This window comes from Saccostrea cucullata, unplaced genomic scaffold, assembly GCF_032062105.1.
Source record: "Saccostrea cucullata isolate Sc308-1 unplaced genomic scaffold, CSIRO_AGI_Scuc_v1 ctg484, whole genome shotgun sequence".
Taxonomy (NCBI): domain Eukaryota; kingdom Metazoa; phylum Mollusca; class Bivalvia; order Ostreida; family Ostreidae; genus Saccostrea; species Saccostrea cuccullata.
This window is the reverse complement of record NW_026931863.1, coordinates 3,165-147,343: the sequence shown is the minus strand read 5'-3', so window position 1 is coordinate 147,343 and position 144,179 is coordinate 3,165. Positions and strand designations below refer to the sequence as shown.

The following is a 144,179-nucleotide window of genomic DNA, read 5'->3' as shown; positions in this document are numbered from 1 at the left end:
AAACCCTTGGCATACAGCGCTGTGCTAAGACAGTATTGTTTTTGTCATGTGTTCTAAAATTTAGTACAGGTATGCACAAATTGTGTCATCAACAGAAATAAATAATATATTTAAATCATGAAAGCTTTTAAAGCAATATGAGCTGCATGTTTGACATTAGAAAATTTTGTTGCAAATTTGTAATTAACTATTTCAATGACAGAAAAATGAAACATTAACTCGAGCAAAGCTCGTTGCAAAGCAACGAGTAGGTCTTCTGTCCTGTTTGACCGGAAGTAACTTTTATTTAAAAAAAAAAAGAGAAATGATGTCTCTAATGATTTAAATCTTCCAAATCTATGTTGAAAATTGCAAAAGTAAGCCATTTTTTGCTACTTCCTGTTTGACCGGAAGTGATGTCAACGGACAAAAAATTAAGTTTCATGCTTCCAGTGACAAATATTTCCCCAAAACATGTCAAAAACGGCAAAAACATGCAGTTTCGGACTACATCCAGTTTGGCCGGAAGTGATGTCACAGGATGTATTTTGATGACATCAGTAGATTTTACCAGAGATTTTCAACAACTTTGCTTCTTTGATGTATAACAAATTCTCAATACTTTTTGAGATATCTGGAAAAAACTTTTGGCCCCTCTAGATGCCTTAATTTAGGGGTCAGCCCTTTTTCCGAGATATCATTTGAAAGATCTTCTAATTCTGCGCAAATTATGTTCTATATATTTTAACAAAATATTTTTAGTTTAGAAGATAAAAAGCAAAATATGAGTTATTTTTGGCTCTTTTAAGCATTCTAATTTTTGACCCCTATATAGGGCCATTTTGAATAGAGAAATGGAAAAACAAAAACCAATGTGCACAACTTCAATCCTTCTATTATCTAAAATCAGTAGAATTTCTGCTCCAGCTTTAGCCGACTCTGAGCCTTTGTCTGGAAACGAAAGCCTATAAATTTTCGTTTCCAACGGAAGACCTTAATAAACTTCTGTTGTTCATATTTGCGATGGAAATTTTTATGCCCCCCTTCTAAGAAGGGAGGGCATATTGCTTTGCTGCTGTCCGTCGGTCTGTCGGTCCATTTAGTTTCCGTTCATTTTCTTTACAACCGCTGCATATACTGAAATGAAATTTGGTATACAGGTTTATCAGGTAAATATCTAGGTCAAGTTCTGTTTTGGGTACGATCACACCATTTTTGACAGAGTTATGCCCCTTGGACTTAGAAAAATTCCATTTATTTGCAGTTTCCGTTCATTTTCTTTGCAGAGGTTGTACATATTGAAATGAAATTTAGTATACAGATGTTTCAGCTGAATATCTAGGTCGAGTTCTGTTTTGGGTTTGATCGCACCTTTTTTGATAGAGTTATGCCCCTTGGACTTATAAAAATTCCACTTATTTGCCGTTTCCATTCATTTTCTTTGCAGAGGTTGCACATATTCAAATGAAATTTAGTATACGGATGTTTCAGCTGAATATCTAGGACAAGTTCTGTTTTGGGTTCGATCACAACCTTTTTGTCAGAGTTATGCCCCTTTGACTTAGAAAAATTCCAATTATTTGCACTTTCCGTTCATTTTCTTTGCAGAGGTTGCACATAATGAAATAAAATTTAGTATACAGATTTTTCAGCTGAATATCTAAGTCAAGTTTTGTTTTGGGTACGATTGCACCATTTTAGACAGAGTTATGCACTTTTGGACTTAGGAAAAATCCAATTTGGGGGGAGGGGGGCATAAGTGTTTTACAAACATCTCTTGTTTTTGTTAGCTTTGATTGAAGCAAAATTGAATTATTGTCGTCCTGTACAATAATGATTTCTTATATAATACTGTATATTCGGTTGTACAGAAATATTTCTTCTGAAACATTTTAAAACTTTATTTTGGTCTTATTGATCATAAGGGTTTAAATTACATACAAATTAATCATAATAACACATTTTACCAGCAAAATAAAACTTTCAAAAATTCAGCTCATATTGCTTTAAAGAATAATTAACAGAAGGTATTGATTTTTCATTTGTTATTTAAATCTACGTGTCCAATATTGATTCTAATTCATATATTTCCATATCTATTTGTAGAATAACGTGATCGTTGTTTACTTGTGTTGTAAAGAGTCAAAATATGTCCCAAACACTGATATCTTCATTTACAAAAACAACTGATGATTGGTCGATCAATGTTGATCTACTCCAATCAAAAATTGAGAAAAAAAATTCAGACTTTTTTAACACTATATGTAAAGGACTTATGAGGAGAGTAGTGTATAATGAGAACCCCTTGGCTAGCAAAGATGTTTTCTACCTTTCAAATGGAGTTGACTTACCTGTGTTTGGTTGACATTGATGTTATTTAAGTTGGTAGTTATTAATGCATATTTGGAGATAACTATTTTAAACATTAATTATTTGGGATTTTTTTAAGTTACCATAAAAAATAAATAGGAAATTTATCCTTATTTGAGATTGTTGAAATTGAAACTGTTTTTAATTGTTAACTTTTTTTGGTGTTTATACATACTGTGTATTTCATTAATTTATATACAATGTACCGGTAATCATTTAATCTGTAGATGATGATGATGAAGACCAACAATAAGAGTTGTGTTGACAATACCTACTCCACTTTCTTGTCAATGTTTATTAATCAGACCGTAAACAGAGAAGCAGTTGGGGCCGGTATAAGACAGTGGATCTGGCAGACCTGCTCACAGTTTGGATATTGTAAGGCACTGTTTTCGTTATAAGTTTTATGCCGTAATCAAAGCTTATTAGCAAAGGCCTTTTGGAATTATATACAATTCATGTAGACTTTGTATGATTTTTGTTGAAACTTTTATCTCTGTACATGTAATGGACAATATATACTGGTAGGAACTTTCACATTAGAAAGAATTTAATAAAAAAAAAAAAAAAAAGGATCACTCCAAAAGTACGAGGGGTTATCAAAAAATAAAAACTTCGAAGCTTCATCAAAATCCAAAATTATGATCATGATTTCTAACAGTGAAGATTTTTTTTTCAGATCAGACTTGTGAAGATGGAACTAGCTGTCCTTTCTCCAGACTTCTGACCCTGGAATCGAATCTCATCATCTGTAAAGACGTGTACAAAATCTCAGAGAACATGGTGCCTAAGTTTGTACAGTTCACCAATGACTACTACGGCGCGAACCATCCAAAAGGCACCAGGATTATTTTTGTCAATGGTATTGTCAATTTGAATTGAGTTTTTTGGTTAGGATTCCATGAAATTTATTTTCTTAATTGAAAAAAAAAATGAAGTTTAATTTTTCTACATGTACTGATTAAAACAGAATTTGGGGTTGTGTGGGTATGTAGGAACCTTGTCTATGAAATTCTGTAATTGAGTTTTTCATCATAGGTAATTCACCTATTTTATGTTATCTTTCTATTGAGATTGTTTTAGTCATCATTTGTAATTTCTTTTTTGATAGGCTCCATAGACCCCTGGCACTTCCTGAGTGTCCTGAAGTCAGACCAAGTCTCTGGAGAAGTTGCTGTCTACATCAATGGAACGGCCCACTGTGCTGACATGTCAACTCATAAATCCACCGATCCTGAGTCTCTCAAGGAGGCCAGGCTTGTAAGTCGGTTTTATATCATTCATTAAAAAACATATCGTCTGGATATAGATCTATTTAAAAAGCTGTAAAAGGCAAATGTCAAATGTGCACATATGACTTTCTCATCAGAAAGTATTTAATCATAAAATTAATGTGGTTGTTAAGTAAGTCTGATCAAAAAGAAAAAAAAAATCATACACAATAAGTACCTCGCTATGATCTCAGGAGATCAAGAGTTGCACAATAAGTACATTTGTAAGATCTCAGGTACAATTTTACATTATTGCATACTTATGTTCAAGAAAGTATTGTGACATAGTTTTGAGGCCACGAATATTTTTGACATTAGTACAATGTACCTTTAAGAACAATCAGCTCAGGCAAGCATTGTGGCATTTGGGCCTTATATGATGTCTGATATAAATTTATATACATACTTCAATGTTTTGTCATTTCTTTTTAGATGATACAGAAAGAGATTGAATCTTGGCTGAAAGAATCTTAAAGGATGTTCTGTTTTCTGAATTGTCTTTCTGACAGTCCCATCGAATCCTTTCTGTGCCAATTATTAATGTCTGCTCTTAAAAATGTATTTTAATCTTCAGTAACTACATGTAAAATGTCTTTAATATTGAATACCTAGAGAAATGTTGAAGTGAACATCACAGAAAATACATCTGTGTGTAAACTGTGTAACATATTTAAAAATGTTAACAATATACAAATTGAGACAGAGATAGATATCTCATTTAAGATTTTGTTTGTGATAGTCCTCAGTGGGGACAGATATTCCAATATGAAATATTTTTTTTAGCATGTGTAGATTATATGAAAAACATTGGGAAAATATGTATACAATTAAAAATTTTATGAGATGTTGGTACATATTTTTTATATCCTTTACAGGTATTGATATGTTATCTCAATGTACTTTTTTCTATATTTGCATTTTTGCTATATATTTTTAAAATGTTTATATATATTATAATGCATGTACAGCACACTTACGTTTACACTGAAAGACCCACCATGCTGCTCAATCAATCCACAATACCTTTTTAAGAAGTGGTATTATCGTTTTACTAACAGCGTGACAGTTTGCTTGATAGGGCTTGCTAAAATTTCGTATGCCTGATTATCATTTTACTCATCGATTGGATGTTTGATTTCAATGGAATCAATAATACTTTGCATATGAAACCCAAAACAAAGCACTACCACTGACAATACTGACCAACCGCATCGAATAAACAACAATAACACGTGAACAGACAAAGCAAGTTTTACTTCCTATAATGATGATATTGATAGAACTACGAACATAGTACAACAGAAGCAGAGTAGCTTTACTAATTCCATTCTTTATAAATTTTCTTATACGTATTTAAAAACCCATCCGGTCAAATCACAACAAATATAATGCATGCTTTTTTGAGGACAGAAAACGGGCTTTGACTGAGCATGTGTTGCTGCTCACTACAAATGCTGTACTGGTAAACAATCATTCAATGTGATTGGTCAGTATTATCAGGCTATTGTTGAATTCCGAGTTTCATATGCAAATTAGTATTGATTTCATTGATCCAATCGATGAGCAAAACGATAACCAGCACACAAAATTTTAGCACGCCCCATCAAGCAAACTGTCATGCTGTTTGTAAAATGATAATAATTGTACTTACAAATATTAATGTATGTTGTTTGATTAATAAATAAGTAACATTAATCATTATTGGCAAGGGGATTACTTCCTCAAAACTGGTGGAATTTCTGTTGAAAGAAAAATATGCAGGATTTGCTAACATTTATGAAATACTTGACCTAACATGCAAATTGTTTCTTAGTCTACAGTGTGCAGATTTCAAGTTACTGTGAAATCACTAATTTTCATTTGGGTTTAATTTCATTGCTTTTGAGGTATGTAGAGACCCACGAAGTTATGTCTACCACTGAATGTAAAATTTCACATGAGCAACTTATAAAAAATTCTTTATCCACAAAATGAAAGGCCGATGAACCAACATTTTTTCCTCAAACCATGAAAATTTGAACCCATAAAATATGTGATTTTACAGTATAAAAATTGCAAGTATAGTAACATTCCAAATCAACTTTCTTTCTGGCAAATATTCAGTGTTGATTAAATTCTTATCTTGAAAATAAAATCTTATTTTTTTTTCTCATTGTTGTCTTCTTTTTACATTTGATCATGAGAGCCATGATAAGTAAAAGTGCTTGAAGGGGAAAATCTCCTTGTCCAAGACCATACACATCTGATGGGGGGGGGGGGGGTTGCAAAGATGAACCTTTTTTGTTTGTACATTAGTTTAACTAATATCCTGTAGGATGAAGGCAAAGATGCTAGAATAACATCTTGATTGCTCCTTAAATAAATCTATTATTCAAAGAAAATGATGAACAATATATATTCTATTAAGACTGTATTTTGAACTAGTGTAGAAAAGGAGTATAGAATGTTTGAACGAGTGTGGCTTACAGGGTTAAATCCCAAAATTTTCACCTCCAATAGGACATAATTCTCAATCACAAATATAACGTGTACTGTAAATCACTTTTTATTAGCTCACCTGAGCCGAAAGCTCAAGTGAGCTTTTCTGATCACATTTTGTCCGTCGTCCGTCCGTCTGTAAACTTTTCACATTTTTCTGAAGAACCAATGGGCCAATTTTAACCACACTTGGTACAAAGCATCCTTGGGTGAAGGAGAGTTTAAATTATTAAAATGAAGGGCCAAGCCCCCTTACAAGGGGAGATAATCAAGAAAAGACAAAAATAGGGTGGGGTCACTAAAAAATCTTCTTCTCAAGAACCACTGGACCAGGATTTAAGCTGAAACTTATGTGGAAGCATCCTTGGGTAGTGTAGAAATCATGACCCCCGGGGGTAGGGTGGGGCCACAATAGGGAACCCAAATTATACATAGAAATATATAGAACAAATCTTTAAAAATCTTCTTCTCAAGAACCACTGGGCGAGGAAAGCTGAAACTTATGTGGAAGCATCCTTGGGTAGTGTAGATATTAAATTGTTAAATCATGACCCCCTTGAGTAGGGGTGGGGCCATAATAGAGAACCCAAATTTTACGTAGAAATATACAGAACAAATCTTTAAAAATCTTCTTCTCAAGAACCATGGCCACTGGGCCAGGAAAGCTGAAACTTATGTGGAAGCATCCTTGGGTAGTGCAGATATTAAATTGTTAAAATCATGACCCCCGGGGGTAGGGCAGGGCCACGATAGGGAATCCGTGTTTTACATAGAAATATATAAAACAAATCTTTAAAAATCTTCTTCTCAAGAATCACTGGGCCAGGAAAGCTTAAACTTATATGGAAGCATCCTGGGGTAGTGTAGATTCTAAAGTTTTAAAATCATAAAAGGGAAGGGGGTAGTGGGGCATGATAGATATAGCATGAGGGGGAATCTGGTAAAGAACTGCATCACCCAAGTTACTCAGGTGAGCGATGTGGCCTCTTCCTCAATTTCCTGCCTGTAAATATTGGTTCCATAAATGGCTTATCACGGTTCTGGGGAACATGGAGTATTTCTGCAATGTGCATTGTGTTTTGCAATCTTCCAACACTTCCTTGCATTTGTCCAAGCTTACGTCTTATCACCAGTTCTAGCCAGAAATACTGAAACTTTCTTATATTTCACTAAACAAAACCCTCTTTGATACTTCTATGCTCCCATTGTTCCACTTACTTTTTTAAGTCCATTCAACAATACAAAATAGGAGCAGAGCAAACATGAACCTCCAAAACATCAGGGGGATCAGGTGCAAAAATACTCCACATGTGTTTTTTAGGTCACCTGAGTCACTCAGGTGACCTATTGCTATCCGTTTTCGTCCGTCGTCGTCCGTCGTGCATCGTGTGTCGTGTATTAACATTTGAACATTTTCAGCTTCTTCTCTGAAACCACTGAACCAATTTCAACCAAATTTGGTATACAGCATTTATGGGTAAAGGGGAACATAAATTGTGAATTTCATGGTCCTTGCCCCCCTGGGGCCTGAGGGGTGGTGCCAAAACCACTAAAATTAATGAAATCTTTAAAAATCTTCTTCTTTACTCCTGAACATCAAGCAGACAAACTGTTGTTATGAATGTAATGAGCATCGAGTCCTCTACATAAATTGTGAAATTCATGGCTCCAGGGTCAGGGGTTCTAGTACTAGGGAGGGGCTATATAGATTATATAGTGAAAATGCATTATTTCTTTGAAAATCTGCTTCTCTGCTCCTGGGTATTAAATAAACTAACAAAGTACATATTATGATGAGTTGTGAATTTTATGACCCCAGGGTCAGGGGTTCTGGTGTTTAAGGGCGGGGCTCCATTGATTATATAGTGAAAATGCATCAATTCTTTGAAAATCTTCTTCTCTGCTCCTGGGTATTAGATAAACTAACTAAGTACATAGTTATGATGAGCAAGAGTGCCTCTTCCAAAATTGAGAATTTTATGGCCCCTGGGGGTCAGGGGTTCTGGTGTTAGGGCAGGGCTCTATTGATCAATAGTGAAAATGCATTAATTCTTTCAAAATCTTCTTCTCTGCTCCTTGGTATTAAATAAACTAAGTAAGTACATAGTTATGATGAGCAAGAGTGCCTCTTCCAAAATTGAGAATTTTGTGGCCCCAGGGTCAGGGTTCTGGGGCCCGTTTTACAAAAGGACTAACGACTTAAGACAAGTTTAATTATTCATATAACTTTTTAATTAACATTATATCGAAAATTATTTTAAACTCTTTGAAAAGAATGTGGTAAGATATTTTTACACTGACAATTTAAAAGATAATTATAAATTTTGCAAAATTTTACAATAATCTGAAGTTTTTGGTCTTAGTCGTAAGTTCTTTTGTAAAACGGGCCCCTGGTGTTAAGGTGGGGCTCTATTGATTATATAGTGAAAATGCATTAATTCTTTCAAAATCTTCTTCTCTGCTCCTGGGTATTAAATAAACTAACTTAGTATAAATTTATAATGCCTCAACCAAATTGGTGAATTTCATGTCAGGGTTTTTGCCATTTGGTAGGTATTGCTTCATTGTGTTCATATTTATATTTTCTGTGTTATAAATTGATTCAAATAGCTCTGTGTTCATAAAGGAGATTTGAATAAGTTTTAAATCATTTGTAAATGTGGTCTAATAGGGCATTTGATGAAAGTGAATAGGCACTAAATAAATTCATCTAGTGATGCTCAATTTCCTGAGCTTCTGTTTAAATGATCATTTTCAGACAGCTCCTATTTGAAAACACTATTTTTGAAGTCGCAACAATGCCTGTTGATTTTGAAATCTATCATTTTGTTTATTTTCTTTTTATATAATATTTCATGTTGATGAACACTGCTGGATCTTATAAAATGAACATTACTATATTTTTCAAGAAAATGTTGTACTATTTGCTCAACAAGGGTTCTTATAAAATTTTCTAGAACATAATTTCCTGATTTTATCTTTAACCTCTGATCTTAATTTTACAACCACATATTGATATTTTTTATTTAGTTGCACCTTTTCCTACAATATTTGGTAGAGGACTCTCCTACAAATATTTTTGCATCTAGAGGTCACTGATAGCAAGTTCTTAAGTTTTGGAATTTTGTTAATTTTTTAGGGGGTTTCTATAACAATGAAATAATACTCTTCAAAATTGCTTCCTAAAATACATGGACTAATAAGGTGCTTTTTGTGATTGTGCAAATTACACTTAGATGAAAAGTCAGTTTTGACTTATGGTACAAGTCAAACTTTTTATCTAGTTATTTTTTCCCATTTACTTACAGTAACCATAGTGTCTCTATTCCTTTAAGTCCTTCCTACCTACAAGTTTTCTTATTTGATTTTATTCAGTTTAGGCCAACAATGAAAAATGATTTGTTTGATGTACTCAACCGACCCATCGAAATTGCCCCTACCCAATCATTTTTTTTTCAGCACTTTAATTTTTTTGTCTCTTTAGTATACCATAATTTTTCTAGGATACTATTTTATAGCAATATACAGTGGACCTTCAGATATCCGGACCCCAGATATCCGGATGCTTCAGTATCCGGACGATGTTTAATCGGGACGGAATTTTCAAATGTTATATTGTCTTATTTAACTGGTGATTCAGGTATCCGGACACTTCACATATCCGGACAAATTGACTAGGAATTTATAAATGAAGCAATATATAGGAAATCTGTATAGTTATCAAAACTGTAATGCAAAAATTAATGAATTTCTGAGTTTGTGATTTTTATGACAGTTATACTGTAAAGCAAAAAAAAAAATTAAATACCTACCTACCTACCGACCTTGAAAAATGTGGGTCAGAGGACATCAAACAAAAATATTTTTAATGATGGCCTTAGAATTCTTCCTCACTTCAATTTTGGTGTTAAAGGTTACAATATTTCTATACAATTGCACACAACTATTATGGTTCCTTTGGTTTTGACTAAATGCAAATATATTCACGAATATCATATCCATGAATATTTGTTATAATTTTTTATGTCCCTAACTTAGGTGATATTAGCCTATGTTTTAGATTTTGCATAATGATTAATTTTAAAGCTTAATTCAGCCAATATGAACTATAATCAATACTGTGTATGTGAAGTCTATTTTGTATGCTGTTTGCAGTGTTGATATTACTCTGGACATTGTTGTAATGTACCTCCATGATCAATTTGCTACTTCTTTTACCTATCAATATATTCAATGATGTTATATTACAAAAAATAATCTTTTAAGAATCATTTCTATAATAAAAATATACTACAGTGAATTTTCTTTTTTTATATTTATGTTGCCTGAGTAACTTGGTGACCTAATGCAATCTGTTTTTGTCTGTTGTCAGCCATTTTGCATTAACATTAGCTTGTTTGGAACCAGTGAGCCAATTTTGGCATTTGTGAATGAAGGAGAACAAAAGTTTTATGCTCTCAGCCTTCTTTGGGGCATGCAGGGTGAGGATTGAGATAAACCCTTAAAAATAAATAAATCTTTAAAAATGATCTGTACTTCTGAACATCAAGCTGTTGAACTGTTGTCATGGTTACATGGTTATAGTAATTAGCATTGAGCCCTTGAGGTTTACCAAAATTGTGAAATTCATGGCCCCAAAGTCAGGGGTTCTGATGTTGGGGCTCACATGATCGTGTAGTGAAAATGCATAAATACTAGTACTTTGAAACTGGCATGGTTATGATGAGTAATAGTGCCTCTTCTAAATTTGTGACACTTGTGGTCACAAGGGGAGGTGGATATTGAATTTATTGTGAAAATGCCTTATTTCTTTAAAAATCGGCCTCTCTGCTCCAGGACACTGACATGAGCAAATGGACTTGTTATGTAGTTGTGATAGCAAGGGTACATCTTCCTTAATTGTGATTTTCATGGTCTCTTGGGAGGAGGTGCTGTTGTTCACATAATCTTGATTACATATTGCCATTGTGCACCCCCTATTTTATTCTTTGATTCTACTCATATTTTGGGTTTCCCATAGCAAAACATGGACACTGCCATTACATTCATATATGGGAGGTGGGGGTATCATTTAATGAGCTCATTGCTCACAGTATCTCTTAGTTTATACTAGTAGATTCATCTTTTGCAAGGGGAGGCTATAAAGTAGAAAATTGTCCAAAGTTGATAATACTATGTTGGGGTTTGGTGAATATAGGTTCTTCTTGTTTTCATGACCGATTTTCATTCATCCATTACCACATTACTCTTATTTGACAATACTGCAGCAAAAGGGGGCACTCCTATTATATGTATTGTAGGAGTATAGCATGGATTTACCTAAAGACATTCAATGTTTCAATGAATGGCGTTGTGGCTTACTGATTCAGCATAGGTAAAGTAAGCATAGCCACAATTACAACCGATGTAAAAGAAATGGTTGCACTAAGCAAGGGTTATCAGCAAGTTTATCTAGGCTTATGAAAAAGGTAAATGTTAAAATAAGGCGCTTACAGTAAAAAGTACATATGTATATAGAATTGCGGAAAAGCAGCATAAGTTGTCATGGAAAAGAAGAATTAATCATAGACCTAAAGCGAATAATCAATGTCGATGTCAATCAATGTCGAATCGTGAAAAAGTGTAACTACAGAACTTTAGCTCTCCTGAAAAAATATATTGACAGACCGGACTGTCAATATATTTTATACGGAGAGCTACAGTTCTGCAGAAAAGGTGGAACTGTGACGGTAATTTGTTAAAATGAAGTATCAAAGTAAAATTATGTCATAGTTGAGCTTCTATTTCTCACTTTTATATTTGGCATAATAGATATTTTGCTCTCCCTGTTTGCCCATTTGCTTATATAATTATTTATTTTTCTCAGTCCCTCTCTTTTTCATTTGAACCGTTTTGAAATCGACACATTTGGTCACATACATGTATGTACATCGCTGGGTACTTGTCAACTTCCCTTACTTATGCAGCAATATACCTTCATCACGTCCATACGGAGTTTATATCTCTCTGTTGATTCCATACGCAAGAGCATGCTCTACGTATGTACACTCTAAAACGAGGTAAGATATATGGACAAACAAATTGATGAAACAAGAATGTCAGCAGTCTCGTTTAAAGTCATCATTTTGTAAATTCTATAGTCCATACAATGACCTTGTCAGCAAATGATGATTTACGTTTTATTATACCCCCCGCTTGAAAAGTGGGAGGGTATATAGTAATCGGTATTTCCGTCCGTCTGTTACATGTACGCTTTGGGATAACCATCTCTTATTCGCAACTCCTCTTATACTACCAAGTAAAATTTAATGAAACTTTCACAGAATCTTTATTACATATTGCCATTGTGCACAATGGCAATATGTTAATTTCTTTTTAAATTTCACTCAGTATTTACCTGAGGAGTTCCTAAGAGAAAAAGCTGATACATTGACATTCGGAATTCCGATTACCTATACTTCAAGCGGGGGGTATAATAAAACTGATAAAAGATATTAATATAACGAACAGTATCCAAGCTAAGAAGTCTATTAAACAATACAAATCAGGAGCAGATAATATATATATATATATATATATACACCCGACGCGTATATAAAATATATATTTTCGATGATTCATGTGTGTATAATATATATATATATATATAAAAAACGTCTATCAGCATTTGAGAGAGAGAGAGAGAGATTTGTTGAGAAGAGACCATAGAACTTATGAAAAGATGACTTTAAACGAGGTCTTTTCATATACATGTACTTGTTTGTTAATAAATCACCACCTTTAAGAAATTGTTCATAGGTTGAGCATGCTCTTGCGCATCAAATAAACTAATCTTGAGACAAAAAAAAAAAAAACAGTGTGCAGGTGATAAGCAAGGGTAAAAGGAGGTTGCTGCGTAAGTAAGTTTAATTAGTTTTTGTGCTTACAAGGTCTTATTGAACCCAGAATGACCAATATAGCATATTTTTTCATTTGTTACGATTAAATCTAGGCCTGCTCTTGAGTAGGCGTAAGTTCTTAGTCTGTACACAACTTGGGAAAAGGGCAAGTGCTGTAATCATAAAGAGTAAAAAAAAAATATTATTTTATTCGTATTCGATATAATACCTATTCATATACATGCACATAATTATATGATATGCGAAAAATCATGAAAATTAATAAACAACATATAATATTATGTAGAAAGGTAGTAAAATCCATCGAGGATGCAGTTGGGATGAACTAGTAATTTGTAATTAAGAACTTTGAATTTCAGTTGGGTAGGAATTTAAGAAGTGCTGGATTTTATTTTTTAATAATGTAGGCACGCGTTGTGTGTGTGTGTGGGGGGGGGGTGCAACCCTCCCGTTTTTTATTGCAATATTGCGTTTTTCTGTTTAAAAAAGGTGTATAATTTATGGGCTGATGCCCACTTTCATCATTTTTCTCCTCGGCTGATTTTTTTGGTCACTCAATTACTTACCCCCCCCCCCCCCAATACCCATTCACTTTTTAAAAACGATACCAGGTCCCGGATAATTTTTGGTTTTGAAATGGATAATGTTTCAATAAATCCTCAAACAATATTCATTTTTAAAAATATATTTTAGATAATGAGAAATATTCGGTAACTATGCCGTGCGATCAACCAAGTCAATGCTTCTTTAATTTTCCCCTTTAATTGCATGTATTTAAATATAATATTAATAAAACATAAAATTTTGAATTTGTAAAATGTTCAAGTATAATACTTAAAATATTCTGTTCATAAGACTGTTCACTCATTGTCGAGAGGTGAGAAGTGTAGATGGCCATGGATTAATCGTTTTTTCTTAATGGCTTGCAAAAGCTTAATAGTTTTAAATCGAATTCTTGTGAACCATATTACAGGCAATAAATCTAGTAATTTTTATAAATTTCTAAAATATTTCCTTTAAAATTGAAAATGCGTGTGTTATAATGCAAATGGTGTATATACATATGTATTTCTACATGGCCTATGTAAATTATCATAACGATATCAATGTAAAACTGTATGTCCAAAATGTAATACATGTATCATAAATGTAGGTACATGTATTACCTTGATTGCCAATATATGTATAATTCATATTGAATAAATTGATTGAAATTATAAAGAATTATATATGGTATGTGTCAAAATTGTCATTTTTTTTTAAAAAGCTTTGTTTAAAACTAAGGCACTTAAAAACCTTTAATCCTCTGCATATTACTTAAATCATTATATCAATATAAAGGTAAAAGAAATATATAGATTTTATTCGTTTACAAAACATAAATTTCATTTAAGTTTATTGACGTCTAAATTTTATCAAAAACGGGAGCCAAAGAAAACCATACATAGGTCTTTAAAATAAAGACAACTGATCATTAAAAAAAAATTCTTTATCCATGTTTTAATAATTCTTTTTATGATAAGTATGATTTCATAACTGATAAATTTTTGACAGTACGCATTTGGTGGGAAAAATTCCATTCACTCTCAATCTGCGTAAAGTATTTTAAATATAGAAAAATTTCCTTAAGAAAAAAACTTTTGCAAAACCTGAATAATAAGCCCCTAGCCATATATGGCTTTTGCTCATAGGAAAATTACTTTTTATTCCAAATTTTCGCAAGTACATGCATGTATAATCATGTATGTACATCACTTTTGTTTTAATGTAGATATCTAATATAACACTTGTGGATGTAGAGAGGGAGTCTGTGTCCAAAATTATAATAAAACATTTACTCAATCAGTTTTGTTTAGTGTGGCTGTGGGCGCCTAACCCGACCCCAATCTCCCCCCTTTTTCAAGATATCTGGATCCGCTACTATATGTTATAGCTTTGACCTTGAAAATACAGATGGGATCGCATAATATATCTGTTTGATAGACGGTGAAAAAGGAAAGCATGCAAGTGCGCTCGTGCTTCCTGTGCTTTAGTTACATCCTGTATTTAGGTTTAAGTTTGATATTAATTTGATCCGCCACATGTCATGTAGTCTCGAAACCAAATAAAATACGATCTGCGCATGCTTGTTCAAGCAGAGCTTAGCACTTACGAACATTTCTGCATTGAAACGGAAGGCCCGTCTAAAGTTTGAATTTTTTATTCGACTAGCGGCCAAAATCTACTCTTTTTAAAAGGCCTCTGGTGAACGAGATAGAGCATTATTCACTGTTGGGGTCAGTTGATGCTATAAATAGAATATATCGGTTGACGAGACTTGTTTTTCATTGGATGCACTTTGATCTCTCGATCTTTAGTCACGTGTTCATTTTGGTGGGATTTTTCTGTTGTTCTTTTGTTCACAAGTCGCCATACTGGAGGTGAGTGTGATATGTTTCCGTTGAATCATTTGTCTTGTTTAAAAGTTGTCATGGATTTTTAAATTCTTACACCGGGTGAGTTGTCTTGAAATGAATGCATTTTGTTCCATTTTGTAGCGTAAGTTTGATTTTTTTTGTTCCAAACTTGTAAAACTGAGTGTATCAGGACTGTGAACACAGGACAGTTGGGCAAATGTTCAAAGATTTTTCCTTGTTTATCAGATGTACGTCCTGGACGATGTGGTGAAATGGGAAATGCCCAGTTGACGGTATCTCTTCATTCGAGCAGCGGTCTTTCTGCAGTCATCGGCAGGTAAGATCACGTGACAGTTACAAAGTGACACTGTTTTAGTAGTTCTTGGCAGTTACTTGGAATATGAAGATCAGGCTCATCGGGAATCCTGGGGGCATATTTGATATTTTCAGTTGGGTGCACTATCAACCACCAAAAAATCTTTCACAAGCATGCAAAAAAGGTCATTGAGCATTTTAATTGAGGGGGCAATCTTTTCAATAGTATTACTACATGTTTTCTATATATAGTATACTGTATGTTTTCTATAGTATATAATATATGTTACATTTTGAATCTTCAATCGGACAAACACAAGAAAAAGATACAGATAAGTCTTTTTATCAAATTGATCGATGCATGTATCCATAAGATTCATTATGTTTAATTACCAACTAAAATATTAAACACTGAACAAAATTTTAAACATTAATGAAAATTAGCAAAATTTCCAAGTTGCGTCAATTTTTGCATGCTACGTTGAATTTCACAATACCAAAAGCTCATATTACATGTTCTAAATGATCTCCACTATTTAACAACAAATGAAAGTTGCTTTTTGAAATGTGTATAAAACCTTGTCACATATTTCTGCTTAGACACTCCTCATTTGAAGGTCTATGTTCTTTTTGAGCTCATTCAGTATCTGTGGTCTAGGATTTTAGACCCTGTTCATTAAGAACCGGGCCCATACAGAAAAGAGCCCAAATATTGAGATTGTCAAATGCAAAGGTCAAACTCTTTCCTTTTATTATTGAAATTTAAATACTGATTATAACTTCAAATCTTTTTTCAAAGTTCAATGTATGCTGAAAATGCTGATATTGCCAGCATCAATTTCTTAAAATATCTATCAAACACTTTTCTCAGAAGTTTGCTACACTAAGAGTCTCCATTTCACCGAATAAATCTCCGTTTCTTTAAAAGACTTTAGGCTTTCTGGAATACCGTGTCATTTATCACACATTGCCTGTCCCTGCCCTTTAACCTTGTTACTAGCCTTCTGATAAGCATCCTAGAAAGCTTCTATTCTTTTGGAAAATTCATTTCAGCAACTTCTAAATGAATATTGGTGACATGAATTGAAAAAAAAAAAACAGCTTTACAATTCAGCACTGAGTGGATAAGTTAAGTCCATTTAGAAAAATATTCAAATTATGACAACCGCGTTTATAGCACAATTAATCATTGTAAGACCAAGCTTTCCTTGACTTTTTCACATGGAACAAAAATGCAGGATTTGATGTTTAAAATGATATATATAGTTTGTAATAGAAGTATGATAGGTAAGAAAAATAATTAGATATAAAATGTAACATATATTATGAAACACCCTGTATATCAGCAAAATTATTGGGGGTGACTTTCCTATATGGCCATGAAGATAGCAAAGAGTACTCTATGGTCAGGCAAAAGAATCAGTTACAGAGGTCTGTTACAATCACTAGATTTGACCACATACATTGAATTAGCTATATTTCTTTCTCTGGTTTATCCAAAATAGGTTGATTTAGCTATATATTTGCTCTAGTGTTGTAAAAAAAACTTTATCATTTCAACATTTTTAAAGCAATATGAGCTGCAACTCTTTTTGATGTCCGAAAATTTTTTTGCATAATTGTAATTAACTATTTCAAGGACAAAGAAAAAGAATATTCATAAACTTTTGTTCTACTCATACAATGTATTTGCAATCTGAAGCACTTTTTATAAGCTATGATAGAAGCAATATATTTAATTTTGTCGCACATTAAATGTTGATTTATGCTTGAATAGCTCTTATATACTAGATTGCTACAAAAGTCTGCATATAATTATGTAAAAATGTTGTTGTTTTTTTTATATTTTGGTATAAATACTTTTAAAATTCTAAATTGATTGAATAAAGGTTTAAATTATAAAAAAATAAATTAACACAAATTTTAACAAAAAATAAAATGAAATTAAAAAATGTCATGCATATTTCCGGATTGAAATGCAGCGTGTATCAGGAACATCAATTTAAAGCAATTTGACTGCAACTCTGATGTTTTTTGTTTTACACACCAATAAAAAAATTTTAATTATCACTTCTCTATAGAAATAATATCTTTTTTGCATGATGATTGATAATCATGTAGCAGGTATATATTTGTCTGTTGTCTGTCGTTGTTGTTTAGGCATTTCATTTGTTATCATTTGACATCGTAAACTTTTCACATTTTCATCTTCTTCTCAAGATCTATGGGCCATGCAATTTCACAAACTCACAAAGTATCCGTTGAAGGGGATAAGTTTAATTAATCTTTATATATTAATGCTTTTTAATGTTTTTCTCAAAACCACTAGGCAAAAGTTGAAACTCATTTGTTATTTTCAGGTAATGTAAAATTTTCAAATTTGACTTTTAGGGTTTAAATTTTTTACATTTATATAAGAAAAAAATTTTAAAAATCTTTTTCTAAAGAATAGGGCCAGGAAAGATGAAACTCATGTGGAATTCCTCAGGTAGTTAGATTGTTTGTTTTTGATGAGTAAAATGGCCGATAAAATGTTTTACATAAAATATATAGAAAAAATCTTTAAAAATTCTTCTCAAGGTTTGGGCCAGGAAAGATGAAACTCAAAAATCCTCAGGTAGTGTAGATTCAATTTGTTCAAATGATTTTGTAATTGGCCGATCAATATAGGAAAAATCTTTAAAAATCTTCTCTCTGGGCCAAAATCAAACTCATTTCATTGATATGTAGATTCAAGTTTGTTCAAATCATGACTTTGATGTGTACATAAATGGCCTATCAAAGTTTTAAAAAATATATAGAAAAAATCTTTAAAAATTTCAATCAAAAACCACTGGGCCAGGAAAGATTAAACTCATGTTCATCCTCAGTATGTAGATTAAAGTTTGTTCAAAACTTGGGGCCAAAATTTTTGATAAAAGTTTTACATAAATATATAGGGAATTAAAATCTTCTTTTCAAGTACTTCAAAGCCATGCTTAGTGATATTTAAGGGAATCATCTTCAGGTAAATTTTTGTTCAAATTACTTGTGTAAACTTTCAGTTCTATTTTTCCTAGCAATTGCTTTGAGCATTTTGGCCCCTGGGCGTCTTGTTATGAGCTGTGATAGAAGCAATATATTACATTATTGTCGTCCTATACAAAATTGATTTCTTAAATAATCTTATATACTAGATTGTACAAAAGTCTTCCTTCTGAGACAGTTTATTACTTTGTTCTAGTCTAATTGATCATAAAGGTTTAAATTATAAAAACATTTATCATAATAACACATTTTAACAGCTAAATAAAATGGTCAAAAATGCAGCTCATATTGCTTTAAGGAAAGTCCATACTTTTACGGATCTGGTTTTAATTTTACACACCAATAAAAAAAATTTAATTATCACTTCTTTATAGAAATAATATATTTTTTGATGATTGATAATCATGTAGCAGGTATATATTTGTTTATTATAGTGTCATACAAGCATTTGATTTACATTTGTTATACATTTGACGTTATGGAAATTAACACTTTGTACTCTGTTCATAGGATCTATATGTCATTAAGTACAAACAAAGACACATAATTCTTAATTGCCTTTATGGACATAAAGCTTTTTAATGTTTTTAAACAAACAAACTAGAGATCTATTTTTGTTGATTTTAAGCATGTTTCTCCTTTTGAAATTTTACTTTTTTAAAATTTTGCAAAGAATGATTGAAAAATTTCATATTCCGAAATAGGGGGTATGTGTGTTCAAAAGGCTGTTTTGTTATTTTTTTCTGGTCAACAATAATAAAATATGTGTTTTTGTTAACCTTAGATATAATTCTTTATAGGTTTAAAGAAAAAATGGTACATAAACAATTTAGATTTTGAGATTGATAAAAATAGAAATTTTCAAATATTCTCCTGGAAAATCAATTATTTTTGATTTTCACAAGTTTTAACATGAATTTGATGTGATTTGGTGCCTAGGGAAATAAAATATGATATTAGACTTCTTTATGTTCAACTTTGGTAACAAGATTGCCACTTCTCATAAGTATTAAGAATAAAATTAAAAAATTGTGAATCTAGTGCAAAGATGTGTCAATCAAACCCACCAAAATACTGGAAGTTTTAATAACTTTTAAGTGAAATAAGATTTTTAATTTATTTTTGTGTGAAATGCTATTAAAATATATAAGTCGTGATATTATACAAAAAATATTAATTTCAAACCTCTGTCCATACACCTTTAACATTAGACATAATGACATGAACTTTGACTTTGCCATAACAAATATAATTGTCTATCGTCAACATATTGCGTAAGCGGCCATTTATTGTGTTTGTGACCTTTAAGTGGGGCTTAAAAATAGATGTGCATCCCGATCCCGACCTTTTTTTAAAAATTTGAATTATGCTCAATTTTTTTCAAACGGTCATCTGGACTGACATTTTTAGGTCACCTGAGTCACTCAGGTGACCTATTGAATCTGTTTTTAAAGATTTTTCCTTATATTTCTTGTAAAACTTTGGTCGGAAATTTCAGCTTCTTCTCTGCAACCACTGAACCAATTTCAATCAAATTTGGCACAAAGCATCTATGGGTAAGGGGGAACAAAAATTGTGAATTTCATGATCCCTGCCCCCCTGGGGCTTGGGGGGTGGGGCCAAAACCACTAAAATTAATGCAATCTTTAAAAATCTTCTTCTTTACTCCTGGACATCATTAGCAGTCAAACTGTTTGATGATTGTAATCAGCATTGAGTCCTCTACCAAAATTTCCAATTCATGGCCCTGGGGTTTCTTTTTAGGGCATGGCCCAATAATTATAGTGAAAATGCAATTTCTTTGAAAATCTTTTCTCTGCTCCTGGGTATTACATAAACTATAAGCACATAGTTATGATGAAAGAGTTTCTACCAAAATTGTGAATTTTATGGCCCCAGGGTACAACGTAAATTTGCAGGGGTTCTGGTGTTAGGGCAGTGAAAATACATGAATTCTTTGAAAATCTTCTTCTCTGCTCCTAGGTATTAAATAAACTAAGTAAGTACATAGTTATGATGAGCAAGAGTGCCTCTAAAAATTGTGAATTTTATGGCTTCAGGGTCAGGGGTTCTGGTGTTAGGGAACTACATTGATTATATAGTGAAAATACGGTACATGAATTCTTTGAAAATTTTTCTCTGCTTCTAGGTATTAAATAAACAAACTAAGTACATAGTTATAGTGCCTCTACCAAAATTGTGAATTTTATGGCCCCAGGGTCACTTCTGGTGTTAGGGCGGGGCTTAATTAACATGTAAAGTGCAAAAACATTAAATCTTGAATAAACCCACCTGAATTAATATTGAACTACCTATATAGTTATGCGCAAAGACCCTTATCTTCAATAATTGTGAATTTCATTTTTGTGTGAGTTGTACCATAAGGGGGGGGGGGCGTAAGTTATATAGAAAATGAATAATTTTTGAAATCCTCCTTGGTATGAATCACCTTTTTTGAAAATTAAGGACATAATTGTGCATGAACTTGTGACTTTGCCATTATTGCAAATATAATTTTGTTAAATGCAACATATTTCACCCTGCCTATGGGTATTAAGTAACCAAACTAAGCAACTGCTTTATTAGTTATGTTTTTGTACCTTTAAGTGGGGCTTAAAAATATGTGCATCAAATTCAACACTTTTTTTAAAATTTGAATTATGCTCAATTTTTTTCAAACGGTCATCTGGACCGACATTTTCTTAAATGCTATCGGTCCAGAGAAATTTTTACCAGCTTTGCCTACCGGACTAGCTTCGGAAGCTGGATCTGACCTACTTTTTCAGATGAGTGAACAGGTCAATGTTTTGGTACAGCTCTCATTTCTAAGTAACTATGAGCCCTTTTGATGACCAAACTTGCATGGATGATACATCTTAGTATGTACACTTTAGATGCTGGATCTGACCTACATTTTCCGGAGTGAACAGGTTAATGTTTTGGTTCATGTCCCATTTCCAAGTAACTCTAGGACTCAAACTTTATTGCACTAAGGTTGCACACTGATAGACTTAAATTGCTTCGGATGCTGGATCCCACATACATTTTCCAGATAATGGACCAGGCAAAATTAATTAAGTTATGGGTGCAAGTTTAACACCAGGAAACTATAAGGCCTATATTAACCAAATTTGCATAAATGGTACATCAAAGGATGAACAATCTCAAACTTGCTTCAGATGCTTGATTTGAATTACATTTTCTTGATGGGTGCCTAGTTTTAAGTTTTTGGATAGGTCTATTTCTAAGCAACTGCAAGCCGTATCAGATCAAAATTGCATAAATTTTGCATTTTGGGATGTAACTTCTAGAATGTTAATTGCGGGACTTTGCCTTACTTAAAGACAACTTTCGTTGAGGTGAACTTTGATCTCTGATTACTTAATAGTATGTTTTCATCTCCTTCCCAATTCTCTAACAAAGTGTTTTCTTTGTTAATTTGTTTGTTTGCCTTTTTTCACCTTATTCCTTCTTCTCAATTTCCCAGCACTTCATTATGAAGTTGAAGTAATAAGGACTTGGAGAAGGAAGGGCAAAATGAATTGGAACAGCATGCAAACAACACTGGAATGGATTTCTTTGTTCTCTCTTTGCGGAGACTTCATTGTTGGAGATGGTATTACAAAGACTTGGAGGAGGCTGGGCATATAGGATTGGAACTGCATGCCAACAACGCTGGAGTGGAGGTATTGCTAAGTCGTTTAGGAAGAGCAGAGGTGAGTTGGTTTCATTATCATTTGTGCACTCTTACTAATTAGTACTAACATTTCCCTCCCCTCCCCCACTCTCAACACATTTTTTGTAGTAGTTCTTTCCTTTTGTTTTTTGTTCTGTTGTTTTTTCTTTGTCTAATCTTCTCTGTTCTCTCTTTGCCGGGATGTCATCGTTGGAGATGGTGCACTTGGAGGCTGCTGGCTCTTCATCGTTGGAGGAGGCTGGGCATATTGGATTGGAACAGCATGCCAACAACGCTGGAACAGAGGTATTGCTTAGTTGTTAAGGAAAAGCAGAGGTGAGTTGGTTTCATTATCATTTTTGCACTCTTACTAATTAGTACTAACATTTCCCTCCCTTTCCCCTCTCAACACATTTTTTGTAGTAGTTCTTTCCTTTTGTTTTTTGTTCTGTTGTTTTTTCTTTGTCTAATCTTCTCTGTTCTCTCTTTGCCGGGATGTCATCGTTGGAGATGGTGCACTTGGAGGCTGCTGGCTCTTCATCGTTGGAGGAGGCTGGGCATATTGGATTGGAACAGCATGCCAACAACGCTGGAACAGAGGTATTGCTTAGTTGTTAAGGAAAAGCAGAGGTGAGTTGGTTTCATTATCATTTTTGCACTCTTACTAATTAGTACTAACATTTCCCTCCCCTTCCCCTCTCAACACATTTTTTGTAGTAGTTCTTTCCTTTTGTTTTTTTTGTTCTGTTGTTTTTTCTTTGTCTAATCTTCTCTGTTCTCTCTTTGCCGGGATGTCATCGTTGGAGATGGTGCACTTGGAGGCTGCTGGCTCTTCATCGTTGGAGGAGGCTGGGCATATTGGATTGGAACAGCATGCCAACAACGCTGGAACAGAGGTATTGCTTAGTTGTTAAGGAAAAGCAGAGGTGAGTTGGTTTCATTATCATTTTTGCACTCTTACTAATTAGTACTAACATTTCCCTCCCCTTCCCCTCTCAACACATTTTTTGTAGTAGTAGTTCTTTCCTTTTGTTTTTTGTTCTGTTGTTTTTTCTTTGTCTAATCTTCTCTGTTCTCTCTTTGCCGGGATGTCATCGTTGGAGATGGTGCACATGGAGGCTGCTGGCTCTTCATCGTAGGAGGAGGCTGGGCATATTGGATTGGAACAGCATGCCAACAACACTGGATTGGAGGTATTGCTTAGTTGTTAAGGAAAAGCAGAGGTGAGTTGGTTTCATTATCATTTTTGCACTCTTACTAATTAGTACTAACATTTCCCTCCCCTTCCCCTCTCAACACATTTTTTGTAGTAGTAGTTTTTTCCTTTTGTTTTTTGTTCTGTTGTTTTTTCTTTGTCTAATCTTCTCTGTTCTCTCTTTGCCGGGATGTCATCGTTGGAGATGGTGCACTTGGAGGCTGCTGGCTCTTCATCGTTGGAGGAGGCTGGGCATATTGGATTGGAACAGCATGCCAACAACGCTGGAACAGAGGTATTGCTTAGTTGTTAAGGAAAAGCAGAGGTGAGTTGGTTTCATTATCATTTTTGCACTCTTACTAATTAGTACTAACATTTCCCTCCCCTTCCCCTCTCAACAAATTTTTTGTAGTAGTAGTTCTTTTCTTTTGTTTTTTTGTTCTGTTGTTTTTTCTTTGTCTAATCTTCTCTGTTCTCTCTTTGCCGGGATGTCATCGTTGGAGATGGTGCACTTGGAGGCTGCTGGCTCTTCATCGTTGGAGGAGGCTGGGCATATTGGATTGGAACAGCATGCCAACAACGCTGGAACAGAGGTATTGCTTAGTTGTTAAGGAAAAGCAGAGGTGAGTTGGTTTCATTATCATTTTTGCACTCTTACTAATTAGTACTAACATTTCCCTCCCCTTCCCCTCTCAACACATTTTTTGTAGTAGTAGTTCTTTCCTTTTGTTTTTTTGTTCTGTTGTTTTTTCTTTGTCTAATCTTCTCTGTTCTCTCTTTGCCGGGATGTCATCGTTGGAGATGGTGCACTTGGAGGCTGCTGGCTCTTCATCGTTGGAGGAGGCTGGGCATATTGGATTGGAACAGCATGCCAACAACGCTGGAGTGGAGGTTTTTTTGTATTTCTTTGATGTTAGGTCTCTTTGTTATTTTAGCTCTTACTTTTTGGTTTATATTTTGTTTCCTTTGTTAGTATTTGTTGTTATTTGTTCATTAGGTTTTTATTATAATTGTTATTTGTTTATTGAGTTGTTATTATAGTTTTTTGTTTGTGAGGGTTGTAAAAGTTGTTAATTTTCATGTTTTATTTGTTAATTGTTACATTATGTTTTTAATGTTTTTATTAGTTGACATTGTTATGAGTTTCAGTTATTTGTTATTGAGGCAGTCATGAGTTTTACTTGTTAGGAGCTTAAGTTATTTGCTGTTGTTGTGATTTTTTATTATTTGTTATTGTTATGAGTGTTAGTTAGTTGTTATTGTTATGAGCTTTAATTAGTTGTTATGAGTTAAGTTATTTGTTATAGTTATGTGTTTTAGTTATTTGCTTTAGTTGAGATTTTTAATTATTTGTTATGATAGTTATGAATTTTTGTTAATTATTATTGTTGTGATTTTTATTTGTTATTGCATTTATTATTCCTAAGAATATGTCTAATGTTCATTGTTGCATTGTGCATTAGCATCAACATTAGACATGTTGGATAAGGAGGAAACAGTGTGTTTCACCCAAAGCACCTGTCTTCATGAGGGCCTTAATTATTACAGTAAAACTCAGTTATAACAAAGTCACTGGGACTTATGACATTACTTTGCTATATTCATAATTTGTTATATCCATGTAATGATTTTAGTAAAATTTATATAGCTAGGGATTCAAGATAATTTCACTATATCTGTGAATTCACAATATCTGTGTTTGTACCAAACGAGTTTTACTCAGTATCTATTATTTCAGCTCTATTTTAAAATTTTGTTAGTATTTTATAGTTGGACAATTCACTAAAGAAGAAGAGAAATAAGCCAAATTCTAAACCATCATCGATAAGGTAAGATAGAAAATATTGAATTGATAATAATTGAAAAATACAGTAAAACTTGGTTAAAACGAAGTCACGGGGACCTATAAAATTACTTCACTATATCCATAATTCGTTATATCCATATAAGGAATTCGTTAAATTTATTAAGCCCTGAGATCCAAGATAATTTCACTATAACCATGAATTGGCAATATCCTTGTTCGTACTTAACAAGTTTTGCTGTATATAGAAAAATGAAATGAAGTATTATTGTTAGATTATAGATTTATAATGTTCCATTTCAAATCAATAATATATACAGCCAAACTTCATAGTAATCATCTTTATACAGCAGAGATCTTTCTTAGGTGGTCATTTTATTTTTTTCAATGAAATATCCTATAAAACTTTATTATAAGTGGTCACCTTTATTATGCATTCATTTTAAACAAATCAAAGACCAAAAATTTAGGAACAGAATAAAAATGTAAATCTAAGAAATTAAGGAAATGAAATCTTAGTTGAAAGGGACTGACTAGGGTATTTTAGTGTAAAATGCATGCAGTGAAATAAAGCTGTTGATATTTTTAGCACATGCACCCAACTGGCCTTGGTGGAAACAGCAGATGCACTCCACTTGACTTGGTGGAAACAGCAGATGTGCCCAACTGGCCTTTGTGGAAACAGCAGATACACTCCACTGGGCTTGGTGGAAACAGCAGATGCACTCCACTGGACATGGTGGAAACAGCAGATGTATCCAACTGGACATGGTGGAAACAGCAGATGCACTCCACTTGACTTGGTGGAAACAGCAGATGTATCCAAAAGGACTTGTTGGATACAGAAGATGCACTCCACTGGACTTGGTGGAAACAGCAGATGTACCCTACTGGCCATGGTGGAGACAGCAAATGGACCCAACAGGACATGGTGGAAACAGTAGATGCACTCCACTGCATGGACTTGGTGGAAACAGAAGATGCACCCAACTACAGAAGATGGACCCAACAGGACGTGGTGGATACAACTGGAGGAGACTTGCCTGATGATGTTGACCTTCCAAACAAGACATATCAAATGATAATGACACAATCAGGTACATGTGTATGAGATAATCAAAAATATTATACTTTCATGTAAATTAGTTGAATCTGATTGGTGGAGAAACATCTGTTTAAAAAACACTATTACCCACTTGTTGTGCCATTTTTAATGGAAGCATAGCAACAGTCAACATTGTGTGCTATTCCCAAAAATAGCAACTGCACAGAATTTATGGTGCACGGTTCACTGTGTGTATTTGTGAACATTACTTCACAAATACATATGTATTTGTATAAAACATTCAGAATAATAATATATATATAATTAGATTTTTAGTCTGACTTATTGAAACGTTCAACTCCTAACGGTGAACATGAATTCTTGGTGATTTGTACAGAAGATGGAAACAGGACATGGTGAACATAACTGGAGGAGACTTGCCTGAAAATGATGTTGACCTTCCAAACAAGACAAATATCAGAGGAGATAACTGACAAATTTTGATCAGGTTTTACATGTGTATGAGATAAACAAAAACCATCATATAAGGTAAGATAGAAAATAATGGAAATAATTGAAAAATACATACTTTCACAATTACCTAAATTAGTATATCATAATTTGTTAAATGAATCTGATTGGTAAGATTTTAAAAGATAATTTCGCTATATCTGTTAAAAACATCCTTGTTTGTACACTTTGCTTATATAGAAAAAGAGAAGAGAAGTATTATGATATATTTTTTCCATTTCAAATCCATGCCCTAAAACATAGCATAGCAACATTTTATTTTTTTCAATCAACATTGATTTTTGCTTAGGACAGAATAAAAATGTAAAAATAAATGAAATCTTAGTTGAAAGGGACTACTAGGGTATTTTAGTGTAAAATACAGAAAGCTGTTGATTTTTTAGCACATGTGTGCACGGTTCACTGTGAACTGTGGTATTTGTGAACACTGGACATGGTTCACAAATACATATGTATTTGTATAAAAAGACATTCAGTATAATACATGTGTATGACACTTTCATGTAAATTAGTTGAACTGCATCTGTTAAAAAACACTATTACCTGCATATATTGCTTAACGACGGGTGCTATTCCCAAAAAAGATTGCACATTTAATTACTGTGAACCATTTGTCAAATTTACATTCAGTAGCTGAACTTTTTATTTTTAGCTGACTTTTTATTTTTAGCCTGACTTATTTTTAGCTCTACTGGTCAGAGACAAGAAAGCTTGTGATTGTAAACAAGGGCATGACATGGTGGAAACAGCTGGAGGAGACAGGGCCATTGGATGCTAATCTTCCAAGATGTGGAAACAGCAGATGTCCTCAACAAGACATGTGTAACAGCAGATGCACCCAACTGGACATGGATAGAAACAACTTGATGATGCATAGCCAGTACTTGCTGATCTTCCAAGATGTGGAAACAGCAAATGCACCCAACAGTACATGGTGAAAACAGTAGATGAACCCAAAAGGACCTGATAGAAACAACTGGAGGATGAATAGCCAAAGGATGCTGATCTGACATTTATCAGGTATGTGACATTATCATAATCTAAGATCATTTTATTAACAAAGTCAAATTAACTAGCTGGCTAAAATTTTAGCTGGTCTTATTTCTTAAAGTCAGCAATAGCTGAATTTTGTTATGGTGTTCAGCTAGATAAACCAACTCTTTACACCAATATTGAATTTTTGCTTAATAATATAAAACATATATGTTTAACCACTGTTGAGACAACATAACAATTATTTAAAAAGTTAAATGAGGATTTTCCTTAAAAACTTCAGTGATGTATTTTCTCCATTTATTTTCTTCTGACTTTTACTGCAGCTGCAGCCAACAGAACCTTGTGGAAACAACTGGAATAGACAAGCTTGATGAACCTCTTTTAAGATGGGAAAACAGCAAATACTTCTGAAAGGACTTAGTGAAATAAATCTTGAAGAGGCAAGGCCATTATGAATCTTGAGGCAAACTTGATGGACAATGATTTTCCAATATGTGAAAACACCAGCTACACCCAAAAGGAATTGGTGGAAAGATGGGAAAACAACAAATACTTCTAAAAAGACTTAGTGAAATAAATCTTGAGGAGGCAAGGCCATTATTAATATTGCGGCAAACTTGATGGACAATGATAATCCAATATGTGAAAACACCAGCTACACCCAAAAGGAATTGGTGGAAAGATGGGAAAACAGCAAATACTTCTAAAAAGACTTAGTGAAATAAATCTTGAGGAGGCAAGGCCATTATGAATCTTGAGGCAAACTTGATGGACAATGATAATCCAATATGTGAAAACACCAGCTACACCCAAAAGGAATTGGTGGAAACAATAAACACAGACAAGCTTGATGGACAATGATCTTCAAAATGTAGATGTTCCCAACAAGACTTGGTGGAAACACCCGGAGGACAATTTATGCCTGATGGATGTTGACTTTTTCACCAAGACATACCACAGTGAATAGCTGATACTGATCAGGTATATGACATTATCATATTCCAAATCATCTTATTTTTTATATTAAGCAAGGTCAAGGTAAATACTCAATTCACATATTGAATACGATTTTTTTAATATCCGATGCTATGGGCATTCTGCCCGCCTTGTTCCCCCATCTTCTTTCACATTTTGTGTTGTTGTTGCATGGTACAGTGGTATTTAAGAGAATCTGCTATAGAGTAGCATAGTATAAAGGAGTTGATCCTACCGTTGTGGGTTCGAATCCCACTGTGGGACAAGAAGACCAGTCTTTTACTGAGATCATATAAACTGTGGTGCCATGTTGCAGTAGGTGCAAAAAAAAATCCCTCACTGCTCTATAGCCTTAATACCAAGTATAGGTCTACATTTGTAGCCCTCCCCTGAAAAATGTTGCATTGCTATATGAGTGAAAATTTCTCAAGAGGGGCTGTCTGCTCGCAAAAAATTTATTCTTGTGTATATTTGCATTATTAATGTTTATATACAACAGAAACAACAGCTAGCGAAAATGTTGTTTCGCTAATTAATGCCAAATAGCTAAGTCACTAAACTAAGGTGTTGTGAAAATATGGTGATCTACAGTACTGTATTGATTTCTGCTTTTTCCTAGCCTTAGAGCTCAGGTGAGCAATGTAGCATATAGGTCTCTTCTTAATTTTTTTTATTCAAACCTGACAATTACCTCTTGCCTATTGTTCATTTACAGAAAATCAAAGGAACTTTTAGAAGGAACATCCTTGAGATCATATGTGTGGATGAAGAAGCAGGACTTAATTAATGATTAATCCACACCTTTAAAGCACTGATGTAAATCCATTTTAGTAACAATGTTTTTTTCAAAGACTATTTTAAAAATATAAATTTTTGTAAAGGGTGTCCGAATTATGTCAGGGTATGGGGTCGCCCATTCGGACACGTGGGTTCTCTACGGGTACTCCGTCTTCCTCCCACACTGACCCCAGCTTTCTCTTTCTTCTTCATTAGCTATATATTCATATTGTTAAGATGAAGTAGTTGAAGGCTAGTTGTAAGTAGGTTTTATCGATACCCTGGGGCATTACTGGTTGGAACTTAAGTTCCTTCGCCGCCACGGTAGCCAGGCTGGCCCGGGGAGGAGAAGCTGAAAGGGACTAGTTGGAGGCTGCTTTGTCTTTAATTATCTTTTTATTATTATGCCAATGAGAAAATGGTTCATTATTGTAATTGTTTTGATGAAGTTAAATATGTTTCAGCTGATGTAATGATTGTTTAATAGGACATAAGTATTCATAGAATGTGTAAATTCTGTCAGCTGTTGTAGAAAGAATAATTTGTATAGTCACCTTTTCGTTATTAGCTTATAGTGAAATTGAATGCCCTATATATACTGATGTGACTAAATATGCAGTGAAAGAAATGAATATAAAATTGTAAAATTGCATTTGAAAACGTAAAATAGTGATTTGCGTCAATGACAAATGTTAAATTGCCGGTGATTTGTAAATGTTAATTTGTGATTTGTTAATGTTAAATCAATGATTTAAAATGTTAAATTGTGATTGTTTAATGCAATTGTAAATTGTTGATATGAAAATGTGAATTGTCATGTTGAATTTTGAATTGTAAATTTGAATATATTTTTTTATCTCATTGGCAAGTTTTGTGCCAAAAAAAAAAAAACAAGCAAAAAAAAAAAAAAGAAAGAAAATTAAAACAAAACAAAAAAAAAAAAAAAAAAAAAAAAAAAAAAAAAAAAAAAAAAAAAAAAAAAAGAAAAAAAAATGAAAAAAAGGCACAAAACTTTTAATGCTGCCTGCTTGAATTAACATGTTATTTCAAGCAGAAGTTCCAAAAAAAAAAAACAAAAAAAAAAAAAAAATGAAAAAAAGAGAGAGAAAAAAAAAAGCAAATAGAAAAAAAGGCAAATGAAAAAAAGGCAAAAACTTTTAATGCTGCCTGCTTGAATTAACATGTTATTTCAAGCAGAAGGTTCCAAGCCCTTAAAAGCAGAGGAGAAGTTTTGGTGTTTATATGTACATTACTGAATGTACGTACTATGGAGTGCTAATTTAATGAACACTCAAATGATCAAACTTTTAAAAAATCATTGTAAAATATCAGTTCATCTGGTATGTACAATGCATCAATTATCTTATCAAACAATTTCTAGCAAATAGTATCTTCAATAATCTAGCAGTGTTTTGCTGAAATGAATGCAAAATCATTATTTTCATATGCAACTTAATTTGTTGATCCTTCGAATGAATATTAACACTTTTGAGTTGATGCCTACAAGTTGAAAAAAAAACTCTTATTCTCATATTCAAACTAGTTTTAGTTGTAATTCTTTTCCACAGTTATTTTAAAAAGGGGACATAGATTTGGAGTTCATATTTTCTGAACATAATACATATTTCATAACTCACATGTTACTATAGCATAGCATTTCCAATAAAATATATTTTTTTAACTACCAATTTTGGGACTCATTTGATTCACACATCCTTGCACTTTCAGAAAGTGTCATACACTTTATACCTAATACTGAAGAAAAGTAGAAATTTTGTTGTTTATTTTTTTTTTTAAAATATTAAAACTATAAAATATTCCAAAAAATTCAGGGTAGGGGCATCTGAGTGTTTGACAAACACTTCTTGTTTCATTTTGCTTATAGTAAATGAACATAAGACAGTGGACATCCATGTCCATCTCTACATGTAATTTTAGATTTTCCCGGTATAGATATTGTAGAGTTACTTTTTTCCACGGGGTCATAATTCCGTGGAATCTCAATTTCTGTTTCATCCGTGAGTTGAAAATTATGCATATTTCTTAGACTGCCACTATATGCCTTACATTTATATAAGTACACTTGGACAAATTTACGTGGAAAATTTGTGACTGCATAAATTAATACCACATGGAAAAATGTATTTCTATAGTATCTGAATTCCATGTGAATTAAGCATTCATACCCCTCAATGTTTGGCCAACTTACATACTTCAAGCTATGATTTGAAAAATATGAATCTGCACCATACAGGGATAATAAAATCTATCTTTTCTTTGGTGTTCTTGAGAAAATTGATTTTTCATACGATGTGTTATGCCTATCAAATTGACAAAACTACTTTGTTACAGAAGGAGGATGTGCATTTAATTGTTTCTCTGTAAGATTGTCATTGACAAGCTGCCGAGTTATCAAGTGATATCTGAGGACCAGCACAAGGACTTTCATGCTCCGCTCATACAATCTATACAGTACCTAAGAACAGACTTCAAGGTTCAAAATGTTGCTGAACTGCAAGGCTGTCATATCAAGGTTCACAAAGATTTTTTGATTTATATTGTATCTACTTTTGTAATGCATACACTATAGATTGAACAATGATGTATTCATAATTATACATTACCATATAATAATTATACACCCTTCAAAAAAGGGAGGGCATATTGCTTTGCTGCTGCCTGTTGGTCAGTCAGTCTGTCGGTCCACCAAGTAACATACCGGTTCACTTTCTTCGCAGCAGTTGCACATACTGAAATGAAATTTGATATACAGATTTATCATAAAAATGTCTAAGTCAAGTTTTGTTTTGAGTACGATCAACCTATTGATGACAGAGTTTTGCCCCTTGGACTTGGAAAAATTCCAATCATTTGGAGGAGGGGGCATAATTGTTTTACAAACATCTCTTGTTTTATATAATGTTCATTGTCCTAATTTTTTTTTTCATTTTATTCACAGATTCCTGTCTCATTTCAATGAAATAAATTGAAGTGAAGTTGAACAGCATGGTTTATGCCTTAAAGATGCACATGAGGGTGCCTCCTACATGAAGTAATATAATCACAGTCCTGATATTTGGTTTCTGAACAGATGAAGGACCTTTTGACATTTCTGGAGTCAACACCTTTCTAGTTCCTCCATAATTGCAGCAGGAGAAGAGATAAATGATCTTTGCTTTGAGGTATGGATATAATTCATGTTGTTATACTATATAACAGAGACAAACGTTACAAGTTTTAAAAAGCTCTATATTTTTTAAAATGCTTCAAACCCATTAAAAAAAGTGGAAGGGGGTTATTGTGAATATGGTCAGGGTAAAGTGATTGTCATGGTTCTGGTGTATAAGAGTGGCACTCTATTCATAATTTAGTAAAATAAAAATTATATATGTTTTTGCTAATATACTCCGAGACCTTAGGACGTGTCAGCTGACAAGGATGATGATCCCAAACTTTGCAGTGTCCAACGTATAGAATTACATCAAAATCAATTCGTAAATAAATACCTGAAAAATTCAGAAACTAGGTAACTATGATCAGACTTTCTAAGAAACATTTCAAGACTCCAAGGTACATCAACTTACAAGGTAGTTGGTTGTTAACATCCCTCCCATTAGAGATTTTTTTTTACACTATATAGAGATGTCATCACATACCATCAAATGGCTTCAGATTTAGACCTTTACTCAGCACTTGAGGTCATTGAACAGTTAGAGATCTTTTACTGCAGAGTCCGGGATGTCAATGCCTGCTCTGACACAGGGCTTGGGGTGTTAAAGTATTATTCAAAGAACCTGCAACTTTCAATTCACAGTGCCTAGTGCTTAGCAAAGGAACACTTGCTACCTATTTTTATCAACTTAGGTTAGTTGATTCCAGGGATTGAACCCAGGACCCTGATCAGGGAGCAAACTCTTTATCAACTGAGCTACTGTGATGGTACAACTTACAAGGCTGAACGGTTGTAAACTTCAGCATGTGAAATGATGAGCTAAATGCTATAGAACAAGGTTATTCATAAAATTCACAAAATGGTTCATGGTGACCAAACTTTTAGTTGACACACTTCAAGGCCCAAAGACGCATCAGCTGACAAGTTTTGAAGATCAGTGGCATCATAATGTCCAAGATATGCATTAAAATTAATCTTAAAAAAAGATGCCTTTGTGAAACACTATGCGCCTGGTGGCAACAAAGTTCCCAAAAAATATTTTTAGCATATAGGTCACAGTCAAGGTCACAAGGTCATTGACCTTGGTGTCATTTGAAAGAGCTTAATTAGTTGAGTATGCATACCAAATATGAGGTCTCTGTCTCTAACGGTTCAAAAGTTATGGCGAAGGTTAAGGTTGACAACAGACAAACAGATAAACAGTCAAACAGATGGGACAAAACAATATACGCCTCGGACCTATCAATCCGGGCACATAATTAATACCTGCAAAATTTAAACAAGAGGCCCATGGTCTACATCGCTCACCTGAATTGCTTTGACCATGCTGTTCTTAACCAGATTTCCTCCTTGTAATACCTATTGTGACTCCATGTGTCAATGACCATCAAATTTGGACAATTTAAAATCTACACTACGCCATGATGCTTCCACATAAGTTTCAGCTTTTCTGGTCCTGTAGTTCCTGAGAAGCAGATTTTTAAAGTTTTTCCTATACATTTCAATGTAAAACTTTTATTCCCTATTGTGGCCCCACCCTACTGCCAGGGGTAATGAATTGAACAATTTAGAATCTATGCTACCCAAAGATACTATCACATAAGTTTTAGTTTTTCTGGTCCAGTGGTTTTTGAGAAGAAGATTTTAAAAGTTTTTTCATATATATATAAAATTTTGATTCCCTAGCGTGGTCCTGCCCAACCCCCCAGGGGTCATGATATGAACAATTTAGAATCAATGCTACCCAAGGGTGCTTTCACATAAGTTTTAGTTTTTCTGGTCCAGTGGTTTTTGAGAAGTTAAAAAAAAAATTCCAATATTTTTCTATGTAAAATTTGATTCCCTATTGTGGCCCCACCCAACCCCCAGGGGTCATGGTTTGAACAATTTAAAATCTACACTATCCCAGGATGCTTCCACATAAGTTTCAGCTTTTTGGGCCCAGTGGTTCTTGAGAAGAAGATTTTAAAAATCTTTTTTCCTATATATTTCTATGTAAAACTTTGATTCCCTATTGTAGCCCCACCCAACACCCGAGGGTCATGATTTGAACAATTTGGAATCTACACTACCCCGGGATGCTTCCACATAAGCTTCAGCTTTACTGGCTCAGTGTTTCTTGATAAGAAGAATTTTTTTAAAGACACCACCCTATTTTTGTCTTTTCTTGATTATTCCCCCTAATGACAGGACTTGGCACTTTACTTTAACTCTATTTACTCTCCTTCATGCAAGGATGCTTTGTACTAAGTTTGGTTAAAATTAGCCCAGTGGTTCTTGAGAAGAAGTCAAAAATGTGAAAAGTTTACAGATGGATGGACAGACAGACGGACGACAGAAAAAATGTGATCAGAAAAGCTCATTTGAGCCTTTGCCTAGGTGAGCTAAAAAGTACATCACTATGAACTATAAGGTCCTGAGATGCATCAACTGACAAGATTTGATAATCCTAGTCCTTATAATGGGTAAAATATCTTTTTTAACAAATCATCAATTTAACTCAACTATGAAGTAGATTTGGATATATGGCCTTTATTAAAAACTAGAGGTACTGTGAGCATTGAGCTCACTAAATGATACCCCCCCTCCCGCCTCCCATGTGGTTATAATGGCAAAGTCCATGTTTTGCTGTGGCCGGGAAACACAAAATATGTGTCGGATCAAAAAATAAAATAGGAGATGCACAATTGCAATATGTAATAAAGATTCTGTGAAAGTTTCATTAAATTTCGCTCAGTGGTATAAGAGGAGTTGCGGATAAGAGATGGGTACCCCAAAGCATAACAGACAGACAGATGGACAAACGTACAGACAAACGGACAGACAGATGGACGGACATACCGATTACAGTATACCCTCCCACTTTTCAAGCTGGGGGTATAAAAACACACCACATAAATGGCCATAGATGACCTCTCGAAGCCCTCTGCTCAGAAGAGCTAATAATGGTGATATTTCATTTGATAATTTAGGTCATATTTGCTACTATGGCATAAACTATTGATTTCATTGCCTATGAACATGGCAAGAAAAACATTATCAAAATATACTTAAAAGATTAAGTATATTTATTGTCTTTCTGAAACACTCATATTCAGATGATACGTACCTTGTATAATTTTTCAATGAAAATTTTGAACTACTAGGAGTAGATTAATTTAACCATGCAACTGATCTAATGAATAACAGAGAAATCTGATGCAGGCAAATAAAACAACTTGAAAAATGCATGTACATGTATAATACATTTTATTATAAAACAAAATCATTAGATGATCTCAGCAAACAGTGATATGAACTCCATTATACAGATTCTGTTCACTTTTACATTGATTTTACATCTATACATGAATTCTCACAACAAAATGGCCAAGAACATATTTTTTGTATTTAATCATAAACTACAAGATACTGTGAGCACTGAAGTTACAACTGACCCCCCCCTTCCTACATAAAGTAATGGCAAATTGGATCTCCAGGCAGTAAATGAGATTCTGTAGAAGCTTCATCATTGAATTTCATTAAGGTATTTTATAATGATTTGTGTTAACAGAGTGAATACCTCCCCTCCTTTATATCAAAACAATGTAGTATTCTGTTCAAGTTTAAATTATACTTAATGACATAGAGGAGTGGGTATGGAGAATTGTGTGACACCAACATAACAGAAAGAATGGCTGGATCCAATGTTTTGCTATATGGGAAACCCCTAATATGTTTCTAATCAAAAAGTAAAACAGGAATGCACAATGCCAGTATGTAAAGATTTTTTCCATTGAGTTGCATTTAGTGATGTAGTAATGTAAGAGAAGTTGGAGATAAGGTATAGCTATTCCAAAATGGACAGATTAAAGGACATCCCAGTCACTGTGCAAGTCCAATATGGTGTGATGTACACCTCTGGCCAAATATTTGACAGCATTTGCTTATATATACTCTGAACATACCAGTACATATGAAATACATGTAGATCTCCTTACATATATTTAAGAATTTGTAATATCTTTAATTATTTAAATCATTTTTGAATATTAAGAATTTTGTCCAGAGACATTCTTCTGAGCTTTTTGCATCCTTGGATCTGTAGCTGAAGCTTGAAATTTCTCAGATCTACCCGAGAATGCCCAGAATTACATACACAAGGTCAAGGAGTTGGTCGGAATGCCAGCGGTGTGTTAGGAAATCATTTGATTGGTTTATTTTACACCCTATAACAAAATATAGGGCATCATATTGGAATCACTGTGTCTGCCTGTCACTTTTTATACCCTCTGCAAACGCAAAAGTTTGGGGGGGGGTATATGGGAATCACCTTGTCCGTCTGTCTGTCTAGCTGTCTGTCTGTCCGTCTGTCTGTGCAATCGTGTCTGGTCCATATCTTTCTTACAGAGGGACATTAGAATCTACTACTCCACACAAAGATTGCCCATGACCTAAGGGTGTGTCATGACCTTAACCCAAGGACATTTGGGGAAGTTCAAGGTCACTGGAAGAAAAATTTCATAATTCGTGTCCGGTCCATATCTTTCTTATAAATAAACTTGGTAGGTTCTCATTTCACACAAAGATTGCCCATAACCCAAGGGTGTGTCATGACCTTGACCCAAGGTCATTTGGGGAAGTTCAAGGTCACTGGAAGAAAAAATTCATAATTCGTGTCCAGTTTATATCTTTTTTTATGGATTAACTTGGTTGGTTCTCATTTCACACAAAGATTGCCCATGACCTAAGGGTTTGACATGACCTTGACCCAAGGTAATTTGGGGAGGTTCAAGGTCACTGGAAGAAAAATTTCATAATTCGTGTCCAGTCCATATCTTTTTTATGGATAAACTTGGTAGGTTCTCATTTCACACAAAGATTGCCCATGACCTAAGGGTTTGTCATGACCTTGACCCAAGGTCATTTTTGGAAGTTCAAGGTCATTGGAATTCAGAAGTAAAATTCATAATGTGTGTCCAGTCCATATCTTTCTTATGGATAAACTTGGTAGGTTCTCATTCCACACAAAGACTGCCCATGACCCAAGGGTGTGTCATGACCTTGACCCAAGGGCATTTGGGGAAGTTCAAGGTCACTGGAAGAAAAAATTCATAATTCTTGTCCTGTCGATATCTTTCTTATGGATAAACTTGATAGGTTGTCATTTCACACAAAGATTGCCCATGACCCAAGGGTGTGTCTTGACCCTGACCCAATGTCATTTATGGAACTTCAAGGTCACTGGAAGAAAAATTTCATAATTCATGTTTGATACATCTCTTTATTATGGAAAAACTTACTTCTGAAAAACCCAGCGGGGGTATTTTGTCCCGTTTGGACAGTTCTAGTTTGTCCAAGTTTTTTTCTGAAACTGAATATTTGTTTTTGGTCAAACTTTATTGAAGTAATATATACACTGTATCATTTGAGCTTAATTGCACACTTCAAGTGGAGAAAAACACTTACAGATTACATGTATACAAGCTTATGACCAGAAGGTAGCCATTGAGATATATAGGACCTGAAGATATCTATCACATAAGTAAGAAAGGGTTTCCTATAAATGAGATTGTGAGTGGGAAATGCATCATTATCATGGCTAGTAACTTCAAATAATACTTGCCCTGGGGGTTATTTATGGTGGAAGGATATGGCATGACCCTGAACTATAGGGTCATGTAGACAATGTCATGGTCAGAGAATTTAGAAACTGAAAAGTAATATATTGTACTCATAACAGAAATAAGTATTAACACATTCTTGTTTTACATTTAAACAAGAAGAGCCGAAGGCTTAAGTGAGCTTTTCTGATCAAAATTTGTCCATTGTCTGTCGTTGTCATTGTTGTAGTTGTTGTCATCGTCGTCGTTATCCTCGTAAACTTTTCACATTTTCATCTTCTTCTCAAGAACCACTGTGCCAATATCAACCAAACTTGCTACAAAATATCCTTGGGTAAAGGGGATTCAAGTTTGTTCGTGTGGAATCATCCTCAAGTAGTGTACGTAGGTTCAAGTTTGTTCAAATCATGATCCCCGGGGGTAGGGCGGGGCCACAATGGCCGATCAAAGTTTTACATAGGAGTATATAGGAAAAATCTGTAAAAATCTTCTTCTCAAGAACCACTGGGCCAGGAAAGATGAAACTCATGTGGAATCATCCCCAGGTAGTGTTGATTCAAATTCGTTCAAATCATGACCCCCGGGGGTAAGGCGGGGCCACAACAGCCAATGAAAGTTTTACATAGGAATATATAGGGAAATGTTTTTAAATCTTCTTCTCAAGTACTTCAAAGCTATGATTAGTGATATTTATAAGGAATCATCCTCCTTAGTGTAGATTTTAGTTTGTTCAAATCATAAACCCCCTCCCCCTTCCCCAGGGATAGGGTGGGGCCACAAAGGTCGATCAAAGTTTTACATAGAAAAATAAAGGAAAAACCTATCTTTAGACATCTTTAGTAAACCCTTTCAGTAAACTTTTCAGTTCTGACCTGATCTGTGCTTCTTCCTAGCCGATGTGCTCAGGTGAGCGATGTGGCCCCTGGGCCTCTTGTTCGTGAACACTTTATCTTTGTGTATAAATTACGCGTGACAGTTTGATCGCGAAAATATTTTTCTTGCGTACATGAGTATTCCTAAAGATGGTATAGAGCAGTTACCACAATTCAAATTTTCGCTCGCTAATAAAGAATGAGTTTATATTAGGATATATCTCGTGAAAATAAGGTGTCGCAAAAATTGAAAATTTACGTCTTTCTTTTACCCGTTCCGCCGCCCATTAGTGCCTACATGGGCGACCTGTCAATGTAAACAGAGAGAGAGAAGGGGGGGGTTATTTTTTCATTATTATCTCCTTGTGAATCAAATAGGAGTTAGCGATATTAATGTCATTTAAACTGAACAGGTTAAATTCATCCTTGACCTTTTACGTCTAGCCTTTATCTTTCACGGTCCATTCATACTGTGGCTGCTTATTACCCCAATTACTGGGAGATAATTCATACCCACGACAGTAACAGCATGTATTATACAGGATTACATGACAAAGAAGCCGTGTATAACTTAAGAGGCTTTGTTGAATAAACGGCAATAAACCCGATAGTATATGTATCCTTGTCGTAAAACACCGGGATATAGGACTACATATGTATATACTATCAAAATAAACTGATATTTCAGTGCTATCTTTTAAACATTGTCTCGTCATAAACGTGGCATAATTTGCGCGGGTGGATGTTACTTCGGTCATTTACCTTACAGGTGCAAAATTAAAAGGTGAGTGAAATACTTGTAAGTAAAGTGATTGATTATAATGGAGTGAATCAAACAGGACCAAACGATTTCTCTTAAACAGAACCTTTTAAAGGAACATCAATAGGCATGTTTTAATTAATTAAATTTTTTGGTAAATCCGACTCCTAGGGGCAAAAGTTGATGTGCCAAAGAGATAAGTTTATTATTTGCAACCGGAACTTTTAACTATAGTTACTGTAGTGGGCTTGTTTTGGTCGTCATCAATTGGAATTACATGTATATAAATAAGTTTAATTTCGTACATTTTTTCCTCTAGTAAAACAATTGAAAGTTTATGTCCAAAAAAAAAATAAATTAGATAACAGATTATTTTTTGCAACCGAACTTAATATTTTAGTACAGTATTAGGATTGTTTGTTCGTCACCATCTTTTGAAATTATATTAAAAGACCCTATCTTATATTTTTTCGGTAAACAAGATACTAGGTCAAGCTGAAATGAAATAAAATTTTAAGATATTAAACTCAATGGTATATATCTCTTTTAAAAAATTCCACTGGCCAAGGTTTCTGATCCTTTAAGGAGAGTACCCTGGTGATATAGGCAACCCTGGGCTAGTAAAGATGATCTCACTGTTACTGAAAATTGTAATATGATCGAGTTTGACTTTTCCAATTCGGTGTCCTAAAATCAGAAGCATTGTTTTAGCTTCAGCCACGTAGTTTCGATTTTGAAAGGGCCAATAAGAGAAAAAAAATGAACTTTTCTAAAAAAAAAATAATCAAGAAAAAAAATAAAACTTTCCAATCTTGAAGAAAATCCTTTTTCGGAGGGGGGAAATGTTCCAACTTTTTTTCACAATAGATTTTAAATTTATTAATACTTTACCATAACTATGCTACAACGAAACAAAAATGGGGGGGGGGGGTCCATTCAAATTTTTTTTAAAGTTAAAGGTTATGTTTGGAAAAAAGTGTGAAAAGGGGGGAACTCAGTGCCCCCCCCCCCAATACTACTTAAGGAACGAAATTCAAGTATTAATTACCCAGATAAGGAGTAAAATATGTGCATATAAAGATTAGGATGCTATAAATTTGTTTATTTCACAATGTTATCTTTGACAAGAGATTTCTAAGTAATACTGATAACTGAATTTATGAGAAGGGTTCAAATGTAAACAAAATTATAAGATATGCAATCGAGCCAAGTATTTGTCATAAATATCAATAAAACTTTTCATGTGTAAAACAAGAGAGAAAAAAATAAAAAATAACGATCGATCAAATTTATACATTAAGAATACCGTGCTCAGTGTAGACATTTATTATCAAATAAATCAAACTCATATTTTGAGGATATGTCATCAATTAAAATAAGCCTTTTTCAATTAATGTGTTCTGATAAAAAAAAAATTATCCTGGTCCCAAGTATAGACTAAAATCTAAATTAAAATTTAGGTAGTAACAAAAAATGGTTTAAAAGGGGCGAGTTTGTAGTATTACGAAGTACATGTCTTTGTGAAAGCATGGTTGTTATTATTATTAATATTAGAATTAATTTCAAAAGTTATAACTGAAATTTTGACTTAGGTCTGTTCTCAGTTTTTGGTCTTGGCCCTTGACTAATTAAAATACGCTCCTGTGTTTTAATTAATTTTTACATTATTACAATTTTCTCACAGTCATAATGATAAACCATATTTAAAACTATCCCTAATTTGCAAGACGTATGACAAATGTCATTTTTTTGAAGGCGTACTTACCAAATTGTAGCATTTTAGTTTTTATATGCCTTTAAATCAGCTTGAAAACATAGGCAAATATATTGAAGTGGGAAAGAAGTGTCCATTTGTCCATTAGATGTCAATGATGAGTGCCTATACATCTTTCTTATCCCATCAATTAGGAAAACATGATTTATTATCGTGGTATTGAAATATCTATCCTGAGGATACCTAAGGAAAGGTGAAGGCTTTTAATATTATTTACACAGGTATGCATTTGTACTTTTCGACGCGACTAACAACATTTTAACGGGGTTTCTCAACTATTGACCGTCATTTCTGTTTATTTTGTCCCTGACAGAGCTTTGGGTGTGTGACAAACACGTTATTGACTGTCAAATTTTGCTCCAGTCGTTTTGCTTGACCGATTTTTGCGGAAAATCCCCTAATTCATTCTTCAAAGGTAAACGGTGCGATTTGACATCTTTTTGCTCACTCGCATACGCACGGCTATAAGAAATTTTATGCTTTCTTACAGATAGATTTTTGAAGGAATTCACTGAAATTTACCAAAAATGGAAAGAGATTACGAATATATTTTTGAGCAACGTGAACAAGTGACGTTTGATATTGTGGATTACGTAGTTTTTGGTTTAACTCTGTTGGTTTCGGCGTCTATTGGATTATACTATGCCATCAAAGACAGGAAAAAGACGGATGAAAAAGAGTTTCTTTTGGCTGGACGATCGATGCAGACCTTTCCTGTGGCATTATCTCTCTTGTCTAGTTTCATATCCGCCATCACCCTATTGGGTACCCCGGCCGAGGTGTACACCAATAATACTATGTACTGGTGGATTTCCATCGGGTTCATCATCTCAGCCGCAGGAACCGCCCACATCTTTGTACCCGTCTTCTATCAGCTGGAAATAACCAGTGTATTTCAGGTAACTTATCTGCTTCTTTATTTGGTACCCTTTTCAATATATATTCACCTCAGAATTTTGGTCCAATGGCCTTATACATTTAAGTGGCATCTTTTTCAAAAGGCACATTTAACAAGGCCATATGTAATAAAACTTATATGTCTTGGCATTTTCGTGAAAATATTTATTTTCTCCTTTTTCAACTTTATAAAATTAGGTTTTATTTTAAAACAAATCTAAAATGCCATTAAATTAGCAATATTGTTTTCCAGTGTATTTTCCACGTTTCTATGTATAATCTTGTCGTATATTAGTTTGTCGTCTTAGACAGAGATGAATGGTGGGTTATATTTATACTCACAATTAACATATGTTAATCAACGATTCACCCAAATCAAATTTATTTTTTATTCATTAATTCATACGTGAACTGGTGATAACCATTATATATATCCTTTGAATTTTCTTAGACTCATTATTGGACAGACACGTGTGCTTACGCGAATTCTGTGTCAAACACCTTTCTTTCATAGACAATCCTTATTTCACAATATTTATATACTTACATGAGCTGTGCGGAGTCGTTCAAAAGAATAAAATGTGTAAGTAATAAATAAACAACCCTAAAACACACTCGTCAGGCGCGTAGCTGCCTATACGCAAGTACGCAAGTGCGTACACATCATTTTCCAAAAAAAAAGAAAGAAAGAAAGAGGGATAACAGAAAAGAAGGAAAAAAAGAAATAGAAAGAGAAAAAGAGGCACTACCCATGTTTCAAAGTATTTTGCGTCTTATTGTTTCGATTCAATTTTTTTTCAGCATGTCTGCACATTCAAATTTAGTCCTTTATAAAATCAATTCCAAAAACATCTTTCAACATCCTTGAGAAAAAAAATGTTGAACCAAACTGTTCAACTGTTAATCCGCGTAATCATGATTATCCGGACAAATATTTGATAAGGAAAGCGATCTAAGGGACTTTGATCGAAAGAAAAAAGTTACAAAGGTCTTGGACGACTATCCAAGATTTTTAATTTCCATAGAGGTAATGAATAAATGTCGGTAGACAATTTAAATTATGGTGAACAAAATAAATAATAATATAGCTTCTTTTACTGATGTTACCAATTTAATGAATTATATTATAATTGAAGCATTCTCGAATCGTTTCAGTCATCAAATATGAAGGTAATCAAAAGACAACAACACCCCCGTTTATATTTTGAAATATTTAAACTCCAATGATAACGACTCCAATGATAACGATATTGAAATTGCTACTCTGTTTTATCTTGATACACTTTGAAACTTTTTTCCAATACCTATATATGCGTAAATTAATTTGATAAATTATCGTTCTATTCCCAAAGTAACAATGGAAGCAGTATAACTTATATAGCAAAGTGTTTGCTCGAGAAAAGTGATATTATCGTGATTTCTTTTGCGAGAAAATGACTGAAAAATTTCGTAAAATCCAGGAGCTTCCGGGGGCTTTGCCCCTGGGCTCCCACCCGGGCTTTGCCCTGGACCCACTGGGGGCCGCAGGGCAGCCCCCAGACCCCCGACAGTTTTCTGCGTACACATCATTTCCATGCTGGCTACGCGCCTGCTCGTCTCCTTTAGTATGTACATGTAAGGTCGGCATATATTACCCCTAAATGACACAGGTGGATGTCAAAGGCTGACAATCTATTTATTATAAACACTGAAGGATTTTACTGTAGTATTGCATGTATAGAAAAGAAACGTGAACGTTTAATTTCAATAATAAAACACCCTTTTCAAAACATTTAGTTAAAATTACTTCATTTTTTTTTTATCAATATATTATAGATTTTCAAGAATCAGATACAAAATGTTTGTCCTGATACTCACGTGCTATGTATTGAAGAGATTTACATTATTTTCGATCAATCAAGTATTATCCGACATCCTGCATCAAACCTGCTGGTTGCATAAATACATGTCTCCCGAACACCTCCATCCCCACCCACCCCACCCTTTTGCTTCCTTTGAATAATTATATGGATGCCCCCCCCCCCCCCTCTCCCAATGTTTGTCGTAATAGTCGAAACATTTGTTCAAATGACTGCAACTATTGGAAGGCATTTCATGCACAGTTATGTATTACCTGCTTTAAGGTCTTTTGATATTAAAAGTCCGTTGAATGGACTAGAAAAGCTGTTTTGTTTCAACGAACCCAAAATCATGTAGAACTTGGACTCCACGATCGGGTGCGGAAAAATATTTATTTATTTATCCATAAAATGTCAAAACTAGCAAATGCTCATCTCACGATTTGAAAACCAGTAATGATAATTTATAGGGCATTAGTTTATATGGTCATCAGATTGGTCAGAATTTATAGCCCTATATAACTCTAATCCTAAACGCTAACCCTAACTCTTACCCTAACCCTTACAGCTTAACCCTTACTCTTATTCTAACCCAAAGCTTACCCTTACCCTAACCCTAATGCTTACCCTAGCCCAAGCTCTAACTCGCTGTAACCCTAGCCCTAATCCTCGAAGCTTAAGTGCTTAACCCTTACTCTTATTTTAATCGTAATCTCAAGCTTACCGTAACCCTAAAGTCCCTAATACTAAGGTACCCTAGGCCCTAACCCTTGTAGCTTAACCCGTACTCTTATTTTAACCGTAACCTTTAAGCTTACCCTAACCCTAATACTAACCCTAACACTTACTGTAACCCTAACCCTTGTACCCTGTTCAGTAAATACAATGTACATGAATTTGCAATCTTCTTTTATAACGTACTCGGTTATAGAGTATTTCCGGATGTAAAGTAGCCATTCAAAAGTCCTGGTAAAGTGTTTGTAAACATGCTGCATTGGAAAAAAAAACAACGAAAAGTAAATAAACGAACTCGCTTAGTTCATGTAAATACATACATGTACATTGTATATATGTAAGATGGACTCTGAGATATCTTGGAAATTCGTCATATTTGTATTCAACTGTATTTTTTGAATATCAAAAAATGTATGAAAAATGTTGGTTGCTCCTAGTACGAAAAAGATAACAGTCTTTTATAGAAGCTACAATGTATTATAATTTCAAGAACGAATTCACTATGTACCCATCTTTAACCGATCAGGTATTGCATTGCATTACATTTTAGGGAAAATAAAGAATACTGATTGACCTGTACATCTCACATGCGTTATATTCCTGCAGATTTTATACCGACTTATTAAAAGGACACACGAGACCTAGAGCAAGCCGAAAAACTAAACCCTTTTTCGAGGCTCAAAAGCAAACAAATATGATATGAAATACCAGGTATAGTTCTATAAATTACCACCGTTCTCAGATTTTATGCACTCTGATTGCATACATGTACCCCAACTTACTTTAGAAGAAAATAGAGACGTTTATTTGTACACTTTGGGTTGAAAACCACCTGCATTTTTATGCACCAGACTGTTCCTCCGATAGCTCGTCTAGACGTGTTTGAATTACCGGTACACTACTGTTCGGAAATTCATCTCAGTGCAACTGCTTAATATACAACAAACTCTTTAAGATGAGAAAGTCATGAAAGTGCTAGGGACACGACGATTAGGGCCATTATCTGCGTCACAAACGGGTTATTCCCCACAAAAAGTTTTTCCTGTCTGTGCCTGATGTTTCGAATAACATTACCTTTCTGCCAGAAAGTAACCTTTTTCACCAGAAAGTATGCCACCACCACCCATTTAATGTTTTGAGGGCCAAAATATTTTCCCATTTTCAACTTTGTTGCAAACCCTCAAGATGAGAAAGAAGAGCATTTTATAAGTATATTAGATCTTTTCATCTGACGAACATTAGACTGCAACAAAACATTTAGATGTATAGGACCAAAGCGAGCGTGACATGTTAGTGAGTTTATCCAAAAAAACTAGATTGATAAAGGACAAAAGGTGCTCAAAACGTTATGTCATAGAAGTCTATTTGCTTATTTATCTTTTGTTTAAACGTTCCACTTGAGAATTTTTCACTCATATGGAGACGCCACCATTTGCGGGTGGAGGGCTGCAAATTAATATTGAGCAGACAGGTATTTTCGTATCGGCACCTACTGGGAAATGGAACCTTTGTTTATATGGTTTCATCCGACCGACTGTTTTCCATGCCCCCTTGTGGGATTTTATTTGAACCCTCGACGTAATTAACAGTCAACTCCTTACTTCACGATTCAAGAGAAGACACTTGAACCACTGCGCAACGCGGGCGACAAATAGAAGTACAAACTTTTATTACTCAATCCCCCCTTCAATTTTTTCCTTAAATCGTAAGTCTATCCATTTTAAAATATGAATTGTTAGCCAATGCCAAGTATGAAAAAATAATTGACACAATTATTCAAGGTCTATAAAAATGATTAATCCCTTCTTTTACTGTTCAAGGGAATCCTTACAAATCGGTACGTGTAAACTACACGGCCTCTTATAATTTTTTATTAATTTATGCATAGTCTTAAAATGTCATTAAAGAATATGTCTAATTTTTTCCCTCTACTCATACAATATTTATTCAGTAGATTAAAATTTTGTCGCTTTATTAAATACACGAATCACTGTTTTATTTAGACATCATCTCAAAGTGGATTTTTTTACGCCAATATCGATGTGTCTGGTGAATAATATGGTAGCAAAATAAATACAACAGGTACATTCACCTTGACCAGGCATTTTCCATTCATATGTGGATTAATTTTTTATAACACTATTGTTGAGATGAATTTTCATTTTGAAAAAAAAAATCTAGCTGTAATACTCTTTACTGTTGCAAAAGTTATGTATACATGTGTACGATGCGGAAGGATTTGATCTAATTTTTGGAAATGCGGTAGCTAGACCTTCATAGATCAGTAAATCTCCCAAACTTTTGCAAAAGATCTCAATCTAGAATTCCGTACCCGGATGAATTTTGGCGCATGTGAACGTAGATAAGCAAGATTTGTATTCGAGTACTAGTATTTTTCGTCCAAAATAAACATAACAACCTAGTTAGACTAGGTGCAAATGGCCCTTTTACATGAGTAAATTTACAAAATTTATTCACGCTTGCAGATTTATTTGTATTTGCAGAATGCATAGCAAAATTTATTCACGTTTGCAGAACGAGTAGCAAAAGTTACTCGCGTTTGCAGGTCAAGTAGCATTATTTACTAAATTTAGCAGATATTAAAATTGTATACTGACAAACTTTACATCCTTGAATGGAAAAACATGCATGTAGTGATATATGCAGATGGAAATTCAAATACTGTATGCATAAAATTGTCTGACCGATCTTAATAGATTTATCTTTGAGTTTAATGATGCTATAGCAGGCGAGTTGCATAGCTTTATAATGAAGACAGCATTTGTATAATATTTTTGGTATGACTTTATTTTTTTATAATACATGGAAATGTAACAGATTTCAATTTACAGGACACGTTTTCTTCTCAGAAATCCTATATCTGCAAACTTAAGTCAATTTAAAAATATTTCAGTATTCATGAAAAATTCATACAGATAACCATTGTTAAAGTCTCACGAGATTTATTCATTTGAATGGTTTTGTAAAATTTTGCTGCATATAACTGGTTTTGCTTCTTCTGCGTATCACTATATGATGCTAATAAATTTGCGTAATAAATTTACACTGGGATTTTCATTTTTTGCTAAAGTATGGAAATTCCAGTGTAAACCCCCTCCCCCAACATTTACATATCATAACAATGTATTTCGTATGAATTCAAATGGAAACAAAGCAATAAACTATAATTAAAGAGTTGCAAATGTAACCATATGATTATTATTTAATTAATCGTTTGTTAATTTCAATTTTTAACGAACGTGTCAATCATGTGCTATGATTTTCAGTGTACATGTACGAAGTTTAAAATCACTTTCCAATTTGTACATATAAATTGATAGCATATAGCGTATATTAATGAAAGTGAAAAAATTCGGACGTTATATTTTTACCTTAAAAAACAAACAACAAAAACAAAGAAACAAAAAAATCAGCTTTATTTGTAAGTATATGTACGATATAAGTATATTAATGTATATATATTTTATATGTCGGATTTTTATTTTCAATTTTACAGTATATAGAACTGCGCTTTGGCCACATTTGTCGCGTGGTTGGTTCCATCATCTACCTCCTTTGGATGGTAAGCTAAATATATGATACAGTTGCTGAAGACAATCGCAATTTTTGTCATTATTTTCCAATTCATATTTTCATAGGTCACTGTTTAAGGAGCAAGTCACAGATTCGATTCTGATGGAAGTGCACTTTAAGAAAATATAAGAAAAATTCAGACTATACTCCGGAACTTCAGTATTAAGATGTCATAAAAATAATACTCAATGATTATTAGTCTTGTTTACTTTTCTTTCAATGATTCTTTTCCAGTTGCTTTATATGTCAGTTGTGCTGTATGGTCCATCCTTAGCCCTGAATGCAGGTGAGTGAATCCCAAAAGCATACGCATAATGATATTGGTCATGTTTTAATTTTGAGCTAGTAAAAAAAATCGATGCTATATTTTTTCATATTAATTTCAGTGACAGGATTGTCATTATGGGGTTCCATAATTGCGGTCGGACTCGTCTGTATTTTCTACACGACCCTAGTAAGTCTTTTAAAGTGCATTAGGTTTAATTTGCATTAAGTAAAAAATATGTGTTTTTGAAACACTTATGCCCCCGTATCACAATGGCAGCTCAAAAACGAGGTAACAGTTTTTCATTAACACGTAAATGTCCTAGGTCATGATCATGGGGTAAAAAATGTTGGCATCCAATGATTGGTTGTGAAATAAGAAAGATCAAGAGCCAATCATTCAAAATATGCCCAAGGTTAAAATTATAACAGTATGCATCATAATCGTAAGTCGAGGTCATGAGGTCAAAAATCTTGATATTCGAAAAAAAGTCAGAAGAAAAATACACATTTGAAACAAGAAAGCCCTATAGCTCAACCTGTCTGAAGTTATGGCCAGAGTTAAAGTTTTGTTGGAGAGCCAAGCAGGAAGACAAGCAGACCAAAAAATCTGAACTCCGATTTTACATTGCATCTTGGCAGTGACAGAGAAATAAATTTATATTTTTAAAAATTAAACGAGAATCGTAAAACCTCTGGCTATTTTCTGTAAATTATATGAAACTACTTTTTTTAGGTCGTTGTTCTGCCAAGTATGATAACTGTTTTCGCTGTTGTAGGGAGGGATGAAGGCCGTGGTGTGGACAGATTCATTCCAAATGTTGGTTATGTTTGCTGGGATGTTGGCCTTGTTGATTTCCGGAAGTATGAAGCTTGGCGGACTGGATGTGGCGTGGGATATTGCCGAAAGAAACCAACGGATCCTCTTCTTTGAGTCAGTATCGGAAATCATGTGATTTTCTACCTTATAGGCATTTGAAACGTGTTCAAACTTCAAGCAGTTTCTGCTACATTAACGTGAAATTTTATATCCGTTTTCTTATGCTGGGGTTGTCCTTTAAAAAAACTAATAATATTGTAATGTATATGGTTGCAATCTAAGCTTGTTTAAGCGCCTTTCAACTGGCATAAGAAATATGTTTTCAGTTTAGTTCCATATTAAAAAGAAGAAAAAACTAATAAACACATCCGTCCGTCTGTCTGTCTTTGTAGATTTGATCCGGACCCTTCAGTACGACACACCACGTGGAATGTAATCGTAGGTGGTGGATTCTTTTGGATGGCGATTTACGGAATCAACCAAGCTCAGGTTCAGCGCGCCATATCGGTTCCATCAGTGAAGCATGCCAGGACGTAAGCTATAAATAGACTTCTCATCTTCTTTAATACACGTCTATCAATCATCTTTTTCAATATGCCAAAAATATATGCTCTAAAAGTTTATCTTACTACAATCTGATGAATAACTTTAATTTTTTATTATTTGTGCGTGTTCGTGAACAATACTGCAGCATTGAAAAATACATCAAAAAGCCAATTTGTTATGAAAAAGAGTTTTTGATGGTTTTGTTTAAATTCAATTTGAATTCATGAGAATTTGAGTACAGTGATGTCCGGGTTCTGAAGGCCATTGTACTAGTATGACGCTCGTACAACCGGCTTGCAAAAATTTATTTAAGATTTAAAATATGTCGTCCTGGGAAGTACAAATGGCAAAATGGTCCTGAATTCAGTTGTGTGTTGGCCACTGTACAGTGTAACCAAACCGATCCGGCCTTGATATTGCCATCACCTCTGTTGCCTGATGAACTGCTATGGCAGTAGACACCAAGCATCCTAGAATCTAGGGCCTTTTCCATTCAATTAATAAATTCTCTGTCCTCAACCATTCCATTTTCAGAGGAGTTGATGGAACCCCATGCAGGTCCATTGTGATACCGGGGTATTCGATCAATGTTCATATGTAGAATATAAACCTATTAATACAGCTGTGTATGGTGGTTTTCATAAGGCGACTTTTGAACAAATAGTGTTCTAGCATACCTTTCCCAATCACATACTGGCGTACTTGTGGTTTTTAAATTGCCAGGGAGACCGAATTAATGAGGACATTTTATCAACTTCCTCTTCTTTTGAGACAAAAAAGAAATACCTAAGTTACCTTGCATTAACTTTAACTTTCTTATCTGCTTGTCTCTTTTTTTTATATTGATTGACTAATTGTTATCTTTGGCAAGACAGTTCCATTTTCTAACCTATTACCAAAAGTTCTTTTGGTTCCATGTCATGATGATCATTTTTCATCAGTTATCTCATTCAGTGATTAGTTGGCATTGTTGGCCAACATCATTGTGTCTCTCCTCGCCTTGGTCCATTGTCTAGTCAGAGCAATTTCTTTGTTGGTCCGCACTTCCTCTCCCACAAAGTTAGGTGGATTGAGTTTGCAAAGTGAAGGAGATAGGGCATATGTGAATTAGATGATGGTCGACCTTTTTGTGAATGATTCGTTGTTTTACTTCCTGATAAGATGGCGTTGGCAAATGTTGCAGTTCCAGATCGAATATAAAATGTTGATACTGAAGGGTATAACCGTCTGGCAAACTCACATTAAAACACGAAAAACGTATAAAAACAAAAAAAATTAAAAAATATGTTTGTACAAAAAACACTACATCTGTCAATCTAGAATCGCGTTTCTCACTTCTATTAGTTCTTCGACTTTTACGTTTCAGAGCAATATGGCTGAACTTTCCCGGCATGTTTATCATCCTGTCTCTTGTGTGTTCTGTTGGGGTCGTTATGTATGCATTTTATTCCACATGTGATCCCGTCAGTATTGGAGTTATCAAAAAAACTGACCAAGTAAGTGGATTGATATTATTTAATAAATTAAGCTATGTATACCTTGGAATCCGGATAGACCCATGTATTTCACTATCGCTTCATCGTAAAATCGAGGTTTGGGTCGATAGGGCGTTGACATGATAGTGCGATGACGATGAAGCGATGGTGCGATAACACGATGACAATAATGCTAAGGCGCGACAATTTGATATTGATGCGATGGCTCTATGAAGCGAAAGCGCGATGGTTCAATAGGGATGACACGATAAAACGTAGCTGCAGATCTGTAGCGTTATGGTTTTATAATTTTGTCTCTGACCGTTATGGTCAAAGACATATATATAAAACAATAACGCTACAGATCTGCAGCTAGATAATACGATGACGATGAAGCGATGTTCACTATAGCTCAAAAGTGCTATCACACTATCGTCATTGTATCATCGCGCCGTCACATCATCGTTATCGCGCCATTGCTTCATCATCATTGCCTAATTGCGCCATCGACCCTTTAGTTGAGTACACTTGTAGTGAACTTCTTGGTCATTTCCAGAATCATAGTATTCTGTGTTGATTTAGAATTAATAAGAATTTTTGTTTTCTTTTTTCAAAGTTGATTCCTCTCTTTACTATGGATTTGTTGGGCCATTTGCATGGATTGCCAGGATTAGTCTTGTCGTGTGTCTTCAGCGGAAGCTTAAGGTATTATTTTGTCGTTGTAAATTCATATGACAGTTTCTGAAGAGAAAAATCCTGCAATTTTTCTTGTATACCTGAATTTGCGTTCTCTATAGTACTATTTCATCTGGACTCAATGCCGTGGCCGCTGTCCTACTTGAGGATTTTGTTAAGCCATATTTTTGTAAGAAAATCTCGGGTCGTGCAGCTACCTTATTTTCCAAAGCTACAGGTAAACCATCTTAATTTTATTTTATAATAATCATATATTTAGGCCATTGAATGAAAATATTTATTGTATGCATGTATTAGTTTTATTCAATTGTGCTATTTTTTAAATAATTTTTATTCCATTTTTTTCTGAATAACATGCGATAAATAGCTATATTGACTTGGATATTTTAATGTTCCACAGTGGTGGGTTGTGGTCTAGTTTGTCTGGCGTTAGCGTATTTCGTCTCAGAGCTTGGTGCTATTCTACAGGTAATTCTTAATTTTCTTTTTTAACATTTTTATGTCAATGTACGAGAATTAATTTTTAAGTGAGTTTATCTTTCTCTCTGCAAGATTCGAATACACGGTTTACATTAAATTAAGTACATTCACTATACACTAGAAATATTTGTGGGGAACTGGCAGTTATAAAGTACATGTACTTTACTTTTTACAAAGCAAGCTTTCATAAATTTAAAAGTCATGTAAATGTAGATTTATTTGAATTCTGAACGTACCCAGTACGTTTTGCATGTAATCTTTTGCGCATGAACTTGAAAGGTGATTTTTAGATTATTTGAAAACTGATTCAGCATGAATATTTTGCCAAAAGAGCAGAATTTATGTACTCTTCACGTAAATAAAAAAATATCTATTTAAACTATAAATGAAATTTTAAATCCTAGCTAAACATTATAATAAATATGAATGTTGTTAGCTAGTCGGTATAATTGCAATGCTTGCTCAAAAACAAATACATTTGTTCGATTTTTGTGCATTCAGCATATGGCACCGATGAGCTGATATTAAAATTTTACAAAAAACAGTAACCAAATAAAAAAAAAAAATATCAAATCCTACATGTTTTAGAATCTTATATCGCTGACTACTGGTAATCACTTGTATATGTATACTCTTTTCTTATGAATCTTTAAAAACAGGTTGCTTTTTTTTTTATTTGAAGCCAATAAAAAATACCATTTTGTTAGGTATATAAAAGAAATGATATAAAAACTGACTGAACTTTGCATTTTTTTTTTCTAAATATGGGAGTTATTAAATATTTGGTTTTCTTTGTACAGTTGGCCTACGTCCTGTTCGGTATACTTGGTGGCCCACTTCTGGGTTTGTTTACCTTCGGAATGTTGTGCCCTTGGGGAAACGCATGGGTATGAAATTATACTTTAATGGAACAACTCTGAATATTTAACACACTGGCGACATCCCCGAAATTTCACGTTATAGAAGGATGCTAAAATTTGTTGAGGGAAATATTATTGCGATGATAATAAAGTAGAAAATCATGTTAATCTTTAGCAGTTTATCTGTTTTGAAAATCGAAAAATAAGGTATTTTTAAAAAGATAATTTTGAAAAATGCATGTGCCTTTTTAAATTTAATATTAGTTTGATGGACCGTTTGGAAAATATTCAGCCTTTTCCATTTGAACAATTTAGTACCTTTTTTTATTTCGTTGACCTTACTTTGTTTTTACACGAATACGAAGTTGCAAGTATGATAATTAATTTCTTACGTACAATATATTGAGAATAGGGAGGAACCGTAGGTATTTTGACATCTCTGGCATTTGTGGCGTGGATTGGTCTCGGAACTTCTCTGAATAATGTGGTGGTTACCCCTAAGTCTCCTCTGACAACCGCAGGATGCAACATGACAGCCATCAATGCGTTAAGGGGAGTGGCCACCACTCTCGCCCCAACCACTTCCGCTGTGCTTGCCAGCACCAACCCGGCAGTGGTAAAACCACCAGAGTAAGATTACTAGTATTTGGACCCCCACCACCTCAAAATATTTCTTTCAATCTCATTCAAAAGTTTTGAAATATTTTATCTTTTAAATACTAGAAAACGTAACTACAAAACAATGATTCTTAGCACTGTAAATTTTATAAAGTACTTGGGTGTTATGATATTATTTTTTAATATGAAAATGTGTCCTATTTTGTATTGGCAGGGACTACTTTCTGCTTTACCGGATGTCATATATATGGTACACAGGACTAGCGGTGATAACTGTACTTTTTGTTGGCAGCATTGTCAGTCTTATAACAGGTTTGACTAAATTTCATTCACACCCCCTCCCCTTTTCCATCATCGTTGGCCTTTAGATACAGTTAAGTCTCATTAGTCCGGACGTTCATGTTCCCAAACAATGCGTATGGATTACTAAAATTTCTTTTAACTTACTTTATTTATCGGTAGATCAACATTTTATTTCCGTTGCCCATATATCGTGTAGACTTGTAGGAGCCGTGAAATGTTCGATTTCAATTAGTTTCAATTATAACGACATAACGTTTTTTTTTGTCTATTTTCAGGCGGTCACAAAAGAATGTCACAAATAGATCCTAGAGTTATCTGTCCCTTTTTTGATGTATTTATGCCATTTTTACCCGAGTCTTTCCGTCGTAAAATGAGATGTGGAGTTAGGCATGGTGATGTAAGTATTTGATCATAATCTTTTGCATCTGAAGAAATATTTCTACGAAGAATATATTGAAATATTTTGTTTCCGAATTATTATTATCATTATTTTTTTAAATGAAAATTGAACAGGTTCATGTAGAATGCAGTACTTATCCTAGAAATTATTTAGCTTTCTCCAGAAGGGGAGAGGATTAGACATTTTGTCTGGAATCTGGATGGGGCCACGTAGTTCACTATCGAGCATTGATGGCGCGATGTGGCGACATGCGATGACGATGGTACGATAGCATGAAGGCGCGATATTGAAATCGTTTCATCGTCATCGATATCGCGCTTTCGCTTCATCTTGCTATCAAATCCTCGATATGGCATTGCCCTGACAACGTATCATTGTCATCGTGTTATCCCCAGATCGCTTATTTCTTCATCACCACACCATCATCGATCCAGATCGTCATCAATCTATCCAAACCTCGATGGAGCATGACGCGATAGTGAAACTACAAGTTTCCGTACTTTTTAGAGTGCAGCAAAAATAATATATATTTTAACTTTTCTTTCTTTTTTTTAACAAATTTTCAGGAGGAATTTATTGCACAGTTCTGTAAAACCCAGGATGAGAAGCTACAACACGAAGGAAATCATAACATGTCCATAGAAATTTCACAAATAGATCTGTCAGAAAAGAAAGAGGTTACAAATGGTTACGCGCCACATAATGATACCGACCTCTCAACCAAATTGTAATCATTTATCATATAATAATGCGACATTTAAGATTTTACAATGTTGGAAATCCATGAAGATCATCCTTATTAAGACCCTAACTACTTTTATTTGCATGCTGTAAATATAGTAGTGTATATATGCATCTATATGTAGAAAGTTTATAGAATGTTTGCTTGTCCACACTTTTAAGTACATGTAACAATATGCTTGGGACAAGCAGTAGATTTTGAGACCATATTTTAAATTGTTTATTTGAAGTAAAATGCATGGATTTTTAAAATTTTATATCATATATAAATTTCAACCAAGAAGTTTAAGCTTCCAGTTTTAAAAAAATACATGTAACTGGTAAAACTCTAAGCAGAGACATATAAAACCTTGGTTTTATATGTCTCTGCTGTAAGGGATAGGGCATCGTCATTGAAACAGTGGAATACATGTATACTGCTACACTCATCGACATCTTGTACATTCATCCCCCTTGCAATACAAATGACGGTTTTTGTATGTATATGTGCGTGTTTTGTGTTTGAGAGGGTGTGTGTGTGTGTGTTTGTTATCCATAAGACTAGTACCATTTGTTAATTGTGTACATGTACATTGTTGCATAACTTTTGGTCTTATTTCGAGAGCTTATTGAATATTTGACAGGCAAGGATTATCATTTGTGAAAACGGGCAGCCAACTTACCTGAAAAAAATTACAGTCTATTTTTAGAAAAGAATTTGGTCCAAACCAAAAAATTCTATTTCGGGGGGGGGGGGGGGAAAACGCGCCTGTTTGAACAATCAATATGTTCAAGGCTTGGTCGAATGCTGAATTTATTTTCCATTTGCCAAGAAATTCATATTTTGTTTTTTGTTTTCTCTCTTTTCCAACCTTCTTGCTCCAAGGGTACAGACTGGTACGCAGGGTTCATATAATATTATTTTGTAATTATGAAACATTAAACTTCCCTGAATATTTGGTATTGTTTCAGTGCGTATGGAAGTATACTTACCTGTACATTATGTTTTAACCTTGTATAATTTTACAGCAAGATTTAGATTTTTTTTAATGTTGGCATTATATTAATCATTTAGCTCAGCCCAAATTTTTATTTTTTTATCATAGATATTGAGTTTCCTTCAAATCGATTTTTATTGCCACAATTTTTTTTTTATACTTATACATGTTTACAATTTTGTGTGCAAAATTGTTATATGGATGAAATAAATATTGTGCTTCATACATTTTTAAATTTTGTTTATTTGTATTTTCTGCTAATTTTCAGTTAATATTATATGGGCCTATAACAGATAATGGGATAGTAATGCGATCAAAATAATTTGGTCCGAGCTCTGATCTTGATTATTCAGAGTTCCCATATTAATCCTTGTGCTCTGACAAAGAATATTCAAGATAAGTCATAATTAGCATCTCTAGATCTCTTGACACAACTCGGCCGCAATAGTACTGAATTTATTGAATAATACCTCAATGTTTTTAAAAAGAGCAACATTCTGATGAAAAATGATCCAACTTATCTGTCAAAAAGATTATGGTTATCATATGACAGAGTCGAGCACCTCTCTCTCTCTCTCTCTCTCAGTGTTTTTTTTCTGTTTAGTCAACCTTTCCTTTCTTATATATTATTTTAATGTACTTAAAAGTAATTTTAAATCACCCCTTTCAAATCAAAGTAAAAGAATCGAATATTTTGAGGACCTATAGAAATAAAGCCGCTATATCTACATGATCTGTTCTTTATCAAGAAAAAGTATAACATTTATACAGAATACGACTAAATTCTTTTCAAGAGAAGATCCCACTCCCTCTGAAAATAAAAAAAAGCTTTTTGTGTAACAAAAGCTTTTACATTTCGTTCAAAGAAAACTCCACAGCGCCAATTAGTATTTATCATTATTCAATTTACACCAAAATACAAAAATAAACAAAAATCGCTTAGCTTTATGCAAAATAATCATCAGTACAGCAGGTGTCTATTGCATCGTTGAGGAATTTTGGAAAATCACGGTAAAAACTATGCTTCTGGTCAATTGCACTGTCGCCATTAGTTATATGATAGATGTGTTGACCTAACTCTGTCCTTTTTCCCGCCACGCAGTGTGTGTATAATTTACCGGGTGGCAGTAAATACAAAATTTAACTTGTAAATTTTGTATTTACTGCCACCCGGTAAATTCAAAATTTACAACATAACAGTATACCAGTTATGAGAGGGGACATAAAGCTAACTAGAAGAATATTCAGTATGACCAAAAATTCTGAAGAGCTAAAGGTTTGCAGAATTTTTTCACATTATTTACCATGAGGAGGAATTAACTACATATACGTACATTAAGGAGACAGGTGATCAAATCGGAATCAACGACGAAAAACGTCATCTATATGTACGGAGTTGTGGACAGTTTCGTTTTCATTGGGTTCATTCTGATTTTATGAATACTCAGATATTCTTCAACATGTCCATATGAGAGTCGACAAACTGCATTATAGAGAATAGGCAAAGACAACACCGATTGTATGAACTACTTAATTGTAAGCAGCTAGTAAGGGTTCTTTTTAGTTAAATTTGCAAGACTGAGAGAATATACTTACATTTTTTTTTCAAGAAACGGACAATTTAATATCAGTGTACTGATATGATAATTAACTGTTACATGTGTATATTGACCATTTACAAAATATAGAATACATTTCGACTGTAGTCTGTGCCACTAATGTGTGGTGTAATCAACTGACACCTCATCATATCTCGTTTAGCATCAATATGCAATGCTTCCGCCAACACAGCGGGTGCAATGTTGGGAAACTTTTAGCTTTGATAAACTTGAACAGTTTTGAGTGATATTGTCTTATATAGAGTTCAGAACTTTGCGGCAAAATTATGTGACAGAAATTTATAAAAATGTTTAAGAGTTATGTAACTCTTCTCGGCTGCTGTCATGGTGGATACGATGGATGTATCGGCCAGTATAAACTCTGACCTTGATTCCAACCAAACACAGTGTCGAGTTACAGAAGGTCCAACCACTATTCGTGAGAGGGGTCTGTTTAGCTGACATGGAAGAAATCTGGTAAGAACAATGAAGATGAATATTGAAATATTGCTATAATTTAATGTGTTCTTCAAGGTCTACTCCTATTCAGGGGTGTTTACACATGCAGAGAAAAATTTAAGGTACATCTTCCATGATTTCGAAGACACTTAACGTCTCATCAAATCGCGAGAAGAACTGTTACAACTTCAAAATGTAAGTCAATTTATTAATAATCTCATGCATTGTAGCTAATATCATATTGGGATTGAATGCCTTCATTTAAGGATGTAGAAAATATTATATTTTCTTCAAATTATATTTTTAGCTCACCTGGACCGCTTCAGACAAATTTTCACGAGATGGGAGATGTGGGAATCGAGTGTTGTAAGAAAAATCTAATTGTTTGTGTATTCTAGTCAGCTTTCCTGTAAGTATTATTGTAACACCTTGAAATAATACACTGAAAACAACTTACACATTTCATTTTTTTTCGGGGGGGGCTGCAATATGTAGTGTGAAAAAATGATTTCTGAAAGTTTGAAAAGGGAATGCAATAGTTCTTCATTATTAAACAAAATGATGCTGTTTTTTTAATTAAGTTTCAAAAAATGTTACGAAAAAGGTTTTGTCAAATTGTTCGATTCTCATTTTCTGGTCTGTATAAATGCAAAAATATCAAAAGAATTCGCCCAACGTGGGGCTCGAACCCACGACCCCGAGATTAAGAGTCTCGTGCTCTACCGACTGAGCTAGCCGGGCTTATATATACCTCTAAAACTTAAACAAAATGGAAAATTAAAAAATATGTGTGCCGGTTTTAAATTAAATTAATTTTTATATGTAAATTATTATGTTGTGATATATTTTATTGTATATTTTCTGCCATCTCTTTAAATGGTTTTATATGTTTAATTTTATGCTTTGTCAAGCTTGAACATTTTCCCGCGTTTTTATCACAATGCACATTATTGTGCTTTTTGTTATATACTTTAAAAAACAAAAAAATATATGTTATAAAAATAATTCTAATTATATCTTCAAAATAGCGATGATCTTTTCAATTAAATTTAGATGTGTTCTTTTCTTTTTGCAATCGAATTAATAAAATTTTCTCTCTTCAACCAAGAAAATTGGTCTTATCTTTATTGTTGTAAAAGTGAAGTTACCTCCCGTTGTCCTGGTTGGCATTAATAAAATTGTCAGAATGAGTTACTCCCCGTGGTGTATTAACTAGTGACGATTAGGTTCACATAGTACATGTAGTAATCAAATTCCGATAATTTTAAATGAATATTTTCACTTTCAATGTATCGATTCTTTAGAACTTGTATTCCCCGGTAAGTATTACCATGTACGTTATCGAAACCCCTAAACTTTTTTCAGTACTAATTTCATTTGAAATAAACATAAACTCAGTGGGAAAACTCTAATAAGTTATATTTCATATAATTAATTTCAATTTCTCAGATTATTTGTAATTTGTAGATATTATTTTTAATCTGAAAATATGAAAGGGTGTTTGATTTCTTCAAAAATATGGACAGAATCCCTTAGGTTAAAAAGTTTTGAAGATTGGAAGAGACCTGCATCATTTGGATAAACTCTTTATTTGGGATGTGCATAGCCATCTCTCTTCAAATCTGATACACAAAACATTTTTTAATCATCTCTAATCATTCAATACTCGGTGTTCAATTCTGGGACTTGGATGGAGGCATTATTCTCTGTTTTCTTTAGTTCTGTATTCATGATTAATGATTTCCGTGTATACTAGTACTCGGCACTCAGAGTCACTGAGCAGTGTGGACAGATCTGGACATCTGAGTTGAAAAAACAAACCAAATAAATTCCATAAATTGTGAATTTCTTGTGTAAGCCTATCTTTTTTCACTGGGGGGTGGGGGTGTATTCTCAAGATAGTATATTTGTAGACTTAATATTTTAAAGAGCAATTCCACGAACATAATCAGTTTTTACTATTTAATAACCCACCATCTTCCTACTGCAAACTGTCAATTTTATTTAAATCCAAAATCGACAAAATATAGAAGAAATGATTTTAAAAAAGTCCAACTTTATTTTTGGGTATTCAGTGGTGTTAAGTTCCCCTAAATGTCCATTCATGTGAATTTAAATAATACAGAAACAACTAAGTAAAGACGGATTTACTTATATGAGAATTTAAGTTGACAATTTTATTTTCCATTTCTTAGAATTTTAATCTATTTATTTTCAAATTATAATCATTAGTGTGGAGAGACAAATGTACCTTGTCAAATATATTTTAGTCTCAATAATAAAAGGATGGGTTTTCAATTCATTTTCAATTAAACATTTTAATTATCAATTAAGGCTTCAAAAAGTATGTACTTTCATTTAAAACAAAACAGAATCAAATGAAAATATTCTGCACAAGTAATATAGTGTCTGTAGAGATAATACACATATTTCGATTTGGAACTATATTTTTTACACCTGGCGGATCGGTAAACCTTATCACAACCTAATCGTATAGGACTTCTTTCTATGGTGTCAATGGCTGTAAATCACTCCGCTACTATTGACAAGAATATGGCGACCTGATAGCGCCGCTTGTGTTGTTCCCCGTGGATTTTTACCTGTGTTTGGATTTTTACATTTGTGAACAATTTTTACTTTTAACCATATTGAAGAGGATTTTTTAACAAAATAAGGTATGTATAAATTTTATTATTCTGTTAATTAAATTATTAAAACTGTCGAAAGTACAGGTATACCAAACAGCGACACGACTAATCACAGGTGAGTAAACAGGGAGTGACGTCACAGACGGGAAAATTTTACATTTACTACTAACAGAATATAGTCATATTTTCTAATTTATTAACTTATAAAATATTTAAAATAAGATTAAATAATTGATGTATTTATATATGTTACAATATTGCCAGAATCATCGTTGTTTCGTACCTGAATTATTGATTCCATGCATGCCGTGCATGTGTTTGCACTTGCTTTGTGGGTTGTGACTAATTTCGACATGTTTAGTTTTTCTCGTATGGCATTATAAAGCCATAAAAGCATGATCGAAATGTAAAATTGATGAATCTTATGTTAGTTTTGGAATATCTCTTTTCTTATAAACTTAACTTCTCTCCCGATGGATAATTAATTGGGTCCAAAGCTACGCGTCTGTTGACAAAAGGTGTCGATTTTAATTATCCCTTTGATGACGCCGGTTTCATTGACAGACTTGGTTTAATTTTATTGTTAATTTCAATGAAGGTGTTATAATATACAATAGATAATATAAACAGGAAGAAAGGCCCAAATCTCTATACAAAGAGATAATCTTTTGAAGTATTTTGGCTGTTCTTTCAGTATTATGTAATGGATTACAAGATAAAAGAAAAGATATACAGATATTAATTTGATGGGCGGAACTCTTTGATAATCCATAAAGAGAAATATTACAAGCTATTTTTTCATACCCAAGGGACAAAATTTTGCAACTTTCTGTGCATAATCATGTTTTATGATTTTATTGAGAAGATATTGATCTTTCGAAGATTTTTCAAAGGTGTTGTTCTTTTTATTGTTTATAACATTTTCTTTTATTTTTACTTACCAAAGATAGAGTTTGAATATTTGATGAAATGTATATTCACACCTACTTGATGTTTTGGCAGCAGAACAATACCTACTTGATGTACCTGCTGTTGGTAATTGCTAGGTAGATTAACCTGTGACACCTGTCCATAACCTGTTAATGAGTAGTCAAACTAGTCATCTACATGCAGAGTAGCTTAATTGACAAGTATGAGAAAAAAAAATTAATAAAATTGCCATTTACAAATTATTTATATATAGAATACTATATACACTTGATGAGAAATATGTGAATCATAAAATGTTAGAGAAGTATATATTTTTTTAATGTTAAATAATTTTTTTAAACTCAAACTGCATGTCATTTGAATAATATTTTCAACCCAATTAGGAAAACAAATCTAAAGTTCATTTTAAAATTTAATAAAAGGTAGAAATATTAATTGAATTAATTAAACTGCATGAAGAAAACACTCATAGAAATTTCAAGTAATGGAAGGTGATATCGAGGAATGAAAAAGAGTCTTTTCTTTTTCTTTTTTTCTTTTTTTTTGTGAGATGAGGCAAAAAGAATAAAATAATAGCAAAGAGGTTGACAAACTTTTTATTATTCTCAAATTACTCTTGCATAGTGATGCTAAAAAACTTCAACTTGCAGGTGCTAAAATGTTTCCACTTTCACTCTTAACATATCCATTTCAATATCTAGATAAACACTTCACGTATCATGTATATCCATATGTATATAGTGCGTACAATGTGTAGAGGAAGAACCCCTTAAAAGGTCAAATTCACGATACATCTTACTACGCTGGGCAAGATGCCAACATAAAGGCCAGCGTACCGTAAGATGGGATTACAGCAAAACACATAAAAGTCTCTCTCATAACATGGACTACCTTTTATGCAAAACCTTGCCGGGTTTACTTGTTGGCTAGAAAGGGGATGTTTCAGTTTGTTTTTTAGGCATTGCTAGGTGTCAGGTTTTTTTGGTTAAATAGATTGATTTAGGACAAGGGCAATCTCAATCCATGCGTCCCAGTAAAGGATTTATTGAACAAGTTCAGGTTTTCCCTCCAAAATCAGCAAAATGCAAAAAGATTCAGTGTTAAAAAAATATTTAAAGTTGTATGCATTTTAATATTTGATAAAAAAACAATACAATAAAATCATTTTTTGATTAAGGTTTTTCTTTACTAAAATCTTAAGGATTACATTGACATTGTGACACATAAAATTGTGCACAACACATTGACATTCAGACAAAGTGCAGAAAAAACTATCTAAACCTGTTGCATAAATTCTAAGGAAACACATGCTCTTAATGTTTTCATTAAATCAGCTTGTCTCCTCATCTGTATATTTATGTCTAAAAATTACACAGTTTTCAAAAAATAAATCCATTGAAAAAACAGAGTTCAAGACTTTCTCTCACTTTTCAATGCATGTTTGTTATGAGGTGTAGATTAAATCAGAATCGAGGCGGGTGGTTTGCAGAATTTCCCTTTTAGATTCGATTAATCATCTCTGTAATCTTCGTGGAAAAATCGTCTTTGCTAGTTTTCCTCCAAGCATCAGTACAAAAGAGGCTTTGGCTGTAAATATACATAAACAAAATTAAAATTCACTGAATCACAGTCGTATAAAGAGAGAGTTTGCGATAGGCGGTTTTCCTGCAGTATAATAAGCAAATACTTCCCAGAGACCTTTAAAATGGCTATTGATACAAAATCAAGCAAACTTTGAGAGTATGATTTAAACAGTGGAATAGAATTGTTACACTTTTCGAGTTTTGTTTTTACTATTAATAAGATGTATGAGACTAACATTGATAAAGCTAAGAAAACAATACTCTCAAAATACAAAGCTGTGAATCTAAATAAAGCATTAATTCATAGAACCTAATACATTGTTGGCTGACGCATAATGATTATTTGCAAGAAATCATGCAGATTCTGCCTGGTCTATTGGATAGAGTTCTTGGTAATGATTTTGATAAAAAACTTTATAAGTAACGAAGCAGCTTAATAATGTTGATTTAAGAAGTGTCCTTATTGGTAAAATAAATTTTGGTAAAGTCATTTAAACCCACATCTAAAAGGGAGGAAGTCTCTCGATCAAAGTGAGTCACTTGGAGCACTGTGTCACCTTCCGCTAGGCAATCTTTGAGTTGTTGGTTTTTTGTTGAATAGTGAGACTCAGAACTTTTTTTTTAGTTCGTGGATTGAATTAAAAGTTTGCTTTACTTGAGCCAAGACCCACTTCTGCACAATTTGTCAATTCAGATAACAAAATTAAATCTGCAATGTATTTTTTTCGATTGCTTTTGAAAAAAGACATGTCCTTGCACTCAAAAGTTTATTCAAACAATTAATTTTATGAAAATATGACAGAATGGATCAGTTATGTTTTTTAGCATTTTACACAGTTTTTAGGCCCATTAGTTTTAACCTTTGAGCAAGAAGTTGACGGGTGCTTGGACAAGTGCCCCCTTTTGGAAGTGACCGTTATCTACACCTCTGTCACCTGGATCTTTCAGGAGGGATTTGTCATTCGGAGATAACATAGAAATTTCCCCTGGGTAGAAAAGACCAATATCTTTGTCGTGAAGATATGTTATCCCTTGTCAAATATTGGAACAGTACCTTATATCTGACCTGTATTAATTAATATTGTTTGTCTATTTATTTAAGGGTCAAGCAATAAATTAAAAATAAAGCATGGGATTCTTTGATTGCTGGGATGAGTTTTCTCCCCCTGAATTTGAGCAGGGATGGTTCCAGTTTTGCATTATAATAGAATTAAATGATTTTTCAGTATAAATTGGTCAATGACAAAGAGCCATTCTTACAAACGCACCAGTAAAATTGTGAAAAAGGGAAATTAACAATTCACTTCTATTTTAAGGTACCATATCGATCTCTCGCATGATTAATTGAATTTACCTGAACACATCGTTACGTCATTGCATAAAATACAAAAACTGGATGAAATGTAATTACCATAGCAACAACCTTGAAGACAGGCACAACAAACATTGAGAAACTATTAATGGACATTATGGCTAACAAATGATTTCTCCAATAAATGTCATCGTCTCCTGAGTAATAAAAGTTCTATTTATCAGACAAGAGAAGGGATCTTTATTGGAAATGTCTGGACTGGTGGACAATAGCCCTTAATTGTGAGCTAGGCCTTCCTTCTCAGAAGAAACTGCACGAAAAAAATTTAAAAGTATCTCCTGAAATATAAGAATTGCTTGAAATTGTTGTAGCATAAATATTATTAAATCTTGTATACAAAACATAGAGTTGTTTGAACTGTCCTTGTATTTTTAAGACCTAGGATTTTTAAGTTCATGTTAGGCTTACAGCCCCCCTGAGGATATAGGAGACAAAATTGAATGTTTTTCTTCTCTACCTTGTATAATCAATTAGGACGTAAACGAAGGATGATTCTTAAGAAAATCAATCTTGTATAAAATCTTGCCAAAATATTTTTTCAGTTGACAGTATAAAGGTCAATATTGAAACAGGAACAAAACTGTCTTTTAAAGAGATTTTGTCCTTCTTCCTTTGAGGTGCCATACTAGAAATCAGGAGGAAATTACCGTTAATTTAAAAAAGAAAAAAACCCTGGTCTGAATATCTTTTTATCCGTCTTCCTTTAGGGTGACCAACCAGAAATAAGGATTTTTTTTATTAATTGAAAAAAAAAATCTTTTCTGACCATCTGAAAAAGGACAATTTGCAGGAAATACATGTTCAGAAAATAAGAAAACAATTTTAATTCATGTACACATAAACCACATGCTTATAAATCAATGAATGAATGAATAATGATTATATTTAGAAATCGCACATTTAAAATAAGAAAATATTAAAAGTTTTCATTTTTTCCAGATTTTAGATATAAAAGAATGGAGATGTCATCAATTTTGAAGTGAATATAACAATGGATGCCCCAAAGTCATTTCCCCCTGGGAACCGTCCCCAGAATCATAATCATCTCCCACCCCCCACTAACTGGTATGACACGCTGGACAGGAATGTCAACATATCCCTCAGCTCCAAAGGTCTGCGCAACGCTCCTGGTGAAAACAACTGCTTCCTCAACAGTGCTGTTCAGGTGAGTGCACCTTTGTATTGTATTTGTAGATCGTGTAGTCAGTATGCATGTATGAAGTTATAAGTGTACCTTAATATGTATGTAAGAAAGATGCTTACTCCCTGGGATGCTTACTACTCCATGGCACCTAATCCCATCTCAAATGTTTGAAGAAGTTCCTGTTTGCTTTGCTCCTGATTTGTATTGTTTTAGTGGACTCTTGAGCACGGTTGCTGTTCATCATGGAAGAGGAAGAAAGGGAACCTCTATTTTACATATTGTGTGCATTTACCATCTTGGTCTATTTACATACTGTATCAGTTTACAATTTGATATAGAGGAAGTCTGTACATGGTTTGTTTATGATACCAGACAGGGACATATAGTCAAGTTTGAATAGGGTAGATAATAAAAGATGCCATCACAGGTTAGAATTGTTGATTTATAATGACCTACAAGTTTATACAACTTCAGGGTGGAGTGGAGCAAGGAAGTTTATGATTACGGATAAATGGGATTGTAGATTTTCTGCATTGAAACATAATCATAAACATATATCCAAATAAAAGTTCTCCCCCAAGTCCTGTGCCAGTTTAACTATGAAAAAATATAGTGGATTATTGAAAGACCTAAGATCAGATTAAGCTACAAACCATATATGTCTAGCAAGGGGATTTACTACTCTCATCAAATATGTAGGTATCTTTGATGGCTGTATGATTAGAAGATTAATCAGGCATTAATTCCCCTGACTGGAGAGTTAAGCCCCTTTTATCTCAGTGGAATTCCTGTTAGAGGGAATAAAGCAGAATTATGTAAGATAATCTTATGAAAATATTGAGTAATTGTAGGATTTTCAGATGAAATGATGGGGCAAATCTATTGAATTTTAAGTGGAAATAAGTGAGATAATTGGAGGATTTTCAGAGATGGCAGCTTTACATATATTAGGAATATCTATCTGGGCCATCAATAAAATCAGGGACATTTCAGTGGCAGGTGCTTGAAAGGATTCATTTATTTATTTAAATAAATCCTATGTTCTTCAAAGTTTGGCAGTTATGTAATCCTGAAATTGCCTATGTATGTAAGTTATTGTAATTAACATAGGTTACACCTGATGTCAGGGAACTTTTAAAGTTTACAAGTACCTGTAGTCAGACTAAATCTGTATACATAACCACCGCAAAGAGGGAAAACAAAAAGTTACACATTTTAAGTCTATATATCAACAATCAACAAGTTTGCAGAGTTCAGAAGTGACCATTTTCACCTGACACCATGCTAAGAATTGCCATACGCTTGTTGACAAAAACTTAATGAGCAACTGCAAAGTCGGGATTTAACCCCCTACATCCAATCGGATATCTGGAACGGTGCCATCTGTAGTGTCATTGTTTCCGGCCGTATTGTTACCTATGCTTAGAGCTTCCAGACAATTGAAAGGTCGGCCGGACAACAGTTAATCGCGTGCACAGGTGAAAGCATTGAACAGACCTAGAATTGCAGCTAATCATTTGACACACTTGTTAGACCCAAAATTTTAATTTTACAACTTTATGGGCAGATGGTCATCAAACTTTTCAACTTTTTCAGCTTGGGTTTCATGCTCGGTAATTTCTGTTTTGAGTTTCTGAAGTCGGTACAATATGTATTAATGCATCTCCTTTAGATGCTTGAACACTAATGCCATCAGGGATGTCACTGAACCTGTTAGAGTGATCAGTGACGGCAAAAGCCGAGACAATCTTTTGTGAGTTCCTCGGCTACCTGCGCTTCAGGTTTCGCCTAGGAACATTAGCCACAAAGGATGCTAAAATAATGAAAAGCCTCAGAAAATCTGGCAAAACATTAATATTAACATTAGACTGGAATAAAGGGTCAGATGAAGTCTATGGAAAATTTCTTGTAAGTTTTTATTTGTTTGGTCAGACAAGACAGATGGAGGCAAAAATTAATTGTATGCAAATATTGGGAGATCATCACAAGAAAAAAAATTGGTTTTGTATGAGGTACATTTATTTAGATCAAACATTCACGACAGGTAGAATTTACTATTTGCTGGTCAGGATAAAGAGAATTCGCCCACTTTTTCTAGAACATTTTTTTGCCAATTGTTCAAGATGCAGTTTTAGGGAGATCAGAAAAACAAGCCAAAAAAGATAATGATTAAACCCTAAACCTTGGCAATAATGAATAACTTCAAAAAATGCATTCCTGTGGAATTACATAGACTGCACAATTATAGAACAATATTTTGTTCTTTCTTTCTTTTGTGAGGACTGACAATATGATAATTGAATTTGGTAACTTCATGAGCGCCAAGGCCTTTCAATGATGACAATAGTGCAAATACAGATCGTGTCTCAACATAGACTTCAGAAACAATTCAAATATGATAGTAGACAGATAATGCATTATGAAGAATTTTAAAACTCATAAAGGGGGTTGACAATTTGTCAGCAAAGGACAAAAGCTTGGGTAGAGAATTGAGTTACGTCCTATATATTTGGTCTCTTTAAAGTATTGTTATTAGCTCTGGCTTAAAGAACAGAAAGATGTACCATAACAGCTTAATTATAGGGGTATGCATGGCATTGCTTAATTTGTCATAAAATTCATTTTCTTGGTAAATAAAACCACAGGGCTCCCTGATTTCTTATTGCTTTATAATAGCAAGGGTACGCATGAGCTGGTAATATGTCAACCCAATTAACCGTGATGGATGTTAGATGGTACATGATTTCGAATAAAGTAAATCCATTCTGAGTCTGATATGACACATTCCTGTTAGTATTACACAATAAAGAGTAAGTAGTTACAGAATTCTAAACATCTACTTTATCAATTTCTAATGGTGCGTTCATGTGTTTAATTAATATATTGCGGTACCTCAGATGCAGCACCGTTAAATGAAAAAAAGTGCAATGAAAGAGGATGTGTGTTTTAATTTTGTGTCCATAAAAACCTCAAGTAAAATCCTTTTAGCCACACTTCTCAAATTTTCATTTGCATATACTGTTCTGTGTAAAAAGAAAAATAAACTTAAGCTAAAAATATATTTTTATGGTCAAATTTTTACTGTGCATCCCATTACAAATTCAGATTTTGTCTTCCGTAAATTGTGTTTACCTATCCTTGGAGGATATAGTAACTGATTTACATATACGTGGCCCCCTTTTAGCAAGCAGGTAGCAACAGTGTTGTGCTGTGTGGTTTATTTAGATTGTAGATAGGGACCAGAGGTAAGAAAAGGTAGATAAAATCGTGATAGTGCTGGTGGAGCAAACACATCCATGGGGGACTCTCGTGCCATCTGACCCTTTTATCTCTCCCCTAACATTTGTCGAGATCGAAATCACAACAAGTGATTACAGATTTATATAGGTCTGGGTAGGAGCTATTTATCATTTTCTTTAGTCAGAAATTTAATTTGTAAGTTTTAGGGGCTATTTAAAGAAATATAAACCTGCCTTTTTTTAATAATTGCTATGAAATTTAGTACACTTTCTCAAAGACCATATGGACCCATGTGATGAGTTTCGTCAATAAGCATGGATGGTTTCTAAGAAAGAATAAACGTCAGTGTCTGCCGAAAATCAAATTAAGATGGAAATCTATAAGACACATTTTTAGAGGGGAGGGGAAAAAGGAAAAATAATGCTGCACAATACCCAATGCATTGTCCTTAGACTGACCATTGAGAAATGGCCACTCATTGTCCGTATTGAAAGGCTTGAGACACGAGTGGACGAACACACCTGTTGCAGAGCTTTTGTTCCAGATTCAGCAGCTGCGATGGCTGTGATTGGTAATAGTAGTTTACCTGGATGACTAAGTTAGGTGTATAGATTCTCTCCGCCCAAGATTGTCATGGCTATTTACAGTGTGTTTAGTTTCCTAGGTAGTGTTTGTAGTTTGTTTGGGAATTGATTCATCAATGAGGGACTCATCAGGAGCTTAATTAATATTATTATGCAAGGTCAAAATGTCATATTTCAAACAGAGTTTAAAGGTGAGGAGATGTAAAAATGATTGTGAAATGATACCTGGTACATAATGTTTTATTGATCATATCTATTGATTTAGTTGAATGTCGTAGCAATATAACTGGATGCTTGAATGCACAGGGGAGAAAAAAAAATAAAAATAATATTTCTTGAAATACTTAACATTTTTAACTAGAGTAGTGACATTTTTTGATGAGGGATATGCCTGGTAGTGAAAGGACAGTTAATAAGCTTGAGGATTATCTAGTCTTTGATCATCCAGTGTCATGGAAGAAGTGCTTAGATGACACATTTGTTAGTGCTAACTTTCAACACCTTCTACACAATGTCCTGCCCTAGAGTCAGCACTGGTTCTAAGACTCCTAGGGGTGCAATTGTTCAATTGTAAAAAAAGAAAGGTATATACTTTGACCCTCAAGCAATATACTATTGATCTTATTGAGAAGAGTCCATACAGAATTTATACCTCTCCAGATACTTGCTAATTAGATCAAACACCTTGCAATGTCAAGTGATGGGCCATTTTCAAAGGAGTAAAAACACCTATAGTACTAAACATTTCTATAACCCTGGTATCCTGATCATGAACAAACTTGACATATAAAATGAGCAATTCAAAATCCTTTCAGGTGGCTAACTTATAGCAGGGTAGCTTCCTGTGGAATTTGTTTTGGTTGCTGGGTAGCTAGATTTGTCATAAATTGTAACAGCCTTCAGTATTGGTGACAGGGTGCTTCGTATTCACGTAGAAGTACCCTGGTTAGACGAAGGTTTCCATGGTATTATGTTTAGTTATTATGATGTTGACCCACTACATATGTCAAGCTATCAATCTATTTCAGAATTTAAGAATTAGGTTAATGTTTGATATTATGGAAAAAAATTTCTTGCACTTAAAAGAAAGCTGCAACTTTAAAAACATATTTGGAATAGGGTCATTGCTCAAAGCATCTTTAGAGAATTTCACAAGTAAAGGCAAATTACAGGTGAAACACTTTTTTCCCATCGGAAAAAAAGATATAATTACGAAACCCGAATAGACACGATGGAGGCAATTTGAAAATGATGTAATTGCAGAGGGTCGTATCCTCAAAGAGGTTACTTTTGTGTGGAGAAGCACCATAATGGAGTCATCGGACCAGAAAAGTGCACCCTCAATTGTCTGAAGAGTAAGGAACATCTATAGCTCGGATCACTTAAATTTCACTTTATGGGGTAAACACCTAACTGTTTTGTGGTACCCTGCAGAGATGTTAACAGTTTGTCAGGTCCTAGACTATCTCGACTTCATTACGTCTGGAACGTTTAACACAAGATCATGGCCAGGGGCCATAACAAGTTTTTTTTTTTACTAGGCTTGGTCTTAAAGTGGACCACACTGGCACTAAAACATAGGTCTTTGGGAGCCTGTTACTCATATCATTTATTACTGTCTGGGTTTCTAGTAAGGCTAAGTAACATAGACAAATGGGTGTAAATGTTAATAAATTTTTATGATAACAAAATTAGGAAGGACAATTTTAATAGGAAGTATAATAACTGTTGTATTTGCTTGGATTTTAGGCATGTAGAACTGTCAAAAATGTATGTCAGTGGTGTATGTATATCAGTCATTAAGAAAACATTTGTAAAACACTAACCAGTACAAATTGTCCATAATGGAAAACAAGGTACCTCCCCCAACCTTAGGAACAGAACATGACAATGGAGGCATGTTGTACATGCTTTGAGTCATAAAAAACTCATAAATGACATTAGGAACAAGAACCAATTATTAGAACAAAAAAACATAAATTTGTTTTAAGTCCGATGTTATACAGCCTGTATATATATATAAAAAGGGGAAATTCAGTGAAGTTAAGAAAAATTTATTCCTAAATGCTGCTCTTAGTCCCTTACCCGAATTCGGTACATTTACACATTTAAAATGTTGCTTAATATGTTTCATTAAAAAGTTATGCTTTCATCTATTTAGTCCTGATATATTGGATGTGTTATTGGCAAAATCTTAGTTGTTATAAAGATTTTCCCACAGCATTTGATTTATAATTCAGGTGGTAATGTCATAAGATTTTCACAGGTGTCTGTAACATATATTGGGTTCTAAAAGGAGAAAGGTCTGGTATGCTTTCAAATGGCAGATAAATTTTGTCACTTTAGAGGTTTCTGTAACATGTTACATTTTACTAATCACCTCTCCCTCCCCGTGCTTTGTGTTTCCCAAGGGAGATAACCTGAAAAAAGGGAGATAACTTGTGTCAACTGAGTAAAACATGGGGACATTTGACTGTGTATTGTGATAATGAAGGGGGACAATTTCTCTCCGTATCACACAGCGAGAGATAACGGAACTTTTACCTCCTTTATCATCTGACAAAGTGCACTGAAGGATCATGAGTAAACACTCCAACGAAACAACATTTCACCAGAGTGCCATCCAAACTGGCAATACAAGACAGTTAAATAGCTGGTTTTTATGGTCATTCTTGGAGTTTATATACACTAAAACTGAGTCACTGGGTATATGGCATGATTCCGCATGAATCATATTGTCCTTGAAAATCAAGTACCCTGGTTATCCTGACATTGTCATTTACTATATACAATACAATGTTTGTGGAAAAGAATAAGGTGATTCTGATGCAAAGTGACCTTGATGGCTCAGCAAAATTCATATTTCATTCAATTTACTTTCCTCAATGGGATTCCTGAATATTAATTAGTCAGTGGAAGCAAAACTCTACAAATTCATTCAGAAAGTTAGTCTATTTTTAGAAACTGACTTTCTGTCCTATGAATGAAAATTCTTCTTTGATTTAATAGGTTGTACCAAAAGATGACATCAGTTTTCTATCATAAAGGACCAAAAATAAATGAGCGGAAATCCATTACGATTTATGAATGAAAAGTTTGTCCTTGAGGTTGAAACTGACCTATTTTCAAAAGTCCAAAAAAGGAAAAGTGTTGGTGTGGATTTCCGGTGATCTCACCTGAGGACACCTGTCAAAATTACATGATAAACTCTATTGGTTCTGATTAACTTGCTCTACCTTATCCCAGGGATAGACAGCATTAAGCAAAAAGACATAAAGGGGAGGAAACAGGCTCTCCTGGTTTGAGTATTTGCTTAGGCTGAATAGATGTTTGTGCAGTATTGTTGGCTCAAGGTCCCTATGTACACTTCTCACAATGTTTGATTTTGGCCTTTATCTTTGTCTGAAAGTTGTTAGAGCATCTTTTTGCTCTTGTTGGTTTTTGGGCTTATTGTAAAATGCTGAGGATGTATGCTTTGAAATGGGGGGTTCAGAGGGTGCAAGGGGTGGAGTTTCTCAGGTCAAAGGATGAGGATGCAGGGGGTGGAGCTTATTATGTCAGTTTAAAGTTTTGATAATGCAAGGAGATTTTTTTAGTACATCTAGCTATAAATGCTGAGAAAAGAGAATATTCTAAGGGTTAATTTAACCAAGTTGGACATTTTGTTGATTTAGTGAATTTATATTCTGAGGTAATTAATACACCAGAGTCCCTTAATTTATTTGTCATTGATAGTTTGTCACAAGAGCATTAAGGTAATATGTTTTAAATATAATGATTTGTCTTTGAACATTAACATGATGAACAAATGTTTTATGTTCACTTCGTCAGCTGGGAAGTCATCTTGCTCCATTGATTTTTGGGGTTTATTTGAGGTATATTTTGTCCTCTTGTGTTGGCTATTGATGGCTTCTTTTCATTTTACCTGAATGACACTCAGACTTCTCATGTGCAATACAATCTTTTCATCAATTATGGAAAGCATATGTCTGTGTCCACGTCAGTCTGCTTCAGCAAGAGACCAAAGGGAAGATAATATTCTAAGAGTATTAACCACCCTGATCGATATACCTTTTTTCCCTTAAGTTAACCTTCATATCTTAAATTGATATAGTAGTAGTTTATCATGTTTTCATTATTGATTGATATTTTATAAATCATTGATGAAATTATGAATTATGCAAGACTTAGAATTATAAAACTGCTAGATCAATGTGTTATTTTGAATAACACTTAAATATTTCAATTTTATATTCCAGGTTTTCTGGCATTTAGATGTGTTTCGTCGAAGTTACCGAAGACTCTCGGGTCATTTATGCATGGGAAATTCATGCATCTTCTGTGCCCTAAAGGTAAGCACTTTAATTAAGTTGGCAAAAAAATAATTAGTTTAGTCATGTAGACTTTTAATGTATTCTCTGCATGTGCAGTGTGCAGGTGCCTTAAAGGCCGACAAATGTATTATTTAAAGATGGAATTGTCCTGTTGAGAAGCATTGTTTGCAGTTTTATAGGTAATCATCCTCTGAGATAATTAAAAGGTAGACAAAAGACTTGGTCATATTTCTCTGCTAGGGTAATTCTCTACAGCCATTCATCCATTTACCACAAGATTAGGCGCTACATGCTATTACTCTTAATGAATTTCCTATCTTTACAATGCCACAGACTATTAGTAAGAGTTTTTAAGTACAGCAAGACCACAACATGCAATATATAATGGCCAAAGCCAGCATTGAATGGGCGATTTGTGGGCACACTACAGACTTCTTATCCTATTATAATTCTGCTAAAGCATTAAATCTCCATCCCCCATAAAAAGATCTTTTGGGCCCCCGAAACAAACACAAGTGTAAACCTGCCCAAGGTGATCAGGAACAAATATCCACTTAAGGATGAAAAAGAAAGGTGGAAAAAACCAAATAAACACAAGAACCTGGTAGACAAAACAGACAAGAAAAGCAAACATTCAAAATCAATTTACGGGTCTATGAAATGATTGCCAACTGTATGCAGGTAATTGGTTAATCATTCGGCATATACATTCGAGAAAAAAAAATAAATTTAAATTTCCTTCCCCTTGTTGGTTTTAAACAATGAGAACCTGTCAGAGGTCTTTCAACATGACACGCTGAAGTTGTTTATAAATGTCTGTTTTATAAACACTCAGGATACTCTATTTTTGTTTTTCTGCCATAGGTAAACATGTAAGTAAACATAAGTATAGAGTGTAGCGTAGGTGTTCTAATCCCACGTAATATTACATCGGAGTTCTTTGTGGTTAATTCTTATGGAAGCACACACCTGACTCATGCCGGCCCATTAGTAAGGCTTTTATTCCTTTTGTTCAAGGGGTGGGAATCAATTACAAATCAGCGCATTCAAACAAAGACAGGTTACATGTTCGATTGAAGAATTGGTGCTTTTCAACAATGGGTGACACATCGATGCAAAAGAGAATTTCATTTAAAAGTCATGGATTTGTTCCACTAGAGTACTAAAAAGACAGTACTTGTGGTCCCTTGTTTGGTCAATATACTTAAAACTGTTGTTTTTACCTCTTCAAGTATCTGTTATGTAGACTACCACTTTAAATAAAAAAAAAGAAAACAAGTTGATTAAATTCTTTTTAACTGCCATCTCTTCAAGAGATTCAGGATTAGATAAGAGGAGATGGTTGACTTTGATCTTTGTTTTAAAACATCAGGTGTTTGGGAGATTGATGTCCTAGTTTGCGCAGTAAAAGTACAGTTATCTCCCTTTAAAATCAGATCGGTTCTAAAGATTACATGTCCCATTTAGGAGATTTTTGGTATAATTTCTTGAGCAGGCCTAAAATGGGGGATTTGTTGTTTGTTTTACCTTGAGCTTATCAATTTAGGAAATCTTTCTTGACATTTTTACAAATCATTGCAGGGGATTTCTTTTTTTATAGTGTCCTATAATAAACATTTCCAGTAAAGTCAAGACTAATGGACAAAAGGTTAAACACACAGAACTTCAGACTTTCTTTTAAAGGAAGAATGAAATGACATCTGTGTAGTATAAAATAATCTACCCCTTAAGCTTTTAATCTTGCAGTAAATGAATTTTCCTAATTGAGCTAGACCTGTAATGGATAGCCTTATCAAATTGAAATTGCTGAAGGAAAGCTAATTTTCAAGTCCATTAAAATGCTAGCTGACCCATTGAAAAGAAAACGTGATAGGTGTTAAAAGTCTGCCGTTAGGTTTTTGTAAAGATAGGTACTTCTTTTGTGTTTAGGCAGGTGAGATTTGGAAGAACATACAGGTGTAGCTAAATCAGACAGATGGTCAGTTGCTGTAAGCTCAGACATGGATTTTCAAAAAGATACCGAGAGCACTTGATTTCCATATACATTAGTTTCATGACTTTAGTGTCCACTTAGAATAATTCAATTTGCTAGAAAAAATACAAATTCAAAGGGTTCATGCATACACGATTAGATTTTCTCTTTGTCTTCTTCAACTTTTAGAAAACAATTTTGGTTATGGTACATGTATTAAAGTTAAAGGTTGAAATAAAGGCACCGTTCAGAACGGTATTAATTTCCATTTTAGGTGATTTTTACCCAGTTTCAATACAGTGACCAAGCATCACTGCCTCCTGATGCCCTCCGCAGGGCTTTGGCCGATTCCTTCACAAACCAGCAGCGCTTCCAGCTGGGACACATGGACGATGCTGCTGAATGTTTTGTGAGTATAGTTCAAGAAAACTTTCCACCTTAGATTTTGCTACAGTCTGAGATTGTTGACACTCTAAACAAACTTTTGTTTGCATGGGACTAATTAAAGCCAAGATGTAGTCATAAATTTTCTCCAGAAATTGTCCAAACATCTTTAAATTTTCTTAGCATAAAAAAATCTGTAAAATTTTCCATATGCAGAATAAACTGAAATTGTTGTTCCATAGAACTTTGATCATGTAGAAAAAGTAATTTTACAATACAAATGTACTTAAAGTAACATATGTTTTAATCAATTTCTTTCATGTCGACCGGTCCAATAATTGCTAATCAGAAATTTGTTGCATAAAACAAGAAATCTTTAATGAAAATATAGTTTTATACCAGATGTGGGGATGTTGACACGTACTTGTTCTTGCAATTGAATCTCAAGTGCAGAGCAAACAGAAAGAGTCTGAGAAATCAAATAATTCAAGTTTTGACAAAGCCACATTATATGAATCCAATATTTCAGGAAAATATTTTGAGGAGGATCCATTTTCACGTGGCCAATGCGTATCATGAGGACTCATGTTCGGCCCCTCATTGTTTGAGCCACCAGAAGTTCACCATGACCATTTTTGATCAGGTAAAATTGATGTATACATGAAGCAGAACATCATTTATAGGTGTTTAATTAGATTTTTATCCATATGTTACAAATGCGACAGACTGAAACATTAGCATAGTGAGAGAAACTGAAACTTAGGGAAACAAAATGCAAATTTTCAGATAGGGTATCAATTTTCTCTGAAAAATGAAACTTTACAGATAAATTTACACCATCATATCACTAAATTATATATTAATTAGACAGCTCTGACAAATCTTCATTGAAAACAATTAAATGATTGAAAATACTGACACGGCATCATATTTCAGCCAAAAATATATTCAAGTGTCATAGCGGGAAATGAAATTTTCTAAACAATTTGTCTGAATATCATAACAAAGGGCTTGATTATAATTTTTAAAATCCAACAGGACTATCGTTGTTCAAACTGTAAACTAGATTTGACTGTTGTACTTTCAGTTGGTTTGTGTCTGCGGTGCAAGTTCAGAGCCCCTGAGGTTTCACGAGACGGTTCATTACATTACGACAAACGCTCTAGTGTGAGTAGATCTATAGCAAAACAAGTTGCAATAGTTGTGGGGAGAAATGCGTTACTCATAACAAGTCAGAGCAAAATAAAGCCTAAGTAACCACACAAAATGATGGATTGAAAATTTTAAAATTGATAAAGTGAAACTTTTCTAAAGACAGAATATTTAGTAATTGGTACTTCAAATATATGGGTTATATTACAACCAAGCATTTATTCAGCACAGTGTGAAAAGGCCCTTTTGACATGAAAAGATTCATAAAGTTAACAATTAAATTATAATGATTTAGTAGTCTGAGTCATATTTTTTCAATATTTTTGTAAGAGAAAACTTGTCCCAGAGTTTTTCCTATATCATTGATTTCAAAAATCTGTCAGTTGAAGCTAAAAATATCATGTTAATGAAACACTATTAGAAAAATATATAGATTTTCCTTTCAACAATTTTTAGTAGTAAAACAAAGAATAAAAATCATTTATTCTATTCTTTTTAGGGACACATGATAAAACATTAATATGGCTAAATGTAAAGAAGTTTATGCAAATTAAACAAGTTGATTTCCATCAAAGGTTGCACTTAATAAACATGAAACACCTTTGGCTATTGGAATTAGATTGCAAATCAGCCTTTTATGGAAATCTCCATTAGTTTAGTGTATTTTGCCACATGTTAAGTAGGGAATATTAATGCCTACCAAGGCTCAATTGGCTGCTGATACCTCAGGGTGTGACTCTATCTTATTATTGATGGCAGGTCGCAGTATCGATCCATGCAAGAGACCGGGGACTTGATACATAACGACCGCTTTGGACTCTTGCTCAGGAACGGATGTGCACAAGGCGATATCAGAGACTGCCCGGTAAGTCATAAAATTTATAAGCAATTTTTTTTTACTATTTGATTTTAAAGCTGCCTATCTCAGAGGAGGCATTAAATGGCCATTAATATTAATTAGCAACAGAATATCCTGTATAGGCAGTTACGGGGTATAGTGTGACACTACATGCACTAATGATGATTATTTGCATAGTTTTTATAATGCAATTTCTGCATAAGATATAGGAAAACCTGAAATAAATTTTCATATTTATTGGAAATGCAAAAATTCTAATTTTCATGAACTCTGCCGTCATTCAATATCCTTGAATGGAAAGGTGATATGACTTTAATTAGGATAAAAAATTGGAAGTTGACCATATAATGCCTCAACATGAAAACAAAGTGTAAATTGACTCTGGCTTTCACCATTTTGAAGTTTACTTGTGAAATGTAGCAAACTTGTGATAATAGGCTAATCCATCTCAGAATCAAGCAAGCGTAAACATTTTTATGACAAGTGGATCAGGTTTATGAAGAGTCTAGTTAATGCAGGTAGATATTGGAAAATCCCAAATAACCTTTTAGTCCCCTCCAAGTAAGCGAAAATTATCATTGAGAGCATTGGCCCCTCTGGAGTAGAAGCAGATAATATTAATAAATCTTTGCAGAACTAATTAAAGCTTCACCTGATAAATTGAAAAACAGACAGGTAAATGAAAGGACAGCCCCTGATAAAAGGCCCTGAATGCCTGTTCTCTGTTTTATGATTGAATGGATTTTCAGGTAGTGGAATATGGCACTAATCTCCATATAATTATCATCTTTCTCTTGTTTCCAGGACAACTGCGGAAAGCGTGTGCAGATAAGGAAGACTCTGCTTAATTCCCCTGATGTTGGTGAGTTCATCTTCAGCTTCATCAAGCACAAATCGTAAATGTCTGGCTTTAAAGTCAGAAGTCAGTAAGGTACAAGGTGGATGAAAGTCCGGCACGATACTCATACTCTGACTTCTATTGCAAATCAATAGCAGGTGTCTGCAACTCTGCATGTGCTTGCATTGCATGAGCACATTCAAGATAATGCCTTAATTAGTATCCTCAGTTGACAAGACAAGAATAATATTTCAATTTAGCATCATCTTGCTGCCTTTTTAAATCCAGATATTGAGAACTTTTTAATCAAAATGTGACAAAATTTTGCCTTTTCAGTGAGTATTGGACTTGTATGGGATTCCGAGAGACCAGAAACTTCAACCATCACAGATGTCTGCCGCTGCATCGGAACGACAATTTTACTGCAAGATGTAAGTTCACTCTCTGTCTGTCATATCTGAGTAATGGGGATATTTAATAGTCAGATCAATAGACAATTCTGTTTAGTCTAGACTTTGTTATTATCTTTTGCTTTTCAATAAAAGTATTAAATGAATGACATTTAAAACAAAGAAATGACACATTTATGAAATACGAGAAGCAAGGAAAAGGAAATGACCCATGATTACTTCAATGAAAAGAATTTTAAATATTTGTCTTTTTTAATTGACTAATTGTTTTAAAAAAATGCAATTTCTTTTCAATAGCTCTTTCACTCTGTGATGTGTAAAGATGTCACCAAGTTGCCACGGTTACAATTGTCTGCTGTTGTCTGTTACTATGGAAAACATTATTCCACTTTTGTTTACGACACAAAGTCCAGTATTTGGAAATACTTTGATGATGCTACAGTAACCGAAGTAAGTATTGTCATTTAATGGTCTAAGGACTGTGAGAATCATGCTTTAAAAATGTTCTCTTCTCCGATTTCAAATGGGAATTTTTTTCTTGACCACAATTGCTAGGCCTTTCCCAAATTTAAACCTCAACTATTTATCAGTTATTATCTATAATTTAACAGTTGGTATTGAAAAAAAGCATTTCTTTATCTAGATGATTTAAATGATATCTGAACATGAGATAAGTAATGTTTGTTTATAACGGACCAGGAAAAATGGCCTTTTTATGTGCAATGTATGACTGATAAAAGCCTATAATAGCCAATGTTAAACACTTGTAAATGAAATCATCCCCTTATTGATAGAAAAAAAGCATGGAAGAGGGTAATCATAATTTTTTTTCAAATAATTAAAACTGACATCAGGATATCGACCAGCTTTGTGAGAGGATTTACAATTTTCAATTTACTTCCGAAGATCGTATTACAAGGGGTATATTTACTGGTACATGTATAAATGGGTCCGTGTCTTTCATACTTTTAAAAGGTGTTAAATTATCTACCTGGGATAGGTTTGAGGGCCATATACCACGTCTTTTCTTTCTCATTCTTCAGACTAATATGTTAGAAAGTGTAGAAATTAAATCCTTTTTCCTATTTCTGGCACCTGTGTTTATTTCAGTATAGGGTCGTCCTACTCACACACCTGGAAATTAGGACAACTCATTTCATGGTCAAAAACTTTAATCATTCTTGAGCAAATAAGATATCTGTAGGGTTATGTGGCTAGGGTAAATAATTGAAGACAACTTTGAAAATTGTAAAGATATCCATTTTCCTAAAAACCATTTTCAAGAAAATAAAATTAATATTCACCAAATTTCACAATTTACATATTACATGGATTTTAAAATTGCTTAAGATATAATGTTGTTGTGTTAAAAAAAATTAATAAAGTGCTCTATTATCTAAATGCAAGCACTTTATTATGGTTCTTGCACATTGTGGTGTTAAGTACTCATGAAAAGGAAATAAATATGACACGTTAACTACTCTGTTTGGTTGACAGAGTCACTTCAGAAATCGCTGAAGCAAGAGGAACCATTTTATCTTGTCCAAAATAATGAGAAGATAAAGTTATCACCCCACATGAATATCTTCCATAAAAGTACATCAAGATCTTTTACTGCACAACAAGACATTTTGAGGCATATTTCCAACCCACAATCATATCATTTGAATAAATGATTTAATTATTATTGTTTTGTTTTTTTCAAACAGATTGGACCAAAGTGGGAACACGTCGTTGATAAATGTTCACGAGGGCGCTATCAACCGCTACTGTTACTCTACACAAACCCCAACGCTAGTCCCATCTCAACCGATACCGCTCCCAAGAAAAGAGTTATGGCCCCTGGTTTTGGGACGCCCACCAAAGGTCAGTATTGTGCCGTTATTGTGGTTTTCGTTGTTGTCTTTGGTCTACTTTTATAATAAATGAGGGGTTCCGTAAGTTTTATGGAGCATTTCGACCCATTTGTTATGTTTTATTGGTCTTTTGTAGTCTGATCTGAAAACCAATTGACCCCTTTAAAGTTCTTTTTTGTTAGCCACTATAAACAGAATTATATAGTACGAATGGTTTGTCTTTTTATTCTTGAGAGACATAATAGCATTATGTATTTTTTAATCAAGGAATAAAAGATTTTTTAACGAGATTATGTTCAAAGTGTCACATATAGGATTTGTATAAATAATTCATTGAACATTGGTAATCACTCCTACGGAGATTAATTAGAAATCACGGGGCTGTTCAAAAAAAAAGGTTCCTATTAATCGATACGGTTTTAATTACTAAAGGTATTGCCAGACAAAGAGTCTGGAAGAAATTTGCAACCTTAAATTAATATTACAAAGCCTCAATTGAAATGATACCTTTGATTATAAATCATTAACAGCATTTGGCTTGTGTTGGGGTGCAGGCAGAAAGTGCTAACAGATTTAAATTTTTCATAAATATATGTAAAATAATATACATTGGGGGCTTTTGAATGACATAGCACATGGCATTTATTTTCTGTGCAATATAAGTAACACCTGCCTATATGAAACTTGATAGGTCTAATTTGAGTAAAAATTGCAGACATTACCTAAATGCAAGGTTTATAGTGAAACATTTAAATGCAATTACTTAATTTATGAAGAAAACATAAAAATTCAACAAGTACTGGTATAGTCAAATTAATAATAATGCACTCTATGTGCGTGATGCAGCAATTCCAACACAAGGTTTCCATTCTTGGATGATCAGATATATTTCAAGAAAATGTCATTTGGATATAGTAAAGTAGTAAAATTCAGTGAACAGTGAATGTCTTTGTGGTATATTTCTTCAGGTGATTTAAACAGCTGTTTACCTGTCAGCCCTCATGCTTTGTGTGCTCTGTATCTTGACAGTTAGCACGATACTGCAATAGAAATTAGTTACTGTGGCTTAAAATGACAGCGTTTGTCTTTCGTGTGGCGATGTGTCACATGTATAATATTAATCGAGTCTTATTTCATCTTGACACTGTCTTAATGAGACAGAATTCAATTTAACTAGGCTCTTGACCTTATTGCCGTAATGAAATGTGAAGTGCAATTTATTTTTTTCAAAAATGTTTTTCCAATGAGTAACTTTAAAGAAAAGTTGAGAAACCTCTTTCTCAGATAATGATTGAAATTCTTATAAATCATCGTTTATTTTGGTATTCCTTTGTGAAGAATGGTTGTCATTAGTGTTTGATGTGATGAACTGGTTGATACATAAGGTGGATGTCTTTAATCACTGATCCACATCTATTCAAACTAGACAGCAACTCAAGAAATAAAAGAACCATGATCATCACAATTTTTTTTTCTAGTTACTCAAGCATTATAGAGACAAACAATTAGCGTACTATAAACTCTGGATGAGTAATAAACCACTTCCGGCGGCCTTGTAAAGATTTCATTATTTCTGTATTATACCTGTAATTTTGTCATTTTTACCTGTACAGGTGTGACTGAGAAGGAGAGTCGGCCAGAAGGAGGCAAACAGTCACGGTCCAAGTCCTCGTCCATCGTGTCTCAGACCAGTGACCAGATCAATCCTAACAACCCCAGGGTCCACAATCCCGACCAGTATTCACCTGACGCAGACGGACCCAAACAACCCAGCTCCGAGCACAGAAGGCAGCCTAGTTTTCTAATCGCAATAACAGGGAAGAACGGGAAAAAGGTTAATTCGGAGTATGCCATACCAGTGTCTAATGCACCAATCAAACAGCCTCTTCCTGGAGGTCAAGTGAAGTCGGAGCAGGCTTATCACCCTGACAACCGGTCAGTGTCACAGAGAGGCTTTGTCCAGCATGAGGTCATAGAGGAGGATCAGGTGGATGGATATACTCTGTCCAATAGTGACCAGTATAGGCGTCCAGCACTTAATGCTCCAGAGGGAAATTCCAAGTATTCAGCATTGAACTTTAACAGGGTCAGTGAAGTCCAGAGAAAAGAGAGCCTGAAGAAAGGAAAGGGTAAAGTAGGAGTAGATGTGATTCGATATCAGATAGACCCCCAGAGGTCGTCTTCTGATTCTGACTCGCAAGGATACAGTGATACTGGTGCGTCTACCCCACCCTCCCTCCCACCCAAAAGACTGACCCATTCTCAGAGTTACGAGGAGTCCCCTGCTAATCTCTCAGCAGACCACATTGATGTTAGGCAGCATGTAGTGATGAAACCCAAACCCAATGCAGCTCAGGCTCACAATTATGAAAATATTGACAATTTGATTCATACTCCTGTGCAGTCTGGATTGGCAACGTTACCGAGAAATAAGAAAGGCGCTAGACCAAGTGCTGGTAATCATTCCAGACAGGGATCTATGACTGGAGATAATTCAAGACAATATTCTGCTTCTCATAGTCGTCAAAGCTCTACAAACACCTTGACAGAATCCTGCCACAGCAGGCAAAGTTCATCTAACACTTTGACGGAACATTCCCGCCAAAATTCCATGGTCAGTGAACATTCGGACATGCATTCCATGACCTCAAGTGGTCAGATCTCAGAGGCCAGTTCACGTCAGAGTTCCACTGTCAGTCAGCATTCCGACATCATCAGCCAAGTCAACAGCAACCACATTTATCAGATGTCATCTGCACAGTATCAAAGACAGAAGTCAGCACCAGTTATCATGAGCAACACTCAGAATGTCAAACCAGGAGAGCCTCTAAAGAAAGAGAAACCACCAAAACCAGCCAAACCAGAAAAGAAACCGGGAGTTTTGAAGAAGAAAAACAATGTTCCACAACAGGACCAGCATGGTCCACCTTTGCCTGACAAGAAGAAATCTCTTTCACCCGACTCAAATGAATACATTGATAGGAAAATGGTGGAGAGTGTACTGAAGTACCAGACCAAGTTGTCTCGCCAAGGCTCAACCAACAGCAACATGAGCCAAACCAGTCAGAGCAGCAACACAAGTTTTGAGTCCGACAACTCCAGCATCAAAAACTCCTCAGAAACCCAGTTTGACAATTTGTCCCTGGAATCTCATAGAGATTCTGGTTATGGAAGCAGTGACAGGAACAGTTCTAGTTCCACAGGAAGTTCAACACTGGATCCATACACCCAGTATTTCCTCAACAAGAGCATGATTCCTCCAAAGACTTTCAACCCACAGGCCGTGGCTGAAAACATGAGGAAATTTATCGACCCCAACTACCAAGAACCTCAAACAGTGATGTCTCAATATGAGCATCATCATAACTATAGTGCTAATAACAATGGACCTTCAAATGGACCTAAAGGTGGAGTGTATATGAACCACCCAGCAACTTCAGAGAAAGGGAAACCATTTCATCCAGTGGTGGATGGTTTTGGAAATCCTATTGATCAGTCCAGGCAGCTTTATGACCCCGCCATCGTTCGTTCACACCAGGGCAAAGGTAAGACCCTTAAACTCTTTCAGTAAAGGTGATAGTAGGTTGGTGTCTCTATGAACAGTGAGAAAGAAGTCTTTGATGTGGTGAAAATTTTTCATTTTGCAAATAGAATTTTAAGTGGGTATTTAAAGTCTTCTTATCCAAATGAGATGTTTAAAATCTGATACTTGGATATTGATGATGGTTGGTGGGATGCCGACATTAAACCCCTTGCCACGCGAGAGTCTTTGTCAAGTCTTGGCCTGTGTCCAGACTCGTAGTATTGGTGTTCACTCATGTTGAACCATTGTCCCCCAAGTCCAGGAGAACTGCGCTGTCTATGTAAAATTTCAACAAATAGGATCACAGTGTATTGCAGCTTTTAAAACTTACAAAGGGATAAGTACCTCTGTGGGGGCCCTATATCATTTACAGATTTGGGTTAGATCAATATTTTGTTATACCCGGTGAAGCGCTTCGTGGGGATTTTCCCTGGGTATTTTTCTATAGCGGGTATAGAAACCGGAGCTTAAAGAAGCCAGATGTAATGTAAACAGCGACATTTAATGAGTTCTGTCTCCACCATGATAAATCTTCTTTCTTCAATACAGTTATAAGATGATTATGAGACAATAAAGACAGAGGTTAGGTCTTAATCAGTCCCCAATATCTATATTGTCAGTAATATTCCACTTGTCGTCCTACGTATGTCTTAATTCATACTCATTATCCCTCAGGCTTTATGAGTAGTAATGATGATTGTATTTTTGATTTGATTTGCAGATATGAATACACACCCCAATTATAATTACGATGGTCACTACGGTCATTCCGGTAACCACCCCTCGTCAGGAAATTCTAGTTACCACCCTCTGGAAAAGGGACAAGCAAAAGGGCTGGAAGGTGAAATAGCATTTCTAGAAATAGATAACAATCAAAGAATTTAGTAACTTCACTGACTTGAATAACTGTGATTATGAAGGAATTTAAGTTATTTGTGTAGTTATGAGTATGCCTCAGTGCCAATCAGAATTAACCCCACGAGGCCTTATTTCAGTTATTTAGCACACTCACTCCCCAAATTTTTCTTTGAACTTGACTTCTGAATTATTTTAAGCTTCATAAAGCACTCACAATAGGAAGAAAATTATTTTCCTTTTATCAGATAAAAATAACATACAGAATGGTTTTGTGCTGGACTCATTTCCGTGATGAAATTTTAATGCAAAGTCACCATTGAAATTATTTTTAAAAGTAAAACGAGAAATAATTTTTTTAATAATTGAACCTGAACATAGCAATTACCAAGTTCTAATTGAATGCTCATGCTACTTGAAAGGCTAATTATATTACATTGATATGGAATCAACATTCAGGGGTATTTGTCCTTTCAGGAGACCAAGCTTCTTTGAGTGAGTTCACCAGCATTTATCAGGCCTCAGAAGATCTCATGGACCATTGTGTACTGGCTGAGACCAATGGGAATTTCCAAGAGGCCATCAGGCACTGCTCTCAAGCCATAGGTAAAGAAAAAAAAAACTTGCCTACAAATTAGCTTTTTAAAACACAACATTCTCAATTAACTTGCCCCCCCCCCCCCCCCAAAAAAAAAAAGGTTGAAAGCAGAAAAGAAACTCAATCAAGTGAATCATAAACAATTTTATTAAATAAAATCACATTTCTGATGAAACTATTAAAATGTTTTTTTATGGTCTTGTATTATCACCTGTGTTAAAAGATTTTTCATTAAAAAATATAAACATTGTGATTAAAAGATGTTTTATTTTCTTTCAGAGTGTCTAAAAAAGGCCATAAAGATTCCTAATCTGCCTTCCCAGTCATATACGTATGGTCAGAAGAAACACAACTCGTGCCTTCTGAAAGTCCGAAGTCTGCAGAAGAAGGCAGCCATGATGAGACAGGAATCTAACTCGTCCAGCACGAGTTCCGATAGTGCTCGTTCATCACCTCTCATTGTCAATAGGTAGGGAACACCTTAAACCTGACCTAATATTTATCATAACAGACAAAAAATCTTTATGGTCTACTTAATGTTAATATTGTTACATCTCTCTGTATATGACCTTTCTTTTCTTAAAATATTCTTTTATTATACAGACTTGCGTGTGTGTCTTTTTATCTTTTCATCGAAGAGTAAAAGTTTATCTTGTCATCAGTGTTAAGGAAGAGCTTTTTAGTAACCTTATACTATTTATGTAAATTCTTTATTTTTCCTGAAGAATTTTCCCTATTTATTCCAACTACTTCCTTTTGTAACATGTTAACAATGCTTGGGTGTATCATTTCTCTTATCATTTAATTTTTCCACTTTACAGTAAAAACTATGTTGAAGATGGCTACAATCGTAACCCAGCTGGCAAACCCTCTGATCTCTGCATCAACCAGAATGTTGCAATGTTGCAGCAAACAGCTATCCACTCGCGGTCCAGTTCCCGAGATTCCGTGGATAGTGTGATAGAAAACAAAAACTATCGTGGAGAGAGACCTAGTAGTGGTAGCTCCACCAACTCACAGAAACATGTGACTTGTAATTCTAGTCAAAATAGCAGATCGTCAAGTAGTGATAGGACACTGAAAAGTAATTCTAACAGTTTAGATGTGTACGGGACACTTCCAAGAAAAGGGAAAGCAAATAATAAGACACAAACCAGCAATCAGACAAGAAGTGTCAGTGAAAGTCGAAATACGAGATCAGTGACTCCTACCCCTTTAGATAGTAGTTCTACAGACTCTGAATCTCAATACCAGATGCAGATGCCAGCAAAGGCACAAATTGTCACAAACGTAGCAGAGATCAGGCCACTTCACAACAACTCTGGACCAATGAGAGCCGTACACTCTCAACCCAACATGTACCTCCACTACAGCACCACAACGTCCAGACCCCCCACATCAGTCCCCGAGGTTTGTAGTTCCCCCGCTGCTCAGCAGATGACAGCTAAGACTCAACCAGTGCTGCCACCTAAACCCAACCAGGTCACCGAAAAAACCACCTCCGCATTTCCTCCCCCTAAAAAGGAAGGGAGTGTTGGGCCGTACCAGAAAACCATGACCTACAAGGCTGGTAAACCAGCCATTGCTTCTTCATTGCCATCTTCTGTTCAGTTCCATTCTGCTGCTACTCTCAGTAGTTCTAGGCACCCCCTTAGTCGTCATGCCAGCTTCACTCAGCAGCGCCCCAATTCTGAGGGCCGCAGCTCTGTGTTCGGTACTCGGACACTGGAGAGATACGCTTCACAACCTGACTGTCAGAATCTTGCTTCTCTGCAGCCTGACACAACAGGTACTGAGCACCCTTCCTGTTCCTGTTGGCCCCTTATGTCAAAGACAAAAAATATTAACTTTTCAAATGATAAATTAATGCAAGAAATTTTCAATGCTAAAAAATAATTCAGAAAGTAATGAAGGAATTTTTTAAGCATAGAATTTTTTAAGGCTTTAAAGTTTTATATGAGCAGTACTTTTTATCATTGATTTCGAAATAAGAGTATTATACATGCACTTCAAACTGTCTTAATTGCCTGTTGATGTAAATTTTTAGAATTGAAAATTGATTTTTAATAATCCATTAATTTGATGATAAACAATTTTGAAAAAAATGAATGCCTAGTCATAGTCCACATATTAATTGAAAATCACTCTTTGTATTCATGCTTCAGAAAATTTATTGAAATTTAATAAAAAGCGAAAGATTAAGTGCTCTTGATAGCTTCTCTCTTGTTGAGACCCATGGTCCCAAATCCCCCATTGCATTCAAGTTTAATTTAAAAACCTTGTTTAATCACAACTGCAGGCTACAAAATTTGACTTTAAGTATTAACAGCAAATTAAATCTCTAAAAATAACAGTATCTGTATTGTGCGATTTGTCTCATGCAAGATTATCTCAGATCAGATTTAAAATATGTATGAGATATATCACATGCAAGTTTGTTTTTCTCTTTCCAAAATGCCATTTATACAAACAAAATTAAGAGCATTTCAAAACTTTGTCTCTATCTGAAAGATTAAGACATTAAATCATGACCCAAAGCAATAAACGTCCACTATTAAAAAGAAAATTTGAAATTAATAGTTATTTTCACTCAAACTTCATTTTTCATTTCCACCTTTTAATATTTAACAGATCTTTGATCAGGTCAATAAAATATTTCTTACATTAGACATTAATCATATTTTAATGATGCATTAACATTTCTGTAATTCACAAAAAATTGAAACACAGAATCCTAAAAGTCATTTATTTTCACTTTCACTAGTATGATTCTAAATTAGCATTTTAATACCAGTGACTTTTTCAATTTTATAAAACTTGAAAGAAAAATTAACTAATTTTCACTTAAACTAAATGATTATCCAACAGAAAAGGGTGTCAGGTGCAGTTTTTTTCTCTGTATGTAGATGGCTATATGCATATTGTACTGTCGCTGCATATATATATACAGTTGTTTTTTGGTATTATAAATACTAACATGGTTCCGTTTCTTTTTTAACTTTGCCTTAGCAGACTGTGCTAATGTGGCTTGGAAAGATGTGACATCATCAGTAAGTAGCCAATGGTAGCTGTTGTGATGTGATTTCATTGGTTGTTTTCTGGCTATTAACTTGGAATTGTGGGTTATCTCCCCTTGACTGCTTTTTTAGTTGTTGTGAGCTTTGTAAATATTAAAGTCATCATGTGCACTTTTTTGCTTGGAAAATGGGACAACTTTAGATTTCATTTGCTGAATACTTGCTTTTTCATTTCTTCTTTCTTTGCAGAGCAAAATGTCCTTTATTCTTTATTATTGAGGAAAAGCTAGTGTATATTAAAAAAATGATATAAATTATAAAGTAATTACCAGGTAATCTTTAAAAAATAGGACAAGTTGTCAAAGAAAAAAGTAATATATGACATGAATGTTATAAATGAGGTACTCTCTAATGACATTTTGCTCAAGTTAAAAGCCCTACATCATTTTATTTTTGCTCCTACATAATTCACCTGTGGTTGGAATACAAATCAAGTCATTATGTAAATTTCCAGAAACGTTATTTGCTGTATTTCTGCACGAGTGACTTTGAATGTTATTTTTTCTTGGCGCCGTAACAGGATTTGTTTACCAGTTCCTGAATTGGTAATTGTTGACACCGCGAAATACATGATACTGCATTTATTCTAAAGTTACGTTGCGGAGCACAAATATTGTTCAGAACCTGTTGTTACTCTTAAGACTAAGATGATATATCTGAAGTCGTATCTCCGGCAGTCAAGACGGTAATCTGTTACCTTGGTGACCTAAAATACAAGGCTTGTCGAATTTTGTTACACCAAGGTGTAAATACTGAGATTGCGAGCCTAGACAAATAGGTCCTTTACATCACTTCAGTTTTGTACACAGTGAGAAGGAACAAAAACACACAGAGGTTCCTTTGTTGGAGGGGTTAATTTGGGTCTCCGTAAATTTGTTCTCCATTTTCTCCAATGTCATTTACCTTTCAGAAGATTTAACAACAAAGCCTAATGTATCATGCTTTCAGGTGCTGGAAGTCAATTATCAGATTGCTGCTACTGGTTAAAAATTTTAATTTTTAAATAAATATATTAAACTTATTAGGTTTTTGAACTTACTTATAAATATTTTATATATAATAGAAACAAGGTTAATAAATAAGCGCTGAAAAAGAAAAACTGTCTTCTAATTGCTGGATGCCTTTTTCATTAACTTGGGTGACACCTGTACAAAAGGTGAACTCTCCAGTCTTGTAAATCTTTTCTTCTCTCTGAGATCAGAGTTGTGTCAATGCTGCTAATTATTGATGGCTTTATCTGGACTCCTGTCGAGTTGTGTTTTATTCTCTGACACCCGTATCTCCGACTTGAAGTAGTTTCAGTGAGGGGGAAATGATAGGTATTAAACAATAAAGAATCTTTTCTTTGGAACTCTTGGAGGTATTGGTAATCTTTTTTTCTGAATGCTGGTATAGGAAGTCTGTAGGAATATGGTCATTGATTAAGGGTTTATGGGAAATGAGTTGGACAGAGAAAGGCAATGATTGGTCAGTTTTCTGGACACCCAGTTTTCCCTCATCATCATGTATCAGCGAATCATACAGCATTCTCACTAGACGTGTGGTGTGGCACTGGAATTAGACTTAGCTTAATCTGCAAAATAATGTTTTTTGATATTAACTTAAACTGAACAAATTTTATATTTTATTAATGTATGGTGAATGTAAATGTCTAAAAGATTAATTTACTTCAAATATTAATGCTAATTTTAATGTAGAAGGAATGTAGTGAAATAATTTTTAATGGGTTTTTAGCTCACCTGAGCCGAAGGCTCAAGTGAGCTTTTCTGATCACATTTTGTCCGTCGTCCGTCCGTCTGTCCGTCCGTCTGTCCGTCTGTCTGTCCGTCTGTAAACTTTTCACATTTTCGACTTCTTCTCAAGAACCACTGAGCCAATTTTGACCAAATTTGGTACAAAGCATCCTTGGGTAAAGGGGAATTTAAATTGTTAAAATGAAGGGACATATCCCCTCGCAAGGGGAGATAATCAAGAAAAGACAAAAATAGGGTGGGGTCATTAAAAAATCTTCTTCTCAAGAACCACTGGGCCAGAAAAGCTGAAACTTATGTGGAAGCATCCTGGGGTAGTGTAGATTCTAAATTGTTCAAATCATGACCCCCGGGGGAAGGGCGGGGCCACAATGGGGAATCAAAGTTTTATATAGAAATATATAGGAAAAATCTTTGAAAATCTTCTTCTCAAGAACCACTGGGCCAGAAAAGCTGAAACTTATATGGAAGCATCCTGGTATAGTGTAGATTCTAAATTGTTCAAATCATGACCCCCGGGGGAAGGGCGGGGCCACAATGGGGAATCAAAGTTTTACATAGAAATTTATAGGAAAAATCTTTGAAAATCTTCTTCTCAAGAACCACTGGGCCAGAAAAGCTGAAACTTATGTGGAAGCATCCTGATATAATGTAGATTCTAAATTGTTCAAATAAAGACCCCCGGGGGATGGGTGGGGCCACAATGGGGAATCAAAGTTTTATATAGAAATATATAGGAAAAATCTTTGAAAATCTTCTTCTCAAGAACCACTGGGCCAGAAAAGCTGAAACTTATGTGGAAGCATCCTGGTATAGTGTAGATTCTAAATTGTTCAAATCATGACCCCCGGGGGAAGGGCGGGGCCACAATGGGGAATCAAAGTTTTACATAGAAATTTATAGGAAAAATCTTTGAAAATCTTCTTCTCAAGAACCACTGGGCCAGAAAAGCTGAAACTTATATGGAAGCATCCTGATATAATGTAGATCCTAAATTGTTCAAATCATGACCCCCGGGGGAAGGGCGGGGCCACAATGGGGAATCAAAGTTTTACATAGAAATATATAGGAAAAATCTTTGAAAATCTTCTTCTCAAGAACCACTGGGCCAGAAAAGCTGAAACTTATGTGGAAGCATCCTGGTATAATGTAGATTCTAAATTGTTCAAATCATGACCCCCGGGGGAAGGGCGGGGCCACAATGGGGAATCAAAGTTTTACATAGAAATTTATAGGAAAAATCTTTGAAAATCTTCTTCTCAAGAACCACTGGGCCAGAAAAGCTGAAACTTATGTGGAAGCATCCTGATATAATAAAGATTCTAAATTGTTCAAATAATGACCCCCGGGGGATGGGTGGGGCCATAATGGGGAATCAAAGTTTTATATAGAAATATATAGGAAAAATCTTTGAAAATCTTCTTCTCAAGAACCACTGGGCCAGAAAAAGTGAAGCTTATGTGGAAGCATTCTGGGGTAGTGTAAATTCTAAATTGTAGGAATCATGACCCCCTGGGGAAGGGCGGGGCCATTATAGGGAATCAAAGTTTTACATAGAAATATATAGGAAAAAACTTTGAAAATCTTCTTCTCAGGAACCACTGGGCCAAAAAAGCTGAAACATATGTGCCCATGGAAGGATCATGGGGTAGTGTAGATTTCAAAATGTCTAAATGATAATCAGTGGGGTAGGGTGGGGATGCATTATGTATAACAAGGGTGAAATCTGGTAAAGAACAGAATGGTCAAAGCTTCTTAGGTGAGCGATGTGGCCCATGGGCCTCTTGTTTAAGGCTTTAATAATTTGGACTGATCAATATTTAGAATTTTTAGTTTCATTTTCTTAATTTGATGATTTTATTTTACAGGAACAGCAATCCTTGCAGGGACACTATTCTAAAGAGGCAGTACCCTTGTGTTCCACTGGCAGTGCACCCACTCCCCACGGATCCACCACCGAGGGATCATCAGAGGGAAACGAGGCCCGACCGAGTGTGCGAGATTTGGCCTCTAGATTCGACGGTGTGACTGTCAACAACAATCACACCGCGAACTCTCACCCCATCAGCCATCCCCCCAACCCCCCTCCTCCACAAGGTCTGGCCATCAGACACAGGAGCAAGTCCGAGTCTGACTTTCGAAACATGCAGGAGGAACACCCAAAGTCTGTACTCTCCAAGAAAAAGAAAAGCAGGGGAAGCAAGCCGAGAAAGTCAGTAACTTTCTGTGACAATATTGCCCTCATCTCGGCTGCAGATCTGGACGAGTTTGGCTTTGTGCGGAATCCTGAGGAATTCCATGCGGGGTATGTGAGTGACGAGGAAGACAGACTTGGGGGATTCTCAAGAAGTGCTTTTTCAGACAATGATCTTGAGGAGGGGGACAGTTCCGACTCACCGGTCGAGATTTACTTGGGGGAGGATCCTTGTAACCTGTGCAGCAAAAGGGGGGTGGTACCTGGTCACACTCTGTGTGCCAAGTGTCAGCTCTACATGAGGCAATTCCAGACACAAACGTAGCAACCAAGTGATGTAGCTTTAAATGGTTGTCCTGCAAAATATTGATATTGTTGTGCTATTTTTTTTTTTGTCTCTTTTGGACAAAAAATGGTAAATTATTGTCAGCATTTTGTAAATTGGTATTTATATTCACTGATGGGGTGAATTTTTTTTTGTTTAATTGCATTAGCTAGTATACTGCCAAACTTGAATACTTGCAGCAATGCTATCTGTCTCGATACTTTTTTATTATTTGTTTTTTTGAAGAGATTTTTAGAAAAATGTAAATGTCAAAAACAGCAAATTACCCCAGAAAACTTACTTGAGGACTTGTGAAGGGTAAACTAGTCAGTGTCTTTAAATGTATAAATATGCAACTAAAACATTCCGATTTCTGCTTTATAATATAACACAGTATGGACAATATAGATTTTTTTATGCACTAAAAATCTAATTGTAGTCCGTCCATCTGAATGTTATTTGTTTCCTGAGAATATTTTTTGGTACTAAAAGAAAAATAATTTTAGTTTAAAAACTGTTTTTTTATGAAGAAAACAAATCAAACTTTGAGAAAAAAAATTACAATTCATTTTTATCAATGTTATATTCTACAAATTTTTATACCTTTTAAGAGTATATATATTTTAGACAAAATCATTTTATGGCATTTTTTTGTTTGATGTTATCCAATTTTAAACTGCCATATTTTGTTTAAAGATTTGATCTCAAGGCCCTGATTCTGTGAAAAACTTCTCAGAACTGACCAATAAAAACTAATATGCTTCTATATATAGCAATAGTTAAAATATTTCCCACTGTTTTGAGAAATTTTCAACAGACCAGGTGCTATTTGTTAAGTTGTGTATGTATATTTTGTACATATCAGATTTGTTGTACATTATTCTGTGTAAATGCTGTCATATTCTAAACATAGGTCATGCTTCATTAAATATATTACTGCTTATCATATGAAACAAAACATATCAAAATTTCCAATAAAAAATAAAAATTATGAATAAAAAAGCTGTAGTTTGTGTTATGGATTGTAGAGAAAACGTGTAAGGAAACATAACTCTTACAAGGTGTCCACAGAGCTTGAGTAAAAGAGGGGTATTACAAAAAGAGCCTCTTCTTTAAACAGTTTCGAAGAAAAAAATCATTCTTGCAAAGGAATCTGAATAAAGAGACTGTATTATAGTACATATCTTTATTATTGTATATGGTACTTAGGCAAGTCTCATGAACTTGATTCAAAACTACTTGTAACTCTAGAACAGATGAGTGGAGGGTCAAATATATTTCAATACACAATCTGTTTTATTTATCATGCATATGTTTATGGAGAAGAAAAAGTATTTTTTTATCGACATTTATTGTCATCACCCGCATTTATTTAGTGGATAAGACGACTCTAGTGATAACTCAGGCATTTGTTTTAAGCATTTTCTATATAAATAAAACTTACCATAATAATTCTTTAGTATTTTTCTTAAGAAAATAAATGTTTAAAACGTCAAGTGTCGGTGTCTGCGGCGTTCAAAGTCCAGGAAATTCTTAGAAATAATGACAAATATTTTTTCTTTAAAGTTGATTCAATGTATCATTATTGAAGAGGCCTGGGATCCGTTTCTGGTCCACCCTTAAATGTTCTTTTTATACTTGTAAAAATCCACGATGTTCCATCAGTGATATAGATCCACTCCCATCGGATGATCCCTCTCCACCTATTCCCTCTAGTACACAAGGAAGAGTTCGTGGTCAAGACCCCAATTTTGCCATGGTGCACAACAGTTTTCACGCAAAGATTCAGTCCAATTGTGCCCATGCATGCAGATTGCCATTTGAAATGTACCCTATATCTCGTATCTAATAATGAAGAGAGCATCAAATATTATTCGCAAACATGTATACAGTTACAAGTACATGTATTGCCTTTTTTCAGTTTATTATTATTACTGTATGACAACTACAATATTCATCTCGGCCTTCGAGCTCGGTAAATATGGTACATGTATTCTTCACATGGTTAATTATAAATATCTCTATTTATTTAAAAAAAAAATAACAATAACTGTTTTATTATAGTATTTGTTCTCTCTACATTTAAAACACGTTCTTAGAAATTCTAAGTTATTGCAGGTTATATATATTATCAATGATTTTAGTCTCGCTTGGCTCCAGCAAATGCAAATATATTTTTTTAAAGTATGATGGTATTAATTACTTAAACAGTTCTTTTTTTTTAATCGGAAAGGCGACATGATACGAAAATACAACACCGGGAAATAAAATACCCCCCCCCCCCAAAAAAAAAAAAACCCAAACATTCCAGATAAGGATGTTAGAGTCTATAAACGAGGAGAGAGAGGGAGCCTTTCTTTGAACATTTTTGTAATAAATCAATAAAAAAAAAAATAACCCTCAGAACCACAAACCCAAATCTATTCTGTGTCTTCATGAATGTAATGTAAGTGGATGTCGATAGGCTGCAAGTTTCTATCAATTTAGAAGTTCAGCTTCTCATTATATTTTTAGTCTAATGCAGGAAAAATAAATCAATATGTACACCTGAAAGGTTCATCTGTGCAGGTGAGCACAACGTACATTTATTTCTTTTTTTTTTTTTTTTTTTTTTTCATTTTACAATGTTGGTTGTCAGCCTATCATTCGGAGAGATATCATATAAAAAATAAATAAATAGATAAATAAATACAAGAAAACACGAAAAAATGTAACGTAAATTACTGTATTATCTGACCCTTTGATTTTTTAAATCCTTGAATGAATGAATGAATTTATTTCTTGACCTAAAATAAAAAATAAATAAATAAACTGAATTTATAATTCATTACAATATTTATGAACAATAATCCTTTTAAAGGTAATCAATGATTTTTGGTTTTAAAAACATGAGAGAGAGAGAGAGAGAGAGAGAGTCTAGTTAAAATTAGATGTTCCAAATCCGCGTCGGAACATCTAATTTTTATTAGACTGAGAGAAAGAATATTTTTTTCAAATGCATTAACTTTTCTCCATATTATGAAAAGAAAGATAACTCTTACAATAAATAAAATATACTTCCTTTGGCGCATGCGCATTCAAGATTGGAATAAGCTGAAAATAGAATGAACCATGGCATTGACAGGTAATACATGTAAATCGGTTTTTTAAATGTTTAAGACAATGGAACAATTTAGGGTGCAAGACGTGAGAAGTTATTTATCTTCTTTCTGAGGGTACGATGCCATAAAACCTCTTTTTAATCGTCGGTAAGGGTATGAAACGATGGCTGTCTTTAACACATTCGCAGAATGTACACAGTGTACCGTTAAATATTCATATTCTGATTAAAAGGAGATTTTACACTTAAAATTGCTCTCTAGATATTTAATATTTGCGTTGGCTTTGACCATATTTTTTATATAACTTATATTACTTGATACGCATCAATATCAGGTCCAGCACAATACCCCGATAAAGGTATATAGCTTGATAAAGCTATATAGCTTTATCAAGGTATTTAAAATACCTTGATCAAGGTATTTTATGTACTGAAAATTCAAAAAAATTCTTTAAAAATTAATTACTGAAAGTCGAGTTCTGAGTTTTTGTCAGTAAATTCACCCATGCATGTAAAGTACTCAAACACAAACAAATCAGTAGAAAAACGTGTCGTGTGAGGAGACGTTATTTTATGCCTTCTTTTTGATACCAGAGTGTTTTTTTATGCACGAATAGACACACTGTCAAAAACTCAGAACTCGACTTTCAGTAATTAATTTTTAAAGATTTTTTTTGAATTTTCATTACATAAAATACCTTGATCAAGGTATTTTAAATACCTTGATAAAGCTATATAGCTTTATCAAGCTATATACCTTTATCGGGGTATTGTGCTGGACCTGAATATGGAACCCAAGCTAACACTATCAGTCATTGTTTACACCATTGTTTTCAATATTAAATTTGATGGACACAGAGAATTTTTATCCAATTCAAAATCAAAAGATTAACAAAAAACAAGAGCATGTCACTGTTGTGTTGACACATTTTACTTGCTTCTCTTCTCATATACTTTGATTCTAGTTAAGATTAAATTGAACAATGGTCAATTTGATACATAATAGGGTGAGTACCTCACAGTTATTTAACTTACTACCCCTCTTTATTGGGGGAGTCGAGAAAGCTCTAAATCTCGCAAGATTTCTGGGGCACTTGACATTGTTTACACTAGTGACAAACGAATGATTCGAACAATTTTATGCCGAAAGTACAATGCATTGCCAAGGATTGAACTCCAAAAAAAGTAGATCGTCAAATAAGGAAAATTTAGAATATCTTATCAGCTTTAATTTTTATAATGTGATGATTTTAAATTTATATTTAATTAGAAGAGATCGCTTTGTTAAAAATATCATTAAAAAAATGTAACATTTTCGGATTAGCTTCTCAAAAATTGATTAGCCTGGTTCAGCGAATGTTTAGCAAGGTATTCCACCAGGATTTTATACTTATCTATCCGTATGAATTCTACAATTACCGATCTTGCATTGTATTCGATAGCACATTTGCCCCCATCCAACAGATGTTTCCTACCTCCATGGCGAAAGAGTTCCGCTAAGTTAAATAATCGTGATATCAAGTATTGAATCTGATGAATAATATTTTAAACTTTTCTTTCCATGTAACCTATTGGCCAACATGGATACTAACCAATGGCAGTTAAACATCGATGATGAATTCAGTTTAAAAATATTGAAATGAATGAATTTAGATCGAATATGCGGAACAACTTTACTAAAACGTGCTAAAATACCGTTATATAGTGTCACCATAGGCAACTTCAATATACATGTATATGAGAATGTGATAAACATTTGAAAAAAAGAGGTTTTAACCCTTTTTGACCTCAAAATCGAATTCTACCGTTAAAAGATGAGTTTAATATGAAGTTTACATTAAGAATCAAGTTTTTAACCTTGTTATCTAAAGAAAGGTAATACATATTCTTTTCATTAAGTGAAAAGGAGACAAAAAATAATTGTGAACGAAGTACATGTGGGGCATGCTAATTTCTCTTTTTTTGTACTTTTGTACTTAGCCATTTTTTCATGTAAACAAACCAACTAAAAGTCATTGAAGGAATTTGAAGCTGAAATAAGCTCAAGATGCAACTGAATTTCTTGATTAATCTAAAAGAATGAGACACTAACTCTAATCTCTCGGATGGTATGTGAAGACTAACCCAAATCTCCCCGGCTCTCCCAGGAGGATGCTATACAATGTAATCCATGTGCAAGGACTAACCCTAATCTCTGGGTTGGATGAGAGACTAACTTTAATCTGTAGAAAAGTTGTGCAAGGACTAAATTTCAGGTGGGTGCAAGACTAACCCTTACCCTAAATAGCCGAAAATGTGCAAGACTTACCCTTAATTATCAGCTGAGTGACATAAGTCTTACATCATGGTGCAATGAGTGCTCAGATGTTGCAGATCAGGAGACCCTTAATTTTTCAAGTAAAGTCTACCCGAATATGCAAATGCGCATCTGGAAACCCTTAAAGTACTGTAAAGTGTACCCGAATTGGCAAATAATTGAAATGTTACATATGCAAGGTAATAAATTATCAGGATTCTTCATAAAATCTGAAGTAGGTGATAACTGGACAAAGTGGGAGGATCTTCTAGCCCAGTGATAATATTGCAGGAAGAAGATTTTTACAAAGATTTTATAATTATTTTTGAAATAACTTTAAATAAAAAACTATTAATTGAATAATTGTTCATTACAGAAAGTAGGCAGTGAATTTGCCACAAAAAGGGGGTGAGAAATTGCTGGCTGCCAGCTCAGCTTTTATGCTCAACCTTGAATACTTTAGTGTGTTGCAAGTTTACAAGAAGAGCCAGAATACATGCCAATTGCATATAAAGTGTACTTTGAATTTAATTATTGTGGAATCTTGACGAAATTGTTCAATACACATATCATGAAGGAGGCATATGGTTTCATCTCTTTGATCCCAAGGGGTAGCCTAGGGTGGAGCCACAATGGGCAATTTAAGTTTTACATAGGAATACATATAAGAAAAAAAAATCTTTAAAAATCTTCACAAGTATTGTCAAGTCACAATTAGTCTTAATTATACTTCAACATCCTCAGGTACTTAGGTAGGATGGATTCAAGATTGTTCTATTCACAGCTCTGAGGGGTAGGATGTATCCATAATGGGCAATCAAAGTTTCACGTAGAAAAGAACAGCCATGATTAATGATACTTATATAGAAGCATCCTTGGGTAATGTAGATTCAAGTTTATTCAAATCATGTTGCCTGGGAAAAAGTTGGGACTGCGATATGTGAAGAAAGCTTTAGAAAGGAATATTTAGGGGGGAAAATCGTGGCCTTTGGGCCTCTTGTTTTCTGTTCGAGCTGTAATACCCCCAAAAGTGAATAGCTGCATCTAAATATATATATTATAATGCACAAAAATATTACTTTGCCACCCGACCCACCCTCCCCAAAAACAAACAAGGAATCAATCACATCTTCTATGAGGCCTTCTCTGAACCTAAACCCCCCCCCCCCCCCCCCCCCCCCCAACAACCCCAGAAATTAGGGGGGATCAAGGTAGCATTACAGACACCATGCAATTATATAAAAAAAAGTTACTGAAGTAGATTGGACTTTCTCTCGGATGAGAGATTTGCTGATTTCTGTGGATGTGAGGTGACTCATGCTTGGTGGTATTATTGCTATCAGACCAGACTGTGTTAATTTAATTCTTTATCTGATATCAACAATTCAAATGCATTAAAACATGCTGAAATTAGCCGCATACACATGTCAAAATGAAATAATGGGTCAGTATGTCGGGACGAAATGGTTGATGTATGCATGCTTTATTCAAGCATAATTTTGTAAAACTGCATGTTAACAAGATGGTCATGTACAGTAAAATAGAATTTAAGTTATTCCAAATCAAGCTCTCTTTTTTCTACTTTGGTTTAAACCATATCCCTGCACATTAATGTATATCAGCCTTTTTAATGATCTTGTTTTACAGTTAATGAGAAAATCATGTAAAATTGAATTGAAACTTGGGGAAAACAGTGGCTTTCCTTTTTTCAAGGCTTTTACTTCATTGTGATGGCTTGGTGTTGTTTGAGTTCAGTTTATGCGGTGAAAGCATTGTCCATGTAACAGTATATCAAATCAGGAGAAACAAAGAGTCAATGCTTTTAAGGTAGGCCTACTAGCTGGGCTGTTTAATACCATTTCACATAAATATGGATCCTCACACGTACACATATAAAGAAGAGGACTGTCAGTTGTAATTAATTGCTGAAAAGAATGTAGAGAATTATCATGGATGGTTAAATTATGATTATTTGTATATGTTTATCAAGGACTGGTATTTAATCGATGTACTTTTGACATTTCCTGCATGAACATCTGGTAGCAGATACAGCTCATGTTATAGGTGAATCTTTAGATGACAGGTGTTTGCACTGGCAGTGTCAGTGAATGATGAGTGGACTTTATCTAAGGATTCAAGAATATATTTTTTAAAAAACAAACAGCAAAAAACAAAAGCCTTGATATTTAGTCTCTAAAAGTGTTTCTTGATTGGGAAGTTGTGTGTTGTTCAAATCCTGGACAGACTCTTATGTGACTTGATACACTGGTAGGTAGTGGATTTTATGTGCCATATGTGTGCTACAGAACATTTTAACATGATAATGTATTCCTACTGCATTGACACGTCTTAAATTTTGAAGTGTAGCTTAATGTCTCACAGTCTGTATTAGAAGTATTTTGTTGAGATATACAACTTTATAAGCTATTTTGATATAGAAAAAAACTTATTTGAATTGTAACTGATACTCTTGAAATATCAACTTGAATCCCCTTAAATTTGTTCATTCTTCACAAGATTTGGTATAGATTGAGATTTGATAAGACTAGTTGTCCTATTATGTTTTTTGTTTTCTAATGGTTTAAATAGATTAGTTTGAGATGCTGTTTCTTTTATTATACTCTGCATGTAAACCTGTATAGCATTCTATACCCAGCAGCATCTTTTAGCATATGGCATATGTCATCTCTTCAGAAATTTAAGCAATTAACTGACAATGTGTCAATGCATATAAATCATCGATAATAAATCACAGAAAATACAATATATATAATTCAGATTCTGGCACTTTGGTAAGTGCTAATCAGCTTAATGGAATGTATAATTAGTATACCATAATGTTTTATCGGTAGTTGCATGTAGATTGTAGGTTACGTCGATATACCTTCCTCATTGTTCTCCATACTAACTGTGGCACCACTGCGTAACAAAACATAAGGTCCATCTGTGTTCCTTGACGAAATTCAATCTCTAAATACCCCTGTTTTAGATTGATATCTACGAGGCCAGTGGTTGTTGAATTGTTTACCTGGTAATTGAATAAGTTCTGTAAATTGAATCTGGGCCTGTATTTATTTCATCTATAGTCGGAAAATGTATATACACCCAAATGTAATAATTCCGGCATATGGAGAAAAAAAGCAGGGAATACTTATAATTACTGTAAATCAAATCATCGGAACATTTCCTGCATTTATATAACCAGAAAAAAAATTAGGGTAAGCTATAAAAATGACATTAACTGAGATGTTTCGATTTCTCTTAATTGGGCCATTTATTGTAAATTTAGTTGATGCATGTCTTTCTGTGAAATGGTGGGGATGTAAGTGGGTTTTGTGAATAGAAGGAAATTGTTGGAAGGCTATAATTATTTGAAATACTGACCAAAAAAATTACTTATATATAGGATAATGTGACACGCTTTTCCTAGCACCTTTTACTATTCAGGGAATACTGTGTAACTTCTGGTATAATATAGTAACCGGGCCCACTTGACAGAGGAAGTGTGTAGGCTATTCACTATAAGGGGAACCTGTTGAATTTTTTTTTAAGTTGATCTCATTGAGATGCTGGTTTTATCATGTGTGGGTCACTGTAAATATTTACTCTTTAATCAAGTAATGAGTTGACGTACATTGTGAAAATCTTTTTTTTGAAGAAATCGGTAATTTTGATATCCAAAGGATTTAAAGGAGAAATTCAAAAAGGTATTTTGACTGTTATATATTTTGGACAAGTTACAGGTTATTTGTTGTAACTCTCTACAGCATTTTGGATTTAACCAGTAGAAAAAGATAATTTTAAAATGTGGAAGTCTAAAACTTAAGTTAAAAACAGTTGTTAACCACTGGAATGAAATATTCCCAGAAGAGTTGTTCATAATTCTTTGTTAATGAACAGCAATGAGGCTATTTCCACCAGCCACTTTCAAATTAAGCCAGCCTAATGCACATGCCTTGTCCTGCTGTTAAGATGTGCTGTTGAGGAATTTTCAAATTCTTGTAAACTTCACTACATCCTGTGAAAGAAATGTTGTAGGGAGTTAGCAGTGGTTTTAATCTAATACCATCTAAAAAAATTTATTTGTTAAAACTGTATGTACCATGCTTGAAAGTTCAAAAAATGAAAGTGAAATTTATGTGGTGGGGATGTCAGCTGTTAATATACATGATATACAAAACTTTTTTTCTTCTTTGTGTCATATATTGTAGATACTACAGTATAATTTTTAAGTGAGTACACTGACCAGATTATAACTTTTATTTTATAAAGTCATATTTACATTCAATTTTGGTCTCTGTATTGAAAGAGCAAATCTGATCACTGCAGCAGAAAGTATGAATATTTCCGAAGCATTTTTGTCATTTGAATCGCTGTAGCCACGGGATAATGAAGTTTGATCGTAATCATGAATACAGCAATAAATCCAGCCATGGTGATCAGTGACGATTGTCTGTGATATTAAGGAAACTGTCATTAGACAGATTTGTGCACACATTGATTCGACATATTTTGGTCTCCCATTTTTGGTGTGAGAGCCAGAGATGATTATTTCCATTCCCGCAAACACGGCCATCCCTTTCAGACATCATTTTGTCAGTTTTCTCTCCATCGTCCCATGTATATTAAAGGGAGAAAAAATGAGCTAAAGGCAACAAGATGATTTTTTTTTTACTTGGGGGGTATAGTAATTAAATTTACATTTGATGCCTGCTCTGGGCTTCTTTTCAGAATAATGGGTAATCAATTATTGCTGTTATATAACATTAGTTCTTTTGATTTATTTCAGGGAGTGGGAAACTGAAGAATTGCTCCATAGGAAGAAAATGAAGTAAAGTATCATCTGGATGGCAATTCCGTGGATCACGTCAAAATGAATTTGCCGAGTAGTTTTGCTTTCGATTATGGATGAATGAATTGTGTGGAATTGCATCTTTTTCTTATGGCATATCATTGGCTGTGAATATTCATTTAGATCTTTGTTTCGGTTGTGAACTTAATTTTCTTTTATTTATTTATAACTGGGATTTTTATTCTGTTGTAAACTATGTTTTTAAGACGGTATATTGAAAGGTTGAAGACCTCTTGCTTCCGACACAAGTCCAGGCCGATTTCTATAGTGCGGGTATTCATAGTTGTGATACTGTTCAGTCTTTTAACGTTTTTCATACTATCCTACAAACTAATGACCCCCCGACATGTTCGCAAAGTGGCACACCCACCAAAACCCAAGTTTCAATGTCGAGTCAACAGGAAGTTGCAGTTTGCTCCAAGGGACCACAATTCCAGGGAAAACTTGCACATCAGTAAAAAGGTGCTTGTGTTCGCCGAGTCGCAATATCCCAAACTGGTGCGACAAATTACACAGACACTTGAGCTTGCAAGATTCGAATATAAAATTGAAAGTACAGGGAAACACCTTCCACCCCTGACCCACCAGGACAAGGGACGGTGGTCAGTTATCATTTTTGAGAATCTGGAAGCTTATTTATCAATGGACCAATGGAACAGAGATATGATTGACAAGTACTGTAAGGAATACAAAGTTGGCATGATTATTTTTGTACACTCGGCAGATGAGTTAGGAATAGACAGAGAAAAAGTGACTGGATTTCCTTTAATTTTGCGTTACAACATGGGACTTAAAGATTTCCATCTCAATGCGTATTCTGAAATGTGGAGGATTGCCAGACCAGGGGAGATAATCGATGGTCCCCTGGCAGACGACGATTGGACTGTGTTTGAATATCATAACAACACATACGAACCTCTTGCTTTTGCTAGAGCTGCACCCAACAAATTTGTGGAAGGAAACGAACAAGACAATTCAACATTAGTGGCCTCAGTGCTGGACCTTGGCAAACATGATGGGATCAAGCGAGTTTACTTCGGAAACTCTCTGGGGTTTTGGTTACATCGGTTAATGGTGGTGGATGCTCTATCATACCTGTCACATGGGAAGTTGAGTCTGTCCTTGGATCGATACATACAGGTGGATGTGGACGATATTTTTGTTGGAATCACGGGGACCAGAATGACGGCCCCAGATGTGGAGGTAATTAAGAGGAAACGTTAACAAAATTAAATATCAATGAACAAAGCACAGATCAATATCACACAGCTGATAACATCTTTTTTCCTTCAGGTGCAAGTAACCTTCATGATACTGTAAAAATAAGGGGGGATTGTTTGTGTTAACTGTCATAGTTTTGAATCCCTTAATTGTAATCTTTTTGTTTGAATTTTCTGACATTCTGGAAAATTATTGCAGAGAAATAGATTAAACAAAAGATTACTGATACAGTGATAATCTAGTTTATTTGGTCATTTATTGTATGCAAACATATTTTTATGTTTATTGTCTGAGCCAATTTTTTCATGGAAAAGTTTCGTGCTCATTTTGCATTATGAATGGAAGCTATACATGCTTTTAACTGCTTTCTATAGAAAAATTTCAATTGCCTGTGATTTATTTGACAGGCCATGGTGCAGGCACAGGAACGACTACAAGAGAAGGTGCAAGGTTTTATGTTCAACATGGGATTTTCTGGATATTATTTCCAAAAGGGAGACGATCAGGAAAATGAAGGAGATAAAAAGATATTGGGTAAAATGTCAATCATTCGTGGTTTTCCAATAGGTTACAATTATCTTATTTCATGACTGATGAAAGAAAAGAGCATGAGAAAACTTGAGATGAGATTCATCAATATTTCTATCTCTCCTCAGTGCTCCGATTGACTTAATTTAATCAATAGTTTGTTATGAGGACTAATTCCTTTTTTTTAGAGTACAAGAACAAGTTCTGGTGGTTTGGTCACATGTGGAAGCATGAACATTCTCATAAGTTCCAGCAAGAACGGCTTGAGCAGTCCATGCTGAAAAACTACCAGTTCGCCAAGGTATTTAAAACATGAAACATGCATGATTCCCATGCAAACTTAAACCCTCAAAACACATTCACCATTGAACAGTTTTCAGTGGATTCTGAGACTGTACTTCAATGACAAGGAACAAAATACTACTATTTGAGACTTCTACAGTGAACATTTCTTATTTGAAAACTTTTTACCCCTCAGAATTTGAAACAATCAATTTTGCTTTAACTAGAAGCAGATTTGTATGAACATGTTACATGAATTTGATCAAAATACAATTTAGCTGTTATACTGCAACAAGATTTACTGTGCATAAGATTTAAATGGATCATGCTTTGTTATTTCAGGAGAAGAACATTCCTGTGCATCACCAGTATGCAGTGGCTCCTCTCCACTCGGGTGTCTTCCCCATCCATGAGGAGCTGTACACGGCCTGGAAGAATGTGTGGGACATCAGAGTGACCAGTACCGAGGAGTACCCCCGACTGCACCCCGCCTGGAGAAGGAGGGGCTTCATACACAGGGGCGTCATGGTAAGATGTCCTAAACAAACAGCCATCAAATTTTGATGAGAGGACTGAACTGTGTAGAACATATATTTTAAAGAAAATTTAGGTCATTTTGCTAGGCTAGGTCAAGGTCACAGAGTTGCGTGAAACTTTTAGAAGTGATGCCTGAAGTCATGTCCATTAGAAATTTGTATTCAAGGTTATTACTATTATACTTATGCAGGTAAATTGTTTTGCTCAAGAATTTTACCTTTGATGTGTTATCTAAAGAATTGTAAGATTTTTTTGCAATTTTAAAATATGAATCTTTTTTTTCTTTGTTGACAGGTACTACCACGTCAGACCTGTGGTCTCTTCACACACACTATGTACTTTGACGAGTATCCAGGCGGCCCTCAGATCCTAGATGACAGCATACTGGGAGGAGAACTCTTTGCTACATTCCTTTTTAATCCTGTACGTATTTGTAGAAAGTCTATTCTGTGGAATCGTTTAGATTTATGACGTCAATGTTCTTGTTCGTTTGGATGTAATTTTGTGGGTTTTGTTGATACAGTAGTAGTAGTAGTAGTAGTAGTAGTAGTAGTAGTTAACTGATATGTTTACGAAATACAAGTTCATGGGGATGTAAATGCATGGTCAAGTGTGACCCTCCAAATTCATGAACATTGGTATGCCACAAAGACTGATGATTCCCCAGTATTTCATAAATATTGTGTGCAGTGCTTCATTATTTATTTATCAAAAGAATAAATGAAGTTTTTGAATATGCAATGTATTTTAAGTACATTTACCTTTGATAATTTATCATGTATGAATCACAATTTGTACAATTTGCTTACAGATCAATATATACATGACTCACATGTCCAATTACGGAAATGACCGCCTGGCCCTGTACACCTTTGAGAGTGCTATCAAATTTGTTCAGTGTTGGACCAATCTGAGATTGAAGCAGGTACCACCACTGGAAATGGGAATCAAGTATTTTGAGATGTACCCTGAAGAAAAAGATCCTGTTTGGAGGGTAAGTTTCAAAGGCTGTAAGGGATAAACATATCTTTCCAAGAAAAATTTCATGAAGTCAATCTTCTTGCCTTTTTCTTTGATTTTTTGTACAAAGCAAGAATTTTGCTGTAAAAATAACCTACTGTTTTTCAGAACCCTTGCTCCTACAAGAGGCATATAGAAATTTGGTCAGAGAACAAAACTTGTGATAGACTTCCAAAGTTCATGGTTATTGGACCACAGAAAACTGGTGAGTATATTTCAATAAATACATGTACTACAATATTAATTCAATTTAAATCTGTTCGAATTTAAAAAATGAATTGTTTAATATAAAACTTTTAACAGAATAATAGTGAACTTCACTTTTCTGTATATACCAGTAAGTAAGCAGATCTTCACAGACTTTAATTTTTATTCAGGTACAACAGCATTATACACCTTTCTATCCATGCATCCAGCTATAATTAGCAATTACAACAGCTCCGAGACTTTTGAGGAAGTTCAGTTCTTTAATGGAAATAATTATTACAAAGGCCTGGATTGGTAAGATTCTTCTTGGAAATCCCAATTCAAAAATACCCATCTCTCTGATTTTTTTCAAAACTTGTTTTACATTATTTGTTTCAGTTAATTTTGCACATGGAAGGGATATACTAGGAGGGATTTTTCATGTAGTATAATTTCTTTTTACACTTCAGGTACATGAATTTCTTCCCCATTCCACCGAATGCTACCTCAGATTTTCTCTTTGAGAAGAGTGCCACCTATTTTGACAATGAGCTGGCACCCCACCGTGCACATGCTCTTCTTCCTAAAGCTAAACTCATCTGCATACTCATCCATCCTGCCAAAAGAGCTTATTCCTGGTATCAGGTAGAAATTCTTTGTTTTCTTTGTTTTTATTCACCTGAGCCGAAGGCTCAAGTGAGCTTTTCTGATCACATTTTGTCCGGCGTCCGTCTGTCTGTCTGTAAACTTTTCACATTTTCGATTTCTTCTCAAAACCGCTGTTTTTCAACCAAACTTGCCACAAAGTATCCTTGGATGAAGGGGATTCAGGTTTGTTCAAATGAAGGGCCACGCCCTTATTCAAGGGGAGATAATTGGGAATTAATTTTAGTGGTATATTTTAAAAATCTTCTTCTCAAGAACCACTGTGCCAGGAAAGATGAAACTTATGCATCTCAGGTAGTGTAGATTCAAGTTTGTTCAAATCATGACCCCCGGGGGTAGGGCGGGGCCAAAATGGCCGACCAAAGTTTTACATAGAAATATATAGGAAAATTCTTTAAAAATCTTCTTCTCAAGAATGACAAAGCCATTATTCATCATATTTATATGGAAGCATGTTCAGGTAGTGTAGATTCAATTTTGTTCAAATCATGACCCCCGGGGGTAAAATGGCCGACCAAAGTTTTACATTAAGAAATATATAGGAAAATTCTTTAAAAATCTTCTTCTCAAGAATGACAAAGCCAAAATTCATCATATATATATGGAAGCATGCTCAGGTAGTGTAGATTCAAGTTTGTTCAAATCATGACCCCCGGGGGTAGGGCGGGGCCAAAATGGCCGACCAAAGTTTTACATAGAAATATATAGGAAAATTCTTTAAAAATCTTCTCCTCAAGAATGACAAAGCCATAATTCATCATATTTATATGGAAACATGCTCAGGTAGTGTAGATTCAAGTTTGTTCAAATCATGACCCCCGGGGGTAGGGCGGGGCCAAAATGGCCGACAAAGTTTTACATAGAAATATATAGGAAAATTCTTTAAAAATCTTCTTCTCAAGAATGACAATTGAAAGCCATAATTCATCATATTTATATGGAAGCATGCTCAGGTAGTACATAGATTCAAGTTTGTTCAAATCATGACCCCCGGGGGTAGGGCGGGGCCAAAATGGCCGACCAAGGTTTTACATAGAAATATATAGGAAAATTCTTTAAAAATCTTCTTCTCAAGAATGACAAAGCCATAATTCATCATATTTATATGGAAGCATGCTCAGGTAGTGTAGATTCAAGTTTGTTCAAATCATGACCCCCGGGGGTAGGGCGGGGTCAAAATGGCCGACCATGGTTTTACATAGAGATATATAGGAAAATTCTTTAAAAATCTTCTTCTCAAGAATGACAAAGCCATTATTCATCATATTTATATGGAAGCATATTCAGGTAGTGTAGATTCAATTTTTTTCAAATCATGACCCCCAGGGGTAGGGCGGGGCCAAAATGGCCGACCAAAGTTTTACATAGAAATATATAGGAAAATTCTTTAAAAATCTTCTTCTCAAGAATGACAAAGCCAAAATTCATCATATATATATGGAAGCATGCAATGTTTCAAGTTTGTTCAAATCATGTTAGAACCAAAGTTTTATAGAAATATATAGGAAAATTCTTTAAAATCTTCTCCTCAAGAATGACAAAGCCATAATTCATCATATTTATATGGAAGCATGCTCAGGTAGTGTAGATTCAAGTTTGTTCCATGACCCCGGTTAGGGCGGGGCCAAAATGGCCGACCAAAGTTTTACATAGAAATATATAGGAAAATTCTTTAAAAATCTTCTCCTAAGAATGACAAAGCCATAATTCATATATTTATATGGAAGCATGCTCAGGTAGTTAGATTCAAGTTTGTTCAAATCATGACCCCGGTTTAAATGTTTTACATTATATAGCTTTAAAAATCTTCTTCTCAAGAATGACAAAGCCATAATTCATCATATTTATATGGAAGCATGCTCAGGTAGTGTAGATTCAAGTTTGTTCAAATAATGACCCCCGGGGGTAGGGCGGGGTCAAAATGGCCGACCAAGGTTTTACATAGAGATATATAGGAAAATTCTTTAAAAATCTTCTTCTCAAGAATGACAAAGCCATTATTCATCATATTTATATGGAAGCATATTCAGGTAGTGTAGATTCAATTTTGTTCAAATCATGGACAAAAGTTTTACATAGAAATATATAGGAAAATTCTTTAAAAATCTTCTTCTCAAGAATGACAAAGCCATTATTCAATATTTATATGGAAGCATAAAGGTAGTGTAGATTCAATTTTGTTCAAATCCTGAACCCCGGGGGTAGGGCGGGGCCAAAATGGCCGACCAAAGTTTTACATAGAAATATATAGGAAAATTCTTTAAAAATCTTCTTCTCAAGAATGACAAAGCCATAATTCATCATATTTATATGGAAGCATGCTCAGGTAGTGTAGATTCAAGTTTGTTCAAATCATGACCCCCGGGGGTAGGGCGGGGTCAAAATGGCCGACCAAGGTTTTACATAGAGATATATAGGAAAATTCTTTAAACATCTTCTTCTCAAGAATGACAAAGCCATTATTCATCATATTTATATGGAAGCATATTCAGGTAGTGTAGATTCAATTTTGTTCAAATCATGAACCCCGGGGGTAGGGCGGGGCATGGCCGACCAAAGTTTTACATAGAAATATATAGGAAAATTCTTTAAAAAATTCTTCTCAATCATTTTCTAAAAAAATAGCAATTCCATGATTGGTCATGGGACTACTTTTGGATTAAAATTTTACAATAAAAAGCCATTTATTTTAGTCCTACCCTTGGTGCTCAGGTGAGCGATGTGGCCCATGGGCCTCTTGTATTTAGGGCTATTTAAAAGTGTGTTTGGTAAATATCATATAAAATCTGTTTTCAAAATTGTCTGGGTGGAAATATTTCTCATTTTATACCATAGTTTTGATTAATTTGATAAAAATTGTAAAAGAATTGCCTTTAGCTTCAGATACAGTAAAGAGAATACAATGATTAAAGATATTTAAATGTTTTGCCAAGTTTTGAAAAAAGATTTTATCCATAATCTTAGATCATAAAAATCTTTTTATTCTTAGCATATGAGAGCACACAAGGACCCTGTGGCGACAAACTACTCATTTTTTGATGTGATAACTGCATCTGACTCCGCCCCCATGAAGCTTCAGAGTCTGCGTAATCGATGTCTGATACCCGGGATATACGTACAACACTTATCTAGGTGGCTGGATTATTACCCCTCCAGACAGGTAAGTGTAGTTAAAAACTTTTCACCAAGAATGGTTAATTTCTACAAAAATAAGTTGTTTCACTACTAGTATACATTGTACCATCTGCATATTTTTGCCATTTACATAATGATATACACTTATATATCTCATTATTTTCTCCCAACTATGGGAAGTTAATCGCTCAGCATTGGGATCAGGTGCTTGTTACATAAGTTGGAGCATGCCGTCTATCTTAGGTGAGCATTTCTTACCAATATAACTCCAGTTGTTTACTCTATGTTCAATCCACTCAGGTCCTCATATTAGGCAAGCATTTCTTGCATTCAGCCATCCATTGCTAGTGAGCATATATTCACATAGGCAAGATGCCCTTCAAATTCAGAGTAAACAACTACAGTTATGTAACTAGTACCTGGTTCTAATGCTGGGAGATTGACTTAATCTCTCTTGTATAAGCTGCATGTCAAGGCAAATTTGTGAAATATTAAATAGTATTGTGAATAAAATTGTTGGAACTCTAAATTATTTTCTGTTGTGTTTGGATAAATAAAATTTTGATTATGTATATAATCATTGTTTATTTTCCAAATACAATATCATTATTATGCATAATACAGTGTCCCCTTTGTACCTCATGTAAACCACGTGATAAAATTAACCAATAGGATTTCTCTATTCAGCTGAAGTTAGCGTGCTTGCACATATTTTTCCAGTTCAGTAACCACCACCAACCCCTTCCACCTTCCAATTATTGATGGTTCTAGACATAAATAAGGGTTCATATAATGCGCCATTTACATTTTACATAATGATATACACTTATATATCTCATTATTTTCTCCAATATGGGAAGTTAATCGCTCACAGGTGCTTGTTACATAAGTGTGTCTATCTTAGGTGAGCATTTCTTACCATTAAGATTTATTGTTTAATGTTCAATCCACTCAGGTCCTCATTTAGGCAAGCATTTCTTGCATTCAGCCATCCATTGCTAGTGAATATATTCACAAAAGATGCCCTCATGCAGGATTCAGAGTAAACAACTACAGTTATGTAACTAGTACCTGGTTCTAATGCATGTTAATCTCTCTTGTATAAGCTGCATGAGCCCTCAAGGCAAATTTGTGAAATATTAAATAGTATTGTGAATAAAATTGTTGGAACTCTAAATTATTTTCTGTTGTGTTTGGATAAATAAAACATTATTTGCTACAATTTATGTATTGTTGGAGTTATATTTAAAGCTGAACACTACTCGTAAAAAGGCATAGTTCGCCATATTTCCCTTTCTTCAACGCTCTCCCTACGACCCATATATAAGGAGCAGATCGCTTAGTAGTGTAATGTATTTTGCTGTAGAGATCCGACGAGTGTAGACGTACATCTTACAAAGTCGTGCTACTCGGTCGCAATGAAATTATCAAATTTAACATATTTTTTCCAAAACAGGACAAAAGTATCATGAAAAATACAGGTCAATGCATTATTTACAAACAGAAAATGCACATAAAACAAGGAATAAACCCAAAAAATCTAAGACCACGAAAGGAATACTACATGTCGGCCACAAGTTTCGAGTGTGCAATCCAGTGTAACGAAATCGAACGGTTTATATACCCGTCTGACAGTGCCTATTTATGAGAAGTGTTCAGCTTTAAGACATTGTAAAATGTAAAATATGTTTTCTGTATGCATATGTACACAAATATTTCTTGTTTTTGACAGTTATTTATTGTGGATGGAGAAAAACTCAAGAGTCACCCAGCAGCTGTGATGCACAATGTTCAGCGGTTCCTACATATAGAACCTCACTATGAATATAACGACTTACTCAGGTAAATAAAGATCTCATGTCCTCATTTTAATGTGAATTACAATTTATCATGATTATTGAAACTTCTGAAAATAAGGTGTCACAAAAATGTAGTGATCTACAGTTTTGTCACTCATCAGTCTCCTGAATGAGAATGAAATACAAGCATGGTTCAAGTATAATCTTTTTCATTGTAGGTACGATCCAAAGAAGGGATTTTATTGCCAGGTATTGTCTAATAACAAAAGTAAGTGTCTGGGACGAAGTAAAGGGAGGAAGTATCCTCCTCTGGATCGCAAGTCCCTCCTGTTCTTACAGCAGTTCTACAACAAACACAATGTAGCTCTGTCACACTTAATGGAAAAGTACAAGTTCAGGGTTCCTGATTGGCTGGAACGGGATCTCAGCAGTGGTAGATAACAATGAATCTGATTGGTTCAAGCATTCTCTTAGGTATCAAATAGAAAATTGTCTTTCATGACATTGATTTTATTGAAATTATGTACTGCCAAATATTGTTGATGGAAAAAAAAATGTGTGCATGTAAATAGGACAATGTGTTGGATGTATGAAAGAAATGTAAGGAGAGTATGTGCTGAAAAGGTATTGGCTATTTGATGCTGAAAGATGTTGATTGTTACTTTTTATGTTGTCAAAAGAATGTAAGTTGCAATGAGAGAATTTTTTACTGTAAAAGAATGTGTCACTAATTATTTACTGGAATCATGTTCGATATATAAAGCCAGTTTTATTTTGGTTACTGCTTTAAATTAAAACAGGTGCTATGGTGGTTGCTGTGTGTGAAAGGGTGTTTTTTAGTGTGTGTATGTGTTTGACGTACATCTGCAGTTTGTACAATGATTTTTTTTTATAGCAAAACAATAGAAAAAGAAATAAATGGATGACCATAATGTGTCGACAATGAATAAAATCTTATTTAAATGATACTTTCAAGAAGTAGAATTATTAACTGTATTGTAAATAAGTATATTTTCCTTGATTTAATATTTTCAAAGAATCTGTAATAGGACTAGGTTCCTCCAAGAATAAGGAAAAAATACCCATAATGCCAAAAATTAAAGCCCCAAAAATGGTTGTCAAATTTTAACCCTACCCCCTTTTTTTTAAAGAATTGTTTTTGTTACCCTTATATTTAAAATAATTTTGAAGTATATTTTATTTTATTTTTTAATCATGTATATTTTTAATGATTCAACAGGTTGAGCTTTTGTATGTTAAGTTACAATTTTACAAAAAATTAAGCAACTTTTTACAGATGATGAAAATTCTGCCGGAAGAATAGTAAACTCTACATTAAGGGTAGGAAATTAGATTTTGAATTTTTAATTGTCTTCCAAATATGTGTATAAAAAAGGAAACTAATGGAAGGTCTAGTTACATGTGTTGATTTCTTCATGAAAAGTGTTTTGACTTTATTTTGTGGAATGTATCTATGGTTAAATGAGTCTTGTATGTTATTAAATAGCCACACTCAGCTTTTGAATCCCGGTTTAGGCTTTGAACAACTTGAAAACAGTTGGTAGCTATTTTTTTCATTATGAAATGTGTAATGTTTTGTTGTATAAAGTACTAATTGTATAAAAGATATGAAATATGCCAATTTTTTTTTTAATCTTTGGTATTAGATAACAGATTTTGATATTAACTGCATCCAAATGTCCTGAAATTTAATTCAACCATTGATTTGGTTGTCTCAATTTTAATTGCACTGGTACATCTATTATATAGGGTATCGGTTAAAATTTTGTATTAAATATTTTCTTTGTATCAGAGAGTCTACTTATGAGTAAAGAACAAGTTTTGAAATATAAATGAAATTGCAAACAGAAAACGCTGCTTTACATGTTACCTAGCTGCAAATCAAAAGAAAATTTGAATTTATAAATGTATACTTTTTGTACATTTAATTTGAAAGGATGATATTCTGTAGATTAAGGGAGCTAACTAGGGTTTTATTGTGTAAAAAAAACAAAACAGAAAAACCTAAATTTTATACTCTTTCAACTTAAATTGACATCAGTATGCATGCAAAGTTGTGGGGAAATTTATTTGGGAATTTTTTAAGGATATTCTCAAAATACAGATACATTAATTATTGGATTACATAGGAAAGTGTTTGATTTTCACTCTTGGAAGTAAATTACTTTTTCATCAATTTTTATGACCTCCTCCTGAAGAACTTTGGCTTATCATAAATAAGGTGTTGCTGTTCACAAAACTATCAATTAAAAATATTATTTAAGATTTTTTTTTTAATAATTCTATTTATCTTTTATATGTTATATCTTAAATGATTAAAAAACAAGTACCCCGGTATTTCAAAATTTCTCCAAAAGTTTAAATATTTAAATTTGTCATATTTCAGTACACTGTAAGAATTTTTTTTGCAATGAAAATCTAGTTGACTGCCTTAATAGGTATCTTTCTCTCTTTATGACTACTAGTAATTTTCTATATCATATATATATATTGATGCATTATCTATTTTCATATGTGGAAGCGTCTTGGTACATGGTTTTTCAGGTGGTTATTTGTTTGTTAAAAATTTGTAACATGTACTCTTACCGTGAAAACAAGATTCTTTTCATGCTGTACCTTGAGTTTTGATTCTATAATGCCTGTTTCAGAAGTTGTGACAAATACTATGTAATGTATATTCACTATTTGTTCTGTGAACAACTTGTTGCAAATATGTGTTTTATAAACATGTAGCTGTTGGCATATGCAATATGATATACTAGTATTGCTATTCTCATCATTTTTTGATCTGATCACAATCCTTTTTAAGTAGTTTTTAAACCCCCAAAGTTTGTAAAGCCAGTATTAATTGCATGTCTTATGTTGATTGTAGATTTTTACTTACTATGGAATCGTAAGTGAATTTCTCATGAACCTACCTTTTCTTTCAAGGTATTAAAATTGATTTGTAGTTTTAAAATGGTACATATTTTGAATCTGCATGAAGATTTTTAAGTACATAGATTCAGATGAAAATTTTTAATGAGAATAAAAAAAAACTTTTTTAGAATATGCTGATTTACAAGTATTTTTGAAAATAAGTTTTTTTTAAGGGCATGATTAAGGAAAAAAAAATGAACTTTTCTCACTATAAAAAGTCATTTTTAGTGAATAGGACTTTCATTTCATTATGGACACTGCAATTTTCCTAGAACATAGCTTTATGTCAGTTGATGTTATTTAAAATTAATAAGTAGAAAATATCATAGACTTACTTATTCTCTCCATTCCCTGGAGGAAGCATAAGGCATGTAAATTTCAATGTGAAAAAAATACTTTTCATGTGCAGTATTGATTTAGACATTGATCAAAATAGAAAACCCTTAAAAGAAAGATTTTAACTGATATTTTTAATAAAGAAATAAATGTTAACATTGTAATCTTTGTTTTCATTAAATCGTGGAATTCAAGCATGGTTTTTTAAGCTATTAAGAACATAATGGGTACTGTTTTTAAAAAATTCTCAAGATCAACAGGATGAGGGTTGGTGTCAATATAATTATGCAAGTATGACCACTGTATGTAGAGTTGTATTTGAGAAGCCGCTAGGGACCATGAAGAGGTTTATGAAAAAGCGTAAACTGCTCCAACGCAGGTTGTAAGAGTATAACTTTGGTTGCTATTTAATTCATTCCTTATTGCTATCCGTTTTCGTCCGTCGTTGTGCGTTAACATTTGAACATTTTCAGATTCTTCTCTGCAACCACTGAACCAATTTCAACCAAATTTTGCATAAAGCATCTATGGGTGAAGGGGAACAAAAATTGTGAATTTCATGATCCCTGGGGCCTGAGGGGTGGGGCCAAAACCACTAAAATTAATGCAATCTTTAAAAATCTTCTTTACTCCTGGACATCAAGCAGTCAAACTGTTTGCATGATTGTAATCATCATCGAGTCCTCTACCAAAATTGTGAAATTCATGGCCTTGGGGTCACGGTTCTAGTGCTAGGGCGGGGCTAAATATGTATGTAGTGAAATTGCATTATTTCTTTGAAAATCTTCTCTGCTCCTGGGTATTAAATAAACCAACTTAGTACATAGTTATGATGAGCAAGAGTACCTCTACCAAAAGTGTGAATTTTATGGCCCCAGGGTCAGGGGTTCTGGTGTTAGGGCGGGGCTCTTTTGATTATATAGTGAAAATACATGAATTCTTTGAAAATCTTCTTCTCTGCTTCTAGATATTAAATAAACTAAGAGCATAGTTATGATGAGCAAGAGTGCCTCTACCAAAATTGTGAATTTTATGGCCCCAGGGTCAGGGGTTCTGGTGTTGGGGTGGGGCTCTATTGATTATATAGTAAAAATGCATTAATTCTTTGAAAATCTTCTTCTCTGATTCTAGGTATTAAATAAACTAAGTGCATAGTTATGATGAGCAAGAGCGCCTCTACCAAAATTGTGAATTTTATGGCCCAAGGGTGAGGGGTTCTGGTGTTAGGGCGGGGCTCTATTGATTATATAGTGAAAATGCATTAATAAATAAACTAACTAAGTACATAGTTATGATGAGCAAGAATGTCTCTTCCAAAATTGTGAATTTTATGGCCCCAGGGTCAGGGGTTCTGGTGTTAGGGTGGGGCTCTATTGATTATATTGTGTAAATACATGAAATCTTTAAAAATTTTCTTCTCTGCTCCTGGGTATTAAGCAGATAAACTACCTATATAGTGATGATGAGCAAGGGCCGTAATCTTCCAGAATTGTGATTTTCAAAGCCCCAGGGTCAAGGGTACCATGGGGGGGGGGGGCTGTACACATGTACTTATATACTGAAAATGAATGAATTGTTTGAAATCTGCTCCTTGGTATTAATCAAATATTTTTGAAAAGCAAGGATGCCTTTTCAAAAATTGTGCAATGTGTGGATCTAGGCCTAAGGGTCAGGGGTTCATGTGTGGTAGGGGCACTACTGATTATTGCTGAATATTACTGATTAGTTAAAATGCATTTGTTGTTCCCCTACCCTGCGTAAGGGTATTAAGTAACCACACTAAGCTAAGTGTATAGTTATGATGATCAATGGTGCCTCTTTCAAAATTGTGAATGCCTTAGCATCTGGCTTAAAACTTGAATCAAATTCAATCACTGGAAAGTTGATGCATAATGCTCAGGTGACCTATAAGGCCCATGGGCCTCTTGTTTATGCTATTGAATAGTTCTCATATATACGTACCAGTATATTAAGTTTGATAAAAATATTTTGAATGTTCTACTTAAAACTGAGCTAAACACTAATTTAAAATAAATAAAGTTAACGTCAAAGGAAAGGTCAAGGTAAAAAAATGTTGATGCAGTTGAAAATCTTACATTAGTAAGTATTAGCATATGAAATTGATATAAATAATATGAATGGTTTCTTTAAAACTGAGTTAAACACAAATTGTGAGGTCAAGGTTAAATGAAAGGTCAAGGAAAAAAATGTTGGTGCAGTTAAATTGTTTACATCAGTATGTATCAACATATGAATTTTGACACTAATTTAAACTAAAGTGAGGTCAAGGTAAAAAATGTTGGTTTCATCTGTATATATTAGCATATTCATCAGTATGTATCAGCATAAGAAGTTTAATAAAAATATATCTTGAATAGCTTCCTAAAAACTTATCTAACCACTAATTTAAGAAAAGTGAGGTCAAGGTCAAAGGAAAGGTCATGGTTAAATTGTTGATGCAGTTGAATAGCTCTCATCAGTATGTGTCAACATGTAAAGGTTGAAAACACTATCCTGAATGGTATCTTTAAAACTGAGCTAAACACTAAATTAAGAAAAGTGAGGTCAAGGGCAAAGGAAGGGTAAAAAAATATTTATGCAGTTGCATAGAACTCCATCAATGTCTATCAGCATATGAAGTTTGATGAAAATATCTTGGATAGTTTCCTTAAAATTGAGCTCCGAACATAGCTAAATGCAAAGTGTGACGGAGGAACAGACAGAAGCAAAGGCCTTTAGATCACTTAGAAAAACAAGAGGCCCATGGGCCTTATAGGTCACATGAGTATCATGTAAAAACTTTCCAACAATTGAATTTGATTCATGTTTTAAACCAGAGGCCATGAAATTCACAGTTTTGAAAGAGGCACCAATGCTTAACATAACTATACACTTAGCATGCTTACTTTGATAACTTTATACCCAGAGGTAGATCAGAATAACAAAGAGAAAATGCATTTCCACTTTATCAGTTGTGCACCCCATCCCACAGGAACCACTCACCCTGGGGCCATATCTTCAAATTTTTGGAAATTTTATAAATTTAGTTTCATCATGTTGTTGATTAATACCAAAGTACAGATTTCAAAGCATTAAATTATTTTCAGACTATGTACACCCCCCCTCCCCAAATCCCTCTGTCCCAGGGGCCCGGAAATCATAAATATATCGTCATAAATATGTAATAAGATCATTGGCATAATACCCAAGAGCAAAGGAAATATATAAACATTAGATCCCCGCCCTAACACAAGAAGCCCTGACCCAGAGGCCCTGAAATTCACAAATCTCAAAGAGGCATCCTTCCTCCTGATAACTATGTACATAGTTCATTGGTTTAATACCCAGGTGCAGAAAAGAAGATTTTTAAAGAATGTATGCATTTTCACTATATAATCAATAGAGACCCACCCAAACACCAGAACCCCCAGCCCAGGGGCCATGAAATTCACAATTTTGGAAGAAGTAGCTTTATTCAACATAACTATGTACTTGGTTAGTTTATCTAATATTCAGGAGCAGAGAAGAATATTTTCAAAGAAATTAATTCATTTTCACTATACATGTATAATCTATATAGCCCCACCCTAGCACTAGAACCCCTGACCCTGGGGCCATGAAATTCACAATTTTATAAAAGACAGCCTTATTCAACATAACTATGCACTTGGTTAGTTTATTTAATGACCATGAACAGACCCCTGACCCTGGGGCCATGAAATTCACAATTTTGGACGAGGCAGTCATTTACAAATCAACTATACACTTGTTTAGTTTTAAATTATTTAATGCCCGGGAGCAGAAAAGAAGAATTTCAAAGAAATAACACATTTTCACCATATAACCTATTTAGCCCAACCCTAGTTCTAGAACCCCTGACCCTGGGCCATGAATTTCACAATTTTGGTAAAGGACTCAATGCTGATTACAGTCATACCAACAGTTTGACTGCTTGTTGTCCAGGAGTAAAGAAGAAGATTTTTAAAGATTGCACTAATTCTAATTGCCAGGGAGGCAGGGGTCATGAAATTCATAACATTTGTTCCCCTTCACCCATAGATGCTATATGCCAAAATTGGTTGAAATTGGTTGAGTGGTTGCAGAGAAGAAGCTAAAAATGTTCAAAAGTTTACGATCGATTGAATACGAACGACGGACGACGACAGACAAAAACAGATAGCAATAGGTCACCTGAGTGACTCAGGTGACCTAAAAATTGAATGTATGAGGTACTTCACAGGAAGGTATCGTATAATTTTCACTGCAAAAGCTCAAAGATTTCTCGCGATATTGCGAGAGAACGAAAATCCTGACCTAAAACAAAAAGATTCAATGACCTTGATGTTTTAACTTTTCACCTCAAACTAATAGGTCTTCCTTGGGACATGGGGAATTGCTGTGTAAAATTTTCATTGTAGAAGCCTTTAGAGATATGGTGTGGAAACGCGAGTGAAATACATCTAGATGGACAGACAGACCAAAATTAATACAATGTACTTTATGAAAGCAGGGGACAATTAACATCGCAGGTTTGGTTCCTTCTGTAACTTATTTACCTTTATAACAGTTAAATCAACTTTTGATTGACAAATTTATTAATAACATTTAATCAAACGTTTAAATGATTTGTCTGTCCCAAGTATCATTAAAATTTGTCACTAATCTAGCTCCGCTAACAGGACCCCCACCCCACTATACCCCCATCTCTTCTTTTTTGATCCCCTGCTGAAAGAGAGGGATATTAATTGAAGACTATCCATCCATTCAGCTAGCTGTCCATCTGTCTATAGTTCTGTCTGTAATGCTTCTGCTTTAACACAATATCTCGAGAAGCCTTGAGTTGCAATGAAATTTTACACAATAACTCCATATAACCTAAGGAGCATTTATATTGATTTTGAGGTCAAAAGGTAAAAAAAATTCAAGGTCATAAATTCAGAAATTTGTCTGTTTGAACAATTTCGTTTCTGCACAATGTCTCGAGAAGCCTTTGGGGTTTTGCAATGATATTTTATATCACAACTTCCTTTGGATTAAAGTAGACCCCTATTTATTATGAGGTCAAAAGGTCAAGGTAGTAAATTCATACATTGTGTGTGTGTAAAACTTTCATTTTGGGTGATATTTCAATTTGACATTGTAATACCACAACTTCTTATGACCTAAGGAGGACTCCCTATTTGTTATTTTGCTTCAATTTTTATTATATGACAAGCTAATTTAAAAAAAGGACTTTCCATAAGGATATATACATGTAACTATACTCTTAGTATACAAAGTATTTGTTTTGAATCAATCATTTTTTTTTCAGAAATATTATTTCTGACAAAACAAGAGGCCCATGGGCCACATCGCTCACCTGAAAAGCTTTGACCATTCAATTCTTTACCAGATTTCCCCCTTGTAATACATAATGCATCCCCACCCTATCCCACTAATCGTATTTTTTAGACATTTTGAAATCTACACTACCCAAGGATCCTTCCATGTGCACATAAGTTTCAGCTTTTCTGACCCAGTGGTTCTTGAGCAGAAGATTTTCAAAGATTTTTCCTATATATTTCTATGTAAAACTTTGATTCCCCATTGTGGCCCAGCCCTTCCCCCGGGGGTCATGATTTGAACAATTTATAATCTACACTACCCCAGGATGCTTCCACATAAGTTTCAACTTTTCTGGCCCAGTGGTTCTTGAGAAGAAGATTTTCAAAGATTTTTCCTATATATTTCTATGTAATTTGATTCCCCATTGTGGCCCCGCCCTTCCCCGGTGGGTCATGATTTTTACAATTTAGAATATACACTATACCAGGATGCTTCCACATAAGTTTCAGCTTTTCTGGCCCAGTGGTTCTTTAGAAGAAGATTTTCAAAGATTTTTCCTATATATTTCTATGTAAAACTTTGATTCCCCATTGTTGCCCCGCCCTTCCTCTGGGGGTCATGATTTAATAATTTGAAATCTACACTATCCCAGGATGCTTCCACATAAATATCAGCTTTTCTGGCAAAGGGGTTATTGAGAAGAAGATTTTCAAAAATTTTTCCTATATTTCTATGTAATTTGATTCCCCATTGTGGCCCCGCCCTTCCCCGGTGGGTCATGATTTTTACAATTTAGAAAATACACTATACCAGGATGCTTCCACATAAGTTTCAGCTTTTCTGGCCCAGTGGTTCTTGAGAAGAAGATTTTTCCTATATATTTCTATGTAAAACTTTGATTCCCCATTGTTGCCCCGCCCTTCCTCCGGGGGTCATGATTTCAACAATTTGAAATCTATACTACCCCAGGATGCTTCCACATAAATATCAGCTTTTATGGCCTAGTGGTTCTTGAGAAGAAGATTTTCAAAGATTTTTCCTATATATTTCTATGTAAAACTTTGATTCCCCATTGTGGCCCCGCCCTTTCCCCGGGGGTCATGATTTTTTAAATTTAGAATCTATACTACCCCAGGATGCTTCCACATAAGTATCAGCTTTTCTGGCCCAGTGGTTCTTGAGAAGAAGATTTTCAAAGATTTTTCCTATATATTTCTATGTAAAATTTTGATTCCCCATTGTGGCCCCGCCCTTTCCCCTGGGGTCATGATTTTTACAATTTAGAATCTACACTACCCCAGGATACTTTCACATAAGTTTCAGCTTTTCTGGCCCAGTGGTTCTTGAGAAGAAGACTTTTTAATGACCCCACCATATTTTTTTCTTTTCTTGATTATCTCCCCTTGTGAAGGGACTTGGCTCTTTATTTTAACAATTTAAATTCCCTTTTACCCAAGGATGTTTTGTACTAAGTTTGGTCAAAATTGGCCCAGTGGTTCTTGAGAAGAAGTCGAAAATGTGAAAAGTTTACAGACGGACAGACAGACGGACAGACAGACAGACGGACGGACGACGGACAAAATGTGATCAGAAAAGCTCACTTGAGCCTTCGGCTCAGGTGAGCTAAAAAAATGATTGATTCAAAACAAAGACCACTCTTCAAAAGGCTAAGTTAAGTAGCCAATCATAGGAAAATGATGAACATAAAAAATATTTGAATATATATTATTTATGTCAAACTTAATGTGTTTCTGTCTATTTCTTTGCAATAGATATTTAAGATTAATAATTGTATTTTCACGTAAAACCATACATGTATATTACATGCAATATATCTTCATAAATCCAAGCGTAAAACAACGTGTGCAATGCTTATGACCGCTTTCGTGGTCGGAATCTCCCTATTTTTCATCACAATAGGTTAACATGTATGGAAATAAAGCTGCTACTATAGTAAATATTTTAAGATATCTGAATTATAAATAAAATATTTGATTTATTGCATTGTACACACCAAATTAAGTAAGATCTTCTGATGATAAAAAAGCTCATTATCCGACAGTTGTGTCTACATTAATTTGGCAGTGTACATTCAGTAATGTCATATACGAGTAATACCAAAACTTCTCCTCTGCTTTTAAGGGCTTGGAACCTTCTGCTTGAAAAAACATGCAAATATGTTAATTCAAGCAGGCAGCATTAAAAGTTTTGTGCTTTTTTTAGTTTGCTCCTTTTAAAATACTTTTTTCATTCAATTTCTTTTTTCATTTTTTTTTTTTTTGCTTTTTTTTGGCTTCTTTCTGTTTTTTAATTTTTTTTTTTTTTGCTTCTCTTTTCTTTTTGATTTTTTTTGGAAACTCTTAAATTGCCTTTCATTTTTTCACTTGTTTTCTTTTTTTCACATTCACTTATAATTCTACATAAACAAATCATAGTGTAACATTAACAAATCACAAAATAACACTTTCAAATCAAAATTTTACATTTTTAAAAAATACAAATCATGTCACATTAAAAATTAATTACTTTTACTGCATATTTAGTTACATCAGTATATAATACATTTATTTAAGTGCACAATTAGTAAATAATCAGAATTTACTAAATTATACAAATTATAACTGGTACAACTTCTGACAGAATTTGTACATTCCAGAAATATTAATTTAATATTGAACAATAATTACATCTGCAACATATTTTAAAATTTGTTAAAATTTCAGAAATTAATTGTAATAGCAGCATAAAAAACCTTAGAGCAAAATTAACAATTTATTATTAGATAAAAAAAATATTTACATTAAAATACCTTCAAAGATAATTGTCTCAATTGTTACATTAGAGAAAAAAGGGTTGGTTTGGGAGGAAACTAGAGCATCCAGGGAAAACCCATGTGTCTGAGTTTGAGACCCCATACCCTCTTCTCAACTCAGACACCCATATCATAAACAGTCTTCTTGTGTGCTTCACAGATCTGGCTTTCTGCATTTTGGATTCCCTATTGTCAACTTTCTCCAGAATATACCTCTTCCATACTTTACTTTTCTGGGTCAACTTTCTCCAAATACAATCACAAGAATATACCTCTTCCATACTTTACTTTTCTGTCAATGAGAAAATAAATTAATGCTCATTTATTAATAACCAAATATTTAGGAACAATATGAAATAAAATAAAAAGTGTCTTACAAAATGACATATGTAGGTAACATTCCCATACCTGGTACCTTTGGTATTCAAAATGACAAGTACACTAACATAACTTCATCTTGATCCAGTCTCTTAATGAGTACTGTCTCCAAATCACCAAAGCATAGTATAAAATAGTTCATAAGTTTCAGCTTTCATGATGGTATAAACATAAATTCTCAACAAAAAAAAAGAACATTTCTAAGTAAAAAACTGTATTCAAAGTTATTTTTGATCTGTCTTATTTCATTTTCTAATTATTATAGACAATTTTGTGCATATTTTTTTTTAAATTCACCCACTTCTAGGGAAAAGAGGGATAAATTAAAACAGGGGCAAACAATTTATGCATAAAGTACTACATGTACTGGTATAATTAGATCAAGGATCGGATATTCATTTGTTGTTGTTTTCGAAACAAAAAAATCATTTATTATGTCACATACCTGATCACTGACAATTGTCCACTGTGGTAAGTCTGTGGTAAGTCTTGCTGTTGGAAAGGTCAAGGTCCATCAGTCTTGTCTTCCAGCTGTCTCCACTAATGTATGTCTAGTTGTATCCCTGACATTTCTGCCTGCATCTTGGAGGGTCAATATCTATCAGGTTTATTTTTTCCCCTGATTTTTCCATCGATTCCCATCTTGCTGTGCAAGGGGCGATCTAAAAGTTCGTGAACTATCTCTATATCTACAAAACCACAATTCAGATTAGAAAAAATATTGGTACACACAAAGCCATACACAAGTTCTATAAATAGCATATGCTGCAGTAAGTTTTGCTCATTGTTTGTGACGATACAATTGGAAAATGACGTCACTATGCAGATCACTTGTGACAAAAAAAGGTTGTCTCAATTGCACGTGCATAACGACAAAAATTTTTGGTATATCTTGGAAATTCCTTTGCAGTAGCGTATGATAATTTACACACAGTTTAATATTAAGACAAAGGGCTTCCTATAAATTTAATCAATGAATGGATTGATAAAAATGTTTTAACGAAGGAATTTTAAGGCAGTCGATGATGGTTGAAAATGATACTTGTTTTGTTGCCCAGTGAAAGCAAGTTTGAAAAGAGCTGAGTTTTTAATTAAGCAATTTGTTATCAAAGACCTCCAATTTACAGTTTGAAAAATAGTTGAATATCTTTACAATAATATAATTATTAAATACCTAGGATATCGCTTACTTTAGATTTTAAACATATTATATATGATAACAAGAGGCCCAGGGGCCACAGCGCTCACCTGAGCACATTGGCTAGGAAAAAGCACATATCAGATCAGAACTGAAAGTTTACTGGTATAAACGTTAATGATTTGAACAAACTAGAATCTCACTACCTGAAGATGATTCCAGAAGATTTGGGTTTTGATGGTCGCCATGGCCCCACCCTAGCCCTGGGGGTCATGTTTGGAAAGGGATGATTCCACATGAGTTTCATCTTTCCTGACCCAGTTCTGTTTTTAAAGATTTTTCCTATATATTCCAAGATTTCACCATTTCTGACAATTGCACTGTTCTTTTCCTGACCCAGTTATAAGAATATATTCCTACTTGCATGGAAAGAAAAACTATGAAATTCCAATGAAATCTTTCCTGGCCCAATGCTTTTGTGACATATATTTCTATGTAAAACTTGCTATATTGGCCCCACCCTAGCACTGGGGGTCATGATTTGAACAAACTTGAATACACTACCGCCTATATCACTGTGATTTTTCATATATATCATGTAAAACTTGCAGAACGGTGACAAACTTGATGTGTATTAAAATTGGAGTGGTTCTTGAGGGATTTTTTTAAAATGCCATAATTTTTCTCTTAAATTATTATCAAAAGGGCATATTGTTTCTGCTTTGTGGAAGTTATTCAATTAAAAGTTCACAAACTTTTTGATCACCAGCATCCTCTCTATAGGTAGCTCCTTTTGGGTTTTGATGGTCGCCATGCATGTTTGAAGCATCTACTGATACAGACAATTGCAGTTCTTGTTATAAAAATTAACTTGCATGGAAAGAAATATGAAAGAGGCTAAATAACTGTGATTCACACATGAGCAGAACGGTGACAGATGTGTATTAAAATTGGAGAAGGCTAATTTAAATTATTATCAACATATTGTTTCTTTTATGGAAGTTATTCAATTAGTTCACAAACTTTTCGTATAGGTGTACAGTAAGGCTAAAGAGGCTACAGATCAAGGATCAGATATTCATTTGTTGTTTTCAAGAAAAAAAGATTTTGGATCATTTATTATGTCACATGCCTGATCATTGACTGTTGTCCACTGTGGTAAGTCTTGCTGTTGGGAAGGTTAATGTCCATCAAACTTTGTCTTCCAGGTGTTTCCATCAATTTATGTCTAGTTGTATCTCCCATTTCCAAATCTTGAAGGGTCAACATCTATAATTACATACAGATTTACTTCTTCCCCGTTTTTCCATCCATCATTTTAATGAATTCATGTTGAGCTGTATCTACTGACATTTCCACACCTTAAAGGGTCCATATCTGTTGATCCTGCCTTTTTCCTGTTTTTTCCACCATTATCCTTTCTACCTGAATTAGTACATTTCCACATCTTAAAGAGTCGTTATCCATTGCCTTTTCCCTTGTTTTTCCACCATTTCAATGAATTCATGTCTTGCTGTTGCTGAACATTTCTACATCTTGAAGGATGCACATACATTGGTCTTGCCATTTCCAGGTTTTTCACCTTTGTATTAATAACTGTCCATAAATCATTTTTTAAAATAGTTCAAATTTCGGTCAAATTGTATGACAATTTTTTTTTTGACATTGAAACGTAGTATTTTTGTGTTTAAAGCAGGTCAGTGCTGAAGTCCTTCCAATATGCGCTGCGTTAAAAAAAAACTCATTTGAAGGTTAACTGAATTATAGGCCCAATGTTCCTGTATGACTGTTATAGCTACTCATTTTCCTGTATAGTAAGGGTCAACATACTTTAGTGTTATATTTTACATTCACTTTAAAGTTGCTTTCACTAAATTCTGTATATAAGGCTGTAAAGGCTCTTTTCGACATCTTATACAAAAAATTCATTGACACTATACCTAACACAGAATGAAAGCTCGATCTCAACACAGAATGAAAAAAAAAAAACAAGACCATGAAATTTAAAATAAAAATAGTTATAACCAAAGGAATGTATCTTACCATCTTTTAGTTGGAGCTAGTCTTCTCTTAACAGTGCTGGGAACAGGGGGCTACATCAAACTGCAACTCTACAGTAGAATTGAGACAAGTCATTAAGAGAGGTCACAGTTCCTATAAAATGAGATGAGAAAAAAACACCTTTTGGAATTGATACCAGCCTAATTACTCCTGACCTAATAACACCAAAGGTAAAATACTCAAACAAGTGTGTTAAGACTAAAAGTAAAAATGAAACCAGAGGCCCATGGGCTACATCACTCACCTAAGCACATCATCTAGTAAAAAGCATAAATCAGTTCAATATTGATTGATTGATTGATTGATTGTATACTGTTTAACGTCCCTCTCCAGAATATTTCACTGATATGGAGACGTCACCATTGCCGGTGAAGGGCTGCAAATTTAGGCCTATGCTCGGCACTTGCGGCCTTTGAGCAGGGAGGGATCTTTATCGTGCCACACTTGCTGTGACACGGGGCCTCTGTTTATATGGTCTCATCCAAAGGACCGCCTCATTTAGTCGCCTTTTACGACAAGCAAGGGGGTACTGAGGACCTATTCTAACCCGGATCCCCACGGGGCAGTTCAGTATTGAAAAGTTTACCAGAGGTTGGGGGGGGGGGGGCTTGAATCTTATACTACTTGGGGATGCCTTCAAATTAATATATATACATTTGTGATATCTCTCTATTATAAACATACGGAGAACAAATATCTTCAATTCTGTAAGATGTTTGTCCGAGGTCAGAGGTCAATACGTGACCTAATCACACGGCGCAATAATATCTACCGGTGCATAAATATAAATTGACTTGCTGTACTTGCTTTTCATGTATAAAAATGAACAAAATATGCAAGTAGAATAATAATTATTTTATTTACAACGTTTACAAGTATTTCATATAGTATTTTGGCTATTGATTTAACCTGACGTGTAGATGGAAAATATACAGTTTTTGTTCACAAGTTTTATGTCACTTTTTTCAGCTGTATAGTCTCTTACGTTTATCCTTATTTTGGGGGTAGACTTTAGGGTCTTCAATCCCTAATAGGAAGAAATTCAATGAAATTGAAAACATAAAAGATATGTAGGCATTTAATACTCAGTTTATTTAGACATAGTTCCCATTTATTACTATAAGCACATGTATGTTTAGTGGGGTGTGTCCTAATTCATGACCTTGAATTTTGGTAAGAATTATCTCCCCTTTTTTAATTAATAAAAAAAATCAATTAAAAACAAGCAAATTCAAAGAATTGTGATCCCCCGCTTTCGGTGTCTTTGTTGGTGAGATGTTATTTTTTATGACACATTGTGTCTAATATGAACATCCTATCATATGTCATTTCTTAGAAATTATCATTGAAGTTGATTTTTTTGAAGGATGAAAACCCTTATCCTGACCGTTAAAAAGTTATGGCCAAAGGTAACATTTTTTAAAAGTAGGTCAACTCCAAGGTCAAGATCAAAGGGTCAAAGTTGTTGATGAAAGGTTTTCTCACAAGGATTACATATGTGAAGTATGAAAGCCCTAGCCCTTACCGTTCAAAAGTTGTGGTCAAGGTTAAAGTTTTTACATAAGTACGTAAATCTTTAACATCAAGGTCAAAAGGTCAAAGTTGTTGATATCCAATGAAAGGACTTGCCACAAAGAATACATATGTGAAATATAAAAGTCCTAGTATCTACCATTCAAAAGTTGTGACCAAAGTTAAAGTTTTTTTTAAAGTAGTTAAAACTCCAATGTCAAGGTCAAAGGGTAAAAGTTGTTGATATCCAATGAAAGGTCTTCTCAAAAAGATTACATATGTGAAGTACGAAAGCCGTAGCCCTTACCGTTCAAAAGTTATGGTCAAGGTTAAAGTTTTTTCATAAGTATGTAAATCTCCAAGGTCAAGGTCAAAAGGTCAAGGTTGTTGGTATCCAATGAAATGTCTTGCAACAAGGAATACATATGTGAAATATAAAAGTCCTAGTATCTACTGTTTAAAAGTTGTGACCAAGGTTAAAGTTTTTAAAAAGTAGTTAAAACTCCAAGGTCAATGTCAAAGGGTAAAAGTTCTTGGTATCCAATAAAAGGTCTTTTCACAAGGATTAGATATGTGAAGTACGAAAGCCTTAGTCCTCACCGTTCAAAACTTATGGTCAAGGTTAACGTTTTTTCATAAGTACGTAAATCTCCAAGGTCAAGGTCAAAAGGTCAAGGTTGTTGGTATCCAATAAAAGGTCTTGTCACAAACAATACATTTGTGAAATATGAAAGTCCTTGTACCTTTCATTCAAAAGTTATGGCCAAAGTAAAAGTTTGAAATTTCTGTGTAAAAGTGGGTCAAACTCCAAGGTCAAGGTCAAAAGGTCAAATTTGGTGGTACCCAAAGAAAGGTCTTGTCACAAGGAATACACATGTGAAATATGAAAGTCATAGCTCTACTAAATCAAAAGTTATGGGCAAGGTTAAAGTTTTTGTGACGGACAGACTGACAGACGGACAGACTGACGGACAGACGAATGAGATTTAATGTCCCCTCGCTTTCGCGAAAGCGGGGGACAAAAATTCAGCTGGTAAAAAAATCGTTTTCAATTATCATTCTTTTTTAAATATTTCAATGCATCTTTCCACCACAGGATTTATTGATATTCAAATTATTTGAATTTTTATTTTGAAAAAACACTTTTCCCCACAGACTTCAATGCAATCTTTGTTAATTACCGGTACTCCTTAATTAATGAACTTTTTGAAAATTTCTCGTGGGCAATCCTTTTCCACTATAAAATGCTTTAATATAATATCAGAGTATTGTGTACTTGACGGACATTTAAGGGTAGAGAATTTGGTCTCATTAGGGATTGAAATCCTTAAGTTAAATCTTCATGATAAACTATAATTTTTTCATCAAATTCTACCCACGATAAATGTGTAAATCTGTTGGAAAACATCAAAGCTTTGCAATCATGCCACGAAGAGCTGACAAACACCTCGGCGCTGTCATAGTTCAATGTAAGCTTTCTCTAGTGTCCCGTGATTTGTTTACAATATATCATAAATATGCCTTTAGTTATTGAAATCGTAGGTTAAAATTTTTTTATTTTAAATACTTGATTGCAAATAAACTGGCACGTCAAATGTTTCCATCCATCGGATCATCTATCCCTTTCTGGCGACTGAAATTCCTCCAACATATTATCATCGATCTTCCGTCTTGTTTCTTGTGTCTTTTAAGCATTGATTATCAATTTTCACGAATAGAAATATTCCCAGACAACATTCTGTCCACTATTACTGATCATAAGTAGCCTTTCACAGAATAGTCCCCTGGAAATAAAATCCTTAGCCTAATGAATTCAAAGTGTAACCGCCATTCAAGCCGATTTACACCTTGCATCATTTTTTAAAATCTACGACAGATGGTTAGATCGTCTGTCTCAAATGTATATATAAGTAATAAATAACAAGTTTATAAACTTCAATGGGAATTGAAGTGGGTCGGTACGTGATCAAATCTTCTGAGAAGGCCTTCAGTTCAAAGGGACTTGGACATTTTTTAAAGGAGGGGCAAAATGTAAGAATAGGGCTACGATGTACTTATTTTTGATACTTATACTAGAATGTACTTGTATATAATTTTCGCTTTTGACATCGCCCCCAAAAGTTTGATTTGCGCTGTTTGTTTATGCATGCATGTTTTGTTGTTACGAGTATAAAAGATGTGTTAAATAATTTGTCTACTGAGTAAAGATCACAATCATTTATGCATAATTACCTGTAATCCACTGTTTATATGTATTTTTGCTTTATTGTTAGGGCCACATGTTGTCGTTTCTTTTAGTGATGGCCGACTCCCAGAATGCAATGTGGTATTTGTTTGGGTGCAAAACACAGTTTTATGTATGACGTTATCAGGACGTTACTTGGTAAAGGACAAGCAAAACTGACCCCTACAAAGAAATAAAATGAAGGCTTGTTACAATGAAGCGCACTGAAGTGGTAAAATTTTCCCTTTGGACGAAACGTTCTGAGTCATGTTTTGAACGTCAATTATAACATAACGACACGCCCATTTCTTTAGAAACGAGAAAGGAATATTCATCGTAATGTTTTAGGACACTACACTTTCCGCGACAAGCAACATGAGTTACACTGAAATGAAGATTTTTAAATAGGAAAGAGCTATGTATAGAGTTCCCGCCTTATGTAAAACACGCATTGCATCGAATTTGTACATAATTATGATTTTATCATGTTTATTGGAGTTAGCATAGCACATGTATCAGTCGAACACGTGCTTAATCGGTGTTTATGTAGACCGTCAATTTCATTGGCTATTATATTTATAAAATACCTGTTATACAGGTATTCGATTGAATCATTTGACCGATTTTTCCTTTCTATAGAAATGGGTGTGTCTAAAGATAGCTCAAAACGTTCCATCCAAACAGAAAATTTTACCACTTCAATGCGCTTCATTGTACATAGATTTCTACATATCAATGGAAAGATAAAATTGTGAATTTTATAAATATTCAACTAATTTAATACATTTATCAATTACTAATAGGGGGTATTTGACACATGAAACATGGGGGATATTAGGTTGTTTATGCATCCATTTTCAGTGCACCTATTGCATTTTTAGCACCCCTGCTCAACAAAAACAGAAAAAATCTGAAAAATAAGTTATGTGCATTTCACAGAACAAGTCCTAAGGTTATCTTTTATGGTGCTTTTAGGGTACATTTTCCACCTCTTGAAAGAGCTACATTACCTGCTACTTGACTCATGCAATTCTGCACATGTGAAAACCGGATGTTTTGGGAGTTATCTCCCCCTATTAAAAAGTCTCAAAAGTTTTTTTTTTCTAAAAATAAATGCACATTTTTTTCTTTTAATATTAAGATAAGATTCTATTTTATGCGAATAAAAACAAAAAAAGATGCAGTTTTCATGTACACTCCTATAAATAGCAGGAAAACCCCTATCCAGCATGCTTCCCTCTGGGAAAACCCCCCTGGATTTTATACGAAACTGTGTTTCGCTACCTTTACGAAGTTTAACAAGTGCTATTTTTTGATTATAATTTATTGTTAATTCTTGTAGAGACATTTAATGATACTAGAAGAAATAAATGTTATTTCTATTTTTATTATTTTCTCGTAAGTGTGAGAATTTGATGTGGGAACTTGAGCATCCTGTTACGTTTTTCACTGGTTGGTGTAATTTACGTGACCCTTTTCATTGGTCACATTTCATGATGTCATTTTACTACGCATATAACGACGAGTTGTTGCAGACAACTAGGATTTTGACTGTTTTTGAGTTCTAGAAAGGTGTGTTATTTTCGTTTGTTAATTTATTACATTTATTTCGGGATTAAGACTTTAGAATATTGGGATGGAGTTGGTCATGGTTTGTTATAAATAAGTAGGTTTATTTACAGCTATTTGCTGAGCTGTTTACTGTGATCTAATGGTCTAAAATTACTACAGTCAGTTTACGGATATTTTATCCGTTGTAATTTCAATTACTGGTTCAATTTACCATTCCCAATATAAGAACAAGTACAAAATACGCTGGTTTCAAGCATTTATTTGAAATTATTATTTTATTTGGAATCATTGTTTTATAGAAATAAAATATGTGTTCAGAATAAATCGTTTATTTGTTAATTTTACAAAACTTGTCTTTATTTCATTTTCTTCCTGAATTTAGAAGTAAAGAGAGAAAAGAATTATTTCCAACTTAATTGTCATACACCAGTGCGCTTATCCGGTGTCGTTACCTTAGTAATTGAGAGAATCAATTTTTAATAATTATATCTTTCGAAAAATGTTTTAATTTTCATGTATTGATTAACCCTCATCGAGAACAAGGAGAAGATGAGTATATATATAGAAAGTCTCTCGGACCCACTTTTTTTTTTACTTAGGTAGCAAATTGAAAGAGGACCCCCCCCCTTCCCAAAGTAAGCCCCAATTTTTAATTCCTATATTATGTATATCTTTGCAAAACATTTGTGTGACTATCCCCCCCACCCCACCCCGGTACTGATGCCTATGCTACACCCAAATATATGTATTTGCATAACTAGTGTGACGTTGAAAACTTTCAATAAATTTTAGTTTACATTAAATGCATGTAAACTGGAAAAAATTAAGTATTCAGTAAAACATTTAAGAGAGAAAGAATTTCCAAAGTATGGAAAAAAAATGCCCACTTTCACACCCTGAAGTGACCATATCACCAAAAAGTTCTCCAAGTTCAATTATTTATCATACCTACGATTTCAAGAATATTGACCAAGCCATACACATTTTTTCAAAGTGCATTAATATAGTCGATATCAACACACTTTGAAAAGAAATTTTATTTTTTCAAAGTGCGTTGATTTGGTCACAAATTTAACACACTTTGAAAATTTTTTTCAAAGTGCGTAATTTTTCAAAGTGCGTTGTAACAATGCTCACATGTAAATATGACTAGTTTCTTATGTAAAACTTTGATCTCCGTTTGTGGTCCCACAGGGGGTTACGATTTGAACAAACTAATGACTCTACACAAGCAGAGGATGTTTTATATACCGTAAATATCACTAATCATTGCTTTGCTATTCTTGAGAAGATATTTAAAGATTTTTTTCTATTTATTTCCATGTAAAACTTTGATCAGCCATAGCGGCTATTAAAGGTAATTACTATTTTTAGGATTTTTTTTATACATTAGTTTGTATCATTTGTCTTTAAATGACTACACTACCTGAGAATGTTAATGAGGGATTTTTTAAAATGATTTTTCTTTTGACCAACATAAAATTTAGATCATCCACTGTGGCCCTAAACTACATGTACCCCTGGGGTTCATGATTTGAACAAGCTGGAATCACTATCCAAGGATGATTCCATATCATTGTGGCTTTGTTGTTCTTGAAATTTATAAAGAAAGATTTCACATATAAATTCCTAGGTATATTTTTGATCCCACATAGTTGCCCCATCCTATCCCTGGGGTCTTGATTTGAATAAATTTAAATCTACACTAAGTAAGGATGATTTCACATCAGTGTAACCTTTACTGTCTCAGTGGTTCTTGAAAAGATTTTTAAATCTTTAAATCTTTTTTAAATGATTTCATTAATTTACACTTATGTAATAATCTTCCCTTGGAAGAGGGCTTGGGCCTTCATTTATTTATAAACTTGAATCTCATTTACCCAAAGATACTCTGTGCCAAGTTTGTCTGAAAGATATAAATGTGAAAGTTTACAACAAAGACAACGATGACAGACAACAGACAAAGGTTCACTTCTATTTTAATAGGGAAAAATAGTCAACTGCACTTATATCAATTGAGTCCCCAACTAAAAAGGGGTTGTGATCAGTTTTCTCTCCTAGATAGATACCAGTAAAGGCTATCAAGATTCATCTTCCTGTGCGCCCTTGCGAACTTAGCCTGGGACCAAAAGCTGCCCAGTATCCGTCTGCTTCCACGTGGAGGCATCGCATAGGACTTGTTGTGGAGAGGCTATGTACTGGCAGGGGAAGACATAAAATTTCCTTCCCTTTTCACATTGCTGCTAGCCAGCGGTGATGGCTGAAAGTGAGAGGTGACAAGCACACAGACACTAACACCAACACACTAGACGCATCACACAACATTAAGCAGACTGTTAGTAGTTTTAGTAGTGTTACAATGATTTGTTACAGGTTGGTTACGATGATTTGATGGTAGTTTGTTAGGATGATTTGTTGGAAGTTTGTTAGTTATTTGTTGGAAGTTTGTTAGAGTTACTGGTTGAAAGTTGTTAAAGTTATTTGTTGGCAGTTTGTTAGAGTTATTTGTTGGAAGTTTGTTAAAGTCGTTTGTTAGAGGTGTTAGATCACTGGATCCTCTGCTGGACTGGACTGAGATGCAGTGGGCTGGGCTGGGCTGGGCTCAGGTGGGCTCTGCTGCTAGCTGCACATCCTGTTAATTAGAAGTCAAGAGGTCAAATGCTGATAAGATCAACATCATTTGGAAAGGTAAAGATCACGAAAGGCTGCAAGATATACAGTGTGAATCTTACCTCCTCTTCTCTTCTTGACTGCTGTGTGGTCGCAGTTGATCCTTGCTCCCCAGAATGCTGCTGAACATCTTGGTGGGATTAACGCTCCTGAAAACAGAAAATCAGGAGGTCAAAAGAAGAACAATAGCTGCTCTGATCAAGTTATAATGCAAAACAGGGATCCTGAAGTGCTACAAAAGCAGCCCTTTACTCACCGCCTTGGCAAATGTAAGCCGCTAGACAAAGCTGGGCAATGGGCTCTTTCCTCTTCATCTGTAGCTGGGTGGCTGGCTGGCTGGGTGCTCCCACGTTGAACCACGTCCGAGTGCCTGAAAATATACAACTGAGATGAGATTAGTAAACATTCAAAACAATGAAACAAAGCACACAAATTCAAGGAAATTACAACAAAATCAATGTTAAGGGTAGGGGATGGTTAGTTCTGTTAGATTAGGGCAGTGCTCAGAAGACAGAGAAGAGACATAAGGAAAGAAATAAATTCAAAATGCTTCTCTGTTAGGCTGCCTGGTAGCGGTATTGGATCCTGTGGTGGTATGGGCTGGCTGGGTTGGGCTGCGCTGGATCTTCTGCTGGGCTGAACTGCCAAGGGCTGGGCTGGGCTCTGCTGCTTGCTGCACTTCCTGTCAATTGGAAGTCAAGAGGTCAAATGCCGATACGGTCAACATCATTTGGCAAGGTCAAGATCACGAAAGGCTGCAAGATGTACTGTAAGTGTGAATCTTACCTCCTCTTCTCTTTTTGACTGCTGTTGGGATCCTCCCGGGTCAACATACACCTCCTCTTCTGCTAACAAAGCAAAATCAAGACATCAAAACAACTTCCTAAAGTTAAATCTGACATCAACTCTTAAAAAGGCATCATTTTTCATCTTTGTACGACTTACTACATTCCTGTATGCCTTTGTCCACCATATTTCTTCGATTCCGCCATATTTACTTGAAAATTTTTGGACATCTGTACCTGTTATATGAAGCCTGGTACATTTGTTTCACTTGAGTGATTTTCTACCCTGGCTGTCGACATGTACACATCTCCGATAGCATAGCTGTCATCAACCCAGAAACTGACCAAATACATGTTTAAAAAAGTTACAATCGAACAAAAACAAGGACTATACTCAGAAGTAAATTATTTCAGAATGCATTTCCTGCAATTTAGAAAAAATAACGTTGGTCACATACACAATTGAAATTTCTCAACTCACTGATATAAACACAAGAGTCATCTCCTATGCACAAAATGCAAGTGTTATCTTATATCAAAGAGCATTTATGTCATTTCACTTAAAAAAAAAAAAAAGCAATTGTCTTATCACAATTAATGTTACAAATGAATTCCTCACATCCTATGAAAGAATTACGAATAACACACACGATCACATTTCCATAGAAAAATGCATGAAGCGATCCAATCCTACGCATCCTCTGTGAAATCCAACGTTGGTCACATACACAATTGAAATTCCTGAACTCACTGATATAATGCACAAAATGCAAGTGTTATCTTATGCTAAAAGATTGATTGATTGTATTCTGTTTAACGTCCCTCTCCAGAATATTTCACTGATATGGAGACGTCACCACTGCCGGTGAAGGGCTGCAAATTTAGGCCTATGCTTGGAACTCAGGGCCTTTGAGCAGGGAGGGTTCTTTATCGTGCCACACCTGCTGTGACACGGGGCCTCGGTTTATCTTACGACAAGCAAGGGGGTCTGATCAAAAGATGCAAGGGTTATTTATGCTAAAAGAGAATGCATTTATGTTATTTCACTTAAAAAAAAAAGCAACTGTCTTATCACAATATAACACACACGATCACATTTCCATAGAAAAATGCATGAAGCGATCCAATCCTACGCATCCTCTGTGAAATCCAACGTTGGTCACATACACAATTGAAATTCCTGAACTCACTGATATAATGCACAAAATGCAAGTGTTATCTTATGCTAAAAGAGCATGCATTTATGTTATTTCACTTAAAAAAAAAAAAGCAATTGTCTTATCACAATATAACACACACGATCACATTTCCATAGAAAAATGCATGAAGCGATCCAATCCTACGCATCCTCTGTGAAATCCAACGTTGGTCACATACACAATTGAAATTCCTGAACTCACTGATATAATGCACAAAATGCAAGTGTTATCTTATGCTAAAAGAGCATTTATGTCATTTCACATAAAAAAAAAAGCAATTGTCTTATCACAATTAATGTTACAAATGAATTCCTCACATCCTATGAAAGAATTAAGAATAACACACACGATCACATTTCCATAGAAAAATGCATGAAGCGATCCAATCCTACGCATCCTCTGTGAAATCCAACGTTGGTCACATACACAATTGAAATTCCTCAACTCACTGATATAATGCACAAAATGCAAGTGTTATCTTATGCTAAAAGAGCATGCATTTATGTTATTTCACTTAAAAAAAAAAACACACGCAATTTCCATAGTCATTAATCACAAAATCCAACGTTGGTCACACACACCTGAACTCACATATAATGCACAAAATGCAAGTGTTATCTTATGCTAAAAGCATTTATGTTATTTCACTTAAAAAAAAAAAGCAATTGTCTTATCACAATATAACACACACGATCACATTTCCATAGAAAAATGCATGAAGCGATCCAATCCTACGCATCCTCTGTGAAATCCAACGTTGGTCACATACACAATTGAAATTCCTGAACTCACTGATATAATGCACAAAATGCAAGTGTTATCTTATGCTAAAAGAGCATTGATGTCATTTCACTTAAAAAAAAAAGCAATTGTCTTATCACAATTAATGTTACAAACGAATTCCTCACATCCTATGAAAGAATTAAGAATAACACACACGATCACATTTCCATAGAAAAATGCATGAAGCGATCCCATCCTACGCATCCTCTGTGAAATCCAACGTTGGTCACATACACAATTGAAATTCCTGAACTCACTGATATAATGCACAAAATGCAAGTGTTATCTTATGCTAAAAGAGCATGCTATGAAAGAATTCTTATCACAATAACACACACGATCACATTTCCATAGAAAAATGCATGAAGCGATCCAATCCTACGCATCCTCTGTGAAATCCAACGTTGGTCACATACACAATTGAAATTCCTGAACTCACTGATATAATGCACAAAATGCAAGTGTTATCTTATGCTAAAAGAGCATGCATTTATGTTATTTCACTTAAAAAAAAAAAAGCAACTGTCTTATCACAATATAACACACACGATCACATTTCCATAGAAAAATGCATGAAGCGATCCAATCCTACGCATCCTCTGTGAAATCCAACGTTGGTCACATACACAATTGAAATTCCTGAACTCACTGATATAATGCACAAAATGCAAGTGTTATCTTATGCTAAAAGAGCATTTATGTCATTTCACTTTAAAAAAAAAAGCAATTGTCTTATCACAATTAATGTTACAAATGAATTCCTCACATCCTATGAAAGAATTAAGAATAACACACACGATCACATTTCCATAGAAAAATGCATGAAGCGATCCAATCCTACGCATCCTCTGTGAAATCCAACGTTGGTCACATACACAATTGAAATTCCTGAACTCACTGATATAATGCACAAAATGCAAGTGTTATCTTATGCTAAAACAGCATTTATGTTATTTCACTTAAAAAAAAAAAGCAATTGTCTTATCACAATATAACACACACGATCACATTTCCATAGAAAAATGCATGAAGCGATCCAATCCTACGCATCCTCTGTGAAATCCAACGTTGGTCACATACACAATTGAAATTCCTGAACTCACTGATATAATGCACAAAATGCAAGTGTTATCTTATGCTAAAAGAGCATTTATGTCATTTCACTTTAAAAAAAAAAGCAATTGTCTTATCACAATTAATGTTACAAATGAATTCCTCACATCCTATGAAAGAATTAAGAATAACACACACGATCACATTTCCATAGAAAAATGCATGAAGCGATCCAATCCTACGCATCCTCTGTGAAATCCAACGTTGGTCACATACACAATTGAAATTCCTGAACTCACTGATATAATGCACAAAATGCAAGTGTTATCTTATGCTAAAAGAGCATGCATTTATGTTATTTCACTTAAAAAAAAAAAAAGCAACTGTCTTATCACAATATAACACACACGATCACATTTCCATAGAAAAATGCATGAAGCGATCCAATCCTACGCATCCTCTGTGAAATCCAACGTTGGTCACATACACAATTGAAATTCCTGAACTCACTGATATAATGCACAAAATGCAAGTGTTATCTTATGCTAAAACAGCATTTATGTTATTTCACTTAAAAAAAAAAAAAAAGCAACTGTCTTATCACAATATAACACACACGATCACATTTCCATAGAAAAATGCATGAAGCGATCCAATCCTACGCATCCTCTGTGAAATCCAACGTTGGTCACATACACAATTGAAATTCCTGAACTCACTGATATAATGCACAAAATGCAAGTGTTATCTTATGCTAAAAGAGCATTTATGTCATTTCACTTTAAAAAAAAAAGCAATTGTCTTATCACAATTAATGTTACAAATGAATTCCTCACATCCTATGAAAGAATTAACACACACGATCACATTTCCATAGAAAAATGCATGAAGCGATCCAATCCTACGCATCCTCTGTGAAATCCAACGTTGGTCACATACACAATTGAAATTCCTGAACTCACTGATATAATGCACAAAATGCAAGTGTTATCTTATGCTAAAAGAGCATTTATGTCATTTCACTTAAAAAAAAAAAGCAATTGTCTTATCACAATTAATGTTACAAATGAATCACATCCTATGAAAGAATTAAGAATAACACACACGATCACATTTCCATAGAAAAATGCATGAAGCGATCCAATCCTACGCATCCTCTGTGAAATCCAACGTTGGTCACATACACAATTGAAATTCCTGAACTCACTGATATAATGCACAAAATGCAAGTGTTATCTTATGCTAAAAGAGCAATTATGTTATTTCACTTAAAAAAAAAAAACAACTGTCTTATCACAATATAACACACACGATCACATTTCCATAGAAAAATGCATGAAGCGATCCAATCCTACGCATCCTCTGTGAAATCCAACGTTGGTCACATACACAATTGAAATTCCTGAACTCACTGATATAATGCACAAAATGCAAGTGTTATCTTATGCTAAAAGAGCATGCATTTATGTTATTTCACTTAAAAAAAAAAAACAAAAAAAACCCAATTGTCTTATCACAATTAACAATAACACACACGATCACATTTCCATAGAAAAATGCATGAAGCGATCCAATCCTACGCATCCTCTGTGAAATCCAACGTTGGTCACATACACAATTGAAATTCCTGAACTCACTGATATAATGCACAAAATGCAAGTGTTATCTTATGCTAAAAGAGCATTTATGTCATTTCACTTTAAAAAAAAAAGCAATTGTCTTATCACAATTAATGTTACAAATGAATTCCTCACATCCTATGAAAGAATTAAGAATAACACACACGATCACATTTCCATAGAAAAATGCATGAAGCGATCCAATCCTACGCATCCTCTGTGAAATCCAACGTTGGTCACATACACAATTGAAATTCCTGAACTCACTGATATAATGCACAAAATGCAAGTGTTATCTTATGCTAAAACAGCATTTATGTTATTTCACTTAAAAAAAAAAAGCAATTGTCTTATCACAATATAACACACACGATCACATTTCCATAGAAAAATGCATGAAGCGATCCAATCCTACGCATCCTCTGTGAAATCCAACGTTGGTCACATACACAATTGAAATTCCTGAACTCACTGATATAATGCACAAAATGCAAGTGTTATCTTATGCTAAAATAGCATTTATGCACAAAATGCAAGTGTTATCTTATGCTAAAAGAGCATTTATGTCATTTCACTTAAAAAAAAAAAGCAATTGTCTTATCACAATTAATGTTACAAATGAATTCCTCACATCCTATGAAAGAATTAAGAATAACACACACGATCACATTTCCATAGAAAAATGCATGAAGCGATCCAATCCTACGCATCCTCTGTGAAATCCAACGTTGGTCACATACACAATTGAAATTCCTGAACTCACTGATATAATGCACAAAATGCAAGTGTTATCTTATGCTAAAAGAGCATGCATTTATGTTATTTCACTTAAAAAAAAAAAGCAACTGTCTTATCACAATATAACACACACGATCACATTTCCATAGAAAAATGCATGAAGCGATCCAATCCTACGCATCCTCTGTGAAATCCAACGTTGGTCACATACACAATTGAAATTCCTGAACTCACTGATATAATGCACAAAATGCAAGTGTTATCTGATGCTAAAAGAGCATGCATTTATGTTATTTCACTTAAAAAAAAAAAGCAACTGTCTTATCACAATATAACACACACGATCACATTTCCATAGAAAAATGCATGAAGCGATCCAATCCTACGCATCCTCTGTGAAATCCAACGTTGGTCACATACACAATTGAAATTCCTGAACTCACTGATATAATGCACAAAATGCAAGTGTTATCTTATGCTAAAAGAGCATTTATGTCATTTCACTTT

The 144,179-nt window shown here is 34.3% G+C and overlaps 4 protein-coding genes, 5 long non-coding RNA genes and 1 other non-coding gene across 17 annotated transcripts in view; 6 read left to right on the top strand and 4 right to left on the bottom strand.

The window, feature by feature from the left end:
• Positions 1-4,447, top strand: part of LOC134233754 (thymus-specific serine protease-like) — an 11,333-nt gene extending 6,886 nt beyond the window's left edge. Inside the window, exons 8-11 of the mRNA XM_062715752.1 lie at positions 2,577-2,727; positions 3,029-3,211; positions 3,461-3,609; positions 4,053-4,447. Of these exons, the coding sequence (XP_062571736.1) occupies positions 2,577-2,727; positions 3,029-3,211; positions 3,461-3,609; positions 4,053-4,094 (525 nt within the window). The 3' untranslated portion in view covers positions 4,095-4,447. The remainder of the gene's footprint in view (positions 1-2,576; positions 2,728-3,028; positions 3,212-3,460; positions 3,610-4,052) is intronic.
• A 10,829-nt stretch (positions 4,448-15,276) lies between these two features.
• On the top strand, positions 15,277-22,803 carry LOC134233768 (uncharacterized). Its single transcript, XR_009985056.1, has 3 exons — positions 15,277-15,492; positions 15,640-15,730; positions 22,223-22,803. It is a non-coding gene; the product is annotated as an uncharacterized LOC134233768 (long non-coding RNA).
• Positions 22,804-26,401: 3,598 nt separating this feature from the next.
• Positions 26,402-33,503, bottom strand: LOC134233767 (uncharacterized). The gene is made up of 3 exons (XR_009985055.1): positions 33,319-33,503; positions 32,359-32,484; positions 26,402-26,467 (listed from the first exon to the last, which is right to left on the bottom strand). It is a non-coding gene; the product is annotated as an uncharacterized LOC134233767 (long non-coding RNA).
• Positions 27,661-30,516, top strand: LOC134233753 (uncharacterized). Its single transcript, XR_009985054.1, has 3 exons — positions 27,661-28,006; positions 28,306-28,963; positions 29,673-30,516. It is a non-coding gene; the product is annotated as an uncharacterized LOC134233753 (long non-coding RNA).
• Positions 33,504-39,992: 6,489 nt separating the features above from the next.
• On the top strand, positions 39,993-57,320 carry LOC134233751 (sodium-dependent multivitamin transporter-like). 2 transcript variants are annotated; one of them, XM_062715751.1, is made up of 16 exons: positions 39,993-40,165; positions 42,406-42,814; positions 48,903-48,968; positions 49,214-49,265; positions 49,366-49,433; positions 50,023-50,177; positions 50,456-50,596; positions 51,976-52,105; positions 52,701-52,789; positions 52,882-52,997; positions 53,181-53,248; positions 54,061-54,147; positions 54,533-54,750; positions 54,953-55,050; positions 55,317-55,438; positions 56,008-57,320. In XM_062715751.1, the coding sequence occupies exons 2-16, from the start codon at positions 42,443-42,445 to the stop codon at positions 56,170-56,172; spliced, it is 1,947 nt and encodes a 648-aa protein (XP_062571735.1). In that variant the 5' UTR covers positions 39,993-40,165; positions 42,406-42,442; the 3' UTR covers positions 56,173-57,320. The 2 variants fall into 2 exon arrangements, with proteins under 2 accessions (XP_062571735.1, XP_062571734.1); XM_062715750.1 differs by lacking the exon at positions 39,993-40,165 and having other exon boundaries at positions 42,170-42,814.
• Positions 57,321-59,884: 2,564 nt separating this feature from the next.
• Trnak-cuu (transfer RNA lysine (anticodon CUU)) lies at positions 59,885-59,957 on the bottom strand. The gene has a single exon. It is a non-coding gene; the product is annotated as a tRNA-Lys (tRNA).
• A 1,787-nt stretch (positions 59,958-61,744) lies between these two features.
• On the top strand, positions 61,745-95,907 carry LOC134233750 (inactive ubiquitin carboxyl-terminal hydrolase 53-like). Of its 4 annotated transcripts, XM_062715746.1 has the most exons (18): positions 61,746-61,891; positions 66,689-66,914; positions 74,977-75,069; positions 77,298-77,432; positions 77,937-78,050; positions 78,495-78,574; positions 79,319-79,424; positions 80,223-80,280; positions 80,593-80,687; positions 80,964-81,116; positions 82,376-82,532; positions 84,136-86,067; positions 86,827-86,946; positions 87,438-87,566; positions 87,838-88,027; positions 88,380-89,128; positions 90,571-90,608; positions 94,255-95,907. In XM_062715746.1, the coding sequence occupies exons 2-18, from the start codon at positions 66,741-66,743 to the stop codon at positions 94,903-94,905; spliced, it is 4,974 nt and encodes a 1,657-aa protein (XP_062571730.1). In that variant the 5' UTR covers positions 61,746-61,891; positions 66,689-66,740; the 3' UTR covers positions 94,906-95,907. The 4 variants fall into 4 exon arrangements, with proteins under 4 accessions (XP_062571733.1, XP_062571730.1, XP_062571732.1 ...); XM_062715749.1 differs by lacking the exon at positions 90,571-90,608 and having other exon boundaries at positions 61,745-61,891; positions 94,255-94,417; XM_062715748.1 differs by lacking the exon at positions 90,571-90,608 and having other exon boundaries at positions 61,747-61,891; positions 88,380-88,968.
• A 2,069-nt stretch (positions 95,908-97,976) lies between these two features.
• Positions 97,977-117,959, top strand: LOC134233749 (bifunctional heparan sulfate N-deacetylase/N-sulfotransferase 4-like). Of its 3 annotated transcripts, none has more exons than XM_062715744.1 (13): positions 97,977-98,029; positions 105,091-106,356; positions 106,782-106,908; positions 107,091-107,203; positions 107,527-107,712; positions 108,016-108,144; positions 108,533-108,715; positions 108,850-108,946; positions 109,119-109,242; positions 109,398-109,572; positions 112,583-112,753; positions 114,461-114,570; positions 114,746-117,959. In XM_062715744.1, the coding sequence occupies exons 2-13, from the start codon at positions 105,349-105,351 to the stop codon at positions 114,966-114,968; spliced, it is 2,646 nt and encodes an 881-aa protein (XP_062571728.1). In that variant the 5' UTR covers positions 97,977-98,029; positions 105,091-105,348; the 3' UTR covers positions 114,969-117,959. The 3 variants fall into 3 exon arrangements, with proteins under 3 accessions (XP_062571728.1, XP_062571727.1, XP_062571729.1); XM_062715743.1 differs by lacking the exon at positions 97,977-98,029 and adding an exon at positions 102,415-102,569; XM_062715745.1 differs by lacking the exon at positions 97,977-98,029 and adding an exon at positions 103,991-104,008.
• A 7,680-nt stretch (positions 117,960-125,639) lies between these two features.
• Positions 125,640-126,524, bottom strand: LOC134233748 (uncharacterized). The gene is made up of 2 exons (XR_009985053.1): positions 126,318-126,524; positions 125,640-126,106 (listed from the first exon to the last, which is right to left on the bottom strand). It is a non-coding gene; the product is annotated as an uncharacterized LOC134233748 (long non-coding RNA).
• A 2,024-nt stretch (positions 126,525-128,548) lies between these two features.
• On the bottom strand, positions 128,549-129,800 carry LOC134233747 (uncharacterized). Of its 2 annotated transcripts, none has more exons than XR_009985052.1 (3): positions 129,500-129,800; positions 128,818-129,038; positions 128,549-128,709 (listed from the first exon to the last, which is right to left on the bottom strand). It is a non-coding gene; the product is annotated as an uncharacterized LOC134233747 (long non-coding RNA). The 2 variants fall into 2 exon arrangements; XR_009985051.1 differs by having other exon boundaries at positions 128,549-128,793; positions 128,882-129,038.
• Positions 129,801-144,179: the final 14,379 nt, after the last annotated feature.

What these genes read in the sequence shown, in the direction of transcription:
- LOC134233751 (XM_062715751.1), top strand. Translation starts at nt 42,443, where the DNA reads ATGGAAAGAGATTACGAATATATTTTTGAGCAACGTGAACAAGTGACG. An exon ending in ATCCTTAGCCCTGAATGCAG is followed by an intron (nt 49,266 to 49,365) that starts GTGAGTGAATCC and finishes TATTAATTTCAG; the next exon opens with TGACAGGATTGTCATTATGG. An exon ending in GTATTTTCTACACGACCCTA is followed by an intron (nt 49,434 to 50,022) that starts GTAAGTCTTTTA and finishes TCGCTGTTGTAG; the next exon opens with GGAGGGATGAAGGCCGTGGT.
- LOC134233750 (XM_062715746.1), top strand. Translation starts at nt 66,741, where the DNA reads ATGGATGCCCCAAAGTCATTTCCCCCTGGGAACCGTCCCCAGAATCAT. An exon ending in ACGATGCTGCTGAATGTTTT is followed by an intron (nt 77,433 to 77,936) that starts GTGAGTATAGTT and finishes CCAATATTTCAG; the next exon opens with GAAAATATTTTGAGGAGGAT. An exon ending in TCGTTCACACCAGGGCAAAG is followed by an intron (nt 86,068 to 86,826) that starts GTAAGACCCTTA and finishes TTTGATTTGCAG; the next exon opens with ATATGAATACACACCCCAAT.
- LOC134233749 (XM_062715744.1), top strand. Translation starts at nt 105,349, where the DNA reads ATGTTTTTAAGACGGTATATTGAAAGGTTGAAGACCTCTTGCTTCCGA. An exon ending in AAAAAGATCCTGTTTGGAGG is followed by an intron (nt 108,716 to 108,849) that starts GTAAGTTTCAAA and finishes ACTGTTTTTCAG; the next exon opens with AACCCTTGCTCCTACAAGAG. An exon ending in GAGCTTATTCCTGGTATCAG is followed by an intron (nt 109,573 to 112,582) that starts GTAGAAATTCTT and finishes TTTTATTCTTAG; the next exon opens with CATATGAGAGCACACAAGGA.